Raw genomic sequence first — 144,179 nt, forward strand, 5'->3', positions numbered from 1 at the left:
GGGAACATGGGCCTGGGAGGCTCACAGGGATATTGGTGTCCACAGTACTCAACCAATTATCAATATTCAATATTAATTATCCTTGTATTCCCCAAAAATGTTTTTTATATGCACTGTAATTCAAGCTTTAAACAGCTAAGTTTTATCTCTGCCTCATGGCAAAATGTGTAGAATTTTAGGATATTAACTTTAAAGCTACAACAACAAATCGGCCCCATGACAAAATGTGTAGAATTGCAGGAAATTAGCTTGAAAACGGCAACGTTTTCTCTCCGATGCCAAGGGCCTTTTAAAATGGTCTTTCCCAGGGCCCAAGACTTGGTTCGTCCAGCCATGCACAGCCAAAGTCCTAGTAAAAATCCTTTTATGCTATTTTTAGTCATTAGAGTTGTGTTCTGATTTATGAATGGGTTCCTGATGAATTTGCTATGAAAAAAGAGGTCACAGCCCCAAAAAGTTGAGAACCCCTGGATAACTAACTGGGTGTACCGCGGTCAAACGCATTAAGATGTGAGGGAAAGTCGTCATTGTGAATCCATCCGGTGTTTCCATACTCCTGCACCTATTTTGGTTGGAATTAATCTACTGACAAATGTTGCGTTGTTAATCATCTACATATCAGAAAGCCTTCACGTATGACATGGCAGATTCACTTTTAACTGTTACTCAACTTTTTTCACACTGGATCACACAAAACACCATACTTTTGAAAATTCTTCATTTTGAAGTTTTTGCATATTAATACGAGTTACGTTTTTGATCGTTATACAACGTTAAAACAATTTTAGTTATGCGGGCATTTGGGTGTTGTAATGCACACCACTGCAGAACAAAAGTGGAATTAGTTACCTTTTAAACAACTATTCAGTTTATTGTTAAGCTTGTATAGCCCTTGGAGTATGTTCAAATAGACCTTGATCCTCTCACAGAAACCCTACATTTAGTCTTTGTCATGAAAAAAGTATATGTTGCCATGTAACCTAATGAAAATACACTGCATAGCAACATCTAAGCATTGTTTTCCATATTGTCAGAGTAGTAGAACTAATATCCATGAAAGCACAGTTATCATCTGACATTTTTCAGGATGGTAAGATGGTCTGTGTTACTGTCTACCTGTGTTGGTGCTGCATTACTGTACATGTGGGTCTGTGTGAATGTATGGACTGTAGCGCAACCAAAAAAATGTATGGCTTCGAATCCATAGAAAAACATCATCGTCTTTGGGGGGGGGGGGCACGCTAAGGGTCGGGATGCTTCTTTGTCACATTTTAAAAAGTCCTCGTCAGTGCGTTTTCCTTGGCTCTGAGATGTCACTCACTCAGCGTCACCTCTCTAACCGGCGGACGGAGATTGCAGTGTGGGGGACTCGACTTCCTCCACCTCACTTCCTGCCCCTCACGTGTCACTTCCTCTCCCATTTGAGAAAGGGGAGGGGGCAGCAGATTGACTGGCTGGCATAGTAGTTAGGCCACTCCTGAGGCTAGGGTCCTTCCTTGGCCTTCCTCCTCTCCCACTCCTCCCCCTCTCGTTATTTAATTCTCTCTCCTCTCTTCCTCCCAAGGACTCAGTACAGTCACTTCTTGTGGAAGTAGAGGGTGTGTGTGTTGCCCGACTCCACCTTTGGTATCTGGTCACTGATTATCTCCACCAGCATCTCTGGAAACTCCACCTTCAGAGCCTGAGACTCACGGAACGTGTAGAAACAGAAGTCTAGCAGGTTCCCCACCAGCTAGAGGACAGAGAGAGAGGGAGGGATCAATCAATAACATGTTATTTGTCACATATAGACTAACAGTGAAATGGGTCCTTCCCAACAATGCAGAGAGATAAATGTAGAAAATACACATTGAGAGGGGTAGAGGGAGAGTGGGGGAGGGAGAGCGGGAACGAGAGTTGTAGTTTGATAGAATCCAGCTGTGTTTGCATAGGGATTTCATTGGCATATCATGAAGTGTGAATAATACACAGTACAATCAAAGCCTTGTTCTTGGAAGTTGGGGTTAACTTTGTGCCCTGGGAAACCTTGAATTGGCATTCCCCTTTTCTGACGTGTGTTCGGTTACCTTACCGTACCTTATTCAGAGTGATGCCACCTACCATAGCCAGATCCTTAGGTTAACTTTGTCATGGCATTGATATGACTGTAATTGTTTATCGGTTAGGGGTCACAACTCATGAGTCTGACATACCACTAGGGGGTGCTACTGATTCTCAATAGACTATACCTCCTCTTCTACATAGGGCATCGTTTCCCAAACTAGGGGTTGCATGAGTTGAAAATGGGATCACGAGGGAAACTCTGGGGAAAAATAAATATAATAATTGCTTGGTTCATAGAACCAGGGTTACGTCAGTAACCTCTGGTAGCTTCTAGATGCGGTTGTAATAAACAGAGCGGTTTTTGTTTTCTTCCTACAAATGCGTCTCTTTTGAACAGTTTAAGCTACAAAATATTATGACCCCATCACTGAAGGAGACGACTCTCAGGAACACGTATGTGTCTACAATGCCCACAAACAGTGCAGGACTCATTAGAGTGGACAAAACCAGGCACTAAATCAGACTGGGGGGAAAAAGAACATCAATGAAGATCTATGATCTTCAGTGTAGAAAAAAACAAGATTATTGCCTGATCTTCTGAACTTCCCAATACCTTTCTGATGCATGTCAATCACTTCAAATCCTACTTCTTTCAAAAGTATGGTTTGACAGACTGATTTTAGACTGTCATAGCCCCAATATCAGGGACTTTTCCCTTTGTGAGATGTGAGTATTTTTCCTAATGCTTCTAGCTCCTAATGTTTCACCACATGCTAAGTTGTCCTTGCATAACCCCTACAGTCAGTGCGTTCAGTGCATTTAGTTAGGGGGACAGTTGTATTGACCCACCAGGCCACCACTCTGAGCCTGGACATTGATTCCTCCATGTTCCATTCATTCACCAATACAGGGCAATCTCTGCCCATTCCAAAATAAACACCCTTTAGGGCTAGTCATTGGAATGCAATATGTTATTTCAGAGATACTACCTTACATTGTTAAACTACAATCAGTGATGGGGACCTGCTATTTGAACTTGCTCTGTGTATGCATAGCATAGAGGAGGCTTGTTGATGGGACTTGGCATGGTGATGTGGCGCTGGGTCCAGTGCCTGATGTTATGGATACAGTGATGTGGGTCCAGTGCTTACATCATGCATGGCATCCAGTAGCTTGGTGAGCTGGAAGAAGCGTTGCCACGTCTGTCCAGAGTTGTTGGTGGCCTTGCCCACAGACCTCCTCAGCTCCTTGATGTAGTTCACTCTCATCTCCTCAAACGCTGCCTGGTTCTTTAGGCCCTCTTTGGGAACTGAGAGGAGAGAGGAAGCCAAAAGATAAGTATTAATGGGAGGTGTAAACAACTAGCCTGCATAACACAAGATACAGTGCCTTGCGAAAGTATTCGGCCCCCTTGAACTTTGCGACCTTTTGCCACATTTCAGGCTTCAAACATAAAGATATAAAACTGTATTTTTTTGTGAAGAATCAACAACAAGTGGGACACAATCATGAAGTGGAACGACATTTATTGGATATTTCAAACTTTTTTAACAAATCAAAAACTGAAAAATTGGGCGTGCAAAATTATTCAGCCCCCTTAAGTTAATACTTTGTAGCGCCACCTTTTGCTGCGATTACAGCTGTAAATCGCTTGGGGTATGTCTCTATCAGTTTTGCACATCGAGAGACTGACATTTTTTCCCATTCCTCCTTGCAAAACAGCTCGAGCTCAGTGAGGTTGGATGGAGAGCATTTGTGAACAGCAGTTTTCAGTTCTTTCCACAGATCCACTCGATTGGATTCAGATCTGGACTTTGACTTGGCCATTCTAACACCTGGATATGTTTATTTTTGAACCATTCCATTGTAGATTTTGCTTTATGTTTTGGATCATTGTCTTGTTGGAAGACAAATCTCCGTCCCAGTCTCAGGTTTTCTTCCAGAATGGTCCTGTATTTGGCTCCATCCATCTTCCCATCAATTTTAACCATCTTCCCTGTCCCTGCTGAAGAAAAGCAGGCCCAGACCATGATGCTGCCACCACCATGTTTGACAGTGGGGATGGTGTGTTCAGGGTGATGAGCTGTGTTGCTTTTACGCCAAACATAACGTTTTGCATTGTTGCCAAAAAGTTCAATTTTGGTTTCATCTGACCAGAGCACCTTCTTCCACATGTTTGGTGTGTCTCCCAGGTGGCTTGTGGCAAACTTTAAACGACACTTTTTATGGATATCTTTAATAAATGGCTTTCTTCTTGCCACTCTTCCATAAAGGCCAGATTTGTGCAATATACGACTGATTGTTGTCCTATGGACAGAGTCTCCCACCTCAGCTGTAGATCTCTGCAGTTCATCCAGAGTGATCATGGGCCTCTTGGCTGCATCTCTGATCAGTCTTCTCCTTGTATGAGCTGAAAGTTTAGAGGGACGGCCAGGTCTTGGTAGATTTGCAGTGGTCTGATACTCCTTCCATTTCAATATTATCGCTTGCACAGTGCTCCTTGGGATGTTTAAAGCTTAGGAAATCTTTTTGTATCCAAATCCGGCTTTAAACTTCTTCACAACAGTATCTCGGACCTGCCTGGTGTGTTCCTTGTTCTTCATGATGCTCTCTGCGCTTTTAACGGACCTCTGAGACTATCACAGTGCAGGTGCATTTATACGGAGACTTGATTACACACAGGTGGATTGTATTTATCATCATTAGTCATTTAGGTCAACATTGGATCATTCAGAGATCCTCACTGAACTTCTGGAGAGAGTTTGCTGCACTGAAAGTAAAGGGGCTGAATAATTTTGCACGCCCAATTTTTCAGTTTTTGATTTGTTAAAAAAGTTTGAAATATCCAATAAATGTCGTTCCACTTCATGATTGTGTCCCACTTGTTGTTGATTCTTCACAAAAAAATACAGTTTTATATCTTTATGTTTGAAGCCTGAAATGTGGCAAAAGGTCGCAAAGTTCAAGGGGGCCGAATACTTTCGCAAGGCACTGTACATGTATTGTATAAGCACATGGCAGTTTGACCTAAACTTGACCTGAGAACATTTCATTTGAACACCCTACGGTTCTAACCATGTCATAAGTATATTAATCAATTACCTTTTTGTTGACCAACCACATCAACCCTTTGTCACTTCGTCCATTTAATTCAGTTCATGGTAGTTGTCCTCTTTTTTTGACTTACAGCGTCAGTCAAATAACTAAGAGTGATGAACAGGATGTACAGACAGTATTTTAAGTGAGAAATTAGATAGGTGTGTCTTCTCAGGATGGATACAGGTATCCTCTCCATTTCTCCCTTTCTAAATCTCTCTTTCCCTTTAGCTCGCTCTCTCTCTCTCTCTCTCTCTCTCTCTCTCTCTCTCTCTCTCCCCCTCCCTCGCTCATATCTCCGTAGAGGACAAACTAACGGCGATATGGCTGCCTGCCAACCTCATCTTAAATGACATTCCGTGTCTGGCTGGCTAACTGATTAAGAAACACCTCGTCTCTCAAAGAATGTCTGTCTCTCAAGTCTCCCAACACAGTCTCTCTTAGATCTTTCTTCTAGTGGAGGCCTACAGGAACACTTCTGATATACACTGTGGTGTAATGAACAAAGTGCTGCAGGTACAGTAATCAAACTAACCAGCACAGTGCCTTTATCACTAGTAGCCTGCAACTCTGCCACTGTTATTCCACTGTTGCACTGGAGGTTGGTGGCACCTTAATTGGGGAGGGGTGATGGCTGGAGCGGAATCAGTGGAATTGTATCAGCATGGTTTTTATGTTTTTGCGGGCATTATAGTGATCCGTCCTCCCGTCAGCAGCCTCCTGTGCACTGTTGATTATCATAGCTGCTACTACTACAGTAGATTATCATAGTACACAGTAACCTACATTATTATGGTCATACAGAGGCATCACATGTTATTCAGACATATATTGAAAACAGGTCTATAGGTCAAAAAACAATTGTTTAGTTTTAAGTGCAATATCACGGGACAGTGTTAGTTAGGTACTCTACACACACACACCGTGTTGGCACACTAAGGCAGGTGTTCTCTACCTAATGTTGGTAATTGACTAAGCAGCTTCAGGTAATGATTACCTCAAACCAGAGCAACCAACTGTTCCAAATGACACACTTTAAAGTTTAATTGACATCCTGTTTCATAGGGAGAAGGATGACACACCATAGCCCAGGTTAGTAGGCTACCTGCCGGGCTGGTCCCAAATCTGTTGGTGCTGTATAGGCAACTCCTATGGTCAGACGTGGTGTTAGCTGGTCCCAGTTCTGTATGTGCTGAATAGCCAACACCTATGGTCAGAACAATCATGCCGAACAAACAGGTCCGGGATCAGTCTAGGACCTGCCTGGTCTCAGATCTGATCCAAACATTACATGACAGTGACCATAGCAGTTGGCAAGACAGCCCAAACCGATCTGGGATCAGTCTAGAAGCCTAGGCTACTTGCCTGGTCCAATATCTGTTTTTTGCCCACATGATGACAATAACCCTAGGAGATGGCAAGATAACACAAACAGATCTAGGACCAGTCTAGGAGGATAGGCTACCTGCCTGGCTAGAGCCTTCTGGTGTCACAGCGTGGCTCGACCTGCCTCACAGTGGTACGCTAATGACAAGCTGCTCTCCTTGTACTGTTTCTATGGTCAGTTTTGATACCTTTAAAAATGTAAATTAAAAAAGCTATTTTTTGGGTTGCCTATGGCTGAGTTGAGGCACTGTGTTGACCCTTGAGGCCTGCATTTGATATACAGATGTAGGATCTTAATTTGATCACCCTGTTCCGGGAGACCTTTCCTGCTATGCAGGCCATTTGAAACTTGTAGTGTATTTGAGGTTTAAAAACGCTTGTGAAGTTTGTTAATACCACTTTGAAATTCCGGACTTGATTTTCCCTTAGGGGGTCTGGCCCGCCCTACCGTACCTACTTGCCCGTCCAAATAAAATATTGATCTGACAGATGCACGCTGACAGAAAGACTCAATCTCAGATAAAGTATCAGCGTGAGCATCATGTATCTGATAGTCTGGACAAAAGGAGTATGGCACGTCGTACTTTAAAAAAAATCTGTGGATTGTTTCAAATCACATGCATAGGCCTATTTGGGAAGCCAGCAATTTGGGCAATGCACTTGGCAATAGGCCTAGTTGATTATTTAGTTGCGACTGTCAGTGAAAATGATCTTAAATGTGTGAAGATAATGTGTCTTGAGTATCATTTAAAGTGTGGAGACAAGAAGGGGAGTGGTGTGTGGCGACGATATGGGCGTCTTTCTCCAGAATGTGCTCCGCTGTCTGCTGCATTGTTTCATTGTGTGAATTGTTTGCCCTTTTGATTAGATTTGTTTTAATCAATTCACCATTACATATGTAACCAGTAGGTCTACTAAATGTACCGTTCATCCCTGTCATCTGGCTACTTTAATTTATGTTAATGCATGTATTACAGACATTTATTATTCTCATTCTAAGAGTGGAAACGTTGTTTGCAGAGAAATCTGTTTAAGTTAATTTTATATCCATAATTTAGGAGTTTTAAAATGTTTTGTCTTTTGTTTGGAGAGCTCCATGTGAGCAATGAGGATGTGAGTGGTTGAGGGAGCGCGCGCCCATGAACACGCCAACCTGCTGAGTTGATACAATATTGCACTTTACTAGCGATAGCTCACGTCAAGACAGGTTGAAAGGGAGGCAGACAGGCAGAGTATAGAGATTAATACGATTGACAGAACCTGAATTTTCATCAGGCTTATTTATTAGTTGGCTTTAGGCCTATGTATTTTACTTAGTTAACGATGGGAGTTATTGGCCTACTGCTGCATTGGCCTATAGGCTATCTCTGGGTAACATGCACTCATTTCTTTAGCTGCCAAAGTATCACGGTGTATCAATGTGTTCATATGGCAAAGGCTGGTACTCTTGCATTAGTTAAATTTGAGGTTTTATCATTTTGATTCAGATTTTTATGATTAACCACGTGACAATAATTTTGAGAAACGAAAACATTATTGAAATGAAACTGTTCCACAAACATTTTATATAAAATATAATCCATAACTGGAACGTAGATCGGTAGAAATGGTAGGATAAATTGTAAACTTCTCCAAACTTGAAACTACGAGCTGCCTGTGGTCTTTACTATAACACCCAATAACACAATTCCTGAAAAAAAAACGGCTCGTTTTTAGAAATCAAATGCCCATCCAACTGATTCGCTCTGTTACCGGCCCTGAAACAATGCCCATTTATTATAATCCACGTAATAATTCATACTTCCTGTTGCTGCAGGATTATTTTTTAAGCTGTAGCAAATTGGCTCAAATTAAGATCCTACATCTGTACTATACTCCGTCTGTAGTAAATGTGGTGCACCTGCAAGTAAACATTTAATTGTACTGTGTACACCATGTGTGTCATGTACATATGACAAATACACTTGATTTGATTTTATGTTTAATTAGCCTAGTTTCAAGCTTTGCATTTGAAGACTTAACCCAAACCAATATGTGGCAGACAGAAACACACACCTGTTGATGCTGAGAGCCATGTGGGAAAATACAGTTGACAGGACTTTTTGTTTCTTGGAACACACAGCCACAGGCAAGAGTAGGACTAGAGCCTGTCAGTTAGCATTGCATCTTGGAGGAAATCGCTCAGCGAATGGCAATGCTCAGTCGTACGTACGCAGGCACGACACACACACACAGAGGCATAGACACCATGAGAGATGCAGACGCGCACACACACAAACCTAGCCTAGAACGTAGCAGAGACCAAGAGCAAAATAACGACAAAGCAGTAACTAGAGCTCTCTGGAAAAGCATCAAGGCGAGAGAGAGGGATTCTGTTCTTTCTGTTTCGCGGCTTGTTTTGTGGCCCTTATTAACAGGAACATGCTAAAACCAGTGCCACATTTGGGCCCTGTGTTCTCGCCCCACTGACTCAGTCCCTAATTTAATTCAGCTCCAGTTGGCATTTAGTGTCTAGGGCCTGCAGAAAGTGTCATTAAGGGGCGTGGCCGGCAGAAAGTGTGTCATTTAGGGGCGTGGCCGGCAGAAAGTGTCATTAAGGGGTGTGGCTGGCAGAAAGGGTGTAATTTAGGGGCGTGGCCGGCAGAAAGTGGGTAAATTATTCAACGCAGGTACCCAACCTAGATGTGTCAACCAGGCCGTATTTCACACTCACGCACGCACATCCATATTTCTTAAGCAGCACCGGGTTTAATAAATAATAATAAGCACCAAACGGAAGAAAACTGACTGAAATAGGGAGGGACTATCTATACCTGAACTTGTCCAATAAGAAATGCTTGTTTTCATTTTCCATTGCAAAACCTTTTGCTACGGTGCTCCCTAATGAATATGACCCAGGATTTTTTATGAATTGCAACCTGTTGAACCCTCTTCTTTTTTTTCTTCCTTTTTTTTCTTCTTTTTTTCACAACCTAGAAATACTTGCATTGCTTCTGCCTCCTGATAAGTTCTGTACATAGCCTATATATTATATTGGGTGTCAATGTGAAAATATCCTATCGTTAAACACACATGACATGTAGCTTCCTGCTTTAGTCTTACCAGCTCATACCTCACTGACTGTGTGTCTTGGCCTTGATTCAAGCTATGATGTACCGGCTTACAAAGGGAAATGCAGGGTATTTCAATAAATAAAGACTGCCGTACGAATATGCCTGTAGACTGTTCTGCTCCTAGATAAAAACTTAATCCAGAAAGATATCGCATCCTGTCGCACCGGAAACGTTTAATAAAACCATGTCAAAAACAGCCCCCCTAATGAATAACACTCAAAGGATTATTATCTATCTGACAAATAAATCAGATTATAATAATGGATTGTGGTTTATATAATGATTATATTGCTTTTTTTGTACTAGTTGTAGAACGCTACTTTGTGTGGGGTAACTCACGTTATCTACCATTAGTGTAGCACCCACCTAGCGAGTGAGGCTAATGCATGTCAAGTTTAGAAACCATTTTATGACAATCATCCAGCACAATATGTATTAGGGGGCGTTCTATTACCGAGTATTGTTTAAAGGATAATGTTTCCATACACTGTCACTGTGGAGCCGAAGAGTTCATCTGTTTTTATCGGATCACACCCATTCTACAGGGTCTCATGAGACACTGCAGGGCAAGTGAACCCTTAACCAAGGTCAAAGACAAAAAAAACGCTCCACACACAACTACTTCTCTGTAAACACCTTTCCACAATAACTCATCACACACATTATCCTTATCTCTCTTTATTAGTTGGTGACAGTCTGTGCTCAAGGATATGGAGGAAGTTGGTAGCTGGAAATGTTTTCTCTGCCTCAAGTATCAGATCTAATTTCACTGTTAGTCACAAATATTAAAAGAGGACGAAATAGCCTTTTACAAACCTAAAAAGTAAACAACATAAAATTCAGTCACTTCAGTATAGAAGGATTGAGATGCTAAAATGAGAACCTCTATCATCATCCACAAGACCTACAGTAGGATGCAATCTCTGACAGACACTACTAAAACCCTATTCTGACAGATTCATGCAGCCATATAAGATCAGTCAGATCACCACAGCTCTCTCTCTCTCCCCTCCATTTGGGCCATGTTTGAAGGAAGTAGGAGAAAAACAGCAGGTTTTGGAGTGCTGCCCAGTGCTTGACTGGACTTTATTAAGTACAGCAGGGCTCTTTGGAGAGGCTCTAGAGGATGAGGAGGGAAGAGGCAACAACAACAACAGACGGACCAGAGAGCGCTCTCGTTCTTTCTGTGCTCTCTCTCACTCTCACACTCACTCACTCACTCACTCACATATATATTCATTCCATCCTTCCACTCCAACAGTACTCCTGCGTTCAGATTAATTTACTGACACTCAGGTTATGTCAGGCCAGTGTCAATGCCCTTTGGGAATGCTTAGAATTTAGGGACTAAAATCTAATTTAATTCAAATTACACAAGTGTGTTATGTCATTGATTGATCTCCTTTTCATTTAAGATACACATTTTTAGTTAATTTTATTTTTTTATGCATATCCTCTGAGTGGGGTCATGGCCAGTGCCACTGGAGCACCCCTGGAGCAATTAGAGTTAAGTGCCTTGCTCAAGTGCACATCAACAGATTATTATACAATGTTTTACCTTGTTGGCTCCAATATTCAAACCAGCAACCTTTGGGCTACTGGCCCAACGCTCTAACCTTGAGGCTAAATGCCACCCCTTGCAGGTAGATAAAGCAATATGCAACTAAATTAGGTGTCGATAACGTAATTTTTTATTAAAGGGGTCATAGCTGCGGGAAGTAGTTTTGGGGTGGAGGTGCCTACATTTTTTGTTGGTGTAATGAAGCCCTGTATTTACTTCCCCAAAGCCAGATGAACTCGTGGATACTATGTTTGTCTCTCAATGCCGTTTTAAGGAATTTGCTAACTAGCATTGGCGTAATTGCTAACGCTAGCTTGCACTGGCTCGCGAAACTAACTCTAACTTCCTCTGGATGCAGAGACGTACAAATGTAATCCATGAGTATTCTCCGACTCTGCAGAAGTAGATAAATGGCTTCATTGTCAAAATCCCAAAGCATCCCTTTAATAGTTTGTCATTTTCCGCTCTGTTTGCTCTAACAACACTCCTAGCCAGGCTTCCATTATCAATCAGGCAGAAATCCATGGAAAGCTGAGTAGTGCTGCCTCTGGCTCCAAGTGAGACTACCCAGGATCCTCCAAACGGAGGCCCTGCCTGACAAGTCTAATAAACATTCCTACAAATCCGCACGGCGGCAGTTCAAAGCAGAGCAGAGGGCTGAAGCCTGGCCTCCCAAAATAGCTCCCATAACTGGCCTATGTAGCCTTGCCCTCCTGTAGCTCTGCCTGCCTGCTCTGCCCCGACTGAGTTTACTGCTGGACGCCAACAAGAACCTTGTCCTCAGTTGCCATATGGTGAAACAATATGGGGGTCTCGCTTTCTTTATGTCCCGTGTGGCTCAGTTGTTAGACCATGACGCTTGCAATGACAGGGTTGTGGGTTCGATTCCCGAAGGAGGACCAGAACAGAAAGGGGTGCACTCCCTACTGGAAATCGCTCTGGATAAGAGCGTCTGCTAAACGCCTAAAATGTAAATCCCTCTCTCACACTGAGATTCTTCTCTCTGTGTGTACTTTCTCACTATTTTACCTCTCGCTCTCTCTCTCCATCGATTGCCCTCTCTCTTCTCTTTCTCTCTGGCACATTAGTGTCATGACAGGTTGCATGCCAGAGGTATAGCATAATCGTTGCATCCTGTAGTGTCACCCAATCCCGCTTTCCGTGCATACCTAGAATGTAAACTACTCCAGCTTATTATAGACGTGACCCTGTATGTATACCTGTTATTGTTGTTGTTCCTGTTTGTGTTCCAACTCCAAGCTCAGCAAACAAATTACAAGTGATGTACCTGTTATTTACTCTGTCAACCTGCTTGTATACTGACATGTGGCTGATACACACTTACCTCACTGCAGCTAGCTGTTGATTGGTGCAACACAAACACACACACACCATATAGACACACACACTGCTGTATGCACACACTCACTTAAGAGTTGGATGTTTTTCTGGCAAAGGAACTCACACTTCCCCCCTTCCACACACCTTCAGCTGACTTACCTGTGCTGAGCAGCAGCAACACTTTCATGGAGAGGAACTCTTGGTAGGTGAGCTGTAGCCTGACAAACTCCTGGCTCACCTGCCTCATGCCCAGACACAGGTCGTACATGGCTGACTGCTGCATGCGGTCCCTGGGGGGAGAAAGGATGGTTGGTCAGTGCCTGAGGCGTATTGGTTCTTGCTCTCACTATACAGCGTTGTAAGTTGACCTCTTAAAAACAACTGTTTGAGTGCAATCCCACTGGGAACACACTGGTTGAATCAACGTTGTTTTCACGTCAGTTCGATGAAATTCCGTTGAACCAATGTGGAGTAGACGTTGAAATGACGTCTGTGCCAAGTGGGATGGCTCAGTAAGCTCCCATTAGCATTGACTGTATTGTGTCCAGCCAAACTCATCTCAGATGTCCATGAAATACAGCCAACATCCCCAAAACACTGTGAATCATCCATGTAAACTCTTATATGTACATTTCCCACCATCCACCACATGATAACATACAAGATATTTGTATCCTCCCCCCTACACACACACACACACACACACACACACACACACATACTACTGCGCCTCAACCCTTTGGAACATCTTTCCACATCGTTATTCTACTCGCTGAGATAGGATGAGTTGAGAGCCAAATTCCTCTAGAGTGCAGAGCACTGCACACCCACAGGAACACAACGCAGATGACTTAGCTGCTTCAGTACACTGTGTAAAGGCTGGGAAAGACTTACTGCATCACCCCAGTCATGGTACCTGAAAACACACACATACACTAGCATACACACTCCGTTCTAAACATAGTCACTCACACACCATATCAGAGACGTTGATCTCAATCCTGTCAAAGTGCAGAAACGGCAACCAACAACAACGGGGCAGAGGGACAGTAGAGTAGGTTGGGTCGGATGGAGAGGGAGAGCCAATGTGTTATGCAGATGCCGCAAATCCCAGGGAATTATGGGTTTTGGAAGCCACCTTCTCCACTTTAAATCACCCATCATGTCGAGACTCGAATAATCAAATGCAAGCGGTGTGGCTCCACTTGAAAGGGAATTCACCATAGGGCTGCATAGCAAACGGCACCCCGTGCCCTATTTAGTGCACTACTTCTGACCAGAGCCCTATGGGGCTAGGGTGCGATTTGGGATGCAGCTCATGTGATACTACTGCAGAAACCGCATCGTGACACTAGGACAGAGGAGGGAGATTCTGCTCTGTGGATCGAACCAGTCTTAACATTCTGAAACAGATTTGCAGCAACAAGGGAGAATTGGTGCATATGTTCTCATTATAAGCATAAAGCAGGTTTAAAATACTAATTAGTCCAATTAGTTTACTGTATACGATGTTCATCTGGCTGCATGAGGCTTGGTTTAGCTGAGTGTCTCGTTCTTTTTCTGAGTGTGACTGTATTTCTGTCTGTCTGACTTAGTCTAACTTAAGAACATATGAAAAATGTACAGTGCCTTGCGAAAGTATTCGGCCCCCTTGAACTTTGCGACCTTTTGCCACATTTCAGGCTTCAAACATAAAGATATAAAACTGTATTTTTTTGTGAAGAATCAACAACAAGTGGGACACAATCATGAAGTGGAACGACATCTATTGGATATTTCAAACTTTTTTAACAAATCAAAAACTGAAAAATTGGGCGTGCAAAATTATTCAGCCCCTTTACTTTCAGTGCAGCAAACTCTCTCCAGAAGTTCAGTGAGGATCTCTGAATGATCCAATGTTGACCTAAATGACTAATGATGATAAATACAATCCACCTGTGTGTAATCAAGTCTCCGTATAAATGCACCTGCACTGTGATAGTCTCAGAGGTCCGTCAAAAGCGCAGAGAGCATCATAAAGAACAAGGAACACACCAGGCAGGTCCGAGATACTGTTGTGAAGAAGTTTAAAGCCGGATTTGGATACAAAAAGATTTCCTAAGCTTTAAACATCCCAAGGAGCACTGTGCAAGCGATAATATTGAAATGGAAGGAGTATCAGACCACTGCAAATCTACCAAGACCTGGCCGTCCCTCTAAACGTTCAGCTCATACAAGGAGAAGACTGATCAGAGATGCAGCCAAGAGGCCCATGATCACTCTGGATGAACTGCAGAGATCTACAGCTGAGGTGGGAGACTCTGTCCATAGGACAACAATCAGTCAGTATATTGCACAAATCTGGCCTTTATGGAAGAGTGGCAAGAAGAAAGCCATTTCTTAAAGATATCCATAAAAAGTGTTGTTTAAAGTTTGCCACAAGCCACCTGGGAGACACACCAAACATGTGGAAGAAGGTGCTCTGGTCAGATGAAACCAAAATTGAACTTTTTGGCAACAATGCAAAATGTTATGTTTGGCGTAAAAGCAACACAGCTGAACACACCATCCCCACTGTCAAACATGGTGGTGGCAGCATCATGGTTTGGGCCTGCTTTTCTTCAGCAGGGACAGGGAAGATGGTTAAAATTGATGGGAAGATGGATGGAGTCAAATACAGGACCATTCTGGAAGAAAACCTGATGGAGTCTGCAAAAGACCTGAGACTGGGACGGAGATTTGTCTTCCAACAAGACAATGATCCAAAACATAAAGCAAAATCTACAATGGAATGGTTCAAAAATAAACATATCCAGGTGTTAGAATGGCCAAGTCAAAGTCCAGACCTGAATCCAATCGAGAATCTGTGGAAATAACTGAAAACTGCTGTTCACAAATGCTCTCCATCCAACCTCACTGAGCTCGAGCTGTTTTGCAAGGAGGAATGGGAAAAAATTTCAGTCTCTCGATGTGCAAAACTGATAGAGACATACCCCAAGCGACTTACAGCTGTAATTGCAGCAAAAGGTGGTGCTACAAAGTATTAACTTAAGGGGGCTGAATAATTTTGCACGCGCAATTTTTCAGTTTTTGATTTGTTAAAAAAGTTTGAAATATCCAATAAATGTCGTTCCACTTCATGATTGTGTCCCACTTGTTGTTGATTCTTCACAAAAAAATACAGTTTTATATCTTTATGTTTGAAGCCTGAAATGTGGCAAAAGGTCGCAAAGTTCAAGGGGGCCGAATACTTTCGCAAGGCACTGTATGTGTTTTAGGAGAAGCATTGTGTTGGAGTTCTGCAAACTGCATTTCATTATTGGGAGAACCTTGGGTCTGAGTACAAAAAGTCTCTACATATTTTGTCTGAAATCAATTTTGCTGAATCATTGCCCAAAATGAGAAGAAACTCACTGCCCCTGGTTTTTCTCTCTCCGGCTCTCACCGTTGCCATGGAGAGAGATTCAGGAATCAAGAGCGAGTACGTAAAAAGTCAGACTCACTTCACTGATGTGAATATCCCTGATAGACAGAGCAACTACAACTGTATAACCCCCACTTAAAATACAATAGTTTGTATTGTTTGTTTTTCTTGGGGTCACTGGATATTATTGGCAAACGTCTTTCAGAGTCTTGTTTATACCTCGTTATCTTCTATCCTCTTGGGTCGAGAATGAACTTTGCATGACCTTCTTGACCCTCCTCTGTCAATTGCTACAGTTTAGGTCTAGATGCACCCACTACGGGCCCAAAAGTTGGAATAACCGTTTTAATACAGCTATTGCAAGCTATTATCAAACGTTAATGCATAAATTAAGTTTAAAGAGCCACTGAACACAGATTGGTGTGTTTTTTCTGTTTTTCTGCTCATTAGAAATATGAGATATCAGTCTGGGAAGTGTGTTCCTGACCGATTCTGCATTTGGTTAATGACGTTGGTCTCCCATGAGACACTGCAGGTGCAGAAGCCTATTTCACTTCCTCATAATCCCCAGAATAAATCTAAGAACTCAACAAATCTTTCATTAATTTGTACATTTATGCCAATGATGTTTTAGTAGTGAAATTTTACATCTAAGGTATTTGGTGCAGTATTTCTCAAGTAAATAATGTGTTGTCTTATGTAAACAAAGTGGGAGTTGCTGGGTAGGTCTGCCTCACTGTCTATGCTATTGGATAGACAGCAATCACTGCAGCTGTTCACCCCATGTTAGTGGGAAAATGGACAAATCGCCAAATCAAATCAAAACCCAACCTTCATTTACATGTACAGACGTTCCAAACTCCATTTTAGACGAGACTGACTTTATGACCAAAATTATCCTATTTACACGTTGTAGTCAATTTTGACACTAGAATAACCGTTTCGGACTCATATCGATGCCACACAGTTTTCAAAGGGATTCGTTGCTTTTTGAAGCCAGTTGCTCTTTAATTTAGATGTATTTGGCTTTGACATCAAGGGCACATTTGTCTTTTTTTTTGTTCTCTCTCAATCAGTAGACCTAACTAAATTAGGACGAAAAATCCAAGTGGGCGGACTATCCAGCTCCAGCCAATTAATTCATTAAACAATGTCAAGACAAGGATGTCACTAAGGAGCCATAGAAACCATAAGTTAACAACCTGCTTCCTCAAGGACTAGAGATGAACAAACTGCTTCCTCCTCAAGGACTAGAGATGAACAAACTGCTTCCTCCTCAAGGACTAGAGATGAACAAACTGCTTCCTCCTCAAGGACTAGAGATGAACAAACTGCTTCCTCCTCGAGGACTAGAGATGAACAAACTGCTTCCTCCTCAAGGACTAGAGATGAACAAACTGCTTCCTCCTCGAGGACTAGAGATGAACAAACTGCTTCCTCCTCGAGGACTAGAGATGAACAAACTGCTTCCTCCTCGAGGACTAGAGATGAACAAACTGCTTCCTCCTCAAGGACTAGAGATGAACAAACTGCTTCCTCCTCGAGGACTAGAGATGAACAAACTGCTTCCTCCTCAAGGACTAGAGATGAACAAACTGCTTCCTCCTCGAGGACTAGAGATGAACAAACTGCTTCCTCCTCAAGGACTAGAGATGAACAAACTGCTTCCTCCTCAAGGACTAGAGATGAACAAACTGCTTCCTCCTCAAGGACTAGAGATGAACAAACTGCTTCCTCCTCAAGGACTAGAGATGAACAAACTGCTTCCTCCTCAAGGACTAGAGATGAACAAACTGCTTCCTCCTCGAGGACTAGAGATGAACAAACTGCTTCCTCCTCGAGGACTAGAGATGAACAAACTGCTTCCTCCTCGAGGACTAGAGATGAACAAACTGCTTCCTCCTCGAGGACTAGAGATGAACAAACTGCTTCCTCCTCGAGGACTAGAGATGAACAAACTGCTTCCTCCTCGAGGACTAGAGATGAACAAACTGCTTCCTCCTCAAGGACTAGAGATGAACAAACTGCTTCCTCCTCGAGGACTAGAGATGAACAAACTGCTTCCTCCTCAAGGACTAGAGATGAACAAACTGCTTCCTCCTCAAGGACTAGAGATGAACAAACTGCTTCCTCCTCGAGGACTAGAGATGAACAAACTGCTTCCTCCTCAAGGACTAGAGATGAACAAACTGCTTCCTCCTCGAGGACTAGAGATGAACAAACTGCTTCCTCCTCGAGGACTAGAGATGAACAAACTGCTTCCTCCTCGAGGACTAGAGATGAACAAACTGCTTCCTCCTCGAGGACTAGAGATGAACAAACTGCTTCCTCCTCGAGGACTAGAGATGAACAAACTGCTTCCTCCTCAAGGACTAGAGATGAACAAACTGCTTCCTCCTCGAGGACTAGAGATGAACAAACTGCTTCCTCCTCGAGGACTAGAGATGAACAAACTGCTTCCTCCTCGAGGACTAGAGATGAACAAACTGCTTCCTCCTCAAGGACTAGAGATGAACAAACTGCTTCCTCCTCGAGGACTAGAGATGAACAAACTGCTTCCTCCTCAAGGACTAGAGATGAACAAACTGCGTCCTCCTCGAGGACTAGAGATGAACAAACTGCTTCCTCCTCGAGGACTAGAGATGAACAAACTGCTTCCTCCTCAAGGACTAGAGATGAACAAACTGCTTCCTCCTCAAGGACTAGAGATGAACAAACTGCTTCCTCCTCGAGGACTAGAGATGAACAAACTGCTTCCTCCTCAAGGACTAGAGATGAACAAACTGCTTCCTCCTCGAGGACTAGAGATGAACAAACTGCTTCCTCCTCAAGGACTAGAGATGAACAAACTGCTTCCTCCTCGAGGACTAGAGATGAACAAACTGCTTCCTCCTCGAGGACTAGAGATGAACAAACTGCTTCCTCCTCGAGGACTAGAGATGAACAAACTGCTTCCTCCTCAAGGACTAGAGATGAACAAACTGCTTCCTCCTCAAGGACTAGAGATGAACAAACTGCTTCCTCCTCGAGGACTAGAGATGAACAAACTGCTTCCTCCTCAAGGACTAGAGATGAACAAACTGCTTCCTCCTCGAGGACTAGAGATGAACAAACTGCTTCCTCCTCAAGGACTAGAGATGAACAAACTGCTTCCTCCTCAAGGACTAGAGATGAACAAACTGCTTCCTCCTCAAGGACTAGAGATGAACAAACTGCTTCCTCCTCAAGGACTAGAGATGAACAAACTGCTTCCTCCTCAAGGACTAGAGATGAACAAACTGCTTCCTCCTCGAGGACTAGAGATGAACAAACTGCTTCCTTCTCAAGGACTAGAGATGAACAAACTGCTTCCTCCTCGAGGACTAGAGATGAACAAACTGCTTCCTCCTCGAGGACTAGAGATGAACAAACTGCTTCCTCCTCGAGGACTAGAGATGAACAAACTGCTTCCTCCTCGAGGACTAGAGATGAACAAACTGCTTCCTCCTCAAGGACTAGAGATGAACAAACTGCTTCCTCCTCAAGGACTAGAGATGAACAAACTGCTTCCTCCTCGAGGACTAGAGATGAACAAACTGCTTCCTCCTCGAGGACTAGAGATGAACAAACTGCTTCCTCCTCGAGGACTAGAGATGAACAAACTGCTTCCTCCTCGAGGACTAGAGATGAACAAACTGCTTCCTCCTCAAGGACTAGAGATGAACAAATGTGGAGAAAGTATGGATTGTTTGATAGAAAGATAAACGGGCAGACAGAAAGGTAGGCCGATAGACAGAGTAGCTTCTCTACTCTATACGTCTCTCTAGAGCGACATACAGGTTAGTTTCTCTACACATCACTATAGAGCGACAGACGGGTTAGTTTCTCTACACATCACTATAGAGCGACAGACGGGTTAGTTTCTCTACACATCACTATAGAGCGACAGACGGGTTAGTTTCTCTACACATCACTATAGAGCGACAGACGGGTTAGTTTCTCTACACATCACTATAGAGCGACAGACGGGTTAGTTTCTCTACACATCACTATAGAGCGACAGACGGGTTAGTTTCTCTACTCGTCTCTATCTCTACAGGGACATGCTGTAGCCATCCTCCTAACTGGGGACCTTGGCCTGATACCATGGTCAGTCACTGACACACCGGGGATAGTGGGGACACTAGGGTGACATCCAGGTTTTCGTGACAGAGCACTGTGGACATTCCAGCCGACATCCAGGCCATGCAGTAAATCAAGTTGGTGTAGGATACTTCTCATGGGGATTGTCACCCAGAATACCTGGACCATCTGTCACTCAGACAGGCAGTTCCACTGTAACTGCGTCACACACAGGCGTTTCAGAAGGTCTTAGAATATGTATCAGCAGCACATGCTTAGGAAGGCATCTACTGTAGGTAACTTTATGATCATAGATGGAATTAGTTAAATGATAGAATGTAACTTTCTCATTTTACTTTACATGTAATGAATGACATTGTATCCAATCATACTTGGTCTCTGCAATGACTTCATTATTGTCTGTCTTTTTTGTGTGTGTGCCAGGAAACCTTGCATTGAAGTCCTTCTTTTACAAAAATCAAACAAGCCAACTATCAATTCCATTCCATCTGGGATTGATGCACTTTCCCCAGCCACCTGTAGGGGCCAGTATTCTCCCTCTGCCCTGGCCCTGTCCAGGTCCCATACCATTACCCTCCACTTCAATGCACCAGTCATGCACCACAGCTCCAATAAGCAGCTGCCCCATATACATTTCCTCTTCCTGTTCTCCTGTTCAAATATATTAGAGCGGATCACACGCCCCATTGACTCCCCGCTCCACTCTGATCAACTGTGCTCTGGGGATCGAGGAGCCGTTTAGAGGTACAAAAGCCTTTGCTTTAGGGAGCAGGGCTATCTGACTATCAGTCAGAAGACACTGAGCAGTTTTTTCAAGCCCGTCGTCACTCTGAGAGAAGTAGGAGGAACTATGGACTTGCCGTTTGGCTTTGTTCGGAACTCTATAACTTGTTTTTCTGAAAACTGCATATCTGTAAAGTGTGAAGCGAGACTAGGCCGGTGGTAGACAAGACTTACTCGTTGAAGACGAGGTCGGGGGCGAAGTAGAGCATCTGTCCGTTGGTGTGTTTGTAGGACCTCCAGCTGAGACTGAAGGAGGACAGACACATCCAAGAGTACTGGATCAGGGTGATTTGGTCCTCTATGGGCAGGCCCCGGAAACCTGGGAGAGAGAGAGGACCATTATTGATGTGATATGTTCCTGCATGTTTGATTTGGCAATGAAAGTCCCTGACGTCCACTGTTAATGAAGGCTATTGAATTGAATCGAAGGGGGCTGATGGGAAAGGACACGGTGAGAGGTAGTGAGTCTTAAATTGAGTACAGTAGTGAATGCAGGACCAGTGACATACCTAGAGAGACACAGGTACAACAACCCATGAGGCATTCACCAAGTCTTTCCTCTGTGTGTGTGTGTGTGTGTGTGCGTGCATATGGCAAGGTGCCTAGCAGCACCAATATTTGTTCAGACATGAACAAACCGCTGCAGAGTATTCGCCCGGTGTTGTTTTACACAAAATCCCCCAAGGCTTCTAATTATTGGCCTGTTGTCTATGTGGGCCCTTAAAAAGACAGGCGGGAAAGTAGCCAATCTCTCACTCCGACTTTATACAGAGCATTACATATGAACTCTTCCTCATTCTATAATGCAGAGTCCCAACGAGGATGTGGATGCTGCAACTGAAAGTGACTGATCAGAGCTTAGGTACTATTCCAGGCTTTGCATGTCAGCCGTCAGCCATGCAACCGCTGCCAAGCCCGCGATGTGTCACGGTATCAATTCATTGTTGAATTAGTGTGTGGGTTGTATTGCTGGCTACGCCTGTGGCTTTTTTAAAAAGGACTCAAAGCTCTTGATTCAAATAACCGGCTTACTGTACGTCAATGGTGCTCCCTGGAAGAATCTATAGCTGGGTCTAAGATGCTTATTAAAAGATTAACTTTTGGGTCACCCATCAAAGTGCTTGAAGACTGAAGACACTCAACAAGTCAATAGTGTTTACAGTGACTACAGTACAGGATGCTGCACACAGCATATACTAGGCTTCCTGTGTACTGTGGCACTGGACTGTCCAGACCAAGGCTTGTATATAGTCTACAGCAGCCATGTAGCGCAAAGCAGTCTGCCTTTATTAGTGCGAGTCTTCTGGAGTTGAGTTTCTGAGCTTCTATTAGCAGAGCTAAGTCCAAATGTAAACTGAATGCAGTGGAACTTTCAAAGTCAGAGTGAGACTCAGAGAGAGAGGGACAGGGGAGAGAGAGGGGCTGGTTTCCACCTACTGTGTCTGCCTTTCTATTTATATGTCCGGATACGGCAAGCAGACACCCTGGAAGAGGTATCAAATATTTGCAATACAGCGAATTAAACAGCATCAAAGAGGTACCTGTGACTGTAAGCCTGTAAGGCATCTTTTGAATATTTCACCAACTGACAGTTTTTAGGAACTTACTCACCTCTTTAAAAAAAACAAATGGTATATTAAAGTCAAATTTAGCATAAACGAGTTTGATTTACATTATTTATAAAAGGCTGATGAATGTAAATTAGCTCCGTTTCCAAATCTTAAATCTTGATTACATTTTCGCTTTAAATAGGATGCTATCGCTAATCTCATTAACGCATTGCAGAATCATTTCCTAACGAGATCGGGAACATTTCTGCCGAATATATTCAGAAGACACAAATGTTAATAATACCACACCATGTCAAAATATCCCTGGAGTATAAAATACATGATAGTGATTTCTCCTAACAGCCAATACGCCCACTCAAGAGATTTACCCATGTCTCTGCCCCCAAGCATTTAGAACGGAATGGGATCAAGTTGACTCTAGACATTTATCTGTTTCAGATGTCCCCTTCAAAGATATTACTGTATAGGAAAAGAAGATAACCCACTCTTCCTTACATCCGTACCGCCCAATCCCATCCAGAACCCCCATGTCTGTCTAACCTGGAAGTAGTTTGGCCTCCACCAAAGCCATCAAAGATATTAGAAATAAAAGGAAGATACTGTATCTCACTCTAACCTGGAAGTACTTTGGCCCACTTGACCACGCGGATCATCTGTTTCCCAGCCAGCTGGTTCAGGCTGGACAGCAGGTGGTCGGTGGTGTCAGGCTGGGTGTTGTCGTAGCCCGCAAACACCACCTCTGGCTCAATCAGCTCCAACACGCTGCAGATGGAGGGGGGCAGGTAGGGGGTCACCAGCCCACCTCCAGGGCCGTGGGGCACCAGGGCGTTAGTGGGACTGGTGCTCAGCTCCTTCTCTCCCGAGGACAAGTACCCCCCTCCAGATCCAGGGCACGTCTGCCCCCCTTCCTTGGTGGGGGTCGAGTCTTCGTTCACACCCTTCAGCTTGCCTAGCTTCTTAGACTTCCGAGCTGTAGGGAGGAAGAGAGAATGACGCTCCAACTTAAAGTACAACTTACCATGATGTTTCTGCATTGTGTTGTTTCAAAATGTTCTGTTGGCAGGAGAGCATGTAAAGTGTACGTACTGAAGTAGCTACAAATATTCAAGCTGAATTTGAGCTTCACTTTGTTTGGCAATTGTTGGACTTTTGGAAGCTAAGTGTCATTTTGACCATTCCACAAGGCAGTGCACAATTGGCCCAGCATCGTCAGGGTTAGGGGAGGGTGTGGCTAGGGTAGGCCGTCATTGTAAAATAAGAATTTGTTCTTAACTGACTTGCCTAGTTAAATAAAGGTTCAATAAAATATTCTATCGACACTTTTGTCAGATGTAGTTGTGCTCAAGATATCCTAACAGAAGTGTTTTCTGCCTCTCTCCAGGGATGTAACTTTCAGAGGGAAAGTATGTTAGGAAGTGAATCAGGATTTGGAGACTGTCCACCTTTGACAAAGTACAGTAAGGAAAACATTTGTTCTGTATATTGCAATAGTGGTAAAACGGAAAACTTTTTTTTGCTGTATAAGCAAGTCTATTTTGGTTCCCTGGCAGTATCCAAACTCTGTATCACACGTTAATATTGGCCTTCAAACTTGGCTGTGGATTCTGTAATGATACAGAAAGTCTCAAAGTAGCACCAATTTGACTCTTTACGGTTCTACAACCAGTCGGGGCACCGACATATTTCTCAGGTTCCTGCCATTGAACCTGCCTATGATCAGACTAGGAATCTGATTGGCCGCTCATCAATAATAGCCGTTAGTCCTAGAAAGCTCCCATTTCCTTGGAATAGGGTGATATTTCAGATGCATCGGTTCAGATTTAGGATATCTGGCATTTATGATTCCGTACCTCCGAGATTCATCCCGGCTTGGAGACACTTCCGTACTCGACAGGCCGGACAGTTTTTCCTCCGGATCTTATCGATGATACAGTCATTTCTTCCGGCACACAGGTAGTTGTGCTGGCCTTAACACACACACAGACAGGAAGACAGGAAGTTTAATAGTGAGCCGAACGCTGAGAGACAAGACAGCAGGAAGCTGAAACATATGGAGGACAATAGGATAACTTACAGATGTAGGATCTTAATTTGATCACCCTATTGCAGGAAAATGTGTACTTAACATTTAAAAATTATTCTGAAGTTATTTAGACTTTGACACTTCAGACTTGATTTTCCCTTACGAACAACTTATCAACCCCTTCAAAAATGTCACTAATTATCACCAACATAATCGTTGACATATCCTGTTAGCGGGATTATTTTCCTGCTGTAGCAAAATGGCTCAAATTAAGATCCTACATCTGTACTCAAATGCATTGGAGTGTTTCCATAATATACTGTAACAACCTAAAATTCCAAGAAATCTTGATACCTTAAGCCATTCTTGTACACAGACATATACAGTACATATACTGAGGACTTCCTCAACTGGCCAGTATGGTCTCGTGATATGAATACTACATCATAGAAACATAGGCTTTAGAATTGACTGCACATAACATCAAATGGGATTATTCCACTAGAACTATAAATAGTCACTAATGGTGTTTCTGTATGGTACATGGGTATTATATCTAAACACTAGTGTGGCTGGCTGAGGCATCGGTTGTGTGTGTGTGTGTGTGCGCACCCCGTTTATGCGTGTGTGTCCGTGTGTCGGTCTCTCTCTGACTAGTGCCTGGGCTGCTCCAGTCTCTGACAGTGATGCTAACAGGCAGAGAATCCCCCTCTTCCTCCCTGCCTAGCCCACAGCTAAACCAAATAATCTCCTGTTTCAGAGAGCCAGCTTCCGCGCCACTGGACCAGCACTGTACGTCTCCTCTTCCTCTCCTCTATTCAACCCTCTTCTTTTCCTCTCTACACGTCCGCCAGCCTCAGAGTGCCACACGTGCCCACACACACATTCGTTCCCCAGGCCAGGGACGGCCAGCTTAGCGCGCCTCCGCTGCTCCACGGAAGCTACACAAACACCGTGATTGTCACACACACACACTCACACTGACCCGAGCTATGGCCCAAAAACCTTCACTATGGTATGTCACAGCCACAGGAAGTGGCCAAGCAAGATGCACAGAGTGCAGCCAGAAAACAGGATACAGTGACATAGTTCATTACATTTCATCTGATGTTGACAAAGTCAGAGTGTCGACAAAGTCGGAGTGTCTACGTAAGTGGGGGTGTGCGTACGTGCCACAGGAGGTTGGTGGGACCTTAATTGGGGAGGACGGGCTCGTGGTAATGGCTGGAGCGGAATCAGTGGAATGGTATCAAACACATTGTTTCCAGGTGTTTGATGCCATTTCATTTGCTCCAGTTCAGCCATTATTATGAGCCGTCCTCCCCTCAGCAGGCTCCACTGGTACATGCATGTGTGTTTCTGTGTGAGAGTGCCTACTGTACATGCGTACCTGCATGCATACTCGTCTCTGAGCATGGGTGTGGGAGTGTTGGCATGCAAGCGTATTGCTGCATTGGCCTTCTGTGTGCATGCATGCATGACTGTGCGTCAATGTACAGTATGTGTGACCATACTGTGTGTGTCTGTGTGTGTGTGTCTGTGTGTGTGTGTGTGTGTGTGTGTGTAGTCTGATCTCTGCCAGGGGAAAGTGGAGGGGAGGGGGGAGAGGAGATAGGAAAAGAGAGTGGAAGGGAGGAGGGTAGTGAAGGGAGGAGAGGCAGCAGCTGTAGCTAGGTCTAGCTCCCTCCAGTCCTCCACTATTTCTGTCTATATCACATGACTCTTACATAAGCCCATTTTTCTTGCTCTAAAAAACAGTCAACTGCGACACAGGAAACGCACAACGCTAACCCCACCCCCCCTCCTGCCCTCTTCCCGCCCCCTCACTGGATGGTTCAGACTCTGAAAAAAGGAAAACTTGTCTTGGAGCCCTTCTATCCAGTGTCCAGCTCATTCCCATGAATCCTGTTAATCATGGTCAGAAAGTTACACACTCCAAATTGTGTGTGTACATGTACAGTATTTTGTTTGTTCCTGTATGTATTGGTGGGCGAGTGTGGATTTTATGTTTCTCAACATTTACAAAAGGTGTGTTTGCTGATAAGTGATGAATCCCTTTTCCAGGGATTTTGCCCCGTACACTTTATATGAACCGGACAAATATTGTTTATCCTCATCGGCTCTACAGAGAATCTATTTGTTCACATAATTAGAAACTCAACTTACTACAACAGATTTCCCCTTTTCCAGATTCATCACCTAGTCCTCCACTATAATAAATATGAAGATGGCTGCCGTCTAATCGGCTCTTAACCAAACATTGCTATTTTGTTAGTAACTTGTTTTGTACATAATGTTGCTGCTACCGTCTCTTATGACCGAAAAGAGCTTTTGGACATCTGAACTGCGATTACTCACCTCAGATTAGACGAAGAGTTTTTCTTGAGTCGGACAGGAGGGAGATACTACAGACACCCGACCAGGCCCAGCTTTCGCTGGAGAAGGAAACGGAGATTTCGCGGAAAAGATCAGGGTGCCTTGTGAAGATCAGGCAAGGACTGGCTAATCTGCCTTTGCCTTCCGTCCTGCTAGCTAATGTTCAATCGCTGGGGAAAAAATGGGACGAACTGAAAGCACGTATATCCTACCAACGGGACATTAAAAACTGTAATATCTTATGTTTCACGGAGTCGTGGCTGAACGACGACATTAAGAACATATAGCTGGTGGGATATACACTCTATCGACAGGATTTAACAGCAGCCTCTGGTAAGACACAGGGCGGGAGCCTATGCATATATGTAAACAACAGCTGGTGCACGATATCTAAGGAAGTCTCAAGGTTTTACTCGCCTGAGGTAGAGTATCTCATGATAACCTGTAGACCACACTAGCTACCTACAGAGTTTTCATCTGTATTTGTTGTAGCTGTCTACATACCACCACAGACCGATGCTGGCACGAAAACCGCACTCAATGAGCTGTATAGGGCCATAAGCTAACAGGAAAACGCTCATCCAGAGGCGGAGCTCCTAGTAGCCTGGGACTTTAATGCAGGGAAACTTAAATCAGTTTTACCTCATTTCTATCAGCATGATAAATGTGCAACTAGAGGGAGAAAAAAAATTCTAGACCCCTTTACTCCACACACAGAGACATGTACAAAGCTCTCCCTCACCCTCCATTTGGCAAATCTGACCATAATTCCATCCTCCTCAAGCAAAAAGCATGAAGCACCAGTGATTCGGTAAAAAAAAGTGGTCCGGCGAAGCAGATGCTAAACTACAAGACTGTTTTGCTAGCACAGACTGGAATATGTTCCGGGATTCTTCCGATGGCTTTGAGTACACCACATCAGTCACTGGCTTTATCAATAAGTTAATCAAGGACGTCATCCCCACAGTGCCTGTATGTACATACCCCAACTAGAAGCCATGGATTACATGCAACATTCGCACAGAGCTAAAGGGTAGAGCTGCCATTTTCAAGGAGCGGATACTCTAACTCTGAAGCTTGTAAGAAATCCCGCTATGCCCTCTGACGAACAATCAAACAGGCAAAGCGTCAATACAGGACTAAGATCGAATTGTACTACACCGGCTCCGACACTTGTCGGATGTGGCAGGACTTGCAAACTATTACAGACTACAAAGGGAAGCACAGCTGAGAGCTGCCCAGTGGCATGAGCCTATCAGACGAGCTAAATACCTTCTATGCTCTCTTCGAGGCAAGTAACACTGAAACATGCATGAGAGCACCAGCTGTACCGAAAGACTGTGTGATCATGCTCTCAGTAGCCAATGTGAGTAAGACCTTTAAACAGGTCAACATTCACAATGCTGCAGGGCCAGACGGATTACCAGGACGTGTACTCCGAGCATGAGCTGACTAACTGGCAAGACCCTGTGCTCAAGAACACTAAGGTAACCTGCCTAAATGACTACCGACCCGTAGCACTCACGTCTGTAGCCATGAAATGCTTTGAAAGGCTGGTCATGGGTCACATCAACAACATTGTCCCAGAAACACTAGACCCACTCCAATTTGCATACCGCACCAACAGATCCACAGATGATGCAATCTTTATTCCACTCCACACTGCCCTTTTGCACATGGACAAAAGGAACACCTATGTGAGAATGCTATTCATTGACTACAGCTCAGCGTTCAACACCATAGTGCCCTCAAAGCTCATCACTAAGCTAAGGACCCTGGGACTAAACACCTCCCTCTGCAACTGGATCCTGGACTTGCTGACGGGCCGCCCCCAGGTGGTAAGGGTAGGTAACAACACATCCGCCACGCTGATCCTCAACACAGTGCCCCTCAGGGTTGCCCCCCCTCTTCTACGCTGCTGCTACTCTCTGTTACTATCTATGCATAGTCACTTTAATAACTCTACCTCCATGTACATATTACCTCAATTACCTCTATACCGGTGTCCCCGCACATTGACTCTGTACCGGTACCCCCTGTATATAGCCCCGCTATTGTTATTTACTGCTGCTCTTTAATTATTTGTTATTCTTATCTCTTACTTTTTTAGGTATTTTTTTTTAAACGGCATTGTTTGTTAAGGGTTTGTAAGTAAGCATTTCACGGTAAGGTCTACTGTTGTATTCGGCACATGTGACAAATACAAATTGATTTGATTTAATCTAAGAAACCATTGCCTCCTATTTGTACTCCATAAAAGCATTCCTAGAATGTGAATGTGCACTGATGGACATGGTGGACCATTTTTACATCATAATGTTTTCATATACCAAGGAACAGATCAAATCAACATTATACTTATTATAATGATACCAAAAACACATTTTGTACATAGTTTCCTTCCTATAATACTATACTTTAATACAATATAAAATCTCCTGCAATCATCGTAAAAGGGCTACGGCTACTTTACTACCGTAAGTGCTCAACCAGCTCCAGTAGAGAGAACTCCATTACATTACATGGCAACCGAGGGAGTTCCTGAATGGACCCCATTGATCTCTTTTTCGCTGCATTTGTGATCAAAATCTGGCCACCAAAATCTGTCGACTGGAGCATAAAACCGCTATGGGGATATTACCATGCGGGGAATACTATGTCTCCCTATGGGAGACCCTTTTGAACAACTCTTTATTTAATTTTTTTGGCCTGGGTTGCCAGATACTGAGAACATCCTTGAAAGAAGAGTCTGAGAGGCCCATGTCCTCCACAGATTCAGGTTGAGGCCATACAGTACTGCAGCCTTTAAGCAGTTCCTATTTAAATAGTCTGAACTTGAGACCGTGGCTCGTGTTTCGGTATCTGTCCCGCATTGAGTGAAGAGGCGTTGTCTAAGACACTTGTGTCATTAGGCTAGGCTATATTTAGTGTTTACCGAGCGTCACACGCACACACGACGACAACAACAGAGATCCTGCCAGTGGTATGTCTATTCTAGCCAGGCATGTCTTCAACCACACATCCAACACATTTGACATAGGCCACCTTGGCTGCATACAGCTGTGTAACGACTGTTGTTGTTGGATTAAGGCAGTCGGCTCCTAAATGGCTTTCACCAGATAAAAAAACAAAACGCTGGACAATTTGACACAGGCTCAGAATGAAAAGCACTCATTTGTTTTCAATGACAATGTCTGTCAGAGTGGTATTTTTCAACAGTTCTCAACACGTTCCTATTACATTCATGGTACACCTTGAGGAAGTCATTCAAACACACACACTCTATACATTTTGTATTATCTCAAACGTCTGTTATTTTACCCCAGGATCACAGCCGTACATGTCTCCATGGTCATTATTCTCTCAACGGGACATTCTAATGAGGCTTTATTTCAACATGAAGGTATAGTCTATATCAAGTCCCCATTCTAATGTGGTTTTATTTCAACATGAGGGTATAGTCTATATCCATGAAGGTATAGTCCCCATTCTTTAACCTACCTCTCCATCCTCCCCTCTCACACACACATCTAATGGCCGATGTTCTCTTGGACCTCCATTTGATTTATTAGGATCCCCATTAGTCAACGCCAGTGGTGACAGCTAGCCTTACTGGGATCCAACACATAGCGAAAAAGACATTACAGACAAAATACTTTACAATTGACATATATTTAAAAACATGAACATCAAAGACAATATAATTGATTTCTATTCGGAAGGAAGGGGCAGCGTTCTTTTATAGAGCGGTTTAGAAAATAAACATTTCCGGCAGCGGGCCAAAACAAACGTGACTTTTCTTCCAAATGAAACAAATCAGAAAGTGCTTCAGTGCCTGTTTCTGGGGCTAATAGTTACACATATACAACCCTCTTGGTTTTCCCAACTGCCCTGTCTGTCACAGCAGTGTGCGCATGATTTACTGTTTTTATAAAGTCACTGACCTGACTCACCGCCTATCCTAAAGGTTAACCCAGTAACCACGGCAACCACATCCGCCCCTACAGGTTGAACTTTCCGCTTTACCACGACAACCACAGTGCTTAGTCACTCTAAAGGAATTCTACTATTTGTGATGCAATAATTCAACAGTCTATGTAATGACATGCAATACTGTAGGTGTAGGAAAATTGGCACACTTGCATATTTAGCATAACATAGACCTACGCAATTTGATCTAGCTTGGTGTAGTAGGTACAGTCATACAACTTTAATTTCAGTCATAACACACACACAAAAAAAAAAACATTTTCTTCAAAAACGTTCTGCAATGCACAGTCACAACACCAATACACACATCAACAGTACACACACCCACCCACACACACTTACCCCCACACCACAACTGTATCAACACTGCTCCTGCGCATATCAACCACAAACCAATGAGCCAGTGATAACATTGATAAAGCCCATCTGATTGGCCTGGCGGTGTTATTTGGTTAAACACTTAAGGTGTATCCTACCCAGCGACCCAGTGCTCGGAACCCTCTTTGCATTGATGTCAAAGAACAAAGGTATCAGCTTGGAAGAGGAAGTAGATGGGTGGTAATTTAGGCCTTTAGTGCCATGGGGCAACGAGGGCATGAGTGGCTCCACACACACACACACACACACACCATCTACATGGGTCATCTCAGGTCAGGTTGAGTTAAGGACACAGAGGAAACACGGACGGACCGGTCGGTCTGTTGGCTAGATATTAACTGGCACTCATGGTTACGATACCTCCGCATAGGTCTATTATACAATGGACTAGGACTGCTACTAAGAATACTGCCTACTATTCATCTAAACTGCAAAATACTAGAATGAACCAATTAATAGTAACTGGCAACCGCGGATACTGTAGGCTCATTTGGGTCTGGAGCTGGACAAGTTGAAGGCCAGCCATAGGCCTACATCCACGTAGCACTGTTTAAAGTTCTATAAACCCAATAAACCAGGACTGCTACTAAGGTGACTAGCATTCAGAGCATAGACAATAGTTGAATGAACCTTGGGTAACCCTGGTACTTGGCCTACTTACTCATGTTGCTAAACCAATTACTATAATCTGCAAAAAATATATAGTATTCAGGCCTAGTGTTTTATCAATGCATCATCCACAGCTGTTGCTGCCTGCAACATTTAATTAATACAACTGTGGTGTGAAAGGGTTCGGCTTCCATTAATGACACAATTACTTTTAATTATCTAGCATAATTACTAGAGGCTTAAGGAAATTCTACACCCTCAGTCAGTCACTGTCTGGCCTCGTTCACTAATTACGTTGACAGTCGTTAATGGGGTCAAGGGGAGGGCACTGTCGTCATGGATTATATAGTTGTCTATAGGCTCTAATACAGGTGTCTGATCAAAAACTGCTTTCACTTGGTAACTTGAATTTCTTGTGGACAGACTAGGTAAATATAAATGTTACGAGCATCTGACCTACAGTAATTAGGCGACAATTTAGTTCTGGGTTTACCGGGATTTTGGTAACCTTAACGAAGTGGGTCAAACACAACCTAAGAGGTGGTCTTAATGACTTCCTGTTAGTTTATGTAACGTTGTTAGTATGGATTAGATTGCTATAATGCCTGCTTTGATACAATCCATGATTGCTTACTTCACCTTACGTTAAAGGGACAAGTGGTGTTCATTGTATGGTACAACTTGGAGAAATATGCCATTTTGGAACACCATGCTTATTGTTATTCTGCATATAGCATGACTAATTCATATAAAATATATCAGAGTAGTCAAAGGACATCACATCTCTATAAAATGTGAAAATCCATATAGCGAGACTGTAATAAATATACATTACATCAATGTATGTTTACTGTAAGTCTGATAGAAGGACATATATGCCATTCGTCTGAGAGGGACTGAGTCTAATAAATGGCTGGGTTTCAGATGCTGTTATATGAGACAACCTGAGACACCCAGCCCAGCTGTCAGTAAAAATATAAACCATCTGATTGGAGCACAGACCTGCCAGTCAAAATATAAACCATCTGATTGGAGCACAGACCTGTCAGTCAAAATATAAACCATCTGATTGGAGCACGGACCTGCCAGTCAACTCATAAACAGTACCATTCGTGTCCTCAGATGAACTTTTCAACTGATGCCCGAAGAGAGACAGAGAGAAAGAATGAGAGGGAACGTTAGAGAGAGAGAACTTTACATCAGTGTAATGCTAACCATCCCTGTGCCACATACTGTAATAATATACACAGATAGCCTGTAACACGGTTGAACGGGTTCACAGTAGACCTTTGAGTTCAATAAAGTAAAAGCCAGTAAAATAATAAGTCAAGGAATAAAGGAACTGTACTGAATATTATTAAACAGAACGGTATGCCAAACCACTGATGACATGTGAATAATAAGCTAGCAGCACTCAACAGTTAGTCTTACAGACCAGAAAGGGGATGTGTCCCAAATGGCACCCTATTTATTTTAGTGCACTAGTTCTGACCAGAGCCCTATGCACTGTTTAGGAAATAGGGTGCCGTTTGAGACGCAGCCCAGAGCAGCAGTCCACATGGAGTGGTTTACAGAGCCCAGCTGTCTTGTATCAACACGCTGTCTCAGGGATGACTTCAGGGATAGGGTAGGGATAAGGGAGGGGAGGGATAGGGGATGGGTAGTGGAGGGGAGGCTTTAGGGGAGGGGGTAGTAGAGACTAGTTCAATATGTGAAGATGCTTGGCTTGGAAAGGTACTATATCCACACTGGGATAGGGTAGGGATAAGGGAGGGGAGGTATGTGAAGATGCTTGGCTTGGAAAAGTACTATATCCACACTGGGATAGGGTAGGGATAAGGGAGGGGAGATATGTGAAGATGCTTGGCTTGGAAAAGTACTATATCCACACTGGGATAGGGTAGGGATAAGGGAGGGGGTAGTAGAGACTAGTTCAATATGTGAAGATGCTTGGCTTGGAAAGGTACTATATCCACACTGGGATAGGGTAGGGATAAGGGAGGGGAGATATGTGAAGATGCTTGGCTTGGAAAAGTACTATATCCACACTGGGATAGGGTAGGGATAAGGGAGGGGGTAGTAGAGACTAGTTCAATATGTGAAGATGCTTGGCTTGGAAAGGTACTATATCCACACTGGGATAGGGTAGGGATAAGGGAGGGGAGATATGTGAAGATGCTTGGCTTGGAAAGGTACTATATCCACACTGGGATAGGGTAGGGATAAGGGAGGGGAGGGATAGGGGATGGGTAGTAGAGACTAGTTCAATATGTGAAGATGCTTGGCTTGGAAAGGTACTATATCCACACTGGGATAGGGTAGGGATAAGGGAGGGGGTAGTAGAGACTAGTTCAATATGTGAAGATGCTTGGCTTGGAAAAGTACTATATCCACACTGGGATAGGGTAGGGATAAGGGAGGGGAGATATGTGAAGATGCTTGGCTTGGAAAAGTACTATATCCACACTGGGATAGGGTAGGGATAAGGGAGGGGAGATATGTGAAGATGATTGGCTTGGAAAGGTACTATATCCACACTGGGATAGGGTAGGGATAAGGGAGGGGGTAGTAGAGACTAGTTCAATATGTGAAGATGCTTGGCTTGGAAAGGTACTATATCCACACTGGGATAGGGTAGGGATAAGGGAGGGGAGATATGTGAAGATGCTTGGCTTGGAAAAGTACTATATCCACACTGGGATAGGGTAGGGATAAGGGAGGGGGTAGTAGAGACTAGTTCAATATGTGAAGATGCTTGGCTTGGAAAGGTACTATATCCACACTGGGATAGGGTAGGGATAAGGGAGGGGAGATATGTGAAGATGCTTGGCTTGGAAAGGTACTATATCCACACTGGGATAGGGTAGGGATAAGGGAGGGGAGGGATAGGGGATGGGTAGTAGAGACTAGTTCAATATGTGAAGATGCTTGGCTTGGAAAGGTACTATATCCACACTGGGATAGGGTAGGGATAAGGGAGGGGGTAGTAGAGACTAGTTCAATATGTGAAGATGCTTGGCTTGGAAAAGTACTATATCCACACTGGGATAGGGTAGGGATAAGGGAGGGGAGATATGTGAAGATGATTGGCTTGGAAAGGTACTATATCCACACTGGGATAGGGTAGGGATAAGGGAGGGGGTAGTAGAGACTAGTTCGATATGTGAAGATGCTTGGCTTGGAAAAGTACTATATCCACACTGGGATAGGGTAGGGATAAGGGAGGGGAGATATGTGAAGATGCTTGGCTTGGAAAGGTACTATATCCACACTTTTCTAACCGATTTTATATACATTGTCAATTCAAGTCACGTACAAAACCAAATTCCTACGTGAGGTAACAGAGACTACAGTAAGCCTGAACAGTTAGTTTTGTAGGTACTGTATGAGGTGAAACAACGACCAACAAGGCTCAGAAATGAATGAGAATTTGTCTATAACTTTATAGGAGATAATGATTCTACAGCAATACCCCTGGGTGTTATTCATAAGCCCCCGTAACCCTTTCCATTTAGCAACAGCTGCTAAGCTCAATAAATGATGCCTTGTGCTCAGCTACACAGAGAAGGCTATTTGTCATATCAACTAAATGTATATAAAAAGACAAACGAACGAGTATTAAAATGCATACACCGTTATTCTCTAAATTACGATGGAATATTTATTCATTGAAATGAGAGATCTTTAAGGGAACAGTTAGTGGGCGAACATTTCCGTAAAGGAATTTAACATCATCTGGTTTCAGTCTGGTGGGAGGCAGCATGGAGTGGAAAGGGACAACTGTACAACTGAATGCATTCAAAGAGAGGTGCGGGTGGGGGGCTGCCTTAATTGACAACCACGTCATCAGTGCCTGGGGAACAGTGGGTTAACGGCCTTGCTCAGGGGACGACAGATTTTGACCTTGTCAGCTCGGGGATTCGATCCAGCAACCTTTCGGTTACTGGCCCAAGAGGTGTGTATATACTGTATATGAGAAGTTCCATTGAGATCAGAGTGGTATACTGTTCAGCTGACCACAGTTTAAAGCTACACTTACCAAACCACCAAAAACTACCATTCACACAAACCCAGTCCATACCTAGTTTACGTCTAACCCAAAATGATAACCTGAATTATAGATTATATTCCAGTTCCTTCCACTACTCACAGTGGTCCTTTGTACAGTATCACCTAATCCTATGGTTATTGCCAAAGCCACACAAAGAGATCTGAGACCAGCCTATAGACTACTCGACTTTGTCATTGAGAGGAAGTGGCCCCTCCCTAGTACACAGGATTTTACTGTGAGCTGACGATGAGTAAAGAATACTAACTAGCTGTGGGTTGTAAATGGGTCTGAGACTCTGAGTCTGTAACTGGGTCTAATGGGCGGAGGCAGTAGGAGGCCGTCGTGCCTGTGAGGCAGCTGCGGGGCGCCTTGACAGAAATGAAACATGGATTATTTCTCCCGTTGTATTGACGTTGTTCTGCAGTCTCCTCTCATAGCTCATTATCAGACTCACAGAGGCCAGGTTTTTTACATTGAGGAAGAGGAGGAGAGAGGACGAGGGGAAGGAGGAGAAAGGGGGAGGAGGAGAACTAGAACGTCTCCTCACGTCCTACTTACACCTCTCCGGAGCTCGGTGCTGACACATCACTTTAGTTTTCTTTCTCTCGCTCTTGTTCCCTCTCTCGCTTACTTTCTCTCTCAGCTCCTCCTCTCTGCGTCTGTCTGTCTCCCCCTCTCGCTCTCTCTCTCTCATTATTTCTGTCTGCCTCATTCTCTCCCTCCCCCTCCCTTCTATGTCTGTTTCTCTGCCCTCTGTCTCTCTTTTGCAATTCCCCTGTCTTTTTCTCCTACTCTCATTCTATACCCTACCTCTCTTTCCCTCCCCCGTTTCTTTACAGCCCACCTCTATATTTATTTCCCTCCCCCTCTACCTCTCATCCTCTCTCCCCCACCCTTCCCCTCATAGCAGCTATGCTGATGTCAGGTAAGGTAAGCGCTAGCTGGGCTCACTGCACACATCACAAAGGACACACATACTACAGTAAGAGAGAGAGTGATGGCCTACAATACCTGACAGTACCAGTTTAGATGTGACACCATCTTCTCCTTAAGTAATTTTAAGGAGTAGGATACTTGTCCGGACGCTTATAAGAAATCTCGCTACATCCTCTGACGAACCATTAAACAGGCAATGCGTCAATGCAGGACTAAGATCGAATCCTACTACACCTCTCTGATGCTCATCGGATGTGGCAGGTCTTGCAAACTATCACGGATTACAAAGAGAAACCCAGCCGCGAGTTGCCCAGTGACGCGAGCCTACGAGCTAAATGCCTTCTATGTTCGCTACGAGGCTAGCAACACTGAACCATGCATGAGAGCACCAGCTGTTCCAGATGGCTGTGTGATCATGCTCTCCGTAGTCTATGTGAGTAAGACCTTTAAACAGGTTAACATTCACAGACGGATTACCAGGACTCAGAGCATGCGCTGACCAGCTGGCAAGTGTCTTCCCTGATATTTTCAACCTCTCCCTGACCCAGTCTGTAATGCCTACATGTTTCAAGCAGACCACCATAGTCTATGTGCCTAGATGGCCAAGGTAACCTGTCTAAATTACTATCACCCTGTAGCACTCACATCTGTAGCCATGAAATGCTTTGAAAGGCCGGTCATGGCTCACATCAACACCATCATCCCAAACCCCCTGGACCCACTCCAATTCTCATACATCCCCGACAGATCCACAGATGATGCAATCTCTATTGCACTCCATACTGCCCTTTCACACCTGGACAAAAGGAACACCTACGTGAGTATGCTGTTCATTGACTACAGGAAACAGAGGGCCGAGAACACCCCCATTCACATCAACTACCTCGTATTCCTTGTATATTTTCTCGATATTTTCTTGTTTCCTTTTACACTTTTTTTCTTATTTCCTTTTACATGTTTTATACATTTGTCTTAATTTTTAACTCAGCATTGTTAGGAAAGGGCTCGTAAGTAAGCATTTCACGGTAAAGTGTACACCTGTTGTTTTCGGCGCATGTGACATACAATTTGATTTGATCATTTGACATGGCTATCTAACACACAGAAAGATGTTTAGGGGCTAATTGAACAAGTAAACAAAGCAGCAGTTGTTCCACAGAAATCACAGCAGTTTCCCAAGAGGCAAACAGTCTACAGATTCCTACTGTGTATCCCATTTGGAATTGAATGAGCCTAAAATAAGACTGAATAGGCTTGGGTGATAACACTCTTAACCAACCTCATGTGGCCAACTCTACTGCCTGCTTTCTGCACAAACAGCTACACACACACACACACACACACACACACACACACACACACACACACACACACACACACACACACACACACACACACACACAGATCTTCAGCTGTTAGATGTTAACTCTCCCCAGCCCTCCCGGGCACGCTCAGAGTGGAATGATATCATTTCTGATCCGATAACCCAGGAGACCTAATCCGGTTTCATAGGGATACATATATTGACTGTTTGTAAATATCATCAAATGAAGACATAATTCAATAGGAGTTCACTGTAGTTCCTCAGTTGACTGCTGAAAAAACACCTACCGACTGCCTTGTTTCTGCTTGCCTGCCTCCTCGGAGAATGTGTGTGTGTGTACGAGCACGTATATATGTGTGTGAGAGATTTAGCCCAGCGCCTCACGCTACACACAGAAATGAAAAGCGCATTATGAGTTTTTGTTGATTTTCCCCAGCTAAAACACAGCATAAAGGGCTGTTATGGGAGAAGTATGTAGTTTGTGAGGTTTTTATGACGTTTTCAGTCATCTTAGGCCCCAAACTGTACATGCTGAGCAATTTAACCTTATTTGTTTCTGAATGAGTCATACATTTCTATTTAAAACTATAAATATTTCACAGGTAATTATCTAGAAGCTCCAAAAATGGAGTCATTCGTAAACACCAGTTTACGACTTCCTTTTAAACTTTACTGGTGTTTTTTTAGACTGACTGGTCTGGTGTCACCTCTCTCTGGGTGAGTATGTTTTGGGTTTGGGCTACTTTGTTGCTAGCTCAGCATTTTCTCCTGGAGGTTATTCCTCTGAGACTATATGGAGACTGGTGTGAGTTAGTCTAGTGCCAGGGCGCTAACTTAACTTAGCACTGAGGTTTAAACCCGCTAATGGAGGGGTTGTGTTTCGCACACAACCAAAATGTCCGACAATTATCTTTAACGGCCATATTCACATCTTCTGACCAGGCATATTTCTGTCCCCAAACAACTGTACTCCTATAGACAGAAAAGCAGATTATAAACAGAAGCTCTTTAAAATGCATTTCACACTTTCTTTAAGACTTTATTTTACACTGTGTCCCATATGGAGTCTGAGGCCATAGAAGGGAGGGTTCCTCAGACTTCAACAGGAGGCACGCTAGTAAGCACCCAAACCCAGACCCAAACGGAAAGGCATATCATACTTTTCCTACCTTCTACGGCTCTCTTGAAGAAGACCTTGCAGCTGCCGCATGTAACAACCCCGTAGTGACATCCCGACGCCTCGTCCCCGCAAACCAGACACACTTTGGCTGTGGACGACGGGTGTCTCAGCGACGCGCTGAAACAAAAGCACACACCGAGACGACACAGTTTAGCCTTTAAAGAAACGGAGGCCTCTGAGATGCTGTGAAACATTCACATTTTTACTACGTAAACAGTGCATTAGCCGCACAATGTGGCTAACCATACGGATCCCTGCCAACTGACAGAAAAGAGACTTTGCACTTGTCAGGTTTACTGCAGCGAGTTGGAAATGACGCTGACAGAAACACAGAGGAGACGTCTTTAGCAGGCTAAGAAAAACAAAGGACAGACAAGAGGCTGTGAGGAGGTGTGTGTGTGTGTGTGTGTGTGTGTGTGCGTGTGCGTTCGTATTCGTATTCGTGCAAAATAACAGCAAGACTGTGGAGTTGATTTGGCCCAGATGACAGAGTGCAGGTTAAAGTCAGAAACTGTTAGCAGATGTTACATTAGGCTGACCTAACAATATCTCCCCTTCAACTACCTATCGCTGATGTCTATGGTCAACGTTGAAACAACTGTTTCCTAAATAATGGATTCTAAGATATGAAGGCTATAGGTCTGACCTACGCTGTTGTCCACATGTGGAGAGAGATGTCAAACCAATGTAGATAGACTATCAGCCAAGTTGATAATGGGACAGCTCCCACTATGGACTGACCTGGCTGCAGAGTTCACATCCTGTCATGTCACTGAGTCTTGCGCCATAGTTAATGATTCTCCAGGTGGTAATCGGGCGAGGACTTAACTTGTTATTGATGACACGAAAACTTAGTCTCGCACGCACGCACGCACACACACACACACACACACACACACACACACACACACACACACACACACACACACAGGTATATAGGTGGATCGCTTAGTCACTGGGCTTAGGGCATTGTAGGTCACTTATGTATACATTGATGTGATGACACATCACACAAGTTTGCTCAATCATGTTGTTCTCCATTTCTATGTTGTGAGTCATGCTATGGCTTACGGGGTCACTATAGCTTACGGGGACATTTTCTAATAATATGCCAGACGAGTTCACCTATGCCTTATGTCAACTTAATCAGAGCGTACTGGGGTTATGCAAGAAATACTGAGTGAAGACTCAATATTGTACTGTGTAGCCAGTGTCATTGGTCAATTGGCCTGCTGTACTTAGGCAAGGTCGAAAATGAGGCTTTGATAAGATATGGCTATGCTGTTACGATAAGTTCAAATCTATACTGTAAGTTACACGCACCATAAAATAAATCTCTCTGAGCACTGAGAGAGAGGAAGGGAAGGAGAGAAGTATACATTTTGCCCAAACATTTAAAAACGGACCAGGCCTGGGTGCTCCAAATAGTTTTGCTGAATCAGCAGAGATCAGATTAAATCGCTGGGTGAAACCTGACATTGTTTTCGGGGCAGGAACTCGGCAGCGGCACAGTGATCTCCTATGGAAAGGTTTGAAAGTGACCCTTTCAAATGATGCACATGGCATCAGCCTAAATTGCGGGAGTAAACTCTGGAGCAGTTGTGAATACACTGTGTACAGTGGGTAACATATTGAAGGCTTGTTTCTCAGGGCGGGACATTCATTAATGTCAGTTATTAATGTCTACTCCAGATACTGAGTCAGCCGTAACCAAAAGCAGTCAATGTAGAGAGAGATGTAAAAACCAGACAGAGCACAGCGTTGTTATTGACAAGATGGCTTATTATTCCAAGGGTATTTGAAGTGTTTAATGTAGGCTGTGTAGTACTGTGGAGTAAAAGTTATACATGGTAAAAAATATATGTTTAGTCTATAATACACATTTTTGCTGATTTACACAAAAATAACCTATGCACACAAATAAACACACATGCATAGAAACCCACACACACCCTACCCCCCACTGAAACAACAAAAACAAGGCGATAGGTACAAAAACAGGACACATCGTATCAAGACATTAAAAACGACCTCCCTCCAGCCCCCCTCCTTCCATCTAATTACCTCTCTCATCTCAATCAATAACACACAAGGTGATTGTCTGGTTAGCATTCTACCGACATCCTTCATCAAACGAGCTGTCTTCTCTCACAGACACACACACACACACACACACTGGCTCTAACACACACACTTCCTGCCAGGGCTTGCTGGAGGGGGTAAACCAACAGCGGCAAGCAGATACAATCAGGAGCGCTGATCTAATTCAACCTTGACCATCTACACACACATTCAATTTCTTAGCACGCTTAGAGGAGTCTCTATCGAGGTGTGTGTGTGTGTGTGTGTGGATCTGGCACAGGGCCTGTGTGTATGGGTGTGTATGTGTGGGTGGTTCTATTTATGATCAGCCTGCTAAGCAGACCTCATTTCCCACAAACCCAGTCATCTTTCCCACACCAAAATGCATTGACTGGACTCTGTAATATCAGCAAAACGATGCAGAGATGCGTGGTGAATACAGTGCCAGTAAGCCAGTTGCCTTGCCACGTCACAATAAACTCATCCACCCACCCCCACCCCACGCCCCCGCCTCTGCCTCGCTGCCGGCCGGTCCCCGACAAGGTGACTTCCCCTCCCTGGGAGGAGTTATGTAGGTCATCCCGACTCCTGCTTATGAAACAAGCAGACAGACAGCGGGCCAAGGCTGGCTGCAGTGACTGTGCACACACACACATCTCCAACAGAACTGTAGTATAGTGAAGGAAGACAACACCCAGCCCAGTCAGGATAGAGAACTCACATAGGCTACATACAGACATGGGTGCATATGAAATGGCACCCTATTCCCTATGGGCTATCTCTGCATACCTGTTTCTGGAATGTTTTTTACATGAACCTACCAACAACAAACATTCTGGAATATAATACTTGTTAGTTGGTATATCTTTATTTCAATAGCATATTTATACAGTACTGTTAAACCTCTATGGCAGTGGTATTCAAAGTTTTTCAGCTGGTACCCAATTTTTTGCTCTATGGAGAAACAGAGACAGTTGTCCATTTGTATGAAGAGCTCTAATGTACTTTCACCAGGATCAGCGTAACCACAGCTCTCTCCAGTAAGGTCTGTTTATTGCAATGAGCTCAACCTCTTTTAATACTACAGCCAGATATTAGTGTCATCCTTCCATCTGTTCCTGGCCCAAACCGTGCCAACACCCAAATGTGCTTTATATGGCTGCAGCATCAAACTAACACTAATAATCAGCCATTTTGTATGTTTCGCCGAGTACGAGTTGATGAACAGAATCATTTCTTTGGTCCGTGAAAATGATATTCTGGTGTTGCTGGTGTTGTTTTGAACATTAAGTATGCTATCAACCCTAGCAGTTAGCATAAGTATATAACGCAACATTCAACCAGCACTCTGCGATGAATCAGAATCACAATGTCAATATCTACCAATTTTTCAGTTCAACTCTTTATACATGGACTATACCAAACATTAGGGACACCTTCCTAATATTGAGTTTCACCCCCCCATTTTCCGCCCGGGACAGCTTCAATTCATCAGGCATGGACTCTACAAGGTGTCGAAAGCGTTCCACAGGGTTGCTGGCCCATGTTGACTACATTGCTTCGCACAGTGGTGTCAACTTGGCTGGATGTCCTTTGGGTGGTGGACCATTCTTGATACACACGGGAAACTGTTGAGCGTGAAAAACCCAGCAGTGTTGCCATTCATAGGCACTTAAATATTTTGTGTTACCCATTCACCCTCTGAATGGCACACATACACAATAAATTGTCTCAAAGCTTAAAAATCCTTCTTTAACCTGTCTCCTCCCCTTCATCTACACTGATTTGAAGTGGATTTAACAAGTGACATCAATAAGGGATCATAGCTTTCACCTGGACTCACCTGGTCAGTCTATGTCATGAAAAGAGTCTATGTCCTTAACGTTTTGTATACTCAGTGTATATGACTTACTTTGTTTATAATGAATTAATCCTAAATGATATAACTACTTTTAAAGGGTTAGTTCAGGATTTCCCCAGAGTCAGATGAAATTGTGGATACCATTTTTGTCTCTGCATCCAGTATGAAGGAAGTTAGAGGTGGTTTTGCGACCCATTAGCATAATGACTCTAAGTCTAGCTAGCATGCTAGCTGTTCCAATAGGCGACTCCCTAAAAAAACACACCACTTCAATACAGCTATGACAGGAACTAATTTTTCATAGCAGGTTAGGAGAGCATAAAAACAGTATCCACGAGTTCATCTGACTCTGGGGGAGTAGATAAAGGGCCTCATTGCCAAAATCCTGAACTATCCCTTTAAGAGCCCAATGTTCTACCACCACCAGACACATGCAAAAGCAGGTGATATATCTAGCCTCAAGATACATGTCTAAAAAGGAGCTCTTATTCTTTTCACTCTTGACCCCAGTCTCTTTTACGTTAGACATGTACCATTGGAGACTAACTCAAGGGGACTTCCAATGCTACCAGAAGATCAAAGCCCCCCCCCCCCCCCCCCCCCTTTAAATATATTTCTATACAAAAAGTCCCAGGGAAGCATTTTCATTGTTTGTAGTCTAACTTTAATCTTCAAACAATAACACAGGCGATACAATAGCAGTTTATTTCATCGCACAAATCTCTCGTCAGAATAAGTTGAGCAAACAACCTTTATTTCTCGCCCTGCCTCGCTCCATATGAATCCGTAAAATATCTATGGGCTTGATTTCCCCCCGCAATATCTCACTAGAGACTCTATTTTGTCTCAGGGGACTATATGATAATGGGAAAACTAGATAAGGCCTGGAGATGTGATTGTGGGTGTGAAGCCAGAAAAGAGCCACTCACTGACTGTACGGCGAATGCGTTATTGGGCAACAACAGGACAGATGTTGGAGCTCAAACTAGACACCAGGCTAATTTGGATGTCACACTAGGATAACACTGAGAATACTCAGAATGCTTCAAATATCTGGACACTTTCTCAGCTGTGTAAGGAATGCTTGGTCAGAATGAGTTAAGTTAGTGAAGATGGGTGATTTAGCTATAGTTAATGGTGGTGGTATTTGGGGGAATGGCAGGGATGCAGCCTCATAGAATGATACTATTGGAGATTGTTTATCTCTATGGATGATAAACAGCCTATTGGATATCCTACAATAATTGTCTGTCGATGCAGATTTGTTTTTTCATATGTATTTTATTTATTCACTACAAATCTGTCTTAGTGGGTCAGTTGCCTCTGTATTTTGCCCGGCTAGAGAGAGAAAGAGTTGGTTTGTTTTTACCTCAAGACTGTCAGTTAGCCTCCAAGACCAGAACACAGGTCAGGAAAGGAGAGTGCCCTTGGGGTCAGATGAACGTTGAAATGAGGTTGGATTTTGGAATGGTTACCGTGGAAACTGAACAGAAAATAACAAGGTATCTGCCCAGAAGGTTACTCGTGTAAACGCATTACGTGGGTGATTTTAGATGTCATCGCTGTGACCATGAAGGCAGAACCCATGTGAGGGAATCAAACCCGTTGACCCCGATAAGTACATTAACATTACATATCACGTAAACAACCTGGATAACCTCACAAGGGCCCTGTTGGATAGAAGACAACGACGTCATCAGGCATGTACTATACTGCTCTCCTTCTATCTCTCTGTCTGTCACCCACATCTGAACTATACACAGAGTGGACGTAAAGGATGGGGGTCATGGAAGTGTGTGTGTGTGTGTGAGTGAGAGTGTGTGTGTGTATTTCAAATTTTAATGTCACGAGCAAGTACAGTGAAATGCCTTTCTTGCAAACTCCAAACCCAACAAAGCAGTAATCAATATCAATGTAGCACTAAAAACATCACAAGGTAGAACAAAAACACATGATAAATAAGTAGAATAACAAACTACATGCAGAGTCAGTTCCACTACCATATCTACAATGTGCAGGGATAGTGGAGTGATAGAGGTACAGTAGATATGTATATGGGTAAGGTGACTAGGCGCGTGTGTGTGTTTGTGTAGGTTTACCTTGGGTACATAGACAGCGATATAGTCACTGACTAATTCCACTTAGCTATACTGTATTACAGGGGTCAGAGAAGAGCCATAGCCTCACTGAACCCACAGTCTTGAAAGAGAAGTACCCTTGACTTGTGCAAACAATAGCGCTACAGTACAGTGACCCGCTATGGTCTAGAGTACACTATTTATATAATCCACACCTCGAAATGTAGAAAAAGATTATGTAAAACAAACAGAGAGAGGGATAGAGAACGGATAAAACGAGTTATGTAACTTGTAGTCAGACAGCCTAAACATTAGGACACCCACTCACCACCTCCCAACGACACACAGAGGTCTATTGAGGTGGAATTAGAGACTGTTGTTAGGGAGCTACTTTACTTCAGCCTCTGTGAAGGTGACCCTAGCATAAGGCCTGTTTGGAGAGTACCTGAGCACACAGAAATGTAATATGTGTATCCCTACGCCAGACTTCTGTTACAGTGATACTATGGTTACAGTACTGTACACTGGCCACTGTGGTTGCACGGGTGGTAAAAGGTTAACTGTGGCCAAAGCTTGTTTCTACAGTGGGGCAAAAAAGTATTTAGTCAGCCACCACTTGTGCAAGTTCTCCCAAATAAAAAGATGAGAGAGGCCTGTAATTTTCATCATAGGTACACTTCAACTATGACAGACAAAATGAGAAAAATAATCCAGAAAATCACATTGTAGGATTTTTAATGAATTTATTTGCAAATTATGGAATTCTGCAACCACTCCCTCTTCAAATCATGGCCTTTGGACTGTCATTTCTCTTTGCTTAATTGAGCTGTCTTTTACCAAATAGGGCTATTTCTATATACCACCCCTACCTTGTCACAACACAACTGATTGGCTCAAATGCATTAAGAAGGAAAGTAATTCCACAAATTAACATTTAAGAAGGAACACCTGTTTATTGAAATACATTCCAATCTAAAATATAAATATTTGTTTAACACTTTTTTGGTTACTACATGATTCCATATGTGTTATTTCATAGTTCTGATGTCTTCACTATTATTCTACAATGTAGAAAATAGTAAAAAAAATATATATATAAAAAAAAACCTTGAATGAGTAGGTGTTCTAAAACTTTTTACCGGCAGTGTACAAAGTGGGGCATATCTGGGATTCTGGGTATTTCATCCCAATTTTGTTTTATTGCGCAACAGAACATGAATTGACTGTCCGATTGTATCTGGGCTGTGATTGCATTCCTTACTGTATCTTATCTGTGTTTGTGCTGTCTGCTCACCACATAAACTGTCCCTGACCCTCCTGATAACAACAACAGATCTACATTCTCTCTCTCTATATCTCTCATAAGAGAAAGAGAGAGAGCCTGGAGAGGAGGAGGAGGAAACATTTTAGACTAGGCATGCAGAATTCTGCAAAACTATCCTCTGTGTACAACGTAAAACACCAAATAATGCATGCAGAGCAGAATTAGGCCGATACCCTCTAATGATCAAAATCCAGAAAAGAGACGTTAAATTCCACAACCACCTAAAAGGAAGCAATTCCTAAACCTTCCATAACAAAGTCAATCCTAAGGAGAAATAAACCTGGAGGAGAGCCCCCTAAGCAAGCTGGTCCTGGGGCTCTGTTCACAAACCCAAACAGACCCCACAGAGCACCAGGACAACAACACAATTAGACCCAACCAAATCATGAGAAAACAAAAAGATAATTACTTGACGCATTGAAAATAATTTACCAATAAAACTGAGCAAACTAGAATGCTATTTGGCCCTAAACAGAGAGTACACAGTGGCAGAATATCTGATCACTGTAACTGACCCAAAATGAAGGAAATCTTTGACTATGTACAGACTCAGTGAGCATAGCCTTGCTATTGAGAAAGGCCGCCGAAGGCAGAGCTGTCTTTCAAGAGAAGACAGGCTATGTGCACACTGCCCACACAATGAGGTGGAAACTGAGATGCACTTCCTAACCTCCTGTCAAATGTATGACCATATTAGAGTCATATTTCCCTCAGATTACACAGACCCACAAAGAATTAGAAAACAAATCCAATTTTGATGAACTCCCATATCTATTGGATGAAATACAACAGTGTGCCATCACAGCAGCAAGATTTGTGACCTGTTGCCACAAAAAAGGGCAACCAGCGAAGAACAAACACCATTGTAAATACAACCTATATTTATGCTTATTTCTTTTCCCTTTCGTACTTTAACAATTTGCATATCATTACAACACTGTATATATACATAATATGACATTTGAAATGTATTTATTCTTTTGGAACCCTTGTAAGTGTAATGTTTACTGTACATTTTATTGTTTATTTCACTTTTGTTTATCTATTTCACTTGCTTTGGCAATGTAAACATATGTTTCCATGCCAATAAAGCCCTTGAATAAAATTAACATAAAAAAATGAGAGAGAGAGAGAGAGAGAGAGAGAGAGAGAGAGAGAGAGAGAGAGAGAGAGAGAGAGAGAGAGAGAGAGAGAGAGAGAGAGAGAGAGAGAGAGAGAGAGAGAGAGAGAGAGAGAGAGAGAGAGAGAGAGAGAGAGAGAGAGAGAGAGAGAGAGAGAGCCAGCCTACATTATAAGGGCTCCCTCTGTACTGTAGGTGAAAGATGCATGCTATCATGCGATCTCTGTACATACATACTGTACATTATATCTCAACTCACCCCTGCCCTAAATGCTAGCAAAACAGCCCAACCAGATCCACAGGTCTAACTGCACCTCGCCTAGTGTATCTCCTGACATATAGCTGAGAATAGCCCGTTTTATGGCAAGTTAAAGGGATACTTCAGGATGTTGGCAACGAGGCCCTTTATCTAATTCCCCAAATGTGGATACCCTTTTTATGTCTCTGTGTCCATAGCGTTAACGTAATGAATGCAAGTATGCTAGTATTTCACAACACAGTATCCCATTCCCGACCGAGAACTTTGACCTTTACCTTAAATAACCTAGAATACCAGCTGAAAGGTTAGTAGAGACATGGAGCTGACTTGGTATAACCCTCCTTTAAGCTAGAACCTTGACATCTAGTGATTAAAACTAAGCCTGAGGACAAAGTAATCCATTATGGAACTTAAATTTAGCCTCCATCACTCACTGTCACACCTATAGGCCTTGGTCAAATGTAGTGCACTATATATGGTATAATATGGGGTGCCATTACAGATGCAGAACTGACTGTAACTAATTGCCTGAGATAATGAAACCATCTAAGAATGTTCGTGTGAATCTCCACGGCGATGTGAGTGACAGGCTGTTATTATCTCAGTGGGAAGGAACTAACTCCTGGCTGGAAACTCCCATAATTCCCAGTTGTCAACATCAGAGAGTCTAGAGAGACAGAAGTAGTAATAAAATCCATAGGCCTCAGTCATGTGATACGGCTTTGAATGAGCTGCTGTCTAGCCTGGCGCACAAACTATGTCTCTGTACTAAACTCGTAGAAAAAAAGGTGCCAAGTGGAATAATATAGGGTTCTTTGGTTTGTCCCATTATAGGAACCCTTTTTGGTGCCAGGTAGAACCCTTTGCAGAGGGGTTTTCATAGAACCACCTGTAAATGGTTCTACTATTTTATCGGTGACTACCTCATTTTTACATGAGGTGATTACCTCATGAAGCTGGTTGAGAGAATGCCAAGAGTGTGCAAAGCTGTCATCAAGGCAAAGGGCTACTTTGAAGAATCTCAAATTTAAAATATATTTTGATTTTCAGTGGTGTAAAGTACTTAAGTAAAAATACTTTAAAGTACTACTTAAGAAGTTTTTTGGGTATCTGTAATTTACTTTACTATTTATATTTTGGGGTACTTTTACTTCACTACATTCCTAAATAAAATAATGTACTTTTTACTCTATATATTTTCCCTGACACCCAAAAGTACTTGTTACATTTTGACAGGACATCCCTGGTCATCTCTACTGCCTCTGATCTGGCGGACTCACTAAACACAAATGCTTTGTTTGTAAATTAATGTCAGAGTGTTGTAGTGTGCCCCTGGCTACCCGTAAGTTTAAAAAAACAAACAATTAAAAACCAAGAAATTTGCTGTCTGGTTTGCATAATATAAGGACTTAGAATACTTTCCTTTTACATTTGATACTTAAGTACATTTAAAACCAAATACTTTTAGACTTTTACACAAGTAGTATTCTACTTTTATTTGAGTCATTTTCTATTAAGGTATCTTTGCTTTTACTCAAGTATGACTTTTGAGTACTTTTCCATCACTGTTGATTTGTAAAACACTTACAACAATTTGAACTTTTAATCACCTGCTACCTGCATTCAGAATGACTGCCAGGATAGGCAAGACTGAGTAATGAGACTCCCTAAATCATCTAAACTGGAACAACCATCTCAGTAACGGGTGCAATTAGTCCAACTATTAATAGATTGGATTAGTTTAGGAAAATGAATGTAATTTATCTTTGTGTAGCATAAGATTAATCAACCAATCAATGTACATGCAAAAACACAAATATTGAAACAAAGATTTCTGAAAATCAATATCCAATACAGAATGCTGGGAAATATGATAATGATGGGTGTGGTTTTGAGTGTTTTACTTTACATAGTAAAAATGACACTATCACACTCAACTCTGGTTATTAACACCAACACGGATTATTTTACATGACTGAGAGTTAAGTTGATTTAACTTCTGAATCAACACTAGACATGTTACACTTACAAATCAACACATGGTCATATTGGCCAATTGGCTGTGTACCAAACAATACAGGTTAACTTTAAATAAAACATTTAAAAAAGAAATACAATACAATGCTAGTTCACTCATACTCCCATCTATTCTCCTACTCTCTGCTCTAAAAAATCACAGAAAATACTACTTTTAAAGAAACAATCATGGCAAAGATATATGTCAGTACTGCATGTAAATTGATTAAAGGAATACCAGATACATGCACAAATATCCCATATAGGTACATACATTTTTAAATTCTCACACATCTTTTAAATTGATCAGATCACTCAAACTCCTGATGTTAAAGTGTTAACACAGAGGTATATCATTATTATTATTATTATTATTTTTTTTCATTGTTGGTTGCAGTTTTCTTCTGTCTTTTCCTTTTTCCTCTTTAGTTCATTCTCTTGGTTGTTGGTGCATTGGGGGGTTCTTGGGGGAATGGAATTAATTGTATGTTTTTTTGTTTTTTTTTTCGGGAGGGGGGGGGGGGGGGGCTGTGGGAGGTTGAGGGACAGCTATTGGGGAACTGTTGGGGGATCTTGGAGGGTTCCGGTTTCACAAGATTGTGATCATGAAAAAGGAAACTATGACATATTTTATATCACTATCATGCACACGCACACGCACCCTCACACATAAGGATGGTTGATGCATGTTTGATAGTGTCTTGATGCTGTATTGTTTGTCCTATTGTTTGTCCTAAATCATTTAAAAAAATGTAAAACACCGAGGTAAACACTAATGCTCAGACACTATTAAAAAAAAATTATACAATACAAAAGCTTATTCAGATTCAGAAGAGTAGAACCCTTCTTGCTTTCCAAAGAATCCTCCTTGACTCCCAAAGAATCCTCCTTGACTCCCAAAGAATCCTCCTTGACTCCCAAAGAATCCTCCTTGACTCCCAAAGAATCATCAAAGAACACTTTCTATCAAAAACTATTCTTGATATGTTAAAGGTTTTAGGTAGAACCTTTTGTCTTACAAAGAACCCCGTCTTCCAAATAGGGTTCATCAGATTCAAATGGTTCTTGGTAGACATCTTTGCTGTTGTTTTGCAACTGAATTATCTACTAGGCCGATAATGACTTATGACTGATTCCGGTTGTGCCAGCTCTGTATCTGACCAGAGAAAACCTCTTGATCAACAGTCCAAGGATGCGTCCCAAATTGCACCATTACCCAATTCCCTACATTGCACTACTTTTGACCAAAGCTCTATGGGCCCTGCCGTTTGGGACGCAACCCAAGTCTGAACCACTTTGATCTGGAGCTGAGACAATATCTGTATTGACTCGAAGAATCAAGGCCTCACAAGTCCAGTACAGCTCTCTGATCAGTTAATGAACCTCATTGTTTCTGTTTTTAGCTGCAAACTTCCAGGAACGTTGTGCTGGAAGCAGCCAGAAAATCCCCAGTAATAGGCCTACACAGTCGGCAACCAGCTGGCAAGACGACTTGTTGAGAAATAAACTTACTGGGCATAGGATTGATCTCCAGGCCATGGGAAATTGTGAGACACCCCAAACAAGAAGCCTGGTCATATACACAATGAGCTTTAAAAACAGAACAGAACATGAAATAAACACCACCACGCAATGACTTTGATCGTATTCCCCCCTCAAAATAAAACCTGTACAATAGCAAGGAAAACAAGCGAACGAGTTAGGCGTTAGGCGTTAAATCTAATCAAACTGAAGAAAAGGCCATGTTTTCAGCACCTTTGGGCTAACCCGGCACACTATTTACACTAATCTAGTTTAGTGGCGTAGCCCATAAACAGAACCTTCTGCGTCAAAGCTGCACTGCTAAATCCTGTTTCTCTAAGGCAACAAATCCTCTGCTTTCGGTGACACAGTTGAACTTGTGACCCTTGCCACCCTTAGCGTTTAACCTCCTACCCCCCCGCCCTACCAAGGTTCTCTACAGCTCCAATACCAGGCCTTGTCTGTTCGGCCCCAACAGGCCAAGCCAGGGTATGGACCAAAACACAGTCAGTTTAGAGTAGCTATGACAAACAGGAATAGCAAATCTCTAAAGTGCAAGATTATCTTGTGAGGATCAGGCCCTAGCCCTGACCTGAGCCATGCACCTCGACCCAGGCTAACAGCTCTCTCTCTCTCTCTCTCTCTCTCCCTCCTCCCTCTCTATTGTACTATGCAGCAACAGTTATTTCACACTTTAACGACACAAAGCCCATGCTTTGTGTCGCATCACAGAGTACAGTAGTATTGGGCCAGTAAGATAGATTGTGCACATGTAGGGAGAAAGTGTAGAGACTCAAGTGTGTGGAGAGGTCATGACCTGAGCATGCATAAATGTAAAGAGTAGGACTCTAAAAGTGCAGCTAAAAACAGATGTTGATCTAGGGCATGCAAGTAAACTATGTACCATTATTTATTTAACTGGGCAAGTCAGTTAAGGACAAATTCTTATTTATAATGACGGCCTACCCTGGACAACGCTGAGCCAATTGTGCGCCGCCCCATGAGACTCCCAATCACAGCTGGTTGTGATACAGCCTGGAATCAAACCAGGGTCTGTAGTGACACCTCTAGCACTGAGATGCAGTGCCTTAGACCGCTGCACCACTTGGGAGTCCCCTAAAGAAATTATGTTTTAATACTATACGGCGTGTCCCATTTGTTCCACTGCTTCATGCCCTGGTCACGTGACTACAGTAAACCCAGCAGCCAGCCTCCCTTATCAATTCCATCTGTACAATGACCCCTAACCTCCTCTTGAGCTTTGAAGATTGCATCTAGACTGTGTTTACACTACAGCACAATAAACAATGAGCAGCCAAACTCAGGCCCAGACTGCTCCTCCTCCTGCTTGTCAGACAGCCAACTTGACCAATCGCAGTATGAGTTAAATGTGAAAGTATGAGAGTCCCTGCAGTTCAATATAAACATTATAGCTACAGTAGCCAGATGTCCGCGTACAAGTGAAAATCACTCAGCATTGATACAAAGACAAACACAGTGTTTCCCCTATATTCATTTAACTTGAACAACTAAACCAGATATACAGTATGTAGAAAAGATAATGGCGCTATTATGAGATCATCTTTGAGAACTAACAACCACAAATTAAAACTACACATTCAGGGAGAATGTACAATTCAATTCATTGTTATTATGTTTGGGTTTTCGCTCAGCCCCATGGGAAAATGTGTAGATTCAAGGAAATTAGCTTTAAAACTGATTTTTTTTCTCTCTCATCCCCATGATAGAAACGAGCCTTAAGGAGGAGGCCGCGCCCATTGACCCCCCATTGTGCATTAGTACGTTAATGGTTAAAACACATAGTCAAGCTTGGCATAACATTGTAATCTGCAGAAACGTATTCAAAGAATGACCTTCATCGTAACATGAGGATATTTATAAAAAAAAGTCTGTGGGTGTTAGCTGGGCACAAAAAGCAATAATGTAGGTAGGCAATCTATCAATCAATCAATCAATCAAATGTATATATTAAGCCCTTTTTACATCAGCAGATGTCACAAAGTGCTTATACAGATACCCAGCCTAAAACCCCAAAGAGCAAGCAATGCAGATGGAGAAGCTCGGCTACACTAGCAGTGACGTGTTGCCAGCAACCATAGACGTTAGCATAGCTGTCACATGCAATATCCATCACCAACCACCAGTCAGTGAATTCTAAATAAAATATTGAATAGGTTTTGGAAGGAGACTGGTTGAGAGATGTCTTATGCAATGGGGATATAGCTTACTTCTAATGTACTGTAATATGTACACGTATATATGTATACATATATACTGTACTCCTACAGTATAGTATATGCTTCAAAATATTGAGTGTGTGGGTGTAGGTCTGTAGCTTAATTCTCTAACCTACTGTATATACATCAGAGGAGGCTGGTGGGAGGATCTGTAGGAGGACAAACTCATTGTAATGGCTGGACCACATGTTTAACTATTTTCCATCAATTCCATTCCTGTCATTACAATGAGCATGTCCTCCTATAGCTCCTCCCACCAGCCTCCAGTGATATACAGTTATTCAATATATATTCAGAGTGTCCCCTCCTAGACTACAGTATAGCTGCCAAGCTTGCAGATCTGCCAGTAGGGTTTATTGTATGTACAGTTACAGATGTAGGATCTTAATGTTACCATTCTTTTGTTGCTGAGAATTTTCCTTAAAATAAAATGCTTCTGAAGTTTGTAATTTCCACTTTGATATGATTTGCTCTAATGAAAAATGTATCAACACCTACAAAAAAATCCCATTAATTATAATCCACATAATAATTCACATTTCCTGTTGCTGCAGGATTATTTTCCTACTGTAGCAAACTGGCTCAAATTAAGATCCTACATCTGTAAGGGTTGAGCGTCTCAGTAAAGTCACAGAGTATGAAACCGCAACCACAAGAAACTACAAGGCAGGCAGGCACTGCACAGGTCTGCTTGCCAGCCAAGGCCCTCGTTAGCTGGCACACTGCCATGTGGTTAGCACTAGACCAGCACATTCTGCATAGGACTGGGAGTGCTAGCTAGACTGCCTAGCACTGTTGAATCTTTCCAGTCAGGCTTTATGTAGTATGAATTCTAAAATGGCACCCTATTCCCTACATAGTGCACAACTTTTGACCAGGGCCCTTGGCACTACATAGGAAATAGGAAGCTGTTTTGGATACTTTGACATGCTGAGCTATGGAATAGCTGCATACTGGAGCCCAACAAGAAGCCCTATCCACAGACACTTATTCCCTCATCTGGGGCCAGGGAAAACTCTGTAAGCTGCTTACAGCCGTCACAACAAGGTGTCATGTGAGGCCAACCTCCACTTCAATACATGCCACTTAGCAGACGCTTTTATCCCAAGCAGTTCAACAGTAGGCCTACAGAGTGCATACATTTAAGTATTATGCATGTGATCCCTGCACGAATTGATGCTTAGATGCATTGTTTACTGTGTTAAAAAAAATCTACCAAATGTACATTTAGCTTATGCAGTTATCACAACTTTAGCATATTTAAAATTATGTCCAACTTCAGGTAAACTATGTCTATGTCTTGGGGTGGTAGGTAGCCTAGTGGTTAGAGTATTGGACTAGTAACTGGAAAGTTGCAAGATCAAATCCCCGAGCTGACAAGGTCAAAATCTGTCATTCTGCCCCTGAACAAGGCAGTTGACCCACTGTTCCTAGGCTGTCATTGAAAATAAGAATTTGTTCTTAACTGACTTGCCTAGTAAAATAAAAAACATATAGAGAGCATTGGGCAATGGCAAAATGCATCCTCCTACAAAGGGGGGGGGGGGGGGGGGGGGGGGGGTGTGACTCTTTCAAGTATAGACAGAGTGGCAAACAAATTGCATGTATTATGTTAATTTTCAAGAATGCACAAATTACCATTTGACTATGAAGAATAAACTTTATCTGTAGTAATCTCACAATGTATTTCCAAGATGATTCTGAGTTTGTACTTTGTCTCCACGTCCACTAATTTCTAAAATGGACTAGTCCGGGCACAACTATCCCTCAGAGTTTGTTGACAGGTAAGCTGTGTTGAATATTACTCCCTCAAAAAATAACAACACATCAACTGACTGGGTGTAATGACAGGTATGAATACGCAAAAATATATCGTTTTAAAAGGTTTTATTGTTATAGCTAGCTCACCAGGATAACATTAAGCTAGCTGCTTACTAGCTAGATAGCTGGACCACCAACTGAGATGTAGGTTTCTGCAGGCATTTTGGGTAAATGTAGTTATAGACTACTATGCTATTGGCTACTGTACCTGTCCTTGCCTGAACCATATACCATAAGACCTGATGATGCATGAAACTCTCCTGTCTCCCATCAAATGTGCAGGTCTTTTATAAATGAGAAATATATATATGAGACTATATATATGATAACTTTGTTATGTTCATTGTACAACACCTGAGTCAATAAAATAAAACAAGGCTTTCGGTGTTTCCTCTACATGCATTTAGCAGAGGCGAACCTAAATCGTGGCCGCCACTGCTCAAATGTTTTTATATATATAATATAGATGTATGCCCCAGGAAGACCACATCCGCTAACTTTGCCACCGCAGATGAAAAAAATCCTAGGGGAAACACTGATTTGAAATCGCATTTGACTGGCTTAACCCAGGGCAACACTCATTACAAAGCATTGTTTTGCTGTTTTTTTCTGAAAGGTCAACTTTGAGATTCTGACCCACCACAGTAGTACAAAGGATCCTACACAGGCAAAATGTTAAGGACCAAGAGCATTAGGACCACACACATACACAAAAACACACACATACCCGGTTCTGCTAAAGCTAAATGTGTCCTTGCCCGATGACCTTTATCGAATTTGTGCACGTCAGCGGATTACTGGCACATATGGCCATTGGACGAACAATGCCACACCTGTTCTAGGGCGCGCTGCAATCACGTCCCAGTGAAAAACAGAACCATAATAAAGAAAAACCTCCAAACAGACAATAATAGACTATCCAGGGAACAGACAATAATAGACTATCCAGGGAACAGACAATAATAGACTATCCAGGGAACAGACAATAATAGACTATCCAGGGAACAGACAATAATAGACTATCCAGGGAACAGACAATAATAGACTATCCAGGGAACAGACAATAATAGACTATCCAGGGAACAGACAATAATAGACTATCCAGGGAACAGACAATAATAGACTATCCAGGGAACAGACAATAATAGACTATCCAGGGAACAGACAATAATAGACTATCCAGGGAACAGACAATAATAGACTATCCAGGGAACAGACAATAATAGACTATCCAGGGAACAGACAATAATAGACTATCCAGGGAACAGACAATAATAGACTATCCAGGGAACAGACAATAATAGACTATCCAGGGAACAGACAATAATAGACTATCCAGGGAACAGACAATAATAGACTATCCAGGGAACAGACAATAATAGACTATCCAGGGAACAGACAATAATAGACTATCCAGGGAACAGACAATAATAGACTATCCAGGGAACAGACAATAATAGACTATCCAGGGAACAGACAATAATAGACTATCCAGGGAACAGACAATAATAGACTATCCAGGGAACAGACAATAATAGACTATCCAGGGAACAGACAATAATAGACTATCCAGGGAACAGACAATAATAGACTATCCAGGGAACAGACAATAATAGACTATCCAGGGAACAGACAATAATAGACTATCCAGGGAACAGACAATAATAGACTATCCAGGGAACAGACAATAATAGACTATCCAGGGAACAGACAATAATAGACTATCCAGGGAACAGACAATAATAGACTATCCAGGGAACAGACAATAATAGACTATCCAGGGAACAGACAATAATAGACTATCCAGGGAACAGACAATAATAGACTATCCAGGGAACAGACAATAATAGACTATCCAGGGAACAGACAATAATAGACTATCCAGGGAACAGACAATAATAGACTATCCAGGGAACAGACAATAATAGACTATCCAGGGAACAGACAATAATAGACTATCCAGGGAACAGACAATAATAGACTATCCAGGGAACAGACAATAATAGACTATCCAGGGAACAGACAATAATAGACTATCCAGGGAACAGACAATAATAGACTATCCAGGGAACAGACAATAATAGACTATCCAGGGAACAGACAATAATAGACTATCCAGGGAACAGACAATAATAGACTATCCAGGGAACAGACAATAATAGACTATCCAGGGAACAGACAATAATAGACTATCCAGGGAACAGACAATAATAGACTATCCAGGGAACAGACAATAATAGACTATCCAGGGAACAGACAATAATAGACTATCCAGGGAACAGACAATAATAGACTATCCAGGGAACAGACAATAATAGACTATCCAGGGAACAGACAATAATAGACTATCCAGGGAACGGAATGCATTTGATGATGCTTTTTCCACAATCCCAGCAGTGCTATATGTTGTTTAAAATCCTCAAACTCAGATGATATCACAGGTGGCTGGTGGCATCGTAATTGGGAAGGACAGGGTCATAGTAATTGCTCGATTGGAATGGTATTAAACACATGAAAACCATAAGTTCGCTACCACTCCGTTCCAGACGTTATTATGAGCCGTCCTCCCCTCAGCAGCCTCCTGTGGATGATATTCATGTTCTTGTGAAGCGTCTGATTCTAATCAGAACAGTAATAATGCGGTCAGTCAGTCGCATGAGAAGAAGAAGCTGTGTCACATTAAAGCTGTAAGATGCTTTCTCGTTTAAACCAGTTCTACACACAATTTGGACTGTGTTATTCAAAAATACAAAGAGAAAGGTGGTTGTGCAACAAGGAGCATTGAAGACAGAGAAACCGTAATGGGAGGGAGACTATTCAAATGCACAGAGAGTCGATTTGGACTGTAACCGTGTGGAATACAGTGATTCACCATCAGTCTCTGGATTGACTGTGATCCCAGTTCCAATCACACAGTGGGTTCAGCACCCCAAACCAGGCACTGCCAGGCAGTTATGCCCGGCTGTGTTGACATGAGAGAGAGAGAGAGACATGTTACAACACTGTATATAGACATAATATGACATTTGAAATGTCTTTATTCTTTTGGAACTTTTGTGAGTGTAATGTTTACTGGTCATTCACTTTTGTTTATTATCTATTTCACTTGCTTTGGCAATATGTTTAGAGAGAGAGAGAGAACCATGTGCAGTTAGCCAGTGCTTCAAAGATCAGGATGCTTTCTAAGAACACACTCCCTGCCCTCTACTCACCCCCCCCCCCCCCCCCCCCAAAAAAAAAAACACCCCCCCCCCCCTCCCTTTTTGCATCCCTCTCTCTCCCTGCTGTCCTTCCACACAGACGACCGTTCGACGGGAGGGCAAAGCCCTAAAACTAAAAACCAGCCGGCCGTTCAAGACAAGAGGTTAGAAATAACATCAATCACAGTAACCTTGGCTCAGGTGAGAGATAGCTACCTCAGATATGGCCCCGGACCCATCTACTGATGTATATTTAATAAGGTGAAAAATATTTGCAGTGGCGCGAGAAGCTGTGCCCTTTCAGCCGGGCGCCAATGTCACCTTGGACCTTGGATGTCAGCAGGCAGGCGGTACAGTACAGTTGAGAGGGGGAGGGAGAGAGCGAGAGCACTTCTCTATGGGATTTACATGTTCATTTGTGGGCTGGAGAGATGGCCATGACCAAGGTGAAGTTAGCTACAGCACATCTACCAGCAGACAGTGTTGTGGTGGTGCTTGCACCAGTATGTACACTATGCTTGAAATCCTGCTCATAAAATATTGCTACAAGTCAGCTAAATGAGAGTAGCCTAGCTACCTAGCAGTAGAACACAGTTATGTAACCACCAGAAACAGTAATCTAGTACAACTGTCCCTCTCTGTCCCTTTCTTTCCTCTCCCCCACCTTCTCCTCCTCCTCTCTCTCTCTCTCTCTCTCTCTCTCTCTCTCTCTCTCTCTCTCTGTCTGTCTGTCTGTCTGTCTGTCTGTCTGTCTCTCTCTCTCTCTCTGTCTCGCTGTCTCTCTCTCTCTGTGTCTGTCTCTCTCTCTGTCTGTCTGTCTGTCTGTCTGTCTGTCTGTCTGTCTGTCTGTCTGTCTGTCTGTCTGTCTCTCTCTCTCTGTCTCGCTGTCTCTCTCGCTCTCTCTCTCTCGCTCTCTCTCTCTCTCTCTACCTTCATCTCTGCCCCTTTCTCCTCCTTCTCCAGGCTCCCTCCTCTCCTCTCAACTCATCTGACCCCTTCCCTCTCTCCTCTATCTTTTCTCTCTCCCCAGCTGATCCAAAGCAGCCCCATCATAATTCCTATCACGTCGCACTTTTAATGAATCATCACACCGACCAGGCTTTGCAGCTCAGACGCCCCAGTTCAAATAGAACTCTGCCCAACTCAAATATTCTTGGGGCCTCCAGGAATATCTCCCACTATTTTCCGTCCCAATGAAATACTGTCAATTCATCCCCCTCTTTTTCGCTGCCGTCTTCTGCAAACAGTACGTCTCATTGTTGGAGGTGTATAAAACTCTGAAGATTAGGATAAATACATGACATCCCTCCGAGTTCACTCATAAATATTTAGGAATGATGGGAGACGGCTAGGTCTCAGGCATGGAGGGAGGGGGAATATATGTAGGGCTTTATTTGGAAGGTGTGTGTGGGAGTTTGCTTTGTTTAAAGTGGGAAGTGAAAATAATGTATCATTTTCACAGGAGCTGGAGACGGGCTAGGGTTCTAGATCGGTGGAGATGGATCTCTTCCTAAAAGTCCTAACAGCGCTTCACTACTGCAGTCAGTCAGTCAGTCAGTCAGTCAGTCAGTGTGGATTTCTGGCCTCTTTAATTACACTTTGTGGGCTGGAGTTTAGTCTCAAGTGAGATTCGTTTTCAGGAGTGCTTAAATGGGAGACCGTGGGGATTTGTACGGCGAACAAAGGATTTCCTATTGAAAAGACAGGGCTTTGTACGCATGGTGGAAAAGCTGCTTGTAGCCGTGGCATTTATATATTCACAATTCTGATTCATCTTGTAAAACCCTGTTTTGCTGTTGTTAATGGAAAATAAAGCATGATTGGTTGATTGAGCGCTAGAAATACAATACTAAGACGGGGGGAATACAACGAGGGATATGCAATCTCCCATCTGCTCTAGTACTGATCTAGGATCAGTTTGGCCTTTAAGATCATAATGATTAGGATTATATCGACAGGGGGGACCTGATCTTAGATCAGCACTACTAAGAGGCTTTTTGAATATGGGCCCTGTGCTCTATACTACATAGGGCTGTTTTGACACCAGGTAGGTATAGGACATTGGCAGCCTTTGAGGTTCGACTATATGCCCCTCTCTCTCTCTCTGTGTATTTTGCCCTTGGGGTCTGCCTGTCCTTAGCAACTTTTACAAGAAAGCTTGTCAAAACACGGTGTTATAGTGTCAGTAGTGCCCTGTGCTGGGATGATCCCGGGCCAAAACACACACACACTCGGGTTACAGTTTAACCCCAGAGGAGGTGACACACACACACTCCTTTGAACTGGTTTACCACTGCTAGTCTTTAGAGAACCAATAGGTCATATTTCCATTTAGCACCTCCGGTCTCTACACACACAGTCTACTTCTACTAGATAAACTGCCCAGCAATGGTATATATAATCTGTTGTCTTTGGACAACCACTACCGTCGTACGGGTTGTCACTTAGGCATGCATTACAGTCACTCCGGACTCAGAGCTAGGCTATGTCACCCCACAAGCATCAATACCACATAGCCTTTAACTCAAAGGTTTTTGATGTATATATTTTTAACTATATCCCCACTCATCAAACTGCCATGGTTGTTTCCAAAACCACTTTCCCCTCTGCTAACACATTTTATCCCAACACAAAAGCCCCCAGAATATATAAATGTTTTTCAGGGTTGGGGTCTATTCCATTTCCATTCAAGAAATATACTGGACTTCCAATTTGGTTTACTTTCTGAATTGACCCCAACCCAGTAAAACATACAGTAAATCTAACCTCCATGACCTCTGACCTTTGCTTTGAATTCCCCCTCATGTCCTGGTATAACGAACCCAGGACCTCTGCTTTGCTAGCACACATCACCGCCCTCCTGAAACGCCTGACCAAGGCTAGCTATTCGGTGGTGCAAGTGGCGACACTTCAGGCTGAGGAGTAAGATTCCCATTTCCCTATGTGCTACACTGGCTGTATTAAATCCACTCTTCTGGCCAGTCCTTGCCCCCTGGTTCTCCTTTGTCCTCCTCTGTGGGGCTGCATCCAAATGGCACCCTATTCACTACAAAGTGCACTATATAGGAAATAGGATGCCATTTTGGACACACCAGGGACTGGCTTTTTGTAGCGCCACAGGGCCTGTGCCTGCCACCACTTCTGTACTCTACAAGGTCTTGTAAACACCACATCATTCTTCAGCTGTTTCCTCCTCCTCCTCCTCTCTTAGTTCCTTCTGTTTGTCAAACATACACACAGGACTGTATAGAGATTTTTTATTTTCTGGTGGCCAGACAATTCGACTCTTAATATATGGACAAATCTCTCTTCCTGTGTTCTGGTTTTGGGTAAATATGCTATAGGTTTTTGGCAATGCCATTAGGACAATTTATTTTTAATTCAGCAAAATACCAGTATACTGTATGCACTGAAGGTAATTCACATGAACATGCATACTAGTCTCTCCTGAAAGCCAGTTTCCCCTTCGGAGTCAGGATGTTGTGCAGAGCTCCATTTTGAATCCTGTTTGTTTTATTGTGATACCATCGGTTGTTATTAACGGAAAACAGGAACCGGAGGATCAATTAATCCGTCTGTCTGAGACACTTGCCGTCGGCCATCAATCAGTAACAATACAGTCACTGCTGATTTAATTGGTTGGGAATGCAGGCTTGGCTACAGATTGTACTGAAACATCACCTCCTCAACCATGGCAATAACAACTAGTTATCCCAATTCTCTAGGAAAGTGTACACTTGTGCACTCCTCCCCATGCATCTAAAAGCAATGAGGGGAAGTGAACAGGTGCACACTTAGAGCAGAAGTGTAGTGAATTTAGATGCAGAGTTAGTACCATGTCAATCATTAGGGTTAGGGTTAGTACCATGTCAATCATTAGGCTTAGTACCATGTCAATCATTAGGGTTAGTACCATGTCAATCATTAGGGTTAGGGTTAGTACCATGTCAATCATTAGGGTTAGGGTTAGTACCATGTCAATCATTAGGGTTAGTACCATGTCAATCATTAGGGTTAGGGTTAGTACCATGTCAATCATTAGGGTTAGGGTTAGTACCATGTCAATCATTAGGGTTAGTACCATGTCAATCATTAGGGTTAGGGTTAGTACCATGTCAATCATTATCTGTGGATGAAGGAGAGCGACCCGGCTCTACTTATTTTCCTGGTTTGTGACTCCACCCCCAGTTAGAGGGGAATAAAGCAGCCCAAGAGTTAACATACACAGGAACTTTATTTAAACACACTGAGGAAGATGAACATGGGGATGAGTTAAATAAATAAGAAATAACCATGGGAATGGTAGTGGAATGGTAGTGGAATGGTAGTGGAATGGTAGTGGAATGGTAGTAGAATGGTAGTGGTTTTTGAAACAGAGGTAATTAATTCACTGTATACAATACTACAACTGATAGTAGAAGTATAGCAACAAGCTTATTAACAAGGGAAGGATGACAATGTATATTCTACCTGTACATATTACAATCCAGCTATGCACAAAGGCAATGTACCACCATAGTAACAACTAACTGTGAAGAACAATATACAAATGTCAACTCACTTTGTGCACGCACAGCATCTCACCAGTCCAGAAAGTGTTATTGAGTCCAGTTGTTGATGGGCAGAGGCAGAGATGTTGCACTCTGCCACTGCTTGAGAGAAACTGATGGTATTGTGTGACTAGAGTCAAGAGGATGGGCAGATGTCCAGCCCCCTAGTAACATCTCTAGCAACCTATCAGGGCACAGGTCCCACAGGTCAGGGAGAGTTTGAGAGGTAGGTTTATGGTACCCCCTAGACTCTCAGACTCCGGTCAGTCGTGGGGGATAGAGAGGGGAGTGTGCAGCTCAGGGTTTTGAGGTGCTGATAACAGTAACCGGCAGGGAATTTGTAACAGTGGACTCCTCTCCTGTGGACAAACACTGTTGGGCCCTACACTAGACACTATTATACTGGGACAGATTTGAGTGTTAGTAGCCATGTAGAACCCCAAAACAATACCAACAGTACTTCCTTTAGGGCCTTTATTTGTCCCTGGTAAAAAACAATTCAATCCAATCTAACTCTGGGCCACGTACAGTCCTCCTTGAGTGTAGTGTTGATGTGCTCAAGGTTCAACACTTTGTGAGGTAACTTTTGCTTTGCTCTCCCTTTCACTCTCTCTCTCTCTCTCTCTCTCTCCCTCTCTCTCTCTCTCTCTCTCTCTCTCTCTCTCTCTCTCACTCTCTCACTCTCACTTATTCTCCTCTTTCTCTCTTTCTCTCACTTTCTCACACTCGGTCGCACACAGGCTTACTTTCTCTCTCTCACCTATCACTCTCTCTCTCAGCCCCACCTATCACTCTCTCTCTCAGCCTCTCCTATCACTTTCTCTCTCTCAGCCCCACCTATCACTCTCTCTCTCAGCCTCTCCTATCACTTTCTCTCTCCCAGCCCCTTCTATCACGTTCTGTCTCTCAGCCCTTTCTATCATGTTCTCTCTCTCAGCCCCTCCTATCACTTTCTCTCTCTCTCAGCCCCTCCTATCACTATCTCTCTCTCTCAGCCCCTCCTATCACTTTCTCTCTCTCTCAGCCCCTCCTATAACTTTCTCTCTCTCTCAGCCCCTCCTATCACTTTCTCTCTCTCTCAGCCCCTCCTATAACTTTCTCTCTCTCTCAGCCCCTCCTATCACTTTCTCTCTCTCTCAGCCCCTCCTATCACTTTCTCTCTCTCTCAGCCCCTCCTATCACTTTCTCTCTCTCTCAGCCCCTCCTATCACTATCTCTCTCTCTCAGCCCCTCCTATCACTTTCTCTCTCTCTCAGCCCCTCCTATAACTTTCTCTCTCTCTCAGCCCCTCCTATAACTTTCTCTCTCTCTCAGCCCCTCCTATCACTTTCTCTCTTAATTATTTCTCTCTAATTCTCTCTCTATCTTGCATTCTCAGTGATAATTGTCTTATTGAGTAATCTGTAAGCAAACTAAGAGTAAGACGCAGCGGATCAATATGGAATGTTTGTATTATTCTCCAGGAAGTAAGAAGTAATCAAAGAGGGCCACACAGCAGTAAGCCAATAAGTAATTAACTGGTTAAATCTACATGTCGTCCAGGGTTAATTGCTCGTATTTAATACAAAATCAAGGTGACTTCAAAAGTAAATGATTGTCTCTTTAATAGTCTCATCATGGAAATCCAACTAGCCGCCTCTTTCAAAGGCTTCCCGAAGATCAATCAGTTAATGATGCACTTGTATGAATGAATGAATGCTTCGGGATAACTTGGAGTATAGCACATTACAAAACTTGTTTGCTCTTAGCTAAATGGATTTTGGATCTCTCTCAATGCATGTTAATGGCCAGATGGGCGGCATACAGGGCTCGTAATCTGACTTCCTGTTTACTTCCTGTTTACAGAAAGGCATTGTACAAACACGGTAGTAAACAACGTCTTGTAAAGAGTTTGTTTTGTAATGGTCAAGTTCAAAGACTCTGATCCATAACCTGTATTGTTGCCATGATATCTTCTCAGTAAACATATTAACTTGACTCACGTCTCTCTGCCTCATCCATGGAAATGTAATGTACATTTGAGCATAACGACAAGCCTACCGACTGCCCATTGGGCAGATAGCATGCTATGTGTTCATGCTATATGTTAAGCCATGCAATTAACCTGTGAAGGCCGGTGTCTTGAAGAATGGGCTCTCGAGGGTTAAGAGTCTGTACCATGCTCTTACCTGACGTCAACTGCTCATGCCCTCAAGACTGTGGGTCATTAGATCTCTGTTATTCTCTTCATTTCAGATTATAGACCCATAGTCGTTTGAATGTGTTTCATCTCTGAAAGTATGTCAATCTCTGAGCAAACAGAATAACTATTTTTTATTTATTTTTCTTCATTTCATCAGAGGACTTGTTTACATAGCCTGATAACTTTTTACTTACCCTGATAGCACATTTACTTAGCCTGATAACTTTTTACTTACCCTGATAACATGTTTACATAGCCTGATAACGTTTTACTTACCCTGATAGCACGTTTACTTAGCCTGATAACTTTTTACTTACCCTGATAGCACATTTACTTAGCCTGATAACTTTTTACTTACCCTGATAACATGTTTACATAGCCTGATAACTTTTTACTTACCCTGATAGCACGTTTACTTAGCCTGATAACTTTTTACTTACCCTGATAACTTGTTTACATAGCCTGATAACTTTTTACTTACCCTGATGACACGTTTACTTAGCCTGATAACTTTTTACTTACCCTGATAACACGTTTACTTAGCCTGATAACTTTTTATTTACCCTGAGAGCACATTTACTTAGCCTGATAACTTTTTACTTACCCTGATAACTTTTTTACATAGCCTGATAACTTTTTACTTACCCTGATAACACGTTTACTTAGCCTGATAACTTTTTATTTACCCTGAGAGCACATTTACTTAGCCTGATAACTTTTTACTTACCCTGATAACTTTTTTACATAGCCTGATAACTTTTTACTTACCCTGATAGCACGTTTACTTAGCCTGATAACTTTTTACTTACCCTGATAGCACGTTTACTTAGCCTGATAACTTTTTACTTACCCTGATAGCACGTTTACTTAGCCTGATAACTTTTTACCTACCCTGATAGCACATTTACTTAGCCTGATAACTTTTTATTTACTCTGATAACACGTTTACTTAGCCTGATAACTTTTTATTTACTCTGATAACACGTTTACTTAGCCTGATAACTTTCGGGACTGAACTTGCAAGGGAGACGTAGCACAGGTAGTGAGTGAGGAAATCATTTATGACTGCTATGAACACTGGGTATGTACCTATGCAGTGTGTGTGCCAGCCAAGGACTGTAGGGATGTGGAGTTTCTAGGTCAAGGGAATAAACATTGGTAGTACTTAGCATACTTTCTCTCCTCGCTCGAGTCGAGCAGCGTGTATTAGCAAAGAAACGTTCCTCCGAAATTTGCAGAAGAACCTCTTGTGGTTTCACCACCCTGAGCTTTCTCAGACGGGACGCAAGACGCCGTTGCCGCTCGAGTGCGAGCCCCAACCACCATGTTCATTCGGCGACGTCAGTAAAAATGACACATTGAAATTGACACGTCATCGGAGCTTTCTAACAAAAGCGGCTACGATGTCGTTTCTCTCCTATTCTGGGTATATCTTCTTTTCCCCCCCTCCCTCTCGTCCAAAGACCTCATAACAGCCCCACGGATAGAAAAGCTTTCATGTCAGTCCCATCAGATCAGTGTCATTGGCATTAAGCGCCTTAAGTACAATATAAATACGTATGTAGGCCAATGAGGTGGCCCCATTCAATCCAATTACCCAGAATTCAATTCAGCCAGTCTCAAGGAAGGAACCTCAGGAGCCATTTCTAATGATTTATCCATTAACTATCTGACAGTAACAGACTATGAAGGTAGAAGCTATTTGTGTGGCCCAAATGATCACAGCAGCTGGAACGTAGCCCAGTAGCATATGTCTATGCGTTTGCACTGGCACTGTGAAACAGTACGGAGGAAGAGTATACCTCCACTCTGTTCTGTTGAGGCATGTGAGTGACTACAGGTGGACCAGCACAAACAGACCTCCCCCTTCCCGTTCTGCTTTGTCTGGCTTTCATTACACATGTTTACCCTCTGCACTGATTAAATGTGATTCTATACCCATGTGTGTGGTATCTGCTTATCCAAATGTATGCATTGAATTGAATTGGGGCTGTGTGGAACAAGGTTACAGACAGCAGTAGTAGTACTTGTGTAATGTTTAGGCTGAGGTCAGTCCAAGTCAGGTTCCCATACGTTTTGAGCCGTTCCCCTGCTCGTGGCTATTGCATTAACCTGTGTTGGGTCTGTTACCTAAGTGGGCTCGGGTTTACGTCAAGGGATTTGGTTCCAGGGGGGCTGTCCTGTGTAGGTGATGTGAGGATAGGGGACTGGGATCACACACAAGGGATTTGGTTCCAGGGGGGCTGTCCTGTGTAGGTGATGTGAGGATAGGGGACTGGGATCACACACACAAGGCCAGAATATTGATAAGGGAGTGATAGGGTCGTAACAGACCTGAGGTGAGATTTGCTCTCCCGCTACTGAACCGAACAGAACCAAAACAAGTACTTAGCTGGCCTGGTTATGCATCCACCATCATTGCTGGAACCATGCTGATAGGGACAAGGTGAAAAGGCCAGGTATCGGTAGATATGAACTTTGCTTTCATTGCCAATATACACTGAGTGTACAAAACATTAGGATCACTGTAACGGCAGATTTCCTCCTCTTCGTCTTAAGAGGTGTAGCAAGGATCGGACCAATACACAGCGTGGTAAGTGTCCATGTTTTAATAGAAAAGACTGAACATGACACAAATACAAAATAACAATGTGAAATGGAAACAAAACAGTCCCGTGTGGCACAAACACTGACACAGGAAACAAACACCCACAAACCAACAGTGAAACCCAGGTTACCTAAATATGGGTCTCAATCTGGGACAACGATAAACAGCTGCCTCTGATTGAGAACCATATCAGGCCAAACACAGAAATAGAAAAAACATAGAAACACAAACATAGACTGCCCACCCCAACTCACGCCCTGACCATACTAAATAAAGACAAAACAAAGGAAATAAAGGTCAGAACGTGACAATCACCTGCTCTTTCCATGAGACAGACTGACCAGGTCAATCCAGGTGAAAGCTATGATCCCTTATTGATGTCACTTGTTAAATCCACTTCAATCAGTGTAGATGATGGGGAGGAGACAGGTTAATTAAGAATTTTTAAGTCTTGAAACAATTGATTCATGGATTGTGTATGTGCGCCATTCAGAGAGTGTAGGATCAAGACAAAATATTGAAGTGCCTTTGAACGGGTTATGGTAGTAGGTTGAGTGTGTCAAGATCTGCAGCGCTGCTGGGTTTTTCACACTCAACAGTTTCCCGTGTGTATCAAGAATGACCCATCACCCAAAGGACATCCAGTCAACTTGACACAACTGTGGGAAGCATTGGAGTCAACATGGGCCAGCATCACCCTTTTGACACCTTGTAGAGTCCATTCCCCAGAGAGTTGAGGCTGTTCTGAGGGCAAAAGGGGATATTATTATATCAATATTAGGAACGTGTTCCTAATGTTTGGTATACTCCGTGTAGAATCTCTGTTTATAAGGGTGGGTTGAATGTACAGAACGCAGATAAAGCTGGGGCTTTAACACATACAACACAGTCTACCAAGCCACTGGACATCAGCCAGTGTTAGGTTAAAACAGACGGATGCACTGTAGACATTTTTATTTATTTATTTTTATTTTACCTTTATTTAACCAGGCAAGTCAGTTAAGAACAAATTCTTATTTTCAATGACGGCCTGGGAACAGTGGGTTTAACTGCCTGTTCAGGGGCAGAACGACAGATTAGTACCTTGTCAGCTCGGGGGTTTGAACTCGCAACCTTCCGGTTACTAGTTCAACGCTCTAACCACTAGGCTACCCTGCCGCCCCCACATTGTTGCTTACACTACATAATGCAACCTTCTACTACTGTATACTTCAAAAGGGTCTGCCTTGAGGCTATACAGGTCACGACCCCTGCCTGTTTGTATAAAGTCAACGATTACTTGTTAAACAAAATGTATTTCTCTTAGCATTTGAATTAGTATAAAATAATACAAGACAAAAAACTATTGGCGCATACAATTTAGCTCAGTATTTGTATTATGTATTTTATAGTTTTTTTTGCTCACCTTTTATCAAGAGTGCCAGTCATTTTGGACCTTAATATATATACAGTGTATACAGCCCATAATATCCTATGTATTTACACAAACAGCTGATGTTTTTTCCCCTTAGCTACTGCTCAATGTCCTGTTACTGTATGCTATTCCCCTTAGCTACTGCTCAATGTCCTGTTACTGTATGCTATTCCCCTTAGCTACTGTTCAATGTCCTGTTACTGTGTGCTATTCCCCTTAGCTACTGCTCAATGTCCTGTTACTGTATGCTATTCCCCTTAGCTACTGTTCAATGTCCTGTTACTGTGTGCTATTCCCCTTAGCGACTGTTCAATGTCCTGTTACTGTATGCTATTCCCCTTAGCGACTGTTCAATGTCCTGTTACTGTGTGCTATTCCCCTTAGCTACTGCTCAATGTCCTGTTACTGTATGCTATTCCCCTTAGCTACTGTTCAATGTCCTGTTACTGTGTGCTATTCCCCTTAGCGACTGTTCAATGTCCTGTTACTGTATGCTATTCCCCTTAGCTACTGTTCAGTGTCCTGTTACTGTGTGCTATTCCCCTTAGCGACTGTTCAATGTCCCATTACTGTTTGCTATTCCCCTTAGCGACTGTTCAATGTCCTGTTACTGTATGCTATTCCCCTTAGCGACTGTTCAATGTCCTGTTACTGTGTGTATTTGCCTCCTACTTAAGGGTATACTGTATAATACGACAGATCGGCGGAACATTTGCATTGAGCCTTAATCTTATTATACCTAAATGCAATCAATTGTATGCACAGATGGCGGCAGGGGGAAATTTGAATGTTCTGATTTTGTACACATAAGGCATAGATTACCAAGAATACTACAATTCATTTCCTGGGTAAACCTATTTTTCTATCTATTAATAGGTCCAGGGGATGGAGGATAAGTCCAATGAGATGTTTAATGATACAGGGTCGTTTTAGTTGTGCTAATGTAGGGGCTATATTAAAGGCCAAGTGCATTCAAAAACGTGAATTATATATATTTCCACACTATTAGGTTGAAATAATACTGTGAAAATTATGATAATGCCCTTTTAGATTAAGAGCTGTTTGAAAAGACCACCTGAAATTTCAGCCTGTTTTGGTGGGAGCCTCTCTGCCAATAACAGAGAGGAGATTTTCAGTTTTCCTCTCCCCACTCAGACCCACTCCCAGACAGTCCTAGCAAAATTCTTGAGAAATTGCTCTTTGCTAAGAGGCTATTTAATAATTTTGCACGCCCAATTTTTCAGTTTTTGATTTGTTAAAAAAGTTTGAAATATCCAATAAATGTCGTTCCACTTCATGATTGTGTCCCACTTGTTGTTGATTCTTCACAAAAAAATACAGTTTTATATCTTTATGTTTGAAGCCTGAAATGTGGCAAAAAGTCGCAAAGTTCAAGGGGGCCGAATACTTTCGCAAGGCACTGTACCTGGAACCAAAAAGGGTTCTCCTATGGGGACAGCTGAAGAACCATTTAGGAACCCTTTTTTTCTAAAAGTGTATAAGCCAGGTTTTTTTTTTTACAGTGGGAAATTATATAAAGATTCATAGGAGACCTAGGGTTGTCCTCTTGCCCTCAAGGGATTTTGCTCTCTCATCCTTTCTCTTCGTTTCCCTCATCCTTTCTCTTCGTTTCCCTCATCCTTTCTCTTCGTTTCCCTCATCCTTTCTCACATTCTACCACTTGTTTTCCTTCCCCACACTGTGATGAGAATTGAATAGAGAGTAGAGAGGCGTATTGTACAGTTCAGATATGTAATTAAATAATGAAATGTTTGAAGGGGGAAATAGAATTCAGTTGTGAAATAGGAAAAATGTTAGCTGAAATGATTCTCTATCCAAAAGTTCACTGTCTGCTGCCAAAGTTTTTGTCGAAATGTGATATGCCCCGCAGTTAAATAATTCTGAGGCAAAGTTACAAAATTAATTTTGAAAAGCATGACTATAAATATTCAATGCTATGCATCTACAGTATTATGTTACTTAACAATGAATCCTTGAATCTCTCAATCAATCAGAGACGATTACTGCTGGCAGGCAGCACTGTCGCAAAAAAATATGCTGTCTCTTAGACGGCAACCACCTCCCTCTCTCCCAATTCACCAGTGGATAGATACAGTTACTGTTTTATTTATTCATTTATTTCACCTTTATTTAACCAGGTAGGCTAGTTGAGAATAAGTTCTCATTTGCAACTGTGACCTGGCCAAGATAAAGCAAAGCAGTGTGACACAAACAACACAGAGTTACACATGGAGTAAACAATAAACAAGCCAATAACACAATAAACAAATAAATGACACAGTAGAAAAAATAAAGTCTATATACAGTGTGTGCAAAAGGCATGAGGAGGTAGGCAATAAATAGGCCATAGGAGCGAATAGTTACAATTTAGCAGATTAACACTGGGGTGATAAATGAGCAGATGATGATGTGCAAGTAGAGATACTGGTGTGCAAAAGAGCAGAAAAGTAAATAAAATAGAAACAGTATGGGGATGAGGTAGATAGATTGGGTGGGCTATTTACAGATGGAAGTTATACCATTAGAATTATCGACAGCGAGAATGAATGGTGCTAGTCAAGGAACAATTGAGGCCTGTACAAAATACTTGACTATGTAAAGAATAATCTTAGCTAAAGCCCAACACATACAAACAAACAATATATTTATACCTATTTTCCTATTTTTTTTCCTTTGCTTTCAGGCGCATGGGGAAGGAGTGGTATGGGGAGGTTTTCTCTGGTCGCTGGGAGGGTGGGGGGTGTGGTGGATGACTGACGTGGTGGTGGAGACATGTTGGCTGGGTGGGGTTGGGGGAATGAGATGGGAGGTTGGAGGTAGAGGCATGTTGGCTGGGTGGGGTTGGGGGAATGAGATGGGAGGTTGGAGGTAGAGGCACGTTGGCTGGGTGGGGTTGGGGGAACGAGATGAGAGGTTGGGGAGGAGACATGTTGGCTGGGTGGGGTTGGGGGAATGAGATGAGAGGTTGGGGGTGGAGACATGTTGGCTGGGTGAGGTTGGGGGAATGTGATGGGAGGTCGGGGGTGGAGACATTTTGGCTGGGTGGGGTTGGGGGAATGTGATGGGAGGTCAGGGGTGGAGACATGTTGGCTGGGTGGGGTTGGGGGAATGTGATGGGAGGTTGGGGGTGGAGACATGTTGGCTGGGTGGGGTTGGGGGAATGTGATGGGAGGTTGGGGGTGGAGACATGTTGGCTGGGTGGGGTTGGGGGAATGTGATGGGAGGTTGGGGGTGGAGACATGTTATCTGGGTGGGGTTGGGGGAATGTGATGGGAGGTCAGGGGTGGAAACATGTTGGCTAGGTGGGGTTGGGGGAATGTGATGGGAGGTTGGGGGTGGAGACATGTTGGCTGGGTGGGGTTGGGGGAATGTGATGGGAGGTTGGGGGTGGAGACATGTTGGCTGGGTGGGGTTGGGGGAATGTGATGGGAGGTTGGGGGTGGAGACATGTTGGCTGGGTGGGGTTGGGGGAATGTGATGGGAGGTTGGTGGTGGAGACATGTTGGCTGGGTGGGGTTGGGGGAATGTGATGGGAGGTTGGGGGTGGAGACATGTTGGCTGGGTGGGGTTGGGGGAATGTGATGGGAGGTTGGGTGTGGAGACATGTTGGCTGGGTGGGGTTGGGGGAATGAGATGGGAGGTTGGGTGTGGAGACATGTTGGCTGGGTGGGGTTGGGGGAATGTGATGGGAGGATGGGTGTGGAGACATGTTGGCTGGGTGAGGTTGGGGGAATGTGATGGGAGGTTGGGTGTGGAGACATGTTGTCTGGGTGAGGTTGGGGGAATGAGATGGGAGGTTGCGTGTGGAGACATGTTGGCTGGGTGGGGTTGGGGGAATGTGATGGGAGGTCAGGGGTGGAGACATGTTGGCTGGGTGAGGTTGGGGGAATGTGATGGGAGGTTGGGTGTGGAGACATGTTGGCTGGGTGAGGTTGGGGGAATGAGATGGGAGGTTGGGTGTGGAGACATGTTGGCTGGGTGGGGTTGGGGGAATGTGATGGGAGGTTGGGGGTGGAGACATGTTGGCTGGGTGAGGTTGGGGGAATGTGATGGGAGGTTGGGTGTGGAGACATGTTGGCTGGGTGAGGTTGGGGGAATGTGATGGGAGGTTGGGTGTGGAGACATGTTGGCTGGGTGAGGTTGGGGGAATGTGATGGGAGGTTGGGTGTGGAGACATGTTGGCTGGGTGAGGTTGGGGGAATGTGATGGGAGGTTGGGTGTGGAGACATGTTGGCTGGGTGAGGTTGGGGGAATGAGATGGGAGGTTGGGTGTGGAGACATGTTGGCTGGGTGAGGTTGGGGGAATGTGATGGGAGGTTGGGTGTGGAGACATGTTGGCTGGGTAGGGCTGGGGGAATGTGATGGGAGGTTGGGGGTGGAGACATGTTGGCTGGGTGTGGTTGGGGGAATGTGATGGGAGGTTGGGTGTGGAGACATGTTGGCTGGGTGAGGTTGGGGGAATGTGATGGGAGGTTGGGTGTGGAGACATGTTGGCTGGGTGAGGTTGGGGGAATGTGATGGGAGGTTGGGTGTGGAGACATGTTGGCTGGGTGAGGTTGGGGGAATGTGATGGGAGGTTGGGTGTGGAAACATGTTGGCTGGGTGAGGTTGGGGGAATGTGATGGGAGGTTGGGGGTGGAGACATGTTGGCTGGGTAGGGCTGGGGGAATGTGATGGGAGGTTGGGTGTGGAGACATGTTGGCTGGGTGGGGTTGGGGGAATGTGATGGGAGGTTGGGGGTGGAGACATGTTAGCTGGGTGAGGTTGGGGGAATGTGATGGGAGGTTGGGGGTGGAGACATGTTGGCTGGGTAGGGCTGGGGGAATGTGATGGGAGGTTGGGTGTGGAGACATGTTGGCTGGGTGGGGTTGGGGGAATGTGATGGGAGGTTAGGTGTGGAGACATGTTGGCTGGGTGAGGTTGGGGGAATGTGATGGGAGGTTGGGTGTGGAGACATGTTGGCTGGGTGAGGTTGGGGGAATGTGATGGGAGGTTGGGTGTGGAGACATGTTGGCTGGGTGAGGTTGGGGGAATGTGATGGGAGGTTGGGTGTGGAGACATGTTGGCTGGGTGAGGTTGGGGGAATGAGATGGGAGGTTGGGTGTGGAGACATGTTGGCTGGGTGAGGTTGGGGGAATGTGATGGGAGGTTGGGTGTGGAGACATGTTGGCTGGGTAGGGCTGGGGGAATGTGATGGGAGGTTGGGGGTGGAGACATGTTGGCTGGGTGAGGTTGGGGGAATGTGATGGGAGGTTGGGTGTGGAGACATGTTGGCTGGGTGAGGTTGGGGGAATGTGATGGGAGGTTGGGTGTGGAGACATGTTGGCTGGGTGAGGTTGGGGGAATGTGATGGGAGGTTGGGTGTGGAGACATGTTGGCTGGGTGAGGTTGGGGGAATGTGATGGGAGGTTGGGTGTGGAAACATGTTGGCTGGGTGAGGTTGGGGGAATGTGATGGGAGGTTGGGGGTGGAGACATGTTGGCTGGGTAGGGCTGGGGGAATGTGATGGGAGGTTGGGTGTGGAGACATGTTGGCTGGGTGGGGTTGGGGGAATGTGATGGGAGGTTGGGGGTGGAGACATGTTAGCTGGGTGAGGTTGGGGGAATGTGATGGGAGGTTGGGGGTGGAGACATGTTGGCTGGGTAGGGCTGGGGGAATGTGATGGGAGGTTGGGTGTGGAGACATGTTGGCTGGGTGGGGTTGGGGGAATGTGATGGGAGGTTGGGTGTGGAGACATGTTGGCTGGGTGAGGTTGGGGGAATGTGATGGGAGGTTGGGGGTGGAGACATGTTGGCTGGGTGAGGTTGGGGGAATGTGATGGGAGGTTGGGGGTGGAGACATGTTAGCTGGGTGAGGTTGGGGGAATGTGATGGGAGGTTGGGTGTGGAGACATGTTGGCTGGGTGAGGTTGGGGGAATGTGATGGGAGGTTGGGTGTGGAGACATGTTGGCTGGGTGAGGTTGGGGGAATGTGATGGGAGGTTGGGTGTGGAAACATGTTGGCTGGGTGAGGTTGGGGGAATGTGATGGGAGGTTGGGGGTGGAGACATGTTGGCTGGGTAGGGCTGGGGGAATGTGATGGGAGGTTGGGTGTGGAGACATGTTGGCTGGGTGGGGTTGGGGGAATGTGATGGGAGGTTGGGGGTGGAGACATGTTAGCTGGGTGAGGTTGGGGGAATGTGATGGGAGGTTGGGGGTGGAGACATGTTGGCTGGGTAGGGCTGGGGGAATGTGATGGGAGGTTGGGTGTGGAGACATGTTGCCTGGGTGGGGTTGGGGGAATGTGATGGGAGGTTGGGTGTGGAGACATGTTGGCTGGGTGAGGTTGGGGGAATGTGATGGGAGGTTGGGGGTGGAGACATGTTGGCTGGGTGAGGTTGGGGGAATGTGATGGGAGGTTGGGGGTGGAGACATGTTAGCTGGGTGAGGTTGGGGGAATGTGATGGGAGGTTGGGGGTGGAGACATGTTAGCTGGGTGAGGTTGGGGGAATGTGATGGGAGGTTGGGGGTGGAGACATGTTGGCTGGGTGAGGTTGGGGGAATGTGATGGGAGATGGGGGTGGAGACATGTTAGCTGGGTGAGGTTGGGGGAATGTGATGGGAGGTTGGGGGTGGAGACATGTTAGCTGGGTGAGGTTGGGGGAATGTGATGGGAGGTTGGGTGTGGAGACATGTTGGCTGGGTGAGGTTGGGGGAATGAGATGGGAGGTTGGGGGTGGAGACATGTTGGCTGGGTGAGGTTGGGGGAATGTGATGGGAGGTTGGGGGTGGAGAAATGTTAGCTGGGTGAGGTTGGGGGAATGTGATGGGAGGTTGGGTGTGGAGACATGTTGGCTGGGTGAGGTTGGGGGAATGTGATGGGAGGTTGGGGGTGGAGACATGTTAGCTGGGTGAGGTTGGGGGAATGTGATGGGAGGTTGGGTGTGGAGACATGTTGGCTGGGTGAGGTTGGGGGAATGAGATGGGAGGTTGGGGGTGGAGACATGTTGGCTGGGTGAGGTTGGGGGAATGTGATGGGAGGTTGGGTGTGGAGACATGTTGGCTGGGTGAGGTTGGGGGAATGTGATGGGAGGTTGGGGGTGGAGACATGTTGGCTGGGTGAGGTTGGGGGAATGTGATGGGAGGTTGGGTGTGGGGACATGTTGGCTGGGTGAGGTTGGGGGAATGTGATGGGAGGTTGGGTGTGGAGACATGTTGGCTGGGTGAGGTTGGGGGAATGTGATGGGAGGTTGGGTGTGGAGACATGTTGGCTGGGTGGGGTTGGGGGAATGAGATGGGAGGTTGGGTGTGGAGACATGTTGGCTGGGTGAGGTTGGGGGAATGTGATGGGAGGTTGGGTGTGGAGACATGTTGGCTGGGTGAGGTTGGGGGAATGTGATGGGAGGTTGGGGGTGGAGACATGTTGGCTGGGTGAGGTTGGGGAATGAGATGGGAGGTTGGGGGTGGAGACACGTTGGCTGGGTGGGGTTGGGGGAATGAGATGGGAGGTCGGGGGTGGAGACATGTTGGCTGGGTGGGGTTGGGGGAATGTGATGGGAGGTTGGAGGTAAAAAATAACAAAACAAATACAAATGTGTTCAATTAAAAAACAATTATATTTTCTCTATAATTATCCTTTACAGTTAAATCTTAAACCAATTGAAATTGCTTTCACATTTGGCTACACTTAAACATCGGGGGCTAAAGCAAATACACTCCATTTATCATAAAATTCATTTTTAGAAAATAACAGTACCGTGAGCAATCAGTGAAAGATAGAAAGCTCTTGCAAATGCACTATAGAAATACAGTAATCACAAGCGATTAACTACATTACTGTAGAAATACAGTAACCACAAGAGATTAACTACATTACTGTAGAAATACAGTAACCACAAGAGATTAACTACATTACTGTAGAAATACAGTAACCACAAGAGACTAACTACATTACTGTAGAAATACAGTTACCACAAGCGATTAACTACATTACTGTAGAAATACAGTAACCACAAGAGATGAACTACATTACTGTAGAAATACAGTTACCACAAGAGACTAACTACATTACTGTAGGAATACTGAGCAATATAGCTAAGCCAGTGATGTTTCTAATTTAAGAACATACAATGTTATTTGATTCAGGTACAATATGTTTCATTGGATAAAAATAGTAGCCAATGGACATAACAGCCAGTGGTCTTGAGTAGCATGCACAGACTCATGTAAGCAGGAAATGTGTATGTCCTTGCTTACTGACAGTAATTTGAATATAGTATTAACTAATTACAGATGGTTGATTGAACTCATGGCAGTATATTTGACCTTCTTAGCTGGCCTCTGCAATAACGGTCTATGTGACATTCATGAAACGTAAAACACATATTCTAGCCTATATAATACAATTCTATATAGGTTTCGACGTTAACAAAGTATTAAATAGTAGAATGACAAAGAAAATCACTCATTAAAACCCAACCAATCAGAGTATGTCCCTAACACACCCACTAAATATATTCTTAATTCATTGGATAATGAGATTTTCATCAATGTCCTCCCCAGTCCTAAGCAATGTAGCGTGCAGTGAAAGAGTATGTCTGACACATTTCCCTGTCCTTCAGTATCTGCCCTGTATCGTTACCCTTTTGCTAAATATAGATTGGTGTCGTCCCAAAAAAGAAATGCCCAATCATACATTCACTCTCCTTGTAAGTGACTCTAGTCCTCCGTGTCACATTGCTCCTGTGTACACTTCCCTCATTTTTTAAAGGCCCAATCCTTAATTAGAAAAACAACAAAATGGCAACCCATTGACCGCCACTTGGTTTGCTATCAAGTTGAGGGTATTATAGCTGTAAATATCACAGCTTGTGGCATTTAAGTTTAGCAAAGAGCCCACACCTGATCTTGATTCAAACTGCCTAGTCTTTGCCACAGACAGATTTCCACTAGACATTGGCGGTAATATGATGATTATGGGGTAGAAGTCCTTAATAAGGAAAGCATTTAGCCAATTCAGACGCAAAGGCCTATTGATTTCTAATGGGCTAGCCTCAAGGTCGGACCTCCGGCAAAGAATTCTCGTCTTTCCAATACGGATGTAATTTGTAATCCAACGCCACACCACAGCGTCCGCTCAATCAATCACAACTGGCCAAGAAATATAGGCTCCCAAAACCCAAAGATAGTAGTTTGGTTTTTCAAAGCTCATCATCTCACCATGACCTTCATTCGGGCAGATTTGCGATGAAAACGTAATATTCTAGGTCTGCAATTATAACATAATTGAACATTGTACAATGAAACAAGACATACTGTACATGCTTACTTTGTGTATTGCTACCAGTGCCCCAGCAGCCACATCATCAACCCACAGCCCATCATACAGTCTGTCATACAGCCAATACAGACACGTGTGAGTCTATAGACTAGAGGACCACAGAGGAAGGCAAACCACAGTAAACCACAGAGGGAATGACTGACATAGTACGGCCCTGCAGATGTTTACTGACTACCACAATTGGGAAAGAAAACGATGGAACCAGCACACCCTGTGGCCAAAACCAATGTAATGTAGGCATATGCTTCAGGGTGGCGCTGGCTCAACTAAGACAATGGAAGATTGGCTACATATTGTTCAGTAAATGTGTGAGGATCGGATTAGTGAGTAGAATCCATTTCTATGATCTTTCGTCGTTAGAAATTTTGTGAACAGAGAAACGGAGGGTTTAGTCATAGGCAAACGTGTGTGTGTGTGTGTGTGTGTGTGTGTGTGCGTTTTCGTGCATGTGTGTGTCGTAGCGTCACAGAGAGCAGTCTTCTGCAGCAGCTGTTGAGTGTCAAGAGTACTGAGGAGTCTATACTCTAGGATAATGTAAAGTAAAGATCTCCTAAGGCTATACATTTCTGTATCTATGAGGGGGTGGACCATTAAACACTCACCCTGCGGTGAAACGAAAGGCAACGCACGGGATGGTATTCTGTAAACTTGACTCAGCATTTTTTTGTGTTCATGCTTATCTGTGTGTGTTCGGCAGACATGCTCACCTTGTTGGTAAAGACACACACACACACACACACACACACACACACACACACACACACACACACACACTGTTTTCGTCTTGTGATGAGGGACAAAGCTTACCCCACTGCTCAGTTCTCAGTTCCCATTGAGGCAGTGCAGCATAGCCGCGGTGGTCTAGTCGTCTGGTTGTCTGGCTCCTGCACCAGGATGTGGCTGTCATTAAAAACAATAACCTTAGGTGCCTGCATGGTGACTCGCTGTAATTGTTTTCTCATTTGATCTACTTTCTGCCCTCCCGCTCGCCTTGCCGGCAGACAGGAATAAGTGTTTCACCTCCTCCTCTCCTCCTCTCTCAACCTTTTCAAAATCAAATTGGTCCAGTACCATAATCAACAACTTGGGAATATGCCGGGTGAGAATATGAGGGGTGAGATAAGAAGTAAAACCTTTATGACCCATGCCCCGCTCTGCCAGGTGCAACCTCCATCACACACACGCACGCATGCACACACACACACACACACACACACACACACACACACACACACACACACACACACACACACACACACACACACACACACACACACACACACACACACACACACACACACACACACACACACACACACACACACACACACACACACACGCATGCATGCATTGTGGGTGCACAGTTCTTATTAACAGGTTTTCATCCTCTGCCGTATGGAAATGTTCTCTTGTTGAGTTTTGGCTCTTTCCAGTGTAATCACATGGGGAAATCACCCCTCACACTGTGAGTGTTTGGACTTTTTTTCATAGTATGGTCGTGTATGTTTGTATATGCGTGTGTGCACACGTTTGTATGTGTGTCTTTGTGTGCCTGCGTTCAGTGTTAATGTGTGTGCGATTGTGTGTGTGCACGCATTTGTGGTTGTGTGTGTTTTCATATTTTATGTAATGAGATGTAGCTTTGTTCGGATGTTGAAAATGCCACTCCGGCACTGGAGCATGTCTAATACAACCACAAAGGGGATTTTAATAAACATTACAGCACAGCCGGGAGACAACAGGACACAACGGCCCTCGTTGATAGTGTTTGGTTTGACCCGTTGCAGTTTGACCTGTTTTCACGGCAGATGGCTTAGATTCAAATGTGTAGCCTTCCGAGTCTTATATTGTAGTTTAACCCGTTATTACAGTAGATTATTTCGATTTGAATCTGTGCTCTTCTGACTTTATAAGAAGTGTCGGCAAACTTCCGTCACAGAGATGGAAAGAGCCCCTATTTGTCACGTACTGTACAGCAGGGACAAACTGACAGTCACTCTGGTATGACTTTCAACATCTGGTTCTAGAATGTCCGTGACCCTGTTCTTAGCACAGAGGACACCAGCCCAGCAACATAAACAGAATCTTACTGTACATAGATTTGTCCGCTCCATGGCATCTGTTAGTGACTGCCTCAGACATGGACTGTTAGTAGCAGCACTGTACTGTAGGAAACTGTACTGCACTGTACTGTGTGGGCTGAAGTATAACAAGCAATGGCAAAACACAACGTACATTTCCAGACTGAGCCTATGACCCGGACATTGTGCTGATTGGGCTGTTCAACCTCCCACACCTCGGTGTAATGTACACTGATGTTTTATTCCTCACATTCGGACAGTCATTGAAAGAAAAATCTATATGGACAAAATATTCCATAAAAGGTAGAAAATATCCATAGTAAAAATCTATGTATGAGCACGTGAAGGGTAAAGGGGCCCTATTAACAGAGTATTGTTAGTATAACTCAGGGCCTAGGGGTCAAGGGTTCGGGGAGTGCATCTGGGACTGACGTGTTGGAGTTGGAGTTATGGTTGTGATGAATAGGATCGGAGAGAGGGCGTTTGCCCAGGAGTGTCAGGTTAACATTGCGTGGGAAGCTCTACTGGCAAGAATAATAACCAAGGCTATGCATTATACCACACCACCATATGTAGGCCACAAACTCTTTCTTTCTGTCCCCTGGTTTACTTGATGATTGTGGAAACGCCTCTAGGATCTATTGTGAGTGACTTGGATCCTTCCCTGGGCTGGTCTCAAACAGGTCTGCTCAACACCTTTCACACGACCTGTCAAACAAGCTGTCCCGCAGGCCTGATGGAATGGTGTCAGCCGAGTACCTGAACGTCTATGCTCTTGAAACAGATGTTCTTATGATTCTAGAAGAATGACTGTGTACATGTTGCCAGGGTGTAAGTAAGTACACTGGAATGGAAGAAAGAACTCCAGGCATCTCAAACGTGTCAAAAACAACCCAAGAAAACATCCTCCTCCTCCAAAAACAAACCGGCTGCAGAAGCTTTTGCACGTGTTCCTTGTCAATAAACTGGGAAAGACATCAGAGGAGAGGTATAAAGAATGAACTGACAATAGACTATTCTGTTCAAAGAAACTACAGTATGTGGAAGTCAGGGTACATTTGACTGTGTGGATGGATATTGGGAAAACAATTCACTTTCAATGGCAAATGTAAGGCCAGTAAAGTGACACAGCCATTTACCATGGAAACGTTTGTAGCCTACAAGCTCTTTAGTCAGGTTACTCAACTAGTTTTTCAGAGAGGCCCTAATGAACACTCCTGGATGTAGCTTGACAGACACTCAGCCCTGTTAGCCCTGGGGTGCGTCTCAAAAGGCACCCTATTCCCTATGTAGTGTGCTATTTTTGACTAGAGCCCTATGGGCCCTGGTCAAACGTAGTGCACTAAAGAGAAAGGGGTGCCATTTGGAATGCAATCATGGTCTACCCAAGGCCAAAGATGACAACTGTTGCCTGGGCTGATACAAAATGAAGCTGAAGCACACTGCTAGCTAATGCATTGAGCATAAATAGGTCAGACTTTCCCCTCTGAATAATGGGGAGAAAAGTGGACTGGCTCTACGAGAGTGGGCACCACATAAACAATATGTCACAGCCGTATCTAGATGGGATACAGTGCAGTGTTGGGGCAAGAGTTGTTGTTTCTGAAGCTGTGCCATAGTGTTACCTATTAGCTGAAGCTGTGTCATAGTGTTAGCTGAAGCTGTGCCATAGTGTTAGCTGAAGCTGTGTCATAGTGTTAGCTGTTAGCTGTGTCTTAGTGTTAGCTGTTAGCTGAAGCTGTGTCATAGTGTTAGCTGTTAGCTAACGCTTCTGCTAAAGGAGCTAGTTTCATTCCACAAAAACAATGTGCCACAGCCATCTAGAGGGCCTAAATTTAGTTGTTGTTGTTTTGAGTTGTTTACTGAAGCTGGGTTATTGTGTTAGCTAAAGCTGGGTTGAAGGAGCAAGCTAGCTAGCTGCATTACTACCTGTGTTTTAAGTGCCGACTGGCTGGCTGGCCCAAGCCTCTAAGTATGTGAGTGAGCCATCCATTCAGACCGTAAAACTGCAAATTATCACTCCAGATTTGTGCTCCAGTTATGCCTTAAGCACCGGATTAAATGCTAATTTGCATTAGTAAGATTTACTCTGCAACGGGTATTACTTGAATTTGCATCGAGAGGAAAAAACACTGTTTGTTTTCTCTGTTTTTTTTTTTTTAGACAAGACGGTGCTCCTGCAAGATAAATATGTTTTGTGTGCTGAAGGAGGTAAATCTCCTAGAAATCAGGAGTAGCACAAGAAGAATCATATGCATAGACACCTGAAGCATGCAGGATCATTCTACTCTCTCAATTACCTTGCCAATGAATACATTACTCAAAGAAGAAGACAACAAGTATTGTGTTGAGAATAATGTATAGTAACTATTCAAAAGTAAACTAGCATAACTTCATAGGTGTCTTTTGTGGCTGGAACCATAATCTCACAGTATGGGCCACTGTAACTAACAACACAACCACCCTAGCCCCTTCTGGCTTACTAACCCAGGCAGTTTGTATATAAAACATGGCTCCTATTGAAGCCGGGACAGAAACCCACCTGCTTAACAGGGCTAAATCCAAATAAAAGCCGCCCTGTCTCCCTAACCGATTAGACTGAACCAAGCAGCTGAAACCAAGTGGCTGGTGTCAGCCAAAACAACAGCAGACAGTAAACAGGGAATGTCTGGCCTGTGCCAGGTACAGTGCAGTAAAACCAGGGCCAGGGGGGTGCCAGTCCTAGGGCAGTGCACTGTAGAGAAACGTTGTGGGTCCACGGAGCCAATTGACAAAGAACACAATGGTTCTAGTGTATCCTGATCTGCCATTTTGGATCTAGGTTGGTCCAGGTTGCCCTATGACCAGGTCTTCTCCTAAAAAGACACCAGTCTGTCTATTTGGACATGGTAGCCAGGCACACTCGTAAACAAGACATGGGAACAAATATCTCTCACTATTACTGTATGAAAATATCACTGTCAAGTCAACATTTTTTCGTTTGCACAACATGGTATGCACAACAATACAACAGCCTGTAAGTCAAATCAAATCAAATGTATTTATATAGCCCTTCGTACATCAGCTGATATCTCAAAGTGCTGTACAGAAACCCAGCCTAAAACCCCAAACAGCAAGCAATGCAGGTGTGGAAGCACGGTGGCTAGGAAAAACTCCCTAGAAAGGCCAGAAAGTCACACAAGTGGTCTAGGGCGCCAGAGCCACCCCAACACATACCTTCACACAACCTGTACACAATACCGTTGGATCTGTTCTACATAACAGGGGCCATTGTGGGCCAATGTCATTGTCATTAACACAAAAGCCCTGGCAATTACAGGATGATTCTCTAACCCTACCCTCCATCCCTTCCTGCAATAGGCAGCCATTTTGATTCCTGCTAAACCAGTTTACCACTTTTTAAGTCTTGGTCACCCAATTGCGTCCGTGTCAGCTCTCTGTGTAATGTGATACAGTGTCTTTTCTATGGACTGTCACCAGACCCCTGGAAGTCTCCTTTTACCTTGGCTGGGTCACTGTATCAGAGCTTGTCCCAAAGGTGCTACATTATCAGAGCCTGTTCCCAGGGTGCTACATTATCAGAGCCTGTCCCCAGGGCGCTACATACATGATTTTTGTGACAAAGCCAAGCTCCCAATAGCCTGAGTCATAACAATCTACCAGGGATTTTATGGGGTGGGTTTTTATGGGTGCAACTCAAGACCCGACAAAGCACAGAGCACACTGGGTTAGAATATAAAGAGAAGCTCTGTGTGAGAGTATGCTACTACTAATATAGGTCGATGCCATCACAGCCATAGTGCTAGCCATTTCTTCAGATGTATTAGACATATTCTGAAGAGAACAGAGCGTATGTGTACGTGGGTGTGTGTTGACCTAGTTAACGGACTGCTGAAGCAGAACAATTAACATTTTTTGGAAGTGTTTTCCTTAATGACATCCATTTCCGCTTATGTCAGTGAGTCGAGTGTCACGGCCGTTGAAAGAAGAGGACCAAGGCGCAGCGTGGTGAGTGTACATTCTCTTTTTATTAGAAAAAAGACCCCAAACCAAACAATTAAAAACTACCAAACAAACCGTGAAGCTAAATGCTATAATGCCAACAAACAAAGACAACTTCCCACACAGAAAGGAGGGAAAAGGGCTACCTAAGTATGGTTCCCAATCAGAGACAACGATAGACAGCTGTCCCTGATTGAGAACCATAGCCGGCCAAAACATAGAAACACAAAATCATAGAAAACAAAACATAGAATGCCCACCCCAAATCACACACTGACCAAACCAAATAGAGACATTAAAAGGCTCTCTACGGTCAGGGCGTGACATCGAGTCCCGTCATGTCCAGCGATGAGCTAGCTGCTAGCTAGACTAAGTAAACACAGCAGTTCAGAACTTGAATATAAACTCCAATTAAACATGAATGATGAATCGAGCCATGCCCTTATTTGGTCAGTAGAGCAGATCAGAATGCAGGGAGGAAGACAATGATGCGCTGAGAAGGAGAGGAGGGAAATCCACTCAGAAAACTCAACTAAAATGTAGTATGGATCTCACTCAAAGAACTAAACTAAATGTACTATGGATCACATTGCTTTTTATAGCTCGGATGAATGTGAATTATGTCCTTGTCCATCAAACCGACATTTACTACCTTAAAATCTATCTGGACACAATTAAGTTACCATAATATCAAAATCGTACAATCAAATTCTGCTGTTATGAATCATAGCCTACACCAACAATGAAGAATAAACTTAAAGGGGCACTGTGGAAGCTCATAAACAGTCGTCTATATTAATGATAGGAGCCTCAGTGTCTTGATAACTCTTTCATCAACTAGGCATCATCCATTTCACACAGCTTTTATTGATAGAAACCAGGGCAGTCGTCACAATAATCTCCTGCTTTGTGTTGCAGTGGTAGGAAGTATACAGTTACATTCTCTTCATACAGTATGTAAAAGAGCTCAATGACGGACAGGGACAAGCCTCTGTATGTCAGCGATAGGTAATAAAGTCTGAGCACACACACACACACACACACACACACACACACACACACACACACACACTCTCACACACTGTGCCTACTGCCTACAGTAAGGCCCACCCTGGAAATTTGGGCAAGTTTCATCAAACCCTGTTTCAAGAAGAGGTTGAAATGAGGACAGGCATTCTGATCCCAGCAGGGAAGGAGAAGGAGAAAGGTACAGTCAGAGAGAGAAGGGAAAGGAGGGAGGGAGGAAGGTACAGGGAGGGAGAGAGGTACAGTAAGAGAGAGAGGGGAACGGAGGGAGGGAGGAAGGTACAGTCAGAGAGAGAGAGGGGGGGAGGAAGGTACAGGGAGGAAGGTACAGTCCGAGAGAGAGGGGAAAGGAGGGAGGGAGGAAGGTACAGTCAGAGGGAGGGAGGGAGGGAGGGAGGGAGGGAGGGAGGGAGGTACAGTCAGAGAGTGAACGAGAGAGAAAAGGGGGGGAAGTGAGAGAGGAATGTACAGTCAGAGAGTGAGGGAGAGGGAAGTTGCAGCAACAGAGAAAGACGGGGAGGTAGGAAACTAGTAGTTACCGCTGTATAAGTATCAATTAATTAGGTCATATCCTTCCTTTCTCCTCTCATCTTTTAATGAAGAGAATCATGTTCAGTGTTTTTAACTAAGGCAGTCTTTGAATGTCATAATACAACATTTATTTCATAAGACAACTGTAATATTTTTTTTTTTTAGTCCACAGCTTCAAGTAATTATTTTTGAGCACATTTCTCTCATAATCCTTGTAGTGATAATAATGACTGGTGTATATCACCCCTGTGATATCTCCAGTCTATGACTAACTTCCCATCTGTTAGCTCTGTCGTTTAATAAGTCCTCTTTTATCCTGCATTATACCACACTCAAAATAAAATAGTGTGTGTGTGTAAGTCACACACTCACACACAAACACAAAGGTGAGGACCCGACATACAGTAGTTCTCATGTGACCACGTGGAATTAGCAAAGACCCAGGCTTCAATGTCTTTACCTCCTCAAGGAACACCTTCCTTGCTAGGGCAGAGAAAGACACCTTGGACATGACCCCCAACACCCCTGTCTCACATTCACATCCCAAACGAGCAACTAACGTCCCTCATAGCCTCACAACCCACAATGCACCGGGGCTAGCCGTTCCGAGCCACACCACGAGGACGTGGATTTAATTAGATATTAGTATCCAGTCGCGTCTGAATTAATCAAATCAATGCTACTCATTAATTTAGTAGAAGAACATACAATTAAAGGGCTATTAGCGTTCTCTCAGGAGTCTGCCCTTTCATCCTGCCAGTAGAACATTGGGACTTGGCCCAGGTCCAGAGGCAAAGCGTTCTCTTTTAACCGGCACTTCCTCTCCTCCGCCTGACTCGATTCTACTCCTCTTCTCAAGGCTGGTGCCATAGAAGTACAATGACTAGATGTAGTAGGTGCAAAAAATAAACGTTGGCGTCATTTTAAATCGATACTCTCTTTTATCCATAAGCATAACATTTAGTGGGAGGATGATAGAGAAATATGTTTTATTTTTGTATTTGCATGTTTGTGGTACTGATCTAGGCCCAGACACCAGGTGTACTGGGCCTTTTGGGTTGTATCTTAATTTGGTCCCTGGCCACATTGATTTAAACACTAACACCATTTCCATGACTTAATGGTGATTGGCAGCATTTATCCTGTAAGTAGCTCGTCATTTAGGATGGCGTCTCAAGAGTTTTAAACAAAACTCTAGAAATGTCAACACACTGTAGCATAGTCCCAGTCAGTGCTTAACAGGGCACTCTCTAAATAGGGTGACACAGAGATTTGGAGATTTAGGGAATGAGCACACAAATAATCCAGCACCCAAAACTAGGTCATTTTTTTATAGTAATATATTTTGTTCAGATAACTTATCATTTGATCATGGCTGTGTATATCTCAATTGAGGAGGTAAGGAAACTAGACTGAAAATAAGTTTTTAAGCTCTTACATAGACTTTGAAGTAGTACTGTATTGTACATGGGACTGTAGGGTCCCCTACAAGCTTTAAACAGTAAATACTTCTATCGGATTCCCTACAAAACATACAGTCAAATATAATCTTATTTAAATACAGCAGGGGAAATCCTCTGCGTTCAAAATGTCAATCTCTGCACCGCATACAGCTGGCCACCTGTTTCTCCCAAAGCACTGAAGCAAACTAGGCTCTGGCGGAAAATAATTCTGGGCCAAGGAGATTCTTTTTCTCTCTCTCTTTTTTTTTGCTCTTGTGAATTAAAGTTAAAACGCTTTCGCTCTGAGTAATCCAGACTCCTCCGACGAACAGTCATTTTTAATTAAAAACATTACCCCATTTACAGAGGAAACCAAAGTGAAGCCTGAAAAAAATACTAACTGCACAGGGATTTCTCTCTCTACTTCGACCTAGCAGTCTCTCGATTTTCTCTCTCTCTCTCGATTTTCTCTCCCTCTCTCACTCTCTGTCTCTCTGTTTCAATCTTTCCCTCCCTCCCTCCCTCCCTCCCTCCCTCCCTCCCTCCCTCCCTCCCTCCCTCCCTCCCTCCCTCCCTCCCTCCCTCCCTCCCTCCCTCCCTCCCTCCCTCCCTCCCTTCCTCCCTCCCTCCCTCCCTCCCTCTCTCCCTCTCTCCCTCCCTCCCTCCCTCCCTCCCTCCCTCCCTCCCTCCCTCCCTCCCTCCCTCCCTGACATCCAAGGCTTCAGTTGATCAAAGGAAGTTCCAGTTTCTTGCTGGTTTTTAACGGTTATGTAACTTTCTCCTGATGAAATACTGGCCTGGGCACAATACTAACCCATCCAGAGCTGAACTGGACCATAGAATTCCTGCAATTGGACTTTTGGGGGTTATGTGATCCTGGCAGGAAGTCAATCCAAATCACACTGCGGCAACGCTTGGGTACTTGGAACGATTGTAAACACCCTAATAAAATGTAATTAATAGGTACCATATACATTGTTTACTGAGTAAAAATGAGTCCAAAAAACTTTGATTAATCACATAAAAACAAGCAACCTCAGCACAGGAATATAACTAAATAAAGCAATATTTCTGAACCACAGGGATATGGGTCTTCCGCAGTGCAGTTTTGAGTGAACCCCTCCTCTTGTGATGAGCTATGTGTAGTTGGAATGAAGTGTTGTTTCCCTGAGAACAGCAGGACTCTGGCTAGATTTCCCCAGTGCGTGTTTGATTGAACCTCTCATGTGAGGAGCTAAGTGTATAGTTTTATAGAGAGGGGAAGTTCCAGAGCTGTGTCTGTATCTGGGTCTCTGCCATACGGCCAGGCCAGGCCCCACCTCTGACTGTCATCCTGCCTGACATTAGGGGGCTAAGCTGTATCTCATTAGGCCTAGGGTGGCAGTGATCCCGTCAACATCACTTGAAGCTCTGGCTCCCACCATAGGGGAAGAGACAGGTTGTCTCCAAGGTAACGGCCAGATCATTTGGCAGGAACTGCATGCCTTGTATTCCCACAGAAACCCACAGATACTGTAGGCAGGCGCAGCTGGCACACACGCACACATACACACACACACACACACACACACACACACACACACACACACACCCAATACACGTGTGTAAAGACAAACACACGTATAGTCACTCCACTGCACATAGACATCAGCTCTCTCTCTGCCAATCAAACATCCGGCTATTCCTCTGTGTCCAGTATTGATTTAAAACACAATGAATCCAGGGGCGGGCCAACCGTTTAGGAAAAACCATTGAGTTCATTTGCTGCTCGTACCCTAGGGATAATCATTCTCACTGTTGAAAGAGAAATTGATTTCTGTTAATCATGAGCCAGCGTTATTCAAATCAGTGGGGGGTCAAACCAGGCCAGATATCTTGAAAGAGGGGGTTAGAGAGGGTTATACAAGCAGAGTCAAGTATTTAGGTCATAAAGGGCAGTAGAAAATAGTTTTTTTTATTGGGTTGTTACAGTAAATGACATGAGTTTTCATATAACCATAGAAATCGAACTGACAGAATTACATGTAAATCTAACTCATTCCCACCTGATCTCAACTAAGTCTGGGAGTGCCGATCTAGGATCAGTTACGACTTTTAGTTCATAATGAATAACATTTTATGAACATTTTATAACCTGACCCTAGATCAGCACTCCTACTCTAAAAACACTTTTTGAATACATGCCCTAACCCCCTGTCACATACTCTACTGTACTTCCTGAATGCCAAAAGTGGACTGACCATTCCATAGCCAAGTATGACAAGAATAGCCCTGATCAGACAGCCAGAACAACTGGCTGAATTGTAGCATGGTCTATCGATAGGAGGTCAATGGGACAGGGACTGACCTGGACCAACATAACAGCCTCAGGACAAAGGCTGACATAGTCACTCCATTGCCCCATTTTTAACCAGCCTGATGGTGCTATTGGTGCTATTTTGAGTGAGACTGGATAATTGTTTTAGATCTGTTTGTGAGTGCGTTCAAATAAAGTGGTTGGGGAGAGAGAGAAATCATTAGTTACGACCAATTATGTATATAAACCCTAGATTGATATGTATTGGCCATTGAGAGGCTTTGAAGTCACCGGTCGGCCATATTGGCACTTCCCCCAGTAATATATGATGTATTTTTTCATTTTTTAAATGTTTAGCTCACATAATATAATTTAAGATTATGCATTAAGGTGTCTGTAATATAATACATGTGGCAAAATGAATGTAGACATTAATAAATGCATTTCTAAAGCTTCCAAAATATTTTTTACAACATAAGGGAGTGCGAAAATGGAGGCACGGTGGTTTCAACACAGCGCCCCCTATCAGTCAACTAGTGTACATAGAAATCATTGGTTGCAACCAAATTGGAACACATTGACCCATTGTGCTAGCCTAGTTCCTAGCAGTAGTAGGCCTAATCTTCTATGCTTGTCTCTGCGGAAAACCAACAAACACAAACATACCATGCCAGGCCCCATTGCCACAAATAATCATATGTATACAAACAGATTACTGACCATTTCGAATCCCACCATACCTTCTCCGCTTTGCAATCTGGTTTCAGAGCTGGTCATGGGTGCACCTCAGCCACGCTCAAGGTTCTAAACGACATCATAACCGCCATCGATGAGAGACATTACTGTGCAGCCGTATTCATCGACCTAGCCAAGGCTTTCGACTCTGTCAATCACAACATTCTTATTGGCAGACTCGACAGCCTTGGTTTCTCAAATGATTGCCTCGCCTGGTTTACCAACTACTTCTCTGATAGAGTTCAGTGTGTCAAATCGGAGGGACTGTTCTCCGGTCCTCTGACAGTCTCTATGGGTGTGCCACAGGGTTCAATTCTCGGGCCGACTCTCTTTTCTGTATACATCAATGATGTTGCTCTTGCTGCTGGTGATTCTCTGATCCACCTCTACGCAGACGACACCATTCTGTATTCTTCTTGCCCCTCCTTGGACACTGTGTTGACTAACCTACAGACAAGCTTCAATGCCATACAACTCTCCTTCCGTGGCCTCCAACTGCTCTTAAACGCAAGCAAAACTAAATGCATGCTATTCAATCGATCACTGCCCGCACCTGCCCGCCCGTCCAGCATCACTACTCTGGACGGCTCTGACTTAGAATACGTGACCAATTACAAATATCTGGGTGTCTGGTTAGACCGTAAACTCTCCTTCCAGACTCACATTAAGCATCTCCAATCCAAAATAAAATCTAGAATCGGCTTCCTATATCGCAACAAAGCATCCTTCACTCATGCTGCCAAACATACCCTCGTAAAACTGACCATCCTACCGATCCTCGACTTTGGTGATGTCATCTATAAAATAGCCTCCAACACTCTACTCAACAAACTGGATGCAGTCTATCACAGTGCCATCCGTTTTGTCACCTAAGCCCCATACACTACCCACCATTGCGACCTGTACGCTCTCGTTGGTTGGCCCTTGCTTCATATGCGTTGCCAAACCCACTGGCTACAGGTTATCTACAGGTCTCTGCTAGGTAAAGCCCCGCCTTATCTCAGCTCACTGGTCACTATAGCAGCACCCACTCGTAGCACGCGCTCCAGCAGATATATCTCACTGGTCACCCCCAAAGCCAATTCCTCCTTTGGTCGTCTTTCCTTCCAGTTCTCTGCTGCCCATGACTGGAACGAATTGCAAAAATCTCTGAAGCTGGAGACTCACATCTCCCTCACTAGCTTTAAGCACCAGCTGTCAGAGCAGCTTACAGATCCCTGCACCTGTACATAGCCCATCTGTAAACAGCACATCTATCTACCTACCTCATCCCCATACTGGTATTTATTTATTTATTTATTTTGCTCCTTTGCACCCCAGTATCTCTACCTGCACATTCATCTTCTGCCAATCTACCATTCCAGTGTTTAATTGCTATATTGTAATTACTTCGCCACCATGGCCTATTTATTTCCTTAACTTACCTCATTTGCACTCACTGTATATAGACTTTTTGTTTTCTTTTGTTCTACTGTATTATTGACTGTATGTTTTGTTTATTCCATGTGTAACTCTGTGTTGTTGTATGTGTCGAATTGCTACGCTTTATCTTGGCCAGGTCGCAGTTGCAAATGAGAACTTGTTCTCAACTTGCCTACCTGGTTAAATAAAGGTTAAATAAATGGGAAACATCTGAGTATCAAGGTTTTGTAAGTCAGGAGGGGATACCATTTGCAGATGTGTTTAGTGCTTCCTGCACTGACTCGAGCTGGTAAAAATGCAATAATAAGCAGGGCATTTACAGTGTGCCATGTCGTGCCTACGTTTACGACTTCAGTGATCAGCTCAGATTTTATACCACCATTAATACACATCCCCTCTGTGAAATGAAAAAAATGAAGTATTATATCACACCAAAAACAACTCCCAAACTCTCCAAATACCAGAACCACAATCATATCTTCATATCTTTAAATGAACTCTAAACAAATAAACTCCTTCTGCAAGGAAGGAATTCCTTATGTGACTCCTTCACATACTGAAATTGCAACAAAGTTGGACAATTTTTTTCCAATTTCCTGGTTGGTTTCATAGCTGTGATACTTTTGTTTTATTCATCCTCGATCTTAATATCACAATGCTGTATTTAGCTTCACACTCAACTGGGACATCAGATAAACTGTCCGAACAACAACAGTGTCAAAGTTAGACGTTGCCATACAGTATTTGCCTGTGCAAAACAAAACGTTTTTCTGCATGTTTGTTTTTGTTTGGTGGCCGGGGCTCTGCCCTGCAAGGCGACTGTTTGTTTCCTACATCTGGCAACAAAAGCATGTGATCAATCATTCATAATAATTTATGACGTCGCCACATAATGGCCAGCCCAGGCTCGTAAAAATATATTTGCATTACACAAGGTCCCTTCAGGACCTCTCAATAACAGTACAATAAATGTTGTTTTTGTCCATACACATAGCTCTGATAAGAGAACAAACTTTGGCCTCTGTTAGATACAGTAGAGAATAGGGCCAGGGCAGCAGTGTATGTTGCGATGTTGCTATCTCATGCTGGACCCCATCCCTTAGTTCCTGTTCTCCCAGCCAAGCCAACATCCCGCTGCTTTTCCCTTTCCCAAGCCTTGTTGTTATTAGTATTTTGGTAGTCCCCGACTCGGAGCAAACGCCCTTCTTTAAGTCAGACACACTGTCCCCTTCATTCATCCTGTCACACTGTAGTAAACAGACTCAGTTCCACCCGAAAGCTATATAGCAGGGAGCATCTCTCTGCACATGAGTGCCCTTGGATTATACCACTGGGTGTGCTTTGTGCAGATGCTGTGGACAATCCATCACGTCTTATAACAAGTCTAAAGTAACATAAAGTAACAAGTCTAAAGTAACAACAGTTTCTGAGCCAGCACTCTTACTGTACTGGAGTTGTGCAGCAGCACTACAATCCCACAATGCTGTTTGTTTTCTCCTTCAACTTTTCTATATTGAAAGTAACAAACATTTCTGAGCCAGCCAGCCGCTCTTACTGTGCTGGAGTTGTGCAGCAACACTACAGTACCCACAATGCAGTTTGTTTTTGTCCATACATCGATTTCTTTCTTACCTTGACATGCTGTCTGGCATGCAGCCGTGACCTGGATAGCCCTCTCCTCTTGGACCCTGCGACATGCCGGGCCGAGATTTCCACGACTCCATTAACGCGGTAACAGGCGAAATTAGATTCAACAAGGGGTTCGTCCCGTGATCCCTTGGGTCGTGCCGTGAGAAAGACATTGTCCCCTGCGCTCCGATCTGGTAGTGAAACGAGTGTCCGCCTGAATTAACACCCACAATGGCCGAGGTGGGCACAACGTTGTTGTTGTTCTCTTGGTAGTAGCTGCCATCGTTGTTCTCTTGTTTAACTTTAGACAGGAGGTTGTGGGGGAACACGCCGGCTTCGTAACTGCCATTCATCTCCGTGCCCGGAGGTCCCAAGATCCCAGAGAGACTGTATTCGTCAATGTTGTCCCTCAGAGACAAGTAGGTAATCTCGGACGGACCTGACTGGAAGAGACCCATAGAGTGTTGCTGCTGCTGCTCAGTGTAGCACTGAGGATTCATGCATCCACCGCCATCTTTGTTTGGCTCACTTTTTACCTGTGTGATGAAAGGTGAGCCATTGCCGGGGCAGCCGGTGGCCTGGTTACACTTTGTGTTGTTGCTACCATTACCCAGACACATGCTCCTATAGTCCGTGTCGGGTTCATTCTTGATGAACTTCACCATACCCATGTGGTCCAGGCCTACGTTGAACATCTCCCCGTCCACGCTCTCCACCTTGGGGAACTCAAACTCCTTGAAGTCCTGCTGGTCTCTTCGTCCCTCGGGACTGTTGGAGTCATTTTGGACCAGGCCCAGTTCACTAGCAGGGCTGGACACAGCAAACCCACCCCCACCGCCAGAGGGGTTCCTGGGGCTCGAGGACATTGCCATGGGGCCCCCGGTGGTCGGACTGGAGATAGACAATGAAGCCCTCATGTTGTTGGTGCTGCCAGTGGGGCTGGAGACAGACGATGACCTCATGTTGGTAGAGGTGCTGCATGACGGTGGGGAGAGCACGCTGCTCATGCTTTGAGGGCTGGAGATGGGCGAGCGCATCACGTTGAGGGGGCTGGTGAGCGGAGGCGATCCCACCGTGCTGGAGCCTGCCGGGCTGCAGGTGGCAGAGTTCCTCCTGTAGACGTGGTTGTGGGCCAGAGCTGGTCCGGCAGCGTTATGCTGGTTGACGGGGTTACTGATGGTCGTACAGGTGAACGGCCCCCCAAAGCAGGTGGGGCTGGTGGTGGACGAAACTAGGTTGTTGCTGCCCCCGGGGCTGGAGATGGAGCTGGGCGTCTGGGGGCTGCAGGACAGAGACAAGCCCAAGACGGCTGATCCTGCTGGGGTTCCAGATGAGCAGCAATCCCCTGGGGTGGAGCTAGGCTGCTTCGGGAACCCAGTAGAAGGGGACTTCAACTTGGGGCTCCCCCCGGACGCAGCACACTGGCTGTCCTCAAGACAGGGGCGCCCGCAAACTCCCGCTGGGTACATCTTCCCCGGACTACAATGACCCCCCTGTTGGCCGAAGCCGCCAAAGTCTGTGGCCTCCCTGGCTGCGTTCATATACAAGCCCATGGACTCAGCCACAGTTTTAGACAGCTCCTTGGAGTCCATCATCTCTGGCTTCCTCCCATGGAGGGAACTGTTAAAGAGGGGGAGAACAAAAGGCTGGTGTTGGTTCTGGGTCAGTTTGAGAGTAGGCTGCTGCTCTGGCTTCTTCTTCTCTTCGTTGTTATTGTTACTCTCCTTGCTGTCGGCTGTGTTGCTGCTGGGGGAGCAGCTGACATTGACTATGTCCATCAGGACATCACTGTTGCTGTTCAGGTTCAGGCTGTCGGCCTCCTCGGCTCCGCTGCAGCAGTAGTCCATGGCACTGCTGGGGACATGGGACCATCTGTTCTTCTCTGTGTCCGTGGATCCTTCGAAGAAACTTGGGTATCTTTTGGTCTCCATCGTTGGGTCATTGATTTACCTGCAGGTTGAAGGAATACATGAATGTGATAAATGCTGTTTAAATATGAATTCAAAGTGGTAGGGTATTTTTTATGCATTATTCACATATCATGCAAAAGCCGAGTGGAATCTCACATTGCCGAAGCTGAGAGCATACTACTGAATATAAAAACTGTAATTTAACACGAATATTTATTAAATCATGAACAGTGTAAAGTATTTATTTAATGGGTGGCGATTTCATTAAGATTGACTTAAGTGTGTTTTATAGCGGGAAAATTTTGCCAAACATCGCCTGTATCGAAGTGAAGTATCCTTTTAAATCAGCAAGCATTTTCTCTGTCAATCAAGTCAGTAATTTCTGGAAAATCATTTAGACATTCCTCCTCACTTAGTTAACTGTTTATTTGTTTTGGATTTTAAACTAAGAATCCCTGAAATGGTTATATAGGGGAACTTTGTCTAAGGCACGGTGTCCCAAATGGCACCCTATTCCCTTTAAAGTGCACTACTTTTGACCAGAGCCTTATGGGGGAATAGGGTGTCATTTGGGACAGCCTAAATCATGTTTGGAGACCTGAGAATATAGGGGGGTCATGGAACGATTAGTAAATTGATTAGATTGTGTGTTGTCATGTCTGAGTAATAATAGTTCTATGACTCAATTCCCGATCACACCGTATCATACATAACAAGTTCCTTATTATAATGCATTTCTTTAGATGTATGACATGATAACTTCTGGTTTGCAGGAGTAATTGCACTAACTGTACTATTAAATCGCCAAATCAGTACAGTTTGATTAAAAAAATAAAAAATACATGACGTGGTTTTATAGTGTCCATTTCCTCCTCTTGGGCACTTCCATTGGATAGAGACAGACCCAGCGTCACATAAACTTTCATCACGCCATTCACGGATTGGTCCGAATATTCTGTCAATCCCTTATTGTTTTTTCAGACACAACATAGCTGCGACATAACTTGAAAATGGTATCTATCTTTGAGCGTCTTCTGGAAAACATAACAACTTTCGAGAATAATTCAATGCGCAATATTGACCCATGCTATCACATTTAGCCCTTTATATTATGCGTAATGTAATGTTGTTGTTCCTAAATGTATACTCTGGTAAACTTATGTTGTAGCCTACTGTCAAAGAGAAGGACTAAAGAAAAACACTGATATTTTGATTGATGTGACCTAATTACGGGTTAGGCTATACTAAATGAGAACGCTTATGAGATAGGATAGTTGTCGACGCACAAACTACAAAAACAGGTAGGCTACATGCCAGGTTGTAACGACAGATGAAGGCTATGCAATATTTTGGATGGCAATCGGATCTACCAAAATTAACATCACAGTTTTGACATTGATGGCAACTGATCGAAGAGTGTGCAAAACTATTTCAAAAGTGCATTAATAGTTAGAATGCAGGTCATTTCAGACATCGCAGTTCTGCAATGACAGCAGAGCAAGCCGTACTCTTATCCATTATTTCTTATTGTAAAGAATGATTATCTGATGGAAATGTCGCTGGAGACAAAGTTCAAGTTGTTATTAACTGATCTTTGAAAAGTCATAAACAACTGATTTTAAGTTTAGATTCCATAATAAATAAATGCGCCAATAGCTTGCTGGGCGCAAATAAGTCAAATTATTGTTATTATTATTAAGCTATTTTTATTGTTTAGCGAGAAAGAGGGCAGCCTTTAATTGTATTTATAGCCTATACTGTAGGTCACAATCTGCCTGAGCGGTCCCCCAGGACATAGTTCAAAGTTAAAGATTTCCTGGGGATAATTCAGGTGACAATTAAAGTGATGTACATTTCGTTTAGGTAGTTGACATATTAATCTAAGTATTATAATAACCACAATACGTTTACCTACCTCGAGCTATATCATTCGGCGCCCTTACCTTAATTACGACATTCAGATTTGTCAAGTGGCGGTGTTGCTGGGCGGCAATAATCCAGAAGAGAGAATAAAGACACGAAACCAAGCCTATACCTTATATCTTCTTCTTTACAATATCCCCCTCATCAGCTATTCTGCATTTTCTCTTGTCATACATCCACTAGTTTCAGTTCTGACAGCTCAACGCACAGAACAGTAGGCTAGAACTCTGCTGAGCTGCGTAGCCTATATCACTCGTAATCCTCAACATCAAGACGCTGCTATGACACACCGATCGAGAGCGACATATAGATCGGTCGCATCAGATATTCTCACATTCGGACCATAATTCCGCAGATTTATGATTTTCTAGCCCTTCGATAGAATGACTGATAAAAACAGCGAAGGAGTCAGACAGACTTGCAGTGCGACGTCATTCTGTGCACATGAACCCTCCTTCTGTAGCGAGTGCAATACAAACTCTGAAGGGGTGGCGGGGACGAGAGAGGGAGAGGGGAGGGAGGGGAGTGCGTTCGGTCGCACCTTTACATTTGAAGTATGGTTGAGTTTCCCCGTTTTAATACTTAATACTCAAAATACTTTTTTGGATAGGAGGAGACCCTTCTCAAGAGCGTTGAACGAGATGAAATAAACATGACAGCTGTCTTTTTTTTGTTTTTGATAGTGTAGAACAGAATAATACATTGCAGTAGGCTATAAATACGATATTTACTAATAGGCCTAAATTCAACATGAATAAAATACACATTAGGCCTATTCATGTTGCAAAAAACAGGTATATTATGCATAGTATGCATCGTTTACCACTTTGAAATCTCAGTATTGCTCTTTGACAATGGCACTGTGCTTTGCTAGGCTGACATTTTGCACATGTATCTGTAATAATGGGCTGGTGTGAGGTTATACTAACTGTATGCCAACTTATTGTTTGAGTACTAGACAAAAACACCCACAGACCCTGACGTGGATATATGTTAATAACTGTCTGACATATAGGGCATAGGTCTAATGAGACTGTTACATCTTCCCCCTTGGCAGGAACTGGCTGGATAATCTATCAACCTTTCTTAGTCAGAGATAGGTTATGAAGATAAAACCATCAACAACAGTCAGTGTTTAGTGCCTATGAATCATAAATAAGCATCAAATGATCCATAATGATGATATGTAGTGGGCATAATACATGATAATACACAAGTCTTGTTCAGATGATAAAAAAAAAACATTCTGCTGTGTAGTGTTAGCAGAGTGAAATCAAAACAGGATGTTGGTGCTTTTCCTCTGACTACATCCTTTGATCTTAGATAGGAGTGACTAATAACCCATAATATATCAATCCCAGCACACTGGACACGTCACTAAGTCATAGAGGTGAATTCAGTGATTTCTCTCGGCTTTATAGCCTATATGCGATACAGTGGAGCTCTCAGTTTTAGTACAGTATTGCAACATGTTATGACTGGAGAAATTGTGTCCACAGGATGGCGCTATATTTCAGTTTCTGATCTGGCACTCCAAATCGTATCAAATCAAATTGTATTTGTCACATGCGCGGGAATACAAGAAGTGTAGACCTTACAGTGAAATGCTTACTTACAAGCCCTTAACCAACAATACAGTTTTAAGAAAAAATAAGTGTTCAGTAAAAAAGAAAAAAAGAACAGTAACAAATAATTAAAGAGCTGTAGTAAAATAAAAATAGCGAGGCTATATACAGGGGGTACATGTACAGAGTCAATGTGCGGGGGCACCGGTTAGTCAAGGTATTTGAGGTAATATGTACATGTAGGTAGAGTGACTCTGCATAGATAGTAAACAGAGAGTAGCAGCAGCGTAAAAGGGGTGGGGGGGTGCAATGCAAATAGTCTGGGTAGCCATTTGATTAGCTGTTCAGGAATCTTATGGCTTGGAGATAGAAGCTGTTAAGAAGTATTTTGGACCTAGACTTGGCGCTTCGGTACTGCTTTGCCCTTGTGGTAGCAGAGAGAACAGTCTATGACTAGGGAGGCAAGAGTCTTTTACATTCTTAAGCCTTCCTCTGACACCGCCTGGTATAGAGGTCCTGGATGGCAGGAAGCTTGGCCCCAGTGATGTACTGGGCCGTAAGCACTACCTTCTGTAGTGCCATGCGGTCGGTGGCCGAGCAGTTGCCATACCAGGCAGCGATGCAACCAGCTCTCAACGGTGCAACTGTAGAACCTTTTGAGGATCTGAGGACCCATGCCAAGTCTTTTCAGTCTCCTGAATGGGAATAGTCTTTGTCGTGACCTCTTCACAACTGTCTTAAGTGTGTTTGGACCATGATATTTTGTTGGTGATGTTAACAACAGGGAACTTGAAGCTCTCAACCTGCTCCGCTACAGCCCCGTCGATGAGAATGGGCGTGTGCTCGGGCCTCCTTTTCCTGTAGTTCAAAATCATCTCCTTTGTCTTGATCACGTTGAGGGAGAGGTTGTTGTCCTGGCACCACACGGCCAGGTCTCTGACCTCCTCCCTATAGGCTGTCTCATTGTTGTCAGGGATCAGGCCTACCACTGTTGTGTCATCGGCAAACTTAATGATGGTGTTGGAGTCATGCCTGGCCTGCAGTCATGAGTGAACAGGGAGTACAGGAGGGGACTGAGCACACACCCCTGAGGGGGGCCTGTGTTGAGGATCAGCGTGGGGGATGTGTTGTTATATACCCTTATCACCTGGAGGCGGCCCATCAGGATGTCCAGGATCCAGTTGCAGAGGGAGGTGTTTAGCCCCAGGGTCCTTAGCTTATTAATGATGAGCTTTTAGGGCACTATGATGTTGAGCGCTGTTTTGTAGTCAATGAATAGTATTCTCACATAGGTGTTCCTTTTGTCCAGGTGGGAAAGGGCAGTGTGGAGTGCAGTAGAGATTGCATCATCTGTGGGTATGTTGGTATGGTATGAGGAGAGGAGGGGGGGGATAATGGTGTTAATAGCCTTTCAAAGCACTTCATGGCTACAGACGTGAGTGCTACTGGTCGGTAGTTATTTAGGCAGGTTACCTTAGTGTTCTTGGGCACAGGCACTATGGTGGTCTGCTTGAAACGTTGGTATTACAGACTCAGCCAGGGACAGGTTGAAAATGTCAGTGAAGACACTTGCCAGTTGGTCAGCGCATGCTCGGAGTACACGTCCTGGTAATCCGTCTGGCCCTGCGGCCTTGTGAATGTTGACCTGTCTTACTCACATCAGCTACTGAGAGTGTGATCATGCAGTCGTCCGGAACAGCTGATGCTCTCATGCATGTTTCAGTGTTACTTGCCTCGCAGTGAGCAGAAAAGTAATTTATCTCGTCTGGTAGGCTTGTGTCACTGGGCAGCTCGCGGCTGTATTTCCCTTTGTAGTATGTTATAGTTTGCAAGTCCTGCTACATCCGACGAGCGTCGGAGCTGGTGTAGTACGATCCAGTCTTAGTACTGTATTGATGCTTTGCCTGTTTGGGATAGTGAGAGTTCATATAAGCTTCCGGGTTAGAGTCCCGCTCCTTGGAAGCGACAGCTCTACCCTTTAGCTTAGTGTGGATGTTGCCTGTAATCTATGGCTTCTGGTTGGGGTATGTACGTACAGTCAAGTTAAAGTTGTCATGATGGTGTGACATGTTTGAATCTTTGTGATAACATTCTCACTTTTGTATATTATTTTTGTAGGTATTGGGCTGGAACAAAAACAGTTGTACCCAGTGGGCTGAATTCAGTATCCCCTGATCCCAGTTCAGTTTCCCCTGAGCCAGACATAACCCTACAGTTATAACCAGTGGGCTGAATTCAGTATACCGTGATCCCAGTTCAGTTTCCCCTGAGCCAGACATAACCCAAATAAGAGAATCGGCAGCTGGGAGTCAGTGGAGAGCAGTGGAGGCTGGTGGGAGGAGCTATAGGAGGACAGACTCATTGTAATGGCTGGAATGGAATAAATGGACCTGAGTCAAACGTGGTTTCCATTTGTGTTATGTGTTTGATACCGTTCCATTTATTCCATTCCAGCCATTACAATGAGCCGTCCTTATATATAGCTCCTCCTACCAGCCTTCACTAGTAGAGCGAGAGAGAGCACTTATCTATGGTATTTACAGGTTCATTTGAGGGCCATGACCAAGGTGAAGCTACCTACAGTACATCTACCAGCAGACAGTGTTGAGAGACAGACAGAGCCCAACCTGCAGCATTGCCTTGCCCTGGTTTGCTCTGCTGGCTGTTAATCCTGCATGGTTGGGAACCTGCTTAAAAGAGCAGGAAATTTGTTCCCAAGGAGGAGATAACCACCACAGTTTCCCGCCTCCGCTCTGGCAGCCAGGCAGCTCTTCCTCATTTATCTCACAAAATGGCCGCCAATCAATCCCTGCCTGCTATAGGTACAGACAAGATCATAAACATGTCTGTTTCGTGATGGGTTAAATCATTTACCTGGGCTTGTCTTCTCTCTAGGGTATGGATATTTAAAGGCCAGGTTGTAATTACATTTTGCCTCCAAAAATGGAATATACACCACTTGTAGATGGCAACCCCCCCCCCCCCCCAAAAAAGTGTGTTTCTTATTATAGTTTTTACATGTTTTATTATGATACATGACCTTTAAAGTCTTTGGCGAACTTTCACTATATGTCACGGCCGTTAAAAGAAGAGGACCAAGGTGCAGCGTGGTGAGCGTACATTTTCTCTTTATTTGGAAAATGACGCCGAACAAAACAATAAACACTACAAAAACAAACCATGACGCTCAAGGCTATGTGCCATCAACAAAGTCAACTTCCCACAAAGACAGGTGGAAACAAGGGCTACCTAAGTATGGTTCTCAATCAGAGACAACGATAGACAGCTGCCTCTGATTGAGAACCACACCTGGCCAAACACAAAGAAATAAAGAAACTAGAATGCCCACCCTAGTCACACTCTGGCCTAACCAAAATAGAGAATAAAAGCCTCTCTATGGCCAGGGCGTGACACTATAAGGACTTCACTGGTACAAATCAATGCATTTACTGTATTTAATTTCTGATCTATCAAGATTTTACATAGTTTCTGGGATCTCACTTTCTTCAGCCACTAAACCTGATGTATTGTCGACCAGATGCGCTGAGCCGGCTTCATGGCACCTGGCTCGATGCCCAACCTAGCCCGGCCGATACGAGGCGTTGCTATGTACCGCACCGGGCTATGCATGCGCACCGGGGACACCGTGCGAGTCACGGCATAACACGGTGCCTGCCCGGTCCCTCTCTCTCCACGATAAGCACAGGGAGTTGGCTCAGGTCTCCTACCTGACTTAGCCACACCCCTCGTGTGCCCCCTCCCAAGAAATTTTTGGGGCTGCCTCTCGGGCTTCCAGCCGCGCTGCCTTGCTGCCTCCTCATACCACCGCCTCTCGGCTTTCGCTGCCTCCAGCTCATCCTTGGGGCGGCGATATTCCTCAGCCTGTGCCCAGGGTCCCTTGCCGTCCAAAATCTCCTCCCATGTCCAGGAGTCTTGCGATTTTGGCCGCTGCTACTGCTGCCCGTTACCAAGCTGCTTGGTCCTTTGGCGGTGGGTAGTTCTGTAACGTTCGTCGTCTGAGGAGGAGTAGGAGAGATCGGACCAATATGCAGCGTGGTACGTGTCCATGTTCATATTTATTAAACAGAGAACACTAAACAAAATAACAACGGCAAATGAATCAAAACAGTTGTGTAAGGTGGCATACACTAAACAGAAAACAACTACCCACAAATCAAGTGGGAAAAACAGGCTACCTAAATATGGTTCTCAATCAGAGACAACGATTGACAGCTGCCTCTGATTGAGAACCATACCAGGCCAAACACATAGAAAACCAAAACTAGAACAACACATAGAATGCCCACCCCAACTCGCGCCCTGACCAACCTAAACAAGAAACATAACAAAGGAACTAAGGTCAGGACGTGACAAGTTCTCCAGCAACAGGGTGATCAAATGAACATCCAACATCTGTAGTGACAGTTAGTCCTCTTGGTTGAATGATAACTATGATTAGAGGCATCATCCGCTCCAGTGATCGGAGTCAGGCGGTACGGTAGACGGTACGGCAGATTACTCGAGCAGCAGCAGGACGTGATCATGAGAGGGAGAGGTACAGGGTGCCTCATGGGGACAGGTGAATTGGAGCATGTTAACTCCAAAACAAAACACTTCCGCAACAGCAGAAGTTACTGTCCCCACTGTATGTAGTAATTATGGTGTTAGTTCTAATCAGCCAACTGACAACCCGACATCCCCCGTTTTGTTAAAGTCCCACTCTCGAATGTCGGTAGTGTCATTTTTCTTTTCAGCCATAGACTGGCTAATGTTCAATTCCAGCGATAGTAAAGAGATTTTTTTCAGGACACTACCAGTTGTATTGTGTACAATAAAAAAAATTCACACAACTTTAAGCCATTTCTTCCCTATATTATTGTGTCTTTAATTTGTCTAATGACACAGTTTCTTTTGTCTAATGACGCTATTCCTCAACCTCATCTTCTTTATTTAGCTCAGTGAATATATTTAGCTGTCAAGCGGTTGGATTGTGATAAACCCACGCCACTGGTCAAGTGTACAGGCCAGTACCCACTTTCACCAATTTAAGCAGTGTTCTTCTACAGCCTTGCCCGTGTGTGGCACGTTTTGTATCCGTCGTCGATGCTATGTGTGTCTTACGTTTCAGTGGGCTAACAGGCCCATGGGTGTAGGTTTCAATAAGGTTGTTTGTTTGGACACAGTGACTCATTTGGGGAACACACAAGACACAACGATACGTCTCTAATGACAGCCTCTGTCCGTTTGCCACCTTAAACAATTTCTTTAGTAAATGAGTTGGATCCTCGGCGGTGCCAGGAGCATATTGGATGAGCAACCTGGTCTCACTGTGTGTGTCCGACTTTAGTTAACACGTCCATGATGCATTGCGGCGTCACACCATAATGCATATGGGGCGTAGTACATGCACACACACACATTCACATGTACAGCACACACAGTATTGTCTTCACAGTGGGGTTCTAACTCTCTAGCTAGTCCATAAAGGTCAGCTAAAGGGTATGTGTTGTTAGCATGGCTTAACTCATCTCTTTTGAAACCGGAGCTAGCGGGAGTCTTAATGTGCAGTATATAGGTCAGGGAATGCTGCTAAGGTACTCAACCGTAATTACATTTAGTCAAAACAACATGTATAACTCATGTTAAGACTGTTAGGTGTCATATGTTTATTGGGTCAGTGGAGTTAGTTGAACATGAATGTGATGTGCCTAGTTGATATCAAATATATAATGCCAGTTATTGTGAAATAACATAACCAAAGCCTACTAAGAACTACAGCCTACAGCCAGTCAGATTCTTTTGATAACACTTGTGTTTCCTTTGTATGTACTTATTCAAATTTGGTAAAAGAGCAATTAGCCATAATGTACTACAATGTAATAATCTGTCCATCCATCCATTTGTCTCATTGAACTACATTGTGATTCAGAGAGAAATAATGAAAATGGACGCATGCGCAAAGCAAACCTACAGCAGTGACACTAGTAACATAAGAAACAGAGGTGGGGTTATGGAGGTTGCATCATCGCATACGTTTGACTCTGATTTGTTGGAAATTCACGTGCAAATATTTTGAAAACTAAAAATGATATTGGAAAACTGATTCAATTCTCCCGTCAGGGCAATTACTAATGTTTTTCATAGGAATCCATTGTTGGGCGCTGGCTGGCCATGGCTTGTATGTCCCTCTTGGCAATACCAAGGAAGGGCACACTGAGAAAGGTTACGGTGTTTTCACAGGTGCCCAGACTACATAATAACCTCACGTGGAGAAAGAGCGAGAAAGAGGGAGAGTGGGGAGGAGAGACAGAGATTATGTGAGAGTGAGTGAGTGAAAGAAAGAAAGAGATGGGGAGAGAGAGTCATCAAAAAAAAGTCAAATTCTCCAATATATGGCCTTTAGATCCCTCAAAATAAAGTTTAAGCGCTTTGATTCGTTCCCGTAATAGAGGTTGATGGAAATCGAAGACAGACTGTCTAAATATCTTTTTTACCACATACCTTAAGCCCTCACATGTGAGACTTCAACTGACTGTTAGCTGTCTCCTTTTACTAACTTCATTCAGAGACAAAGCACAGGATCTCAGAGTAGGAGTGCTGATCTAGGATCTGTTTCTTCTTTGAAATAATAAATAATAAGATTATATGGAAGAGGAGACCTGGTCCTAGATCAGCACTCCTACTCTGAGGTACTTTGTGAATATCAACAAATCAACATATCCAGCCTTTGACACAGTAGTACACCGTAACATGTTTTTGTATTGATATAAATATAAGACAGGTTGATATAACACCTAAGCCTGGAATAACCTACTCCCTATATAAAATGCTAGCCAGTATTTATGTGAATACCCCTAGGGGATTTAGCCTACAGATGTAGGATCTTAATTTGATCACCCTTTTGCAGGAGAACTTTCCTGCAATGCAGGACATTGTAAAATGCGTCGTGTACTTGAACTTTAAAATTCCAATCTCCAATCTCAAAATTGATTTTCCCTTACGAAAAATGCATCAACCCACACAAAAGTGGTTGAACTGGTTCAAATTAAGATCCTACAGCTGTACACTGTTGACTAAAGCATAGGCGAGCCAGCTGAAACGTGTTTATTATTGAATAACCTGTTTACTCCTGCTGCCTGGCAGTATGAGACACATGATCAATATTTAGTAGGAACACCGGGTATAGAGGCTACATCCCCTGACTCCAGATCAGCACATTAACATGTCCGTTTTCATCACTACATAATGGGATGTTTGACGAAATTGTGTCAAGTAGATTACAAATTGATATTCCCCAGTTGCCTTCTAGCACACGCTTCCTTCCCCCTTGTCCAGGTTGGACCAGATGCCAAAGCAGCATGGGATGCAGGGAAAACATTCAAAACAGAAATAGCCCAAGGTGCCAGCGGCCTCATTTATAAACATTGCGTAAGTACATAATACACCTCAAAACATGCGTGCGCAAGTTTTCCTGCAAAAGTTGTCATTTCTAAAAACAGAACTTTTTTTGTTTTGTTGTTATTTTACTTGGCGTGAGAATGTCCTTACCTCCACCCACATTTTCTAGTGGTTGAAGTATTGTATTGCAAGTAAGTACTTGCAATATGATGGCATGCTTATTAATTGCAATACTGTATATTACAAAATTAAAACATAACAAGATGCAGCCGTTGTCTGTTAGTGAAATCGACATGTTTTGGTTTTGAAATCTAAAATAATTACACAGGAATTGAATTGCTATTTATTTCATCTTCATAACCATTGCAGATAAATGTGTCGTCTTTTCTGGCGTGATGCATTTCCGAAGTCGCCATACAACAAATTACCAAGCACATCTCTCATTTAATTGCGCTAGTAGCCTCGTAAAAATATATATTTCAAGTTTTGCTGTGTGCATTTATAACATACAAATTTAACAGGTGAAAAGACAGTTGACCTTTTACATTGAATTATGTATTCAACTACTGTAACTACTATTATTACAGTTTTGGGTATAGCCTAGACAATGTTTCAGAATCAGAATCACTTTTGTTCACTAAGTACATTTACACATACCCAGAATGTTAGGCGGCAGGTAGCCTATTGGTTAGAGTGTGGACTAGTAACTGAAAGGTTGCAAGATCGAATCCCCAAGCTGACAAGGTATAAATCTGTCGTCCTGCCCTTGAACAAGGCAGTTAACCCACTCTTCCAAGGCCGCCATTGAAAATAAGAATTTGTTCTTAACTGACTTGCCCAGTTAAATAAAGGTCAAATAAAAATTAAAAATTGGTGACGTGGTGCAGCTAGTGATAGACAACATTTAGAGTCATAATACAGACAACAGAGTTTTAACAAAGGTGACTTATATTATACTGTATACAACTAGGTGGAGTGAGCATAGAGCTAATACAGAATTAGCAGATATACAAATGTATAGTGGGTATATGGTTGATATACATTGGATGTACACATTTACACCATCAGTATAAATATATCTAAATGCAGAGAGATGGACAGAGTACAATGCAGTATAGTGCATTTATTTTGTGTAGAGTTCAGAGAAGGCTTGATGTGGTGTGCAGCATGGAGTGCATAGTCCTTTAGTCTCTATGGGCCAGATGGCCAGTTGGTGAGGGCCACAGCCCGGGGGAAGAACGTTTTCAGGTCGCGGGAGGTTTTGGTCATCAGTGACCTGAACTGCCTTCCAGAGGTGAATTTTTGGAGAAGGGGGGACCGGGGTGGGAGAGGTCGACGATGATCTTTCCCCGATGGAGGGCAGGTGGCAGCTGACGGCCCTCTCTGACCGGACAATGCAGTTTGTCCTTGCAGCGGGCAGACGCAGACCCAAACCAGACGGTGATGGAGGGGGTGAAGATGGACTCAACGATTGATACGTAAAACCGGATCAAGATTGACTGGGAGATTTTGCTGCCCCAAGTAGTACATCGTCGTTGGTGATGAGACCGACCAGAGTTGTACCATCTGCAAACTTGAGTAGTTTGACAGATGCATGTGTCACGCCCTGACCTTAGTATTCTTTGTTTTCTTTATTATTTTGGTTAGGTCAGGGTGTGACATGGGTGATGTATGTGTTTTGTCTTGTCTTGGGGTTTTGTATGTTTATGGGGGTGTTTACTAGTCTAGGTGTTATGTATGTCTATGGTTGCCTAGATTGGTTCTCAATTAGAGGCAGCTGTTTATCGTTGTCTGATTGGGAACCATATTTAGGCATCCATATTCCTTAGGTTCTCTGTGGGTTGTTGTCTATGTCTAGTTGCCTGTGTCGGCACTATTATATTATAGCGTCACGTTCGTTTTGTTGTTTTTTTAAGTTTGTTTAGTGTTTTCTTCATTAAATAAGTATGTATTCACATCACGCTGCGCCTTGATCTCCTCCATATAACGAACGAGACAACATTGTTGGAGGTGCAGGTATTGGTGCAGAGTGAGTAGAGTAGAGGTGATACCACGTATCTTTGTGGCGCTCCAGTGCTGAGGGATAAAGATGGACAGATAGAGCTGGACACATTCAGCTGGCAGAGTTGCTCTTGTTGCAGTTCTGGGATGATGTTATTGAACGCAGAGCTAAAGTCCACAGACAATATCCTTGCATTTGTCTTTGGGTTATCGAGGTGTTTGAGGATGTAGTGTAGGCCCATGTTGACAGAATTGTCCACAGACCTGTTATCTCTGTTATCTCCTTTGGCAAATACAGCATAAATTACTACAAAATATTAAAATACTCTGCCAACACCAACAAAAACATTTGATCAAATTTTTAATTGCTCTTTCTTTTAGAAACTGGCGTGACCCAATTTCAATAGTTCCAAATTATACAGCAAATAATGGACATTACTGTCACCATGAAAAAGGTGAATGAAGGGCGTTTTCCAGGCAGACTTATAATGCTTGTTCACGATTTATAGGCTTACGGGAATCATATGGTGTACGCCAAGTTCATAAATGTCAGCATATATCCACATGCAGATATTTAGTGTGAAATTTGCGCAACAGTTTCAAATAAGGCCCCTGGTTCCAATCCGAACACACAGGACACTACTGTAAATTGAATTATGCATTACCACATGGTGTCAGCTTTATTTAAACAGCGTTTTAGGGGGGAGGATCATATATTATCAGTGGCCATTTTGGATCAACAACAACAGCTAGAGGATGGTCACAGAGAGTTGATTGCTGACATGATAAGTGGTGTTTTTGTGCAGGTTGATTTCAAGCAACAACGAGACACCTAGAGAGGTGAAAGGCTTAGAAAATACGACAAGGTTCAATCTGGACAAATTAGTGGTTTGAATTACCGTCCTCCTTTTTCTCTGTCCAGGAAAGTTATTTCTTTAAGAAAACAAAATTGTTTTAGCTCATTATCTGTTGGAAAATAGGTGGGCGCCAGATTCAGTTAAGCCGCTGAGGTGAATGCAGATTCATTTGCATAGCAGTTCAACTGAGTTCCTTGTTTTTCATGACACGTTAGTCACTGTTTGTCTATGCGAGCATAAATTGGTATCCATGATATACTGCATCTCTCTTGCAAGGTCATCTTATTTGGCAGTACCTTGTAAAGATTCAGAGGCTCACACCTGCGCAAATGCAGACCTAGATATACTGTAGATACATACAATTACACATGCAGTAGACAAACACACACATCTCTCTCTCTCTCCTCATACACACGCACTCAGCCACACACACACAACATATAGAATAGGCTTGCGCTGCGCTCCGTGGGCGGTTTTAGATCCTGGTGACCTGACCTGAACCTGTTGGATGTGAGCCCTAATGCAGAGACGGAGACAAGCTTACTAAATGGGTCAGACTGACTGTGATGTAACTTTCCAGGCAGGAGGGGGAAGGGATTAGTAAAGCCACCTCCAGTGTGTCTGTGTGTGTGTATATGTCTGTGTGCCTGTGTGTGTGTATATGTCTGTGTGCGTGTGTCTGTGTGTGTGTGCCTGTGTGTGTGTGCCTGTGTGTGTATATGTCTGTGTGCGTCTGTCTGTCTGTGGATTTTGTGGATTGTTGCTGGTTTTGATCAAGATAAACATCTCTATCTAGCTAGACTATTGATGGATAATCTGTGGCATTCCCCATCTCTTTAGTTAATCTGTGGCGTTCCCCATCTCTTTAGTTAATCTGTGACGTTCCCCATCTCTTTAGTTAATCTGTGACGTTCCCCATCTCTTTAGTTAATCTGTGGTGTTCCCCATCTCTTTAGTTAATCTGTGACGTTCCCCATCTCTTTAGTTAATCTGTGACGTTCCCCATCTCTTTAGTTCATCTGTGGTGTTCCCCAACTCTTTAGTTAATCTGTGGCGTTCCCCATCTCTTTAGTTAATCTGTGGCGTTCCCCATCTCTTTAGTTAATCTGTGGCGTTCCCTATCTCTTTAGTTAATCTGTGGTGTTCCCCATCTCTTTAGATATTCTGTGGTGTTCCCCTTCTCTTTAGTTGATTTGTGGTTTTCCCCATCTCTTTAGTTGATTTGTGGTGTTGCCCATCTCTTTAGTTGATTCGTGGTGTTCCCCATCTCTTTTAGATAATCTGTGGTGTTCCACATCTCTTTAGTTAATCTGTGGCATTCCCCATCTCTTTAGTTAATCTGTGGCATTCCCCATCTCTTTAGTTAATCTGTGGAATTCCCCATCTCTTTAGTTAATTTGTGGTGTTCCCCATCTCTTTAGTTAATCTGTGGTGTTCCCCATCTCTTTAGATATTCTGTGGTGTTCCCCATCTCTTTAGTTAATTTGTGGCGTTCCCCATCTCTTTAGTTAATCTGTGGCGTTCCCCATCTCTTTAGTTAATCTGTGGCGTTCCCCATCTCTTTAGTTAATCTGTGGTGTTCCCCTTCTCTTTAGATAATCTGTGGCGTACCCCATCTCTTTTAGATAATCTGTGGTGTTCCCCATCTCTTTAGTTAATCTGTGACGTTCCCCATCTCTTTAGTTAATCTGTGACGTTCCCCATCTCTTTTAGATAATCTGTGGTGTTCCCCATCTCTTTAGTTGATTTGTGGTGTTCCCCATCTCTTTTAGATAATCTGTGGTGTTCCCCATCTCTTTTAGATAATATGTGGTGTTCCCCATCTCTTTTAGTTAATCTGTGGTGTTCCCCATCTCTTTAGTTAATCTGTGGCATTCCCCATCTCTTTTAGATAATCTGTGGTGTTCCCCATCTCTTTAGTTGATTTGTGGTGTTCCCCATCTCTTTTAGATAATCTGTGGTGTTCCCCATCTCTTTTAGATAATCTGTGGTGTTCCCCATCTCTTTTAGTTAATCTGAGGTGTTCCCCATCTCTTTAGTTAATCTGTGGTGTTCCCCATCTCTTTAGATAATCTGTGGCGTACCCCATCTCTTTTAGATAATCTGTGGTGTTCCCCATCTCTTTAGTTAATCTGTGACGTTCCCCATCTCTTTAGTTAATCTGTGACGTTCCCCATCTCTTTTAGATAATCTGTGGTGTTCCCCATCTCTTTAGTTGATTTGTGGTGTTCCCCATCTCTTTTAGATAATCTGTGGTGTTCCCCATCTCTTTTAGATAATCTGTGGTGTTCCCCATCTCTTTTAGTTAATCTGTGGTGTTCCCCATCTCTTTAGTTGATTTGTGGTGTTCCCCATCTCTTTTAGATAATCTGTGGTGTTCCCCATCTCTTTTAGATAATCTGTGGTGTTCCCCATCTCTTTTAGTTAATCTGTGGTGTTCCCCATCTCTTTAGTTGATTTGTGGTGTTCCCCATCTCTTTAGTTGATTTGTGGTGTTCCCCATCTCTTTAGTTGATTTGTGGTGTTCCCCATCTCTTTAGTTGATTCGTGGTGTTCCCCATCTCTTTTAGATAATCTGTGGTGTTCCACATCTCTTTAGTTAATCTGTGGCATTCCCCATCTCTTTAGTTAATCTGTGGCATTCCCCATCTCTTTAGTTAATCTGTGGAATTCCCCATCTCTTTAGTTAATTTGTGGTGTTCCGCATCTCTTTAGATAATCTGTGGCGTTCCCCATCTCTTTAGTTAATCTGAGGTGTTCCCCTTCTCTTTAGATAATCTGTGGCGTACCCCATCTCTTTTAGATAATCTGTGGTGTTCCCCATCTCTTTAGTTAATCTGTGACGTTCCCCATCTCTTTAGTTAATCTGTGGTGTTCCCCATCTCTTTAGTTAATCTGTGACGTTCCCCATCTCTTTAGTTAATCTGTGGTGTTCCCCATCTCTTTAGTTGATTTGTGGTGTTCCCCATCTCTTTTATATAATCTGTGGTGTTCCCCATCTCTTTAGTTAATCTGTGACGTTCCCCATCTCTTTAGTTAATCTGTGACGTTCCCCATCTCTTTAGTTAATCTGTGGTGTTCCCCATCTCTTTAGTTGATTTGTGGTGTTCCCCATCTCTTTAGTTAATCTGTGGTGTTCCCCATCTCTTTAGTTGATTTGTGGTGTTCCCCATCTCTTTAGTTGATTTGTGGTGTTCCCCATCTCTTTTAGATAATCTGTGGTGTTCCCCATCTCTTTAGTTGATTTGTGGCGCTCCACATCTCTTTAGTTGATTTGTGGTGTTCCACATCTCTTTAGTTGATTTGTGGCGTTCCCCATCTCTTTAGTTAATCTGTGGTGTTCCCCATCTCTTTAGTTGATTTGTGGTGTTCCCCATCTCTTTAGTTGATTTGTGGCGTTCCCCATCTCTTTAGTTAATCTGTGGTGTTCCCCATCTCTTTAGTTGATTTGTGGTGTTCCCCATCTCTTTAGTGAATCTGTGGTTTTCCCCATCTCTTTAGTTGATTTGTGGTGTTCCACATCTCTTTAGTGAATCTGTGGTTTTCCCCATCTCTTTAGTTGATTTGTGGTGTTCCCCATCTCTTTAGTTGATTTGTGGCGTTCCCCATCTCTTTAGTTAATCTGTGGTGTTCCCCATCTCTTTAGTTAATCTGTGGCGTTCCCCATCTCTTTAGTTGATTTGTGGTGTTCCCCATCTCTTTTAGATAATCTGTGGTGTTCCCCATCTCTTTAGTTGATTTGTGGTGTTCCCCATCTCTTTAGTTGATTTGTGGTGTTCCACATCTCTTTAGTTGATTTGTGGCGTTCCCCATCTCTTTAGTTAATCTGTGGTGTTCCCCATCTCTTTAGTTGATTTGTGGTGTTCCCCATCTCTTTAGTTGATTTGTGGCGTTCCCCATCTCTTTAGTTAATCTGTGGTGTTCCCCATCTCTTTAGTTGATTTGTGGTGTTCCCCATCTCTTTAGTGAATCTGTGGTTTTCCCCATCTCTTTAGTTGATTTGTGGTGTTCCACATCTCTTTAGTGAATCTGTGGTTTTCCCCATCTCTTTAGTTGATTTGTGGTGTTCCCCATCTCTTTAGTTGATTTGTGGCGTTCCCCATCTCTTTAGTTAATCTGTGGTGTTCCCCATCTCTTTAGTTAATCTGTGGCGTTCCCCATCTCTTTAGTTGATTTGTGGTGTTCCCCATCTCTTTTAGATAATCTGTGGTGTTCCCCATCTCTTTAGTTGATTTGTGGTGTTCCCCATCTCTTTAGTTGATTTGTGGTGTTCCACATCTCTTTAGTTGATTTGTGGCGTTCCCCATCTCTTTAGTTAATCTGTGGTGTTCCCCATCTCTTTAGTTGATTTGTGGTGTTCCCCATCTCTTTAGTTGATTTGTGGCGTTCCCCATCTCTTTAGTTAATCTGTGGTGTTCCCCATCTCTTTAGTTGATTTGTGGTGTTCCCCATCTCTTTAGTTGATTTGTGGCGTTCCCCATCTCTTTAGTTAATCTGTGGTGTTCCCCATCTCTTTAGTTGATTTGTGGTGTTCCCCATCTCTTTAGTTGATTTGTGGCGTTCCCCATCTCTTTAGTTAATCTGTGGTGTTCCCCATCTCTTTAGTTGATTTGTGGTGTTCCCCATCTCTTTAGTTGATTTGTGGCGTTCCCCATCTCTTTAGTTAATCTGTGGTTTTCCCCATCTCTTTAGTTGATTTGTGGTGTTCCCCATCTCTTTAGTGAATCTGTGGTTTTCCCCATCTCTTTAGTTGATTTGTGGTTTTCCCCATCTCTTTAGTGAATCTGTGGTTTTCCCCATCTCTTTAGTTGATATGTGGTGTTCCCCATCTCTTTTAGATAATCTGTGGTGTTCCCCATCTCTTTAGTTGATTTGTGGTTTTCCCCATCTCTTTAGTTGATTTGTGGTGTTCCCCATCTCTTTAGTTGATTTGTGGTGTTCCCCATCTCTTTAGTTGATTTGTGGTGTTCCCCATCTCTTTAGTTGATTTGTGGTGTTCCCCATCTCTTTAGTTGATTTGTGGTGTTCCCCATCTCTTTAGTTGATTTGTGGTGTTCCCCATCTCTTTAGTTGATTTGTGGTGTTCCCCATCTCTTTAGTTGATTTGTGGTGTTCCCCATCTCTTTAGTTGATTTGTGGTGTTCCCCATCTCTTTAGTTGATTTGTGGTGTTCCCCATCTCTTTAGTTGATTTGTGGTGTTCCCCATCTCTTTAGTTGATTTGTGGTGTTCCCCATCTCTTTAGTTGATTTGTGGTGTTCCCCATCTCTTTAGTTGATTTGTGGTGTTCCCCATCTCTTTAGTTGATTTGTGGTGTTCCCCATCTCTTTAGTTGATTTGTGGTTTTCCCCATCTCTTTAGTTGATTTGTGGTGTTCCCCATCTCTTTTAGATAATCTGTGGTTTTCCCCATCTCTTTAGTTGATTTGTGGTGTTCCCCATCTCTTTAGTTGATTTGTGGTGCTCCACATCTCTTTAGTTGATTTGTGGTGTTCCCCATCTCTTTAGTTGATTTGTGGTGTTCCCCATCTCTTTTAGATAATCTGTGGTTTTCCCCATCTCTTTAGTTGATTTGTGGTGTTCCCCATCTCTTTAGTTGATTTGTGGTTTTCCCCATCTCTTTAGTGAATCTGTGGTTTTCCCCATCTCTTTAGTTGATATGTGGTGTTCCCCATCTCTTTTAGATAATCTGTGGTGTTCCCCATCTCTTTAGTTGATTTGTGGTTTTCCCCATCTCTTTAGTTGATTTGTGGTGTTCCCCATCTCTTTAGTTGATTTGTGGTGTTCCCCATCTCTTTAGTTGATTTGTGGTGTTCCCCATCTCTTTAGTTGATTTGTGGTGTTCCCCATCTCTTTAGTTGATTTGTGGTGTTCCCCATCTCTTTAGTTGATTTGTGGTGTTCCCCATCTCTTTAGTTGATTTGTGGTGTTCCCCATCTCTTTAGTTGATTTGTGGTGTTCCCCATCTCTTTAGTTGATTTGTGGTGTTCCCCATCTCTTTAGTTGATTTGTGGTGTTCCCCATCTCTTTAGTTGATTTGTGGTGTTCCCCATCTCTTTAGTTGATTTGTGGTGTTCCCCATCTCTTTAGTTGATTTGTGGTGTTCCCCATCTCTTTAGTTGATTTGTGGTGTTCCCCATCTCTTTAGTTGATTTGTGGTGTTCCCCATCTCTTTAGTTGATTTGTGGTTTTCCCCATCTCTTTAGTTGATTTGTGGTGTTCCCCATCTCTTTTAGATAATCTGTGGTTTTCCCCATCTCTTTAGTTGATTTGTGGTGTTCCCCATCTCTTTAGTTGATTTGTGGTGCTCCACATCTCTTTAGTTGATTTGTGGTGTTCCCCATCTCTTTAGTTGATTTGTGGTGTTCCCCATCTCTTTAGTTGATTTGTGGTGTTCCCCATCTCTTTAGTTGATTTGTGGTGTTCCCCATCTCTTTAGTTGATTTGTGGTGTTCCCCATCTCTTTAGTTGATTTGTGGTGTTCCCCATCTCTTTAGTTGATTTGTGGTGCTCCACATCTCTTTAGTGAATATGTGGTGTTCCCCATCTCTTTAGTTGATTTGTGGTGTTCCCCATCTCTTTAGTTGATTTGTGGTGCTCCACATCTCTTAAATTGATTAAAGTACTGTATTCAATCTGGTCGGCCAGCGGCTGTAGCCAGCTTCCTGAATGTCTGGTAAATCTCTCCCTCTCCTCGCCGTCTGCCCAATCTGACTCATTCTACCCACACACACACACACACACACACACGTATGAATTTACGCATACACACACGCACACACACACACACACACACACACACGTATGAATGTACGCATACACACACGGACACACGCATACACTCATCTCAGCCAGAGTAGGTGGGATGCAACAAAGGATTGCCTCAGAGAAGGGTGGAAAAACATGGTGAATATGGTGAAATGACCTGTCACTAACTCACACAGACACCTTGAAGCTATGCTATTCAGAGAACAAGACAGTCTGGATGCACTGGTGATCAAATTTGAGACTGAGATCTCATGTCATTCATGGATGAAGCATAACTTCATTGGGCATTCGTGTGGAGAATAACAAAGAACTTCTGACCAATAAGGAACTTCAAAATCAACAGTTATCTAAAGAGCAATGTTTGACTTTTTTGCATCTTTTTCAATGTTGTAAAAATAAACTAATTGTCTGTCTGCTCTCCGTCTTAAAGATGTCTCGACGGAAAAGGCTACTTATTTTCTTTGTATTTTTCAGACAAAAAAACAATCTGAGCAATTAGACTAAGAAGCCCTCGCCGAAGATCAAAGCTAATCATAGACCCCTGAAAAGAAACACGGTTTACCAGCAGGTAAACATGATCCCAACCTAATTTTAACACTCATTAAACAAAAGTGAGATGTCAAACCAATTAGCCTGCGCTTCGTCCCAAATTGGGCAGCTTACTATCTCTCCATGCCGGGCGTATGTGTTCCAAACATCAGAAACCGGTCAGAACCAGCCCTTCCAGAAGTTAAAGTGTACTAAATGTGAAATGCATGTCACATCGATTATGCTCGACTCCTTCTATGTACAGTCGTGTGTGTTTCTGAGGGAACCGTTCATATATTTATAATGCTAAGAAAACGGGAGGGGATAAACTACTCTTCATGGGTGCCCAGATACAGACCATTTCCAGCATAACTTTATGATGGGTCTGAGGCCACCATTTTCCCTACATTACCTCTCCAAACAAATCGAGAGCTTAGGACTATAAGGTTATATCTGCATTTTTGTCAAAATGTAGTTATTGTTCTGTTCAATGTTCTCTACCTATATAGTACTCAAAAAAATAATATAAATATACAAATTGCTGACACCATTCAAACCAATGAGGTTTTGGAACTTTAAAGTCAATCATCTCAGAATCATCTTGTTGCAGATATAGCCCGAATGTCACGACTTCCACCGAAGGTGGCTCCTCTCCCTGTTCGGGCGGCGCTCGGCGGTCGTCGTCGCCGGTCTACTAGCTGCCACCGATCCTTTTTCCTTTTCGTTTGGTTATGTCTGTCTTGTGTTTCACCTGTGTTCGATTTAGAGTAATTAGGGGGGTATTTTAATCTCGCCATACCCTCTGGGTTTTGTGCGGGATTGATACATTAGCTGTCATTTTGTTTGTGTTGCGTTTTCTTGTGAACAGGTGTTTTTTTCTTGACGGTGTCCGGTTGTTTTGAGGCTACTGTTGTAGTCTTGTTCCTGTTCTTTGGACTTGTATAATAAAACGCCCTTTTTCGAAGTTTGCTCTCTCCTGCGCCTGACTCCCCACCCACTTCTCCTTGGGGAGATACATGACACCCAAGCTCTCGAAATGTAACTTCATGACATGCTATCTTCACATTATATCTTATTCAACCTATCGTGACAATAGAATAACTCAATTATTAATACCAGGCACAACATTAATAGCTCAGTCATTTGGAAATAAGGATACATTTACCAAACTGTGTTAATAACTTCTTATGGCTGGGGGCAGTATTGAGTAGCTTGGATGAATAAGGTGCCCAGAGGTGCCCAGAGTAAACTGCCTGCTACTCAGTCCCAGTTGCTAATATATGCATATTATTAGTATATTTGGATAGAAAACACTCTGAAGTTTCTAAAACTGTTTGAATGATGTCTGTGAGTATAACAGAACTCATATGGCAGAAACCTGAGAAAAAATCCAACCAGTAAGTGGGAAATCTGAGGTTGGTCGATTTTCAACTCATTCCCTATTGAAGATACAGTGGGATATTGGTCATGTTGCACTTCCTAAGGCTTCCACTAGATGTCAACAGTCTTTAGAAACTTGCTTGAGGCATCTACTGTAAAGGAGGGGCTCATAAGGGCTCTTTGAGTCAGTGGCCTGACACAGTGCCACAAGCTCGTGACGCTCGTTCATGTGAGAGGTAGCTCTCGTTCCATTGCTTTTCTACAGGCAAAGGAATTCTCAGGTTGGAACATTATTGAAGATTTATGTTAAAAACATTCTAAAGATTGATTCTATACATCGTTTGACATGTTTCTACGGACTGTAACGGAACTTTTTGACATTTTGTCTGCTCCTAGTGAACGTGTTTCGTGACTTTGGATTTGTTTACAAAACGCGCTAACAAAAGTAGCTATTTGGACATAAATGATGGACATTATTGAACAAAACAAACATTTATTGTGGAACTGGGATTCCTGGGAGTGCATTCTGATGAAGATCATCAAAGGTAAGTGAATATTTATAATGTTATTTCTGACTTCTGTTGACTGCACAATATGGCGGATATCTTTTTGGCTTGTTGAGCGCCATACTCAGATTATTGCATGGTTTGCTTTTTCCGTAAAGATTTTTTGAAATCTGACACAGCGGTTGCATTAAGGAGAACTGTATCTAAAGTTTAATGTATAACACTTGTATTTTCATCAACATTTATAATGAGTATTTCTGTAAATTGATGTGGCTCTCTGCAAAACACCGGATGTTTTTGAAACTACTGAACATAATGCGCCAATGTATACTGAGATTTTTTTATATAAATATGAACTTTATCGAACAAAACATACATGTATTGTGTAACATGAAGTCCTATGAGTGTCATCTGATGAAAATCATCAAAGGTTAGTGATTAATTCTATCTCTATTTCTGATTTTTGTGACTCCACTCTTTGGCTGGAAAAATGGTTGTGTTTTTCTGTGACTTGGCTCTGTCCTAACATAATCGTTTGTGGTGCTTTCGCTGTAAAGCCTATTTGAAATCGGACACTGTGGTGGGATTAACAACAAGATTACCTTTAAAATGGTATAAGATACTTGTATGTTTGAGGAATTTTAATTATGAGATTTCTGTTGTTTGAATTTGGTGCCCTGCACTTTCGCTGGCTGTTGTCATGTCGTTAATGGGATCTCAGCCCTAAGAAGTTTTTAACAGTTGTGAGCTACTGTAGATATGGAAATTTCGAACTCCAATTTCCTCTTCTCTATTCACTACTAGAGTCTATTTAAGCAATAAGGCCCGAAGGGAGTGAGGTATATTCCCAATATACCACAGCTAAGGTCTGTTCCTAAGCACGACGCAACGTGGAGTGCCTTAGCCATGGAATATTGGCCATGTACACTATCGGTCAAAAGTTTTAGAACACCTACTCATTCAAGGGTTTTTATTTATTTTTACTATCTTCTACATTGTAGAATAACCTATGAAATAAAAACTATGAAATAACACATATGGAATCATGTTGTAACCAAAAAAGTGTTCAACAAATCCAAATATATTTTATATTTGAGATTCTTCAAATAGCCACCCTTTGCCTTGATGACAGATTTGCACACTCTTGGCATTCTCTCAATCAGCTTCATGAGGTAGTCGCAAAAACCATCAAGCGCTATGATGAAACTGGCTCTCATGAGGACTGCCACAGCAATGGAAGACCCAGAGTTACCTCTGCTGCAGAGGATAAGTTCATTAGAGTTTCCAGCCTCAGAAATTGCAGCCCAAATAAATTCTTCACAGAGTTCAAGTAACAGACACATCTCAACATCAACTGTTCAGAGGAGACTATGTGAATCAGGCCTTCATGGTTGAATTGCTGCAAAGAAACCACTATTAAAGGACACCAATAAGAATAAGAGACTAGCTTGGGCCAAGAAACACAAGCAATGGACATTAAACTGGTGGAAAGTTGCCCTTTGGTCTGGAGTCCAAATTGGAGATTTTTGGTTCCAACCGACATGTCCTTGTGAGACGCGGTGTGGGTGAACGGTTGATCTCCGCATGTGTATATCCCACGTCAAACATGGAGGAGGAGGTGTTACGGTGTAGGGGTGCTTTGCTGGTGACACTGTCAGTGATTTATTTAGAATTCAAGGCACACTTAACCAGCATGGCTACCACAGCATTCTGCAGCGATACGCCATCCCATCTGGTTTGGGCTTAGTGGGACTATCATTTGTTTTTCAACAGGACAATGACCCAACACACCTCCAGGCTGTGTTCGGGCAATTTTACCAAGAAGGAGAGTGATGGAGTGCTGCATCAGATAACCTAGCCTCAACAATCCCCCGACCTCAACCTTAATTGGGATGTTTGGGATGAGTCGGACCGCAGAGTGAAGGAAAAGCAGCCAACAAGTGCTCAGCATACAGTGGGGCAACAAAAGTATTTAGTCAGCCACCAATTGTGCAAGTTCTCCCACTTGAAAAGATGAGAGAGGCCTGTAATTTTCATCATAGGTACACTTCAACTATGACAGACAAAATGAGAAAAAAAATCCAGAAAATCACATTGTAGGATTTTTAATGAATTTATTTGCAAATTATGGTGGAAAATAAGTATTTGGTCACCTACAAATAAGCAAGATTTCTGGTTCTCACAGACCTGTAACTTATTCTTGAAGAGGCTCCTCTGTCCTCCACTCGTTACCTGTATTAATGGAACCTGTTTGAACTTGTTATCAGTATAAAAGACACCTGTCCACAACCTCAAACAGTCACACTCCAAACTCCACTATGGCCAAGACCAAAGAGCTGTCAAAGGACACCAGAAACAAAATTGTAGACCTGCACCAGGCTGGGAAGACTGAATCTGCAATAGGTAAGCAGCTTGGTTTGAAGAAATCAATTGTGGGAGCAATTATTAGGAAATGGAAGACATACAAGACCACTGATAATCTCCCTCGATCTGGGGCTCCACTCCCGTGGGGTCAAAATGATCACAAGAACGGTGAGCAAAAATCCCAGATCCACACGGGGGGGACCTAGTAAATGACCTGCAGAAAGCTGGGACCAAAGTAACAAAGCCTACCATCAGTAACACACTACGCCGCCAGGGACTCAAATCCTGCAGTGCCAGACGTGTCCCCCTGCTTAAGCCAGTACATGTCCAGGCCCGTCTGAAGTTTGTTAGAGAGCATTTGGATGATCCAGAAGAAGATTGGGAGAATGTCATATGGTCAGATGAAACCAAAATATAACTTTTTGGTAAAAACTCAACTCGTCGTGTTTGGAGGACAAAGTATGCTGAGTTGCATCCAAAGAACACCATACCTACTGTGAAGCATGGGGGTGGAAACATCATGCTTTGGGGCTGTTTTTCTGCAAAGGGACCAGGACGACTGATCCGTGTAAAGGAAAGAATGAATGGGGCCATGTATCGTGAGATTTTGAGTGAAAACCTCCTTCCATCAGCAAGGGCATTGAAGATGAAACGTGGCTGGGTCTTTCAGCATGACAATGATCCCAAACACACCGCCCGGGCAACGAAGGAGTGGCTTCGTAAGAAGCATTTCAAGGTCCTGGAGTGGCCTAGCCAGTCTCCAGATCTCAACCCCATAGAAAGTCCGTGTTGCCCATAAACAGCCCCCAAAACATCACTGCTCTAGAGGAGATCTGCATGGAGGAATGGGCCAAAATACCAGCAACAGTGTGTGACAACCTTGTGAAGACTTACAGAAAACGTTTGACCTCTGTCATTGCCCACAAAGGGTATATAACAAAGTATTGAGATACACTTTTGTTGTTGACCAAATACTTATTTTCCACCATAATTTGCAAATAAATTAATAAAAAATGTCTGTCATAGCTGAAGTGTACCTATGATGAAAATTACAGGCCTCTCTCATCTTTTTAAGTGGGAGAACTTGCACAATTGGTGGCTGACTAAATACTTTTTTTGCCCCACTGTATGTGGGAACTCCTTCAAGACCTCTGGAAAAGCATTCCAGGTGAAGCTGGTTGAGAGAATGCCAAGAGTGTGCAAAGCTGTCATCAAGGCAAAGGGGGGCTATTTGAAGAATCTAAAATGTAAATTGCATTTTTGATTTGTTTAAAACTTTTGCAGTTACTACATGATTCCACATGTGTTATTTCATAGTTTTGATGTCTTCACTATTATTCTACAATGTAGAAAATAGTCCAAATAAAGAAAAACCCTTGAATGAGTTTGTGTTCTAAAACGTTTGACTGGTAGTGTAGCACAAACCCAGATAAACTGGTTACCAACGTAATTAGAGCAGTAAAAATCTATGTTTTTTCATACCTGTGAAATACGTTCTAATATACCACAGCCGTCAGCCAATCAGCATTCAGGGCTCAAACCACCCAATTTATAATGAGCTTTGAATGTATTTTGAGTTGGATGTACACCGTGGTCCTAAATACAATCAGTTCTATCTGTCCATGCTGTACCTAGAAGCAAACTGATTCTGGATATTGCTCTTAAGGCTGCATTTACACAGCCTTAAGAGCAAATTATCTTTTGTCCAATCAGATCTGCTCTGAAACAAATCTAATGGGAAAGATCTGATGTGATTGGCAAAAAGCCCAATTAGTGAAAAAATATATTTTAAAAATGATCTGCTTGGTATTCTGACTCGGAGTCCCCCGCATCGTTTTACAGGTGGCCGAGGATCATTTAGACATCAAGTGTCTTGTAATGTAGCTCATTGGTATTTGTGTTGCATGTGGTTTATTAATTAGCTCGTCTGTTGTGAATTACAAGCCGCGCTGGGTGTAAAATATGTAGAGCTGCCTGGCGCTTGTGTTGTGATTTATTTCACAGTGAAGCATTCTGAGCGATGTCACTGGCAATTAGGAGGCTGTGACACTTGATTGCATAACGCACCATACTATGTGTCAGGGTGGGCGGCTACCAAACTCGTCACAAATTGGGTTGCTTACTGGGATTGTGTTTGAAATGGCACCCTATTTCCTAAATAGTGGGCCCTGGACAATAATATTGCACTGTTAGTGGGGATTAGGCTATAGTATAGAACACTATGTGTTGTCACTGGTGATTTAGTTGATACTGGTTGCATAACATGCCATACAATGTGTCAGGGTGGGTGGCTACCAAACTCAGTACAGCACTGCTTTGACTCACTCACACTGACTGACCTGACTTGGACTACATGTAGTGATAGGAAAGTAAATACTGTTTATAATTATAAACTGGGGGGTTCGAGCCCTGAATGCTGATTGCCTGACAGCTGTGGTATATCAGAACGTATACCACGGATATGACAAAACCTTTTCTATTCTGCTCTAATTACGTTGGTAACCAGCTTATAATAGCAATAAGGCACCTCAGGGGGTTGTGGTATATGGCCAATGTATCCAGGCGCTCCGCGTTGCGCTGTACGTAAGAACAGCCCTTAGCCGTGGTATATTGACCATATACCACACTCCCCCGTGCCTTACTGCTTAATTATAATGCATTTAAGGCCAATTACTTTACTCCATATGGATTAGAAAATAATTGGTCTAAGTCCTAAATAGGTCTAAATTCTAAAAGTTGTGAAGATGGATGAAAGAAAACAAACTAGAACTACTGTAGTCTTGATTTATCACAACTTATTGAAACAGCATGAATATACAGAACATATCAAATACAGTATCCATAAAGTAGAAACATGCGTCTACATACAGTACATATTCAGCCAGTCTCTCTCTAGGTTTGGAGTCACCAGAGCAAAAATAAATCACTGCCTGTTTCCCAAGAACCAGGGCAGTTGCTAAAAATAAACAATGACCCACACTCAAATTAACACAGATTGGGATTTGATGTGCTGTGCTGCACAGATCGGCGAGGCGAGAGACGGCTGCCTAGCTCCACTCAGAGCTCGGAGCTCGTGGTACAGTGCAGCTGAGGATGAGAGAGGAGGGTTTCCAGAGCAGATTTGAAAAGAAAATCTAGGCCACAGCCAGACTGCTGTTTTAGTGCCTCTCTCGCTCTCACTCTCTCTATCTCTCTCTCTATCTCTCGCTATCTCTCTTTGTATCTCAGGCATGTTTCTCTCGCTCGCTCGCTCTCTCCCTATCTCTCTCTCTCTCTCTCTCTCTCTCTCTCTCTCTCTCTCTCTCTCTCTCTCTCTCTCTCTCTCTCTCTCTCACTCTCTTGGAGACTTGTCTTTCTTGCTCTTCCTCTCTCTTTATTTCTCTCTCTTTCTCTCTCTCTCAATTCAATTCAATTCACTTTTTTTCAATTGACTCTCTCTCTCTCTCTCTCTCTTTCTCTCGGAGACTTGCCGCAAGTGCTGTCAGGTTTTAGTGCTTTTCAATTTTGAGGAAGGAGTAGCTGCTGCTAGGTGGAGAGCTCTGTGGAAAGTGGGGTGGAGGGGAGGAATGGAGGGAATGCCTACTAGCCTGAAAGGAGTAAAAGGGGAGTGGTTTCTTCAGTGAAATGTAACATATCTGTCACGTCCTGACCTTAGTTCCTTTTTTATGTCTCTATTTTAGTTTGGTCAGGGTGTGAGTTGGGGTGGGCATTCTATGTTTTTGTTCTATGTTTTGTATTTCTGTGTTTGGCCTGGTATGGTTCCCAATCAGAGGCAGCTGTCAATCGCTGTCTCTGATTGAGAACCATACTTAGGTAGCCTGTTCCCACCTGGTGTTGGTGGGTAGTTATTTTCTGTTTTGTGTGTTTTGCACCTGACGGAGCTGTTTCGGTTGTTTCTTTTGTTCCCTGTTGTATTTAGAGTTCAGTTTATTAAAATAATAACACTTACCACGCTGCATCTTGGTCCTCACCGTCTTCCACCAACGGTAGTTACACTATAGGAGGAAGTGTGACCACTCACTGCAAGCTTTCTTTGTGTATTTCTTCTTCATTTCACCTGTTTATTTATATAATATAAACACTATATATACAAAAGTATGTGGACACCGTTTCAAATTAGTGGATTCGGCTATGCTATAAAATCGAGCACACAGCCATGCACTCTCCATAGCAAAACATTGGCAGTAGAATGGCCTGATTGAAGAAGAGCTCAGTGACTTTTAACGTGGCATAGAATGCCACCTTTCCAACAAGTAATTTTGTCAAATGTCTTCTATATACACTGCATTCGGAAATTATTCAGACACCTTGGCTTTTTCTACATTTTGTTACGTTACAGCCTTATTCTGAAATTGATACAATAATTTTTTTCCCTCATCAATCTCCACACAATACCACATAATGACAAAGAGAAAACAGGTTGACATGTTTGCTAATTTATGAATAATAAAAAACAGAAATACCTTAATTACATTAGTATTCAGACCCTTTGCTATGTCTTGAAATTCAGCTCAGGTGCATCCTGTTTCCATTGATCTTCCTTGAGATGTTTCTACAACTTGATTGGAGTCCACCTGTGGTAAATTCAATTGATTGGACATGATTTGGAAAGGCACACACCTGTCTATATAAGGTCCCACAGTTGACAGTGCATGTCAGAGCAAAAACCAAGTCTTGAGGTTGAATTGTCCATAGAGCTCTGCGACAGAATTGTGTCGAGGCACAGATCTGGGGAAGGGTACCAAAAAATGTCTGAAGCATTGAAGGTCCCCACGAACAAAGTGGCCTCCATCATTCTTAAATGAAAGAAGTTTGGAACCACGAAGACTCTTCCTAGAGCTGGCCACCCAGCCAAACTGAGTAATCGGGGGAGAAGGGCCTTGGTCACGGAGGTGACCAAGAACCCAATGGTCAATCTGACAGAACTCCAGAGTTCCTCTGTAGAGATGGGAGAACCTTCCAAAAGGACAACCATCTCTGCATCACTCCACCAATCAGGCCTTTATGGTAGAGTGGATAGATGGAAGCCACTCCTCAGTAAAAGGAACATGACAGCCCACTTGGAGTTTGCCAAAAGGAACCTTAAGGACTCTCAGACCATAAGAAACAAGATTCTCAGGTCTGATGAAACCAAGATTGAACTATTTGACCTGAATACCAAGCTTCACTTCTGGAGGAAACCTGGCACCGTCCCTAAGTTGAAGCATGGTGGTGGCAGCATCATGTTGTGGGGATGTTTTCCAGTGGCAGGGACTGGGAGACTAGTCAGGATCAAGGGAAAGCTGAACAGAGCAAAGTACAGAGATATCCTTGATGAAAACCTGCTCCAGAGCGCTCAGGACCTCAGACTGGGGCGAAGGTTCACCTTCCAACAGGACAACAACCCTAAGCGCACAGCCAAGACATCGCAGGAGTGGCTTCGAGGCAAGTCTCTGAATGTCCTTGAGTGGCCCAGCCAGAGCCCAGACTTGAGCCTGAGCGAACATCTCTGGAGAGTCCTGAAAATAGCTGTGTAGCGACGTTCCCCATCCAACCTGACAAAGCTTAAGAGGATCTACAGAGCTGTAGTGGAGCAGGTTGAGAGCTTCAAGTTCCTTGGCGTCCACATCACCAACAAACTAACATGGTCCAAGCACACCAAGACAGTCGTGAAGAGGGCACGACAAAACCTATTCCCCCTCAGGAGACTGAAAAGATTTGGCATGGGTCCTCAGATCCTCAAAAGGTTTTACAGCTGCACCATCGAAAGCATCCTGACCGGTTGCATCACTGCCTGGTATGGAAACTGCTCGGTCCCCGACCCCAAGGCACTAAAGAGGGTAGTGCATATGGCCCAGTACATCACCAGGACTAAGCTTCCTGCCATCCAGGATCTATATACCAAGCGGTGACAGAGGAATATTGTCAAAGACTCTTGCCACCCTAGTCATAGACTGTTCTCTCTGCTACCGCACAGCAAGCAATACCGGAGCACCAAGTCTAGGTCCAAGAGGCTTCTAAACAGCTTCTACCCCCAAGCCATAAGACTCCTGAACAGCTAATCAAATTGCTACCAAGACCATTTTCATTTCCCTTCTACGCCGCTGCTACTCTCTGTTATTATCTATGCATAGTCACTTTAAAACTTTACCTACATGTACAGTTGGAGTCAGAAGTTTTCATATACTTGTGCAAACTTGTTTTTCAACCACTCCACAAATTTCTTGTTAACAAAGTATAGTTTTGGCAAGTCGGTTAGGACATCTACTTTGTGCATTTTTCCAACAATTGTCTACAGACAGATTATTTCACTTATAATTCACTGTATCACAATTCCAGTGGGTCAGATGTTTACAAACACTAAGTTGACTGTGCCTTTAGACAGCTTGGAAAATGATGACATGGCATCAGAAGCTTCTGATAGGCTAATTGACATCATTTGCGTTAATTGGAGGTGTACCTGTGGATGTATTTCAAGGCCTACCTTCAAACTCCGTGACTCTTTGCTTGACATCATGGGAAAATCAAAGGAAATTAGCCAAGACCTCAGAAAAAATATTGTAGACCTCCACTTGTCTGGTTCATCCTTGGGAAAAATGTCCAAATGCCTGAAGGTACCACGTTCATCTATACAAACAATAGTCTGCAAGTGTAAACACCATGGGACCACGCAGCCGTCATACCGCCCAGGAAGGAGATGCGTTCTGTTTCCTAGAGAATAACCTACCTTGTGCAATTCAATCCCAGAACAACAGCAAAGAACCTTGCAAAGATGCTGGAGAAAACAGATACAAAAGTATCTATATCCACAGTAAAACGAGTCCTATATCAACATAACCTGAAAAGCCGCTCAACAAGGAAGAAGCCACTGCTCCAAAACCGTCATAAAAAAGCCAAGCTACGGTTTGCAACTACACATGGGGACAAAGATCATACTTTTTAGAGAAATGTCCTCTGGTCTGATGAAACAAAAATAGAACAGTTTGGCCATAATGACCATTGTTATGTTTGGAGGAAAAAGGGGGAGGCTTGCACGCCGAAGAACACCATCCCAACCATGAAGCACGGGGGTGGCAGCATCATGTTGTGGGGGTTCTTTGCTGCAGGAGGGACTGGTGCACTTCACAAAATAGATGGCGTCATGAGGGAGGAAAATTATGTGGATATATTGAAGCAACATGTCAAGACATCAGTCAGAAAGTTAAAGCTTGGTCACAAATGGGTCTTCCAAATGGACAATGACCCCAAGCATACTTCCAAAGTGGTGGCAAAATGGCTTAAGGACAACAAAGTCAAGGTATTGGAGTGGCCATCACAAAGCCCTAACCTCAATCCTATAGAAAATGTGTGGGCAGAACTGAAAAGCATGTGCGAGCAAGGAGGCCTACAAACCTGACTCAGTTACACCAGCTCTGTCAGGAGGAATGGGCCAAAACTCATCTAACTTATTGTGGGAAGCTTGTGGAAGGCAATGATACCAAATACTAATTGAGTGTATGTAAACTTCTGACCCACTGGGAATGTGATGAAAGAAATAAAATATTAAATAAATCATTCTCTCTACTATTATTCTGACATTTCACATTCTTAAAATAAAGTGGTGAGCCTAACAAATTTTTACTAGGATTAAATGTCAGGAATTGTGAAAAACTGAGTTTAAATGTATTTGGCTAAGGTGTATGTAAACTTCCGACTTCAACTGTACATATTACCTCAATTACCTTGACACCGGTGCCCCCGCACATTGACTCTGTACCAACCGGTACCCCCTGTATATAGCCCCGCTATTGTTATACTCAACATAGCTCAGACAGTAGGAAGCTCTCTCATCCATTTACAGTGCCTTGCGAAAGTATTCGGCCCCCTTGAACTTTGCGACCTTTTGCCACATTTCAGGCTTCAAACATTAAGATATAAAACTGTATTTTTTTTTTTAAGAATCAACAACAAGTGGGACACAATCATGAAGTGGAACGACATTTATTGGATATTTCAAACTTTTTTAACAAATCAAAAACTGAAAAATTGGGCGTGCAAAATTATTCAGCCCCCTTAAGTTAATACTTTGTAGCGCCACCTTTTGCTGTGATTACAGCTGTAAGTCGCTTGGGGTATGTCTCTATCAGTTTTGCACATCGAGAGACTGAAATGTTTTCCCATTCCTCCTTGCAAAACAGCTCGAGCTCAGTGAGGTTGGATGGAGAGCATTTGTGAACAGCAGTTTTCAGTTCTTTCCACAGATTCTCGATTGGATTCAGGTCTGGACTTTGACTTGGCCATTCTAACACCTGGATATGTTTATTATTGAACCATTCCATTGTAGATTTTGCTTTATGTTTTGGATCATTGTCTTGTTGGAAGACAAATCTCTGTCCCAGTCTCAGGTCTTTTGCAGACTCCATCAGGTTTTCTTCCAGATTGGTCCTGTATTTGGCTCCATCCATCTTCCCATCAATTTTAACCATCTTCCCTGTCCCTGCTGAAGAAAAGCAGGCCCAAACCATGATGCTGCCACCACCATGTTTGACAGTGGGGATGGTGTGTTCAGGGTGATGAGCTGTGTTGCTTTTACACCAAACATAACGTTTTGCATTGTTGCCAAAAAGTTCAATTTTGGTTTCATCTGACCAGAGCACCTTCTTCCACATGTTTGGTGTGTCTCCCAGGTGGCTTGTGGCAAACTTTAAACAACACTTTTTATGGATATCTTTAAGAAATGGCTTTCTTCTTGCCACTCTTCCATAAAGGCCAGATTTGTGCAATATACGACTGATTGTTGTCCTATGGACAGTCTCCCACCTCAGCTGTAGATCTCTGCAGTTCATCCAGAGTGATCATGGGCCTCTTGGCTGCATCTCTGATCAGTCTTCTCCTTGTATGAGCTGAAAGTTTAGAGGGACGGCCAGGTCTTGGTAGATTTGCAGTGGTCTGATACTCCTTCCATTTCAATATTATCGCTTGCACAGTGCTCCTTGGGATGTTTAAAGCTTGGGAAATCTTTTTGTATCCAAATCCGGCTTTAAACTTCTTCACAACAGTATCTCGGACCTGCCTGGTGTGTTCCTTATTCTTCATGATGCTCTCTGCGCTTTTAACGGACCTCTGAGACTATCACAGTGCAGGTGCATTTATATGGAGACTTGATTACACACAGGTGGATTGTATTTATTATCATTAGTCATTTAGGTCAACATTGGATCATTCAGAGATCCTCACTGAACTTCTGGAGAGAGTTTGCTGCACTGAAAGTAAAGGGGCTGAATAATTTTACACGCCCAATTTTTCAGTTTTTGATTTGTTAAAAAAGTTTGAAATATCCAATAAATGTCGTTCCACTTCATGATTGTGTCCCACTTGTTGTTGATTCTTCACAAAAAAATAAAGTTTTATATCTTTATGTTTGAAGCCTGAAATGTGGCAAAAGGTTGCAAAGTTCAAGGGGGCCGAATACTTTCGCAAGGCACTGTAGATGATAGTCTTATACTCAGCTGGCCCCTCCCTGGATTTTGTGTTAAATGCTCTACAACAAAGCTTTCTCTACCCTTAACCTTGTTCTGAATACTTCCAAAACAAAGGGCATGTGGTTTGGTAAGGAGAAGAATGCCCGTCTTCCCACAGGTGTTATTACTACCACTGAGGGTTTATAGCTTTAGGTAGTCACTTCATGCAAGTAATTGGGAGTATCGCTAGACGGTGCACTGTCCTTCTCTCAGCACATATCAAAGCTGCATGCTAAAGTTAAATCTAGACTTGGTTTCCTCTATCGTAATCGCTCCTCTTTCACCCCAGCTGCCAAACTAACCCTGATTCAGATGACCATCTTACCCATGCTAGATTACGGATACATCATTTATAGATCGGCAGGTAATGGTGCTCTCGGGCCGCTAGATGTTCTTCACCATTCGGCCATCAGATTTGCCACCAATGCTTCTTATAGGACATATCACTGCACTCTATACTCCTCTATAAACTGGTCATCTCTTTAAACTCTTAGGCCTCACTCCCCCCTATCTGAGATATATACTGCAGCCCTCCTCTTCCACATGCAACACCCGTTCTGCCAGTCACATTCTGTTAAAGGTCCCCAAAGCACACACATCTCTGGGTCGCTCGTCTTTTCAGTTCGTTGCAGCTAGCGACTGGAACGAGCTGCAACAAATACTCTAACTGGCCAGTTTTATCTCAATCTCTTTTTTCAAAGACTCAATCATGGACACTCTTACTGACAGTTGTGGCTGCTTTGTGTGATGTATTGTTGTCTCTACCTTCTTGACCTTTTTTGTCTGTTGACTGTGCCCAATCATGTTAGTACCATGTTTTGGGCTGCTACCATGTTGTGTTACTACCATGTTGTTGTTATGTTGTGTTGCTACCATACTGTGTTGTCATGTGTTGCTGCCTTGCTATGTTGTTGTGTTATAGGTCTCTCTTTATGTAGTGTTGTGTTGTCTCTCTTGTTGTGATGTGTGTTTTGTCCTATATTTTTATATTGTATTTATTTTTGTATTTTTCTAATCCCAGACCCCCGTCCCCGCAGGAGGCCCTTTGCCTTTTGATAGGCCATCATTGTAAATAATCATTTGTTCTTAACTGACTTGCCTAGTTAAATGACGGTTAAATAAAATACAACATTTAAATGTACTGCTTATTCTTATCTTTTACTCTTTGGGGGTATTTTCTTAAAACTGCATTGTTGGTTAAGGGCTTGTAAATAAGCATTTCACTGTTGTATTCCACACGTGACAAATAAAATTGGATTTGAAACTCCCCAAATACAGGTACGCAAAGCTTGTAGAGCCATACCCAAGAAGACCTGGGTATGATGCTCGGTCTCCGAAAGCAAGTCTGTAATCGCTGCCAATGGTGCTTCAACAAAGTACTGAGTAAAGGGTCTGAATACTTATGTAAATGTGATATTTCAGGTTTTTTTAAATGACATTTGCAAACATTTCCCAAAAACTTTTTTTGCTTTGTAATTATGGGGTATTGTGTGTAGAGGATTTTAGCATACAATTGTTATGTAACAAAATGTCATGGGGTCTGAATACTTTCCAAATGCGCTGTATGTCACACCGTGATCTGTTTCACCTGTCTTTGTGATTGTCTCCACCCCCCTCCAGGTGTCGCCCATCTTCCCTATTATCCCCTGCGTATTTGTACATGGATTCTTTGTTTGTCTGTTGCCAGTTCATCTTGTTTGTCAAGTCAAACAGCGTTTTGTGTCTCAGCTCCTGCTTTTCCAGTCTCTCTTTTTCTCGCCCTCCTGGTTTTGACCCTTGCCTGCCCTGAGCCTGCCTGCCGACCTGTACCTTTGCCACACCTCTGGATTACAGACCTCTGCCTACCCTGACCCTGAGCCTGCCTGCCGACCTGTACCTTTGCCACACCTCTGGATTATAGACCTCTGCCTACCCTGACCCTGAGCCTGCCTGCCGGTACTGTTGCCCCACCTCTGGTTTACTGACCCCTGCCTGCCTTGACCTGTCTATTGCCTGCCCCTGTTGGATTATTAAACCATTGTTAATTCAACGTTGTCTGCATCTGGGTCTTACCTTCATACCTGATAGTATGTGTTGTTCATGTCAGTAAACAAATAGCCTCTTCAGTATATTACAATGCTGTCATACTGTAATTGCATATTCTTATTACCTTTAAAGGCCTGTGCTTGGTAACAATGAAGAAACCTTGGCCCCAAATGAACACACAATTAGTTATCCTCGGTTATATAAGTAATGTGGATGAAAGTCTGCGCCTTAGCTAACATTGTAACACCGGTAGTCAGAGTCAACTTTCGGAGTTAGTCATTATTCATAAGCATACCCTCCATCTGGAAAGTGTCAGACTTGGCTGTTTTCCTGGCTGTTTCTGTGGAGCAAAAAACTGTGTCTGTGTGAAATTGCAGGACTCATGATATTCCGCCAAGGTGTAAATTTGTCTGGCTTCCACAATCATTTTCTTCACTTGACAGTCCGCACTTTGCCAACAGGAGAAATACAACTTTTTGAAACTTTTCAGGTTTTTGGATTATGAGTTCTGACCTGAGTGGCTGGCTGCTGTAAGTTGAGATGAAGGGGAATTGTTCCAGGTATTAACATCGACAGATCCAGTCTAGATCTCCAATATTAGAGGTAATATTGTCAGTGCATCTCAGGCTTCGCCGGCCACAGAGCAGTAGGTATTTAGATATTCAAAGCACTACAAAATTGTGAGACTCAAATGATTACATGACCTTGTCTGGTCCTGTAATATCGGAGTGGAGGATTCCACTAAAGCCAGTTTCACTGCGTTTCTCAGCAAAGTCTAGAAGAAGATAGGAACGCTACAGTGTTAGTGGTCAACTATTGCCTTTGTTGCTGTAGAACTCCTCGGATAGTCAGTTAGTCAGTGCAGACGTGGGACAATGGCGATAATAAGAAAGTTCATGGTCAGGCTAATACCATGATGGTATAGTTGAACTATGGGCAGGCAGTACAGTGTCATTCAGTGCTATGAACTTGTCCTTCAGTGAGATCATCCGTTGACTACCTCGTTGGCATTGAGAACTGTTTCTATCAAGAACGTTTTCCTTTTTTCTTGAATAACCTTGAAACAGGACCATACCTCATTGCTGGACAGCAGAATAAGATTAATTGCAAAAAGAGACAGCTGTTCATATTTCACTCTCCTCTGCCGAGAGTCTGCGTGAATGGCCTGGAGTGGCAGACGACACCGTCTGTTCGATACAGAGCCATCAGTGGGTATGCAGCCCTTAGCTTAGCTACACACTCAAGGCTGCTTCAATCGCACAGAAGACACACACACACACACTACTTCAGAAACGAGTTGTGTTGTTGTCTGTAGTTCTTCACTCTTTAGTTTGTAGTCTGCCTCATTATCGCTAAGTGTTGTGGCTGCACATGTTCTTTAGTCATCTCCTAGGAATTCTGGTTTATTTTTAAGATAAAAAAAAATGAAGAATTGAACAATACAAAAAGAAACTAAAACAAGCTTGAGTCCTTATGTGGCCAGTTACATTATGCTGTGATGTTGAGAGTAAATTAGGATCATACTTGCATTGGCAGTATGAATATTAAACAGGATTGAATTGGGTTATCTGAGTAAACATAATATCCTAACATTAAACATAATATCCTAAAAATATCCCTCCTGGGTGGCGCAGTGGTCTAGGGCACTGCATCACAGTGCTAGCTGTGCCACCAGAAACTCTGTGTTTGAGCCCAGGCTCTGACCGGGAGGCCCATGGGTGGTGCACAATTGGCCTAGCGTCATCCGGGTTAGGGAGGGTTTGGCCGGCAGGGATATCCTTGTCTCATCACGCACTAGCGACTCCTGTGGCGGGCCGGGCACAGTGCACGCTGACCAGGTTGCTAGGTGTATGGTGTTTTTTTGTGTTTTTTGTTGTTGAATTTTACCCCTTTTTCTCCCCAATTTCGCGGTATCCAATTGTTAGTAGCTACTATCTTGTCTCATTGCTACAACTCCCATATGGGCTCGGGAGAGACTGAAAGTCATGCGTCCTCCGATACACAACCCAACCAAGCCGCACTGCTTCTTAACACAGCGCGCATCCAACCCGGAAGCCAGCCGCACCAATGTGTCGGAGGAAACACTGTGCACCTGGCAACCTTGTTTAGCGCGCTCTGCGCCCGGCCCGCCACGGGAGTCGCTGGTGCGATGACACAAGGATGTCCCTACCAGCCAAGCACTCCGTAACCCGGACGACGCTAGGCCAATTGTGCGTCGCCCCACAGACCTCCCGGTCGCGGCCGGTTACGACAGAGCCTGGGCGTGAACCCAGAGTCTCTGGCTCCCTTAACTACTGCGCCACCCGGGAGGTGTACGGTGTTTCCTCCGACACATTGGTGCGGCTGGCTTCCGGGTTGGATGCGCGCTTGGTTGTGCGGCTTGGTTGGGTTGTGTTTCGGAGGATGCATGTGTCACGAGAGACTAGGTGTGTGGGGAAGAATCAGGCGCAGAGAGCAGAGAGTTCCACAGGAAGAATTGCACTTTAATACGGCACTAAAAGCAATGCCCACAACACAGAGCGCGGAAAAATATGGACCAACCCAAAACACAGGGTACCAGGTTCAGAGCCCGAACACACCTAATAACACACACACGTAACACAAGAATAATCCCGCACAAAACAAGGGCGGGTATACTAACTTTAAATTAGGAAGCCCATCAAGCAAACACAAAATACACAGGTGCAACTAATAAGACAAAACAAACAGAAAACTAAAAAGGGATCGGTGGCGGCTAGTAGGCCGGTGACGAAGACCGCCGAGCATCGCCCGAACAGGCAGGGGAGCCAACTTCAGCGGAAGTCGTGACAGCATGGCTCTCGACCTTCACCTCTCCCAAGTCTGTACGGGAGTTGCAGCAATGAGACAAGACAGTAACTACTAACAATTGGATACCACAAAATTGGGGAGAAAAAGGGTCTAAAAAAATAAAATAGTGGCGCTTCAAAGTATTTGGTTGCTTTACTGTATAGGTCATGTTTCCTCACTACTGCAGTCAAAGGTCCGTTTGAGGACCCACATAAGTTCTGGGGAGGCGGGGAAAGAGGATGGGCCAGGGTGCCAATCTCATATAAGAACTGTTTGTTTTCTTCATTCAGCCCAAACTATTACTGAACAAAAATATAAATGCAACATGAAAAGTCCCATGTTTCATGAGCTGAAATAAAAGATCCCGGAAGTTTTCCATATGCACAAAAAACGTATTTCTCTCAAATGTTGTGCACAACTTTGTATACATCCCTGTTGGTGAGGCATATCAAGAAGCAGATTACACAATTGTGCTTGGTGTGCTCACAGGTGTGCTTACCTTGTGCTGGGGACCACTCTAAAATGTGCAGTTTTGTCACACAACACAATGCAACAGATGTCTCAAGTTGAGGGAGCATGCAATTTAATGTTAATTTCTCTACCATAAGCCGCCACAAATGTAATTTTAGAGAATTTTGCAGTACGTCCAACCGGGATCACAACCACAGATCATGTGAAACCACGCCAGCCCAGGACCTCCACATCCGGCTTCTTCACCTGCCAGATTGTCTGAGACCTGCCAACCGGACAGCTGATGAAACTGAGGAGTATTACTGTCTGATATAAAGCCCTATTGTGGGGGAAAACTCATTCTGATTGGCTGGGCCTGGCTCCCCAGAGGTTGGGCCTGGCTCCCAAGTGGGTGTGCTTATACCCATTCAAATTACATCCATAAATTAGGGCCTCATTTATTAATTTAAATTGACTGATTTCCTTATATGAACTGTAACACAGTAAAATTTTGGAAACTGTTGCACGTTGCGTTTATATTTTTGTTCAGTATTTTATTTTAACACATTCACAAGTACTCTACATAAGTGGTATCATAATTCTGTCCTTATTTTGTCCATGTTAGATTCTATCTTGGCAGATATGGCAGACATCCAACAACAACAAACATATTGTTTTTAAATTAAATAGAGAAATATGCAGATGTCTTTATATATATATATATATATATATATATATATATATATATATAGAATGATCTGACCTACATTCATTAAATAACTTGTTTTGAATAAAACATTTCCAGTCTTGTTTAGATTCGAGGACATGTAAAAAAAGAGCAGTTATTAAATGCAGCAAAGTAATTACCTCTAGCAAAACAAAAAGGCATATCTGGCTCAGAGATCTTAGAAATACATTTCCTTTTCATACGGGATTGGGGAGAATTATTTTTTCTCTAGTCTTTGATAGTTATTTCCTCAACCATGACGAGTCTGATATAGAATCGCAAATCCAAATCCTATTTTCTAAAATCAAATAAATCAAACTTTCACTTACGTGGTTACGCCTTACAGAGGAATCGGTTTGGCAAATCTTTAATTATCTAAGGATAAAAAAATCCACTGGAACTATAGCTACTTTCATTATTTTGTTTCCTCCACACAGGCTTCAGATCAGATCCAGGTCACTGTGTTGTGTTGGAGAATATTGGTTTAAATGTGCATGACACAGTACAAAGAAAAGGAGTCCTTTTGAAAACAGGTTCTTTCATCCGTGCCATTCTCACAACTCTACTAGTAAACTTTTATGTTCTCCATTTGATGGTTTGTCACTGGGCTGAGGAGAGGAGGCACCTATGGGTAATCACATTGAACAGCCATAAGCATATGGTGACAATGCTTTATTAGGCCTGCAGTACACTCGTAGGAATAAAGGTGCTATCTAGAACACTGAAAGGGTGCTTCGACTATCCCCTTAGGAGGACCCTTTAAAGAACCCTTTTGAGTTCCATGTAGAACCCAACCTATGGGGACAGCCGAAGAACCCTTTTGGAACCCTTTTTTTAAGAGTGTAGTGAATATCAAAATGCTTGTCTTTGTAAGTCATTCCTAACAAGCCCATATCATATAAAGGAGGAGATCAACAATTATATTTGTATTGTCCATTGATGTTTTCATCATCAACAACAAAATCATCAACATAATCACCATCATTTAAAAAAATTATTATATAGACATACAACAGTAGCTATCTTGTTCTTCCATATGTTGTAGATAGGGAGGATCCTCAGGCATATCCATCCTATAACCAGATTATGTACTCAGACAGACAGTGTATGACATGTCTGTTAGATAGGCTGTGTAGGAGTAATATTCACCATTAACAACCCACCCAGGAATAGAATTTACTGCTCCATATGTACTCCAAAGACATTACTCCCAATGATAATGATGATGACAGTCATAAATTGGTGCTGACAGATAAATCCAATGCTTAGGCATGATCTGTTTTGCACACCACTCATGAAATCATGGGAGCATGTGTGTGTGTGTGTGTGTGTGTGTGTGTGTGTGTGTGTGTGTGTGTGTGTGTGTGTGTGTGTGTGTGTGTGTACGAGTATGGCAGCTGCATCTTATTATGACTACCTTTCGATCAGAATATATTTTGTGTAAATCACTCCATAAGAAGACATGATGAGGGTGATTGACAGAGTAAAAAAACGTTGGTGGATTAGCCTGGTTGAAACTGACTGAACGTTGGTAGATTAGCCTGGTTGAAACTGACTGAACGTTGGTAGATTAGCCTGGTTGAAACTGACTGAACGTTGGTGGATTAGCCTGGTTGAAACTGACTGAACGTTGGTAGATTAGCCTGGTTGAAACTGACTGAACGTTGGTAGATTAGCCTGGTTGAAACTGACTGAACGTTGGTAGATTAGCCTGGTTGAAATTGACTGAACGTTGGTGGATTAGCCTGGTTGAAACTGACTGAACGTTGGTAGATTAGCCTGGTTGAAACTGACTGAACGTTGGTAGATTAGCCTGGTTGAAACTGACTAAACGTTGGTGGATTAGCCTGGTTGAAACTGACTGAACGTTGGTGGATTAGCCTGGTTGAAACTGACTGAACGTTGGTAGATTAGCCTGGTTGAAACTGACTGAACGTTGGTAGATTAGCCTGGTTGAAACTGACTGAACGTTGGTGGATTAGCCTGGTTGAAACTGACTGAACGTTGGTAGATTAGCCTGGTTGAAACTGACTGAACGTTGGTAGATTAGCCTGGTTGAAACTGACTGAACGTTGGTAGATTAGCCTGGTTGAAATTGACTGAACGTTGGTGGATTAGCCTGGTTGAAACTGACTGAACGTTGGTAGATTAGCCTGGTTGAAACTGACTGAACGTTGGTAGATTAGCCTGGTTGAAACTGACTAAACGTTGGTGGATTAGCCTGGTTGAAACTGACTGAACGTTGGTAGATTAGCCTGGTTGAAACTGAATGAACGTTGGTGGATTAGCCTGGTTGAAACTGACTGAACGTTGGTGGATTAGCCTGGTTGAAACTGACTGAACGTTGGTGGATTAGCCTGGTTGAAACTGACTGAACGTTGGTGGATTAGCCTGGTTGAAACTGATTGAACATTGGTGGATTAGCCTGGTTGAAACTGACTGAACGTTGGTGGATTAGCCTGGTTGAAACTGACTGAACGTTGGTGGATTAGCCTGGTAGAAACTGACTGAACATTGGTGGATTAGCCTGGTTGAAACTGACTGAACGTTGGTGGATTAGCCTGGTTGAAACTGACTGAACGTTGGTGGATTAGCCTGGTTGAAACTGACTGAACGTTGGTGGATTAGCCTGGTTGAAACTGACTGAACGTTGGTGGATTAGCCTGGTTGAAACTGACTGAACGTTGGTGGATTAGCCTGGTTGAAACTGACTGAACGTTGGTGGATTAGCCTGGTTGAAACTGACTGAACGTTGGTGGATTAGCCTGGTTGAAACTGACTGAACGTTGGTGGATTAGCCTGGTTGAAACTGACTGAACATTGGTGGATTAGCCTGGTTGAAACTGACTGAACGTTGTTTCACAATGTTGATTGCAGCATTTAGTCTGGTTTAAGCAGGCTATCAACAGTCAAGAAAACTATCCCCTCGAAATGTTTGTGTGTTATCTACAATCATGGGACTATCCGCTCTCCCTCCATGTTATTTTCAACATGTCACTCCCCAAGACATCACTCTTCATCTACACAGTCACCAAGAGCATATGTTACATTTTCCACACATTGATCTCACTCAGTCAAACATCATTCTTACTCCCAGTGTGTGTATGTTTGGGGGCAGGAGAGGGTTGTGTGTGTGTGTGTGTGTGTGTGTGTGTGTGTGTGTGTGTAGAGCACCAACATGCTCTGCCTAAAGAATATATAACTGTAATGCCAACAACCACCAACAGCCCCGGTGGTAACCAACATTCCCCAACAGCCCTGGTGGTAACCAACAACCCCCAACAGCCCCGGTTGTGACCAACAACCCCCAAGAGCCCCAGTGGTAACCAACAACACCTAACAACCACCAACAGCCCTGGTGGTAACCAACAACCACCAACTGCCCCGGGTTAACCAACAACCACCAACAACCCCGGTGGTAACCAACAACCACCAACAACCACCGGTGGTAACCAACAACCCCCAACAGCCCCTGTGGTAACCAACAATCACCAGCAGCCCCGGTGGTAACTAACAACCACCAACAATCACCAACTGCCCTGGTGGTAACCAGCAACCACCAACAGCCCCGGTGGTAACCAACAACCACCAACAGCCCCTGTGGTAACCAACAATCACCAGCAGCCCCGGTGGTAACTAACAACCACCAACAATCACCAACTGCCCTGGTGGTAACCAGCAACCACCAACAGCCCCGGTGGTAACCAACAACCCCCAACAGCCCCTGTGGTAACCAACAATCACCAGCAGCCCCGGTGGTAACTAACAACCACCAACAATCACCAACTGCCCTGGTGGTAACCAGCAACCACCAACAGCCCCGGTGGTAACCAACAACCACCAACAGTCCCAGTGGTAACCAACAACCCCCAACAGCCCTGGTGGTAACCAACAACCACCAACAACCCCGGTGGTAACCAACAACCAGCAACAACCACCAAGAGCCCTGGTGGTAACCAACAACCACCAACAGACCCGGTGGTAACAAAAACCACCAACAACCACCAACAGCCCGGTGGTAACCAACAACCACCAACAGCCCCAGTGGTAACCAACAACCACCAACAATCACCAACGGCCCCGGTGGTAACCAACAACCACCAACAGCCCTGGTGGTAACCAACAACCACCAACAGCCCTGGTGATAACCAACAACCACCAAAATATGCATTCAACAAGCCATACATAGCTTGTGTGTCCGGAGTCCAAAGCAATTGCATTGCAGTGTCCCCCAGCCAAACACCCAACAAGGCCCTTATAAACTTGTCAGGGTGCTCCTGAACTAACCTTTTGATAAGCCCCGGGAAGGTGGGAATTAAAGGCATTAAATCATAATTTGGCGGTGGGCAGAGAGGTGCTTATAGAGACATCCCCTTCACAGTCCAGTGACCAGAGCCGTTGGTCAGCAGTGACTGATGGCTTTCATCAAGGGGACTTGGCTGGCTCGCTGGGGGAATGGAGGGACATGGAGACTGCTGCCAATGTAGCCGAAAATTATCTCCCCCAGACCCCAGCAGCCAGAGAGGGAGAGAGGGAGAGAGGGAGAGTGTGAGTGAGTGTGTGTGTGGAATGCCCTCTTCTGAGTAATAATACTATGAAAACAATATAACTAATAGTCAACAGAACATGTTCCTGTCTGGTTTTAATGTAACACTATTACTCCAGGATCTTATGACAGCCAAGCCTATTGGATGAACTAGACAGCATTCATTTATCATCTAATTATCTAGCCTACACTTGGCTAAAGTCAAAGACATCAACCCTCCCCCTCCCCTCCTCCCCCTCCACTCCAACAACAGCCCCCTATGACTTAGCTCCTTATTGGTCTAATTCGATAGCAAATGGGAGACCTTCGCTGACTGAGATGAAGACAATTAGCAGGCCGGGCTGGTTGAAAGCGACTGATCGGGGGGGATGTGACTCGCTGGCTGCTGGACCTATTCCCTCGCAGTGGCCGGGCCTCTGTTTGTGCCGCCTCTAATATCCCATGTGGCAATGGGGCATGCTCCTGGCACAGGGCCAGATTTCCAGTTATCTGTTTAAACAATTTAAAGCGCTAAGGGGCTATTTCAGGAAACAAGAAATTAGGCAGGCTGAGGCGACCAACACCTCCCCAGCGTTGTCGTGGCAACAGCCCAGTTCATCTTAAACAATAACATGAAGGTGATTCCAAGATACTGCCTTTCTTGAATCCTTCCTGTGTGAGAGCTGCGTAGATAGAGGGGTTGTCTGTAGGAAATTAGTTTGGTAATTCGATTGGCTCTAATTTGAAATATTAAACCCTTTGAATAATTTACGGTAATTGTCTTTTCTCTCAAACTAGGCCTATTTGGAGGATTCTTTAATTACTACTGCATAGGAGTGGAGTGGCCCCTAAGGCACACATTCGTTGACTCTGCATGTCCTGACAACTCCTCTGTAAACACCTTTCCACAATAATTCATTACACACACACACACACACACACACAAACACACACAGAGACCGACAGACAGACAGGCAGGCAGACACACAGACAGTATGAGAAGATGATGCAACATTAATGAATGGCCCTGTAGGTTAACAAGATTTCCTAGGCAGGAGCTACAGCCCTAAGGAATATACTGTAAAAACATAGAGTCAGTGGATGTAATCATATCTTTCACTCAGCTGATAGACTTATTTAATTATGGGCAGTGCTGTTTTGCTCTGCAGTGAGAAGTCGGAGAATGGTATGCTTGTGAAGCTAGTAGTGTTGTAGGGATGGATAGTGAGAAGTCGGAGAATGGTATGCTTGTGAAGCTAGTAGTGTTGTAGGAATGGATAGTGAGAAGTCGGAGAATGGTATGCTTGTGAAGCTAGTAGTGTTGTAGGGATGGATAGTGAGAAGTCGGAGAATGGTATGCTTGTGAAGCTAGTAGTGTTGTAGGGATGGATAGTGAGAAGTCGGAAAATGGTATGCTTGTGAAGCTAGTAGTGTTGTAGGGATGGATAGTGAGAAGAAGGTTTGTAGTGACACCTGTGCTGTGAGGCTTCCTCATCAGTTTGAGAATAAAGTGATTAAACACATAATCATTTCTCATAGTTCAAGTAAGGTTTCTGCCAAATTGCAACAATATTCAAAATGCTAAGGGTGTTCCTAATGGTACATTTCTGTCCCCTGATTATTCCTTGTCACTTTATTATATTATTATTGTAGGGAGAGTGTGAGACTGAGCAGTGTACATTTCTAACACCTTATGAAAAACTGAATTGTCATTAACAACATATTCAGCAACCAAGCCGTCAAAAATAACCTGTAACACTTGCCAGAAATATTGTAGCGATGTGACGTTGGCGTGCCCTTATGGGAACTGACATTAATGCAAATTCCATGCAAAATGAATATTTTATTAATGTATTTTAAACCCAAATGAAAATGCAAAACAGAGGTTAGCTCTGCCACAAACCTGAGCTGAACAACCCCTAGACAACAAACACATGCAAAGTAGGCTAACATCACTGTCCACAGCACAGAGGCACAAGAACAGATCCTCTGGCTAATACCAGAACAGTTCCTCTGGCTTATACCTGTCCTACACACACACACACGCACGCACGCACACACACACACACACACACACACCATAAAGGATATGACCTTTACCCTCCTAACCCTGCTACACACACACACACACACACACACACACAATAAAGGATATGACCTTTACCCTCCTAACCCTGCTACACACACACACACACACACACACACACACACACACCATAAAGGATATGACCTTTACCCTCCTAACCCTGCTATACACACACACACACACACACACACACACACACACACACACACATCTGCTGAATGCGCCAATGGACAGTTAGTTTCATTCAAGCTACTAAAGATTCTGCTTTTGTGCAACATCAAATATAGCACAACCTATACCTCAAGGAAAGGTCATTGTGTAAGAGCAATGTCTGAATACTGATTCCAGTACATTGTTTTAAAGGGGATAGATAATTGTGCCTTTTGGGGTTCGGAAATGAGTTTTAACATCTCTTGACTGTCAAGTTTGACATTTTCACCTGATCTAGCTGACTATTTCTGACATTGTCATAAGACATTTTAGTATTCACTGTTATCCCTCTATGTAACGGTTTTCCGTATGAGAAGGAGAGTCGGACCAAAATGCAGCGTGTAGATTGCGATCCATGTTTTAATGGACAAACGTAAAACACGAATCAATGCAAACACTACAAAATAAAGAACGTGATGAACGTAACGAAAACCTAAAACAGCCTATCTGGTGAAAAACACATAGACAGGAACAATCACCCACAAACACACAGTGAAACCCAGGCTACCTAAATATGGTTCCCAATCAGAGACAATGACTAACACCTGCCTCTGATTGAGAACCATATCAGGCCAGACATAGAAATAG

At 43.5% G+C, this 144,179-nt stretch overlaps 1 protein-coding gene across 3 annotated transcripts; it reads right to left on the minus strand.

Moving 5' to 3' along the window:
* Positions 1–857: 857 nt before the first annotated feature.
* mra (mineralocorticoid receptor form A) lies at positions 858–98,380 on the minus strand. Of its 3 annotated transcripts, none has more exons than XM_021573113.2 (9): positions 97,937–98,380; positions 94,087–96,033; positions 39,276–39,403; positions 24,270–24,386; positions 23,036–23,389; positions 21,023–21,167; positions 12,700–12,830; positions 3,195–3,352; positions 858–1,732 (listed from the first exon to the last, which is right to left on the minus strand). In XM_021573113.2, exons 2-9 carry the CDS (start codon positions 96,012–96,014, stop codon positions 1,577–1,579), a joined length of 3,117 nt encoding a protein of 1,038 aa, XP_021428788.2. In that variant the 5' UTR covers positions 96,015–96,033; positions 97,937–98,380; the 3' UTR covers positions 858–1,576.
* Between the last annotated feature and the right edge of the window lie 45,799 nt (positions 98,381–144,179).

The sequence above is a fragment of the Oncorhynchus mykiss genome, chromosome 19 (assembly GCF_013265735.2).
Source record: "Oncorhynchus mykiss isolate Arlee chromosome 19, USDA_OmykA_1.1, whole genome shotgun sequence".
Taxonomy (NCBI): Eukaryota; Metazoa; Chordata; class Actinopteri; order Salmoniformes; family Salmonidae; genus Oncorhynchus; species Oncorhynchus mykiss.

What these genes read in the sequence shown, in the direction of transcription:
- mra (XM_021573113.2), bottom strand. Translation starts at nt 96,014, where the DNA reads ATGGAGACCAAAAGATACCCAAGTTTCTTCGAAGGATCCACGGACACA. An exon ending in CCCGACCTCGTCTTCAACGA is followed by an intron (nt 12,831 to 21,022) that starts GTAAGTCTTGTC and finishes TTCTCCCCCCAG; the next exon opens with GGACCGCATGCAGCAGTCAG. An exon ending in TACTGGATGCCATGCATGAT is followed by an intron (nt 1,733 to 3,194) that starts GTAAGCACTGGA and finishes TCTGTCCTCTAG; the next exon opens with CTGGTGGGGAACCTGCTAGA.